The 134,278-nt window shown below is 40.7% G+C and overlaps 1 protein-coding gene across 1 annotated transcript; it reads left to right on the top strand.

Annotated features, from left to right (window-relative positions):
* The first annotated feature begins 6,940 nt into the window (after positions 1-6,940).
* On the top strand, positions 6,941-116,845 carry EFCAB6 (EF-hand calcium binding domain 6). The gene is given in 28 exon segments (XM_086461174.1): positions 6,941-6,987; positions 7,252-7,413; positions 8,383-8,396; positions 15,739-15,959; positions 16,992-17,158; positions 35,904-36,022; positions 38,336-38,463; positions 40,130-40,278; positions 45,723-45,840; positions 54,886-55,046; positions 64,671-64,842; positions 69,854-69,968; positions 73,797-73,828; positions 74,134-74,340; positions 76,778-76,864; positions 77,900-78,018; positions 79,597-79,619; positions 79,622-79,719; positions 82,577-82,632; positions 88,947-89,102; positions 92,188-92,383; positions 95,598-95,786; positions 104,796-105,008; positions 108,401-108,487; positions 110,495-110,672; positions 111,501-111,685; positions 114,186-114,335; positions 116,723-116,845. Coding segments are annotated over 28 exon segments (3,672 nt in total).
* Positions 116,846-134,278: the final 17,433 nt, after the last annotated feature.

Below are 134,278 nucleotides of genomic sequence, written 5' to 3' on the forward strand. Positions count from 1 at the left end.
TTATTTAATGTGTTTTATAAAAGCTTTTCACTAGAACCTAAATAAACATCCATAAACCAAATAAAAAATTATTTCAGAGGGAAACAAGTAGCAGGCCAAAACTGTATGCTAGAATGATCTCAGGGGTTAATCGTCACATTTATTTTTATAGCAGGTGTATCAAGTATAAATAAATCCCATTCCAAAATACTAACTGATCAAAGTGGGGTTCACATTAGGTCCTGCACACCCTTATCTGTATAATTTGAGTAGGTTCTGTGCACTTGCATACTCTGCAAGTCAGGCCTTGTTATGAAATGTAGCTGTGATTGTCACTCTAATCCCAAAACCCACCCATGCTTTCATGGATGACAGCACACATCTGTCTTCCTGCCGGATGAAGTTCAGCCCCATGCCGAAGGTCAGCAAACAGAAGCTTCTTAAGCTCCCAACTCTGCTTCAGTCCCTCAAGACAGGGCTTAAAAGCAAGGCATCTGGTGCAGGGTCTTTCTTGAGGAATTGTCTCTGACCCGTATCGCTTTCCTGTGTAGGTGTGATTTTTCACCCATTAGATACAGTAAGAGAAGACAAGGTCCTGGATAGCCTCTAGTTTTCCTAAACGTCAAGGGCACTTAGCACTGTTTACAGTTTGTGCTACTGGTCTCCGCCAGACCTAAGTGGAAGATGAATATACATGCCAGTGTAAGCAGGCAGACGGCAGCACTGAAGGAAGAGTTTAAAAATATGCCACCAGGTGGGAGTATTGCACAAATATTCATGCAGAATACAGTTTCAGTAATTGTTAGCCATGACTGGTCTGAATTATAATCAGGATTCAAGTTTATTTCTGTATCTTTTTTTATTCTCTATAACAGGTACGCAGCCTGAAGCAGGCTATGTCACTATAAAACTCTCCAGAATTATTTTATTGTTCCGTTAGGTAATGGCATTTATGCTTTATAGCTCTATCTCAGCTGCAGGAGGCCCATTTTTGCTAGTCAGATATTCAGGCTCACCAAAAGCCATGAGGAAGGACTAGCAGATTTTCAGTGTTTCAGTTCTGTTGGAAAACTGTCAGTTCAGCAACTGGCAAGTGGTGTAGCATGATGTGGCTTGACAGCACTTTTCCTTGTATATTTGTGAGTGATAATGCTTTCAGTGAAATTTTATTTCTATTTTTATATTTTTAGTACTGTATGAATATTAAGCACTACACATTATACTTCTGTGCTTGCTTGCTTATTGAATAAAAGATTGTGTTCCATGCATTGTGGTTTGCTCATTTTCCACCTCCTACTCAAGCCAAGTAGTCTTTGTAAAGCCACAGATCTCCCCTACCCACACCTCCTAACTTAAGGCAGAAGAACTACAGAAGGATGCCATCAGCTCAGATGATTGTCTGGCCCAATGAGCTGTCTCTGACAGCAGCCCATAACGAATGCCTGTGCGAGACTACAATAGACTCCATGAGCATCTTTGTGTTTAATAGCCCTCTGTAGGGTTTTCTTCCCCTCATGCTGGTATTGACAGCATCCCGTGGCATTGAGTACTTCATCTGAATACACATGGTATGAAAAAAGGACTCACTTGCTTAGAGACTGCCACCAGATAGTGTAATTTGGTATTCCTTTGTTCTTGCATTATGACAGATGATACACCGTCACTGTTCACACAAGGTTTTACATACTTTTATCTTACACCTCTCAGGCAACTCCATGCTGAGGAGTCCTACTAGTCTCTGTCATACAGGAGACCAAAACCCACAAACTACAACGAGCTGCAAGAAGGCAGGAGTAGGAGAATTGCTTCTTGCTACAGGGGAAGACTAAATCTCCCCACAGTTCTTGCAGATTAGAGTCAGAAGAAAATTTCATTAGCACCAAAAATCTACTTAAATCACTTAGTCCCAAGGATGTATGAGCAATACATCCTTACTGGCTGCCTAAAAGGCTTCTTGTATTTCTGAAGACACCACACTATCCTACTCCTGTTCCCAGGCACAGCCTGTCTCCTTTGGTACAGCAGTTGACCACCCCCCCAGCCCTCAAAGCCACATTTTTAACAGCCAGGTGTATACCTGTGCCATTGCCAAACAGCCTGTGCAGAGGACCACCAGCTGCCGGGCTGGAGGGGGAATGGCTAGTTTACCTAAAAACCCATTTCCTTATTGTAGCAAGTACTAGCCTCTGTGACAATCTATTGTGCACATCCTGCTATGCTGCTGCTCCTTGTTTTAGACAACAAAGTTTCTCTGTGCTAGGAGTCTGCTTTCTAGGACCAGAAAGGCTGTCCTCAGCCGGAGCTACTCTTTCCTACCCCTTGACTCTGTTGCCCTCTGTGCTATCAGGTGAAATTCATCCAAGAGTCAAAAGTCTGGTCAAAGCCCATTCCCACATAAGCCATGCTGAAATTCTGCCTTTGGATCTCTGGTCCTTGAAAGCATTTCAGCCTTTCTATTAAGGTCCGTAGGTAGTAAGCTCCTTCCTCTCTTGACAACTTCAACTTTCAGGACTTGGCCAAGTGTCACCGTTACTCTCTCTATAAACACAGACACCCCTTGGCCGAGTGCCCCAAATTGTCTCTGGAGAGAATGCCTCATTGATACAAATGCACTGCAAAAGAAGAACAAAAATACCAGAAAACTCAGAGAATTATTTTTTTTCTCCCCTTAGCATTCACATTTGGTAAGTTTCTTCTGCTGAGGTAAGTGCCGCAAAGTTAGTGCCCTAGTGACATTTATAGTTTGACAGCTGGTAGCCCATTTAGTGATACAAACCTGCACAACGTGGGGAGGATTTGGATGGCTTAATTGCAGTGGCATTTCAGATCACCAACAGGCAGCCCCCCTTTCCTGTAAAGCACCAAGTACCCTCAGCGTTCAAAGCAGCCATCCCTGGCCGTATACCTTCACGGAAATACCAAGCATATCACTTCGCTGGTCCAATCCATCACTAAGCAGGTGCACGTCCAGCAGTACTCAAACGGCCTTGGCTGTAAGGTCCCCAGAAAGCCCCTGGGCTCCGCTGAGCACCTCCCATGGCTCCTGGCTCTCCACCGCTGCCACTGCATTCGATGGGGCGCCTCAAATGCCAGCAGCATTAAGTGGCTTGCCTCAGTCGGAGCCCTCCAAAGCGTTAACATGAAGGAACTGAGGGGAAACTAATCTAGATAAGAAATTTTTGCACAGTTTTGTAGACAAAAGGTTTAAGTATTCATTGCAGTGAAGGTGGGCAGTAGAGGAAAGACAAGAAAGCTAATGAATAACCATTAAAGATTCTCAGCACTTTTATATAAGCATCACAACACAACATAGCAGCGATAGTTCTGGCAATAATTATAAAGATTTATACGCTTGAGTCACCATTATTATAAGCCATTCAGTCTTGTCTGGGCTATAAATAACCCCACTTAGTAGCTACCAGCAAAGGTTTAGAGGAAGGATTAAGGAACAGCATTTGTCTTTTCAGTCAAAAGAAAAAGGCTAAACAGGATGCAGCTGGATCAAATAACAGTAACAAAAAATCCCAAATCCAGTGACCACACCCATGGGAAGAACACGGTACAGAAATGATACCTGATCTCAATTCACAAGCCATTTGATTTCTTTACTGCAGGATCTGCAGACTGGTGTCCTCTAGTGTTTGAATCATAAAACATATGCAGATGAGTATTTTCTGCTACCTGTCATGGTGTATATCACACATGTGGAACAGAAATAATTGCAACCAATAATCAGCTTCATTCTGGCCATGGAAAGAGAGTCTGCAAAAATGAGCATCTTCATTTAAAAATAGAATTTACCCATATTTTGGCACCATCAGGTTTAGACCTCAACTACTGAGTCATACTCCAGTAACAACTGTTGTATTTTCAGGGAGTGGCAAGGAAGTCAACAATACTGGTGCTACTCTGCCCTGGTCTACCTGCATATAAATCACCCCTTTAAAAGATGAGAGAGCAATGGCAAATTCTGCAGGCAGACTAGAGCAATGCCTCTCTCCAGCTCTCAGGCTGGAATCATACGTAGGTGCACGTAACATCCGGTGACCTTCTGAAAGCGTCTGAGCTGCGTGGTCTTTAAAAACAAATGCGAGAAAAGTTTACAAAAATGCAGGGCAATTTTCTGTGCTTCAGGACCCCAATATGTGGGAATTACTACGGGCAGCGTAGGACTCCTTACCATAAATTGGTTTTAGAAACAGTGAAGCTGTTTACACCAATCAAATAGAGAAAAGAAAGGAGAAGCCTTTGTATGCCCTGTGGATGTGGGAACCTACATGAGGTTCTTTTGGTAAGCTGTGCCGTGCCAGTATAATTTTTCTGGCTTTTGCCGCTTCATCAGTGGGTGAAACTGGAAAGCCAAGCAACAACTTTTGCTGGGGTTCTCACTCTGCACAGATGACAAGCCCTGGCAATGCACACTACAGTAGTTTTAGAAGCTACCACCTCCAGCTGTCCACTCTGCCTTTCTGCCAGAAATGGCCACCATGGAGGAGAGACAGCAGAAGCAAATGCGTGCTGGCTCCTCAGCTGCTGTAATTTACAGGCTGACATATTGGCTTAAACTGATATGGATGGCGGTTTCAGATAATAGGCTGATTTGTAATCACAGCTGCAAGGAGCCAAAGCATGTCCTCAGGTGCTGCCCTGGCTTGGAGGTGAAGTCCCAAGTCCATGTCAGAGCTCTTCTGAAAGAGCTCTGCAATTGTCTCTACTTGGGAACAGTCCGTTTCACATATGGACCGAGTTTCACCTGTGAAAGACGGTCTATAAAGGTGAAATTGTGTCCTGCAGCAAGAAGGGGAGACAGATCCACACTGCCACATGGACTGAACTAACTAAAATCTGTTTTTGGAAGGAATATTGTTTTGTAGGAGGGAGTGCTGCAGCAAGACACGCTGTGTGACAGCATGCAAGATGCGGAAAGAACAGTAACGTAACGGCAGCTGACTGCTCAGACTGATTCCAATCGCAATCACTAATATGCCGACTTGCTTGATATGTGTGGTACGAGTGATATTCAAAGTAACTGCCACCTAGACGTTAAATCCACTGTCACCATCTCTGTCACATACTCAGCTTTTGCCAGCACTGAACATAAGATGACAATTTAATCCTTGCACGCAGATAACAGTAGCACAGCTGGTGTAACAGTGTGCTAAGACTTCAGCCCTCGCAGGCCTTACATCTGCTTTCTCACGGCTTTGGAAAAGAGTCACCCATAAAATATGTGAGAGCTCTCAGAACTCAGCATGAGGGAACCAATTAGAAGAAAACAAGAACCAAGGAAAATGTTTAGATTTCAAGCTCCGCTGGGAAGACAGTATTTTATGTTTGCCCATACATCACATAATCAAATGGTTGGGGCTTAACAAATACATAAAAATTTAGCAGATGAAACAAAAGGGATGATGAATATTCCCTACTCAAAGCTTGCACCACTCCAGATTTCAACTTTTCCCAGGTTATCCATGTACCACTCTTGTTTACTTCTGCGCCTTAGTTGTTCCTGGTGCTGCAACCCCTCCAGAAAAGGGAGTTCTAACCCTGCTGAAACAGATCATCCTGGAAATGCTGCAAGAGATTTTTCAGTTCCTGGGATTGCCACCACTCCACAGTTTGTAGGATTTAAACCCGCAGAGGAAGATCCACAGCGGGTTTCCAGTTCTGTTCTTTAACTACCCTGCTTCAGCCACACACGCTTAGGGGTCAGTCTCTTAATAGCCAGACCCTTTTGGACACATTCATTGTTCCTTCAGTACATCCCACTGACATTAGAGACTAAAACTAGTTCTGACTTTGTTCTTATTACTAAAGATCTGTGTAAGCCTGTGTGTTCTAAACAGGATGAAAAAGGAATATAGACAAAAACATGATATGGGCCAATTCAAGCTGTAAACATTTGGGTTTTAACCATGCAACTATGGAGCATTTGGTCACTTTTTTTTTTTACTCAGTAATCTGAAGCAATTTACACGAAGTCTTTGGAATGAAGGAATCATGTAAAAAAAAATTCTTTTTTTCTACCAGTAACTACAACAGTATGTAAAACACTGCCATTACACTCCTGAAATCTTACATGCTTCTGCTCATGTTATTGTCTCTGAAGGAGTACTACCACTGAATTCATACATACACAAATATTTGTGGGAATCAAAGCTTTAACGTGCCCTGCAGGGCATTAGCCTGCATCGGGAACTATTGAAATACCAAACTTGTTCATGGACTTTTGAAAACAGAAAGCATTATTGGTTAATTGCTGATGCATTGCCAGCATGTCCGGACTGTGCAAGAGACTGTATTTTTTCCAGACAAAGGCTACAATACAGTTTTCAACAAATCTCGTTCAATTTATTAAAAAAATACCACCCCCACACTAAAGCTTATAGAAGGCCACAGAATAAGGCTTCTCATGCCCAACTGCAATAATTTATGCAGTCCTTCTGGAATTAAAAGGACTTAAATCAAGATGGAAAACACCCTACAATACATTACATGGGTGCCCTGGTTTGGCTGGGACAGAAACATAGGCCAGGCAGGCAGCCTGTTCACAGTTTTGAGCCAGCCAGGGCAGCTGACCCGAGTTAGCTACTGGTGTAGCCCACCCCATAATGTCATCGTCACTATAAAGCGGGAAGGTTGGCTGAGGAGAGGGAGCTCCTGTGGGGTTCCTGCTGTGGACTGTTCTCTGGTTGATTGTGACAACTGGATATTCATTGTCTGTGTATCTCTGTTGGTATTGGTGATGTTTTCATTAAATCTGTTTCACTTCTACCCTTGGGTCTGCTCTCCTGATTCCCCTCCCTGGCTGGTGAGGGGTTGTTGGGCAATAAAGTGACTTGCTACAGTTTAGCGCCGGGTGCAGGCTACGTGTGAGACAATGGGTCCCCACACCGTGAAAAAGCATGCGTTTTGCGCTGAATGAAACCTAAAAGAGCCCAGTTTCTCACTGAAATGCTCCATGACGTCTCAAACCAAAGGCATTCATACACCAACAGGGGTGAGCAGGTACTAACACCCCCTCGGCTGTTCCTCCGTTCTGGGCCCGGCCAGCGGGCACCTCAGGGCCACCAGAGCCTCGCCGGGGGGCGATCCCCGGTTCCCTACGTGAGGCCCCGGGCCCAGCGTCCTCCCGAAGGCCGCGGTGGGCCCTGGAGGGGTGGGGGGGCAGTTGTAAAGGCTGCCGGGGCTCCGGGGGGCCTTGCGCAGCCCGTTCCCCTCGGTGGCAGGGCAGGGCGAGCCTCACCGGGGCCCCATCCCCGCACCCAATAGGCTCCTGCCTTACTGTTGCCAAGCCAACAGCGGCGCCTCTGCCCAATCAGGTGCGAAGGCCGTTGTTACCACGGCAACGGCGTCCCGGCGACCGCAGGACCACGAGGCGGTGCGGAACGGTGCAGGCACCGGCGGGCCCCGCGCTCCCGCCCAGGGCCGCAGGTAACGACCCGGGGCTGGGAAGGCCCGGACACCGCTGCAGTTCACTGCGGGGACGTGGCCGGGAGCAGCGGGGGCCGTCCGGGGCGTGACGGCCTCGTTTCACCGCCGAGCGGGGCCTGGTCGTGAGGGCCACCAGCCCCCGGTGGGGCGGGGGGGGTGCGGCGGGGCCCTCCGGCCCCGCCGCACCCCCCCCCCGGCCCCACCGGGGGTCGGCTAGCGGGGCTGAGGTTGGCTTGCACCGGCCTGCTCTGGAGGTTTGGGGTTCGGGGCTCTGCTGGTGCAGGGGCTCGCTGCAAGGGTGGAGGGAAAAGTGCCTCTGAGTTTCGTGCTCTGTCACAGGGTGACGGCTGTGGGTTTGGGCTGAAGAAAAGACTGAAAGGCTGTTTGTTCAACGGGAGTAAAGAAAGAAAAGAAATTATCTCAGGAGGGAGGCCATCCCTAACTGCCCCTGATAAAGAAGAATCTGGTTAACATGTGGTTTATTCCCCAGTTCTGTTTGCCAGGAAGTTCTTTCACTTTTTCTCTGAAGTACCTGAAGCAGAGAGGCTTTATAGTTCAGAACCTTTAGGGGCCAGTAGTTTGTTGCTGTATCCCGACTTAGAGCACATCCTGATAATCAGAATGACCTGCTCAACACTGAGGAGTTACTACAGGAGGCAACCTGTGTGCTATTAAACTTCCTTATTTGATGTTTTGCAGCTTGGCTTTAACTTTGGGGGAATTCCTGCCTTTGGGACACACAATTACATGGTCCCTGAGCTCATAGTATATAAAATTCTCTTTGCACACATCCTGTAGGTTATCTCAGTTTTTTGCTTTACTCGTCAGAATTGATTCTGGGAGCGGAAATTTCTATATTTGCTGAAAAGCCATCACCTGCTGTAGCAAGAAGATTATCACCATGGATTAGGGTGGGGCCAGCTCCCTGGCCTGGTTGGCCAGGGGAGCCAGTGGGACCTCCCTCCCCAGCTACCTGGTTGGAGGTATGTTTCCAGCTGTGCCACCTGTGTTTATCAACACAGAAATGAGAGAACATGCTCAGCCATTTGAACAACATTAGAACTCTTAAGGGGCAGGGCCTTTGGGGGTGGCTTGTCTGCATGAAAGACACACGCACTGGAATACAGAAATCTCTGCCTTAGCGTGTCACACAGGGACAGCTTACATGCAGGAGGGGATATGGTACCTATGTTCCTTCTTTATAGAGAGAGTTTCCATGTTTATTTGCTTCTGTATTGCATTTCCCGTAAAGCAAGTACTACTGCTGTTTTCCCTGGACTGTATGAAGTGAGGAGAAAACTTCTTTGGTCATCCTCTGAGTAGGGAAAAATCTGGCTCTAAGTAGTTGGGATTTCTAGAATCAGCCTTTCCCCCTCAAGTCATGGAAAGAGAATAGGGAGAAGAACCAACTGCAGACTGAGAATATATTAATTAAGGATTTCATAATTGGAGATAGAGAGGTAAGGCAAGGAAGGCATCATCTTTACAGTGGATAGTCTGATTTGCACACCAGGATTTTTCCTGTGGCTAACAAACACTGGTGAACATGCTGCATGCCTCAGAGATGGGGAGCTCTGGCAAGCGTTGTAAGGTGGGAGTAACAGTGACTTCCCAGGAAAACACTAATTCACCATTCATTCGGATTTAGAGGTGACTTGCCCCGTGTATTTGGGTGTAGGTGTTGGTAGCGGGGGGCTGCAGGGGCAGCCTCTCTGAGGAGAGGGCAGGGGCTGCCCCTTGCCAGATACAGCTGCTTCCAGCTGGCTCCATTGAACCCACTGCAGGGCACAGGTGAGTCCATCAGCTGTGGTGCATCTGTGAAAGCATATTTAAGAACTGATTAAAAAAAAAAATAAAACAGCATAGCTGTGTTGAGAGAGAGAGAGGAGTGAGGGAAAAGAAGTGTGAGAAACTGTCCTGCAGATACCAAAGTCAGAGAAGATGGAGGGGAGGAGGAGGTGCTCCAGGCGCCTGAGCAGAGATTCCCCTGCAGCCCCTGGAGGTGGCCACAGGCATTTCACTGCAGCCCATGGAGAGGACCATGTCAGAGCAGATATCCACACTGCAGCCCACAGGCGACCCCACATCAGAGCAGGTGGGCATACCCTGAAGGAAGCTGCAGCCTGTGGAGAGCCCATGCAGGAGCAGTTTGTGAAGGAATGTAGCCAGTGGGAAGGACCAACACTGGGGCAGAGGAAAAGTGTGAGGAGGAAGGAGTGGCAGAGGGGAGCTGTTATGGACTGACTGCAACCCCCCTTCCCCATCCCCCTGCACTGCTCTGGAGGAGGGAGTAGAAAAGTTGGGAATGAAGGAGTGAAGTTGAGCCTGGGAAGAAGGGGAGGGTGGTGGGAAGGTGTTTTAGGGTTTTTGTCTTTGTTTCTCACCATCCAATTCTATTTTTAATAGGCAATAAATTAATTTTCCCCAAATTGCCTCTGTCTTGACTGTGATGGTAACAAGTAAGTGATTTTTCCTGTCTTTGTCTCAACCCATGAGCTTTTCCATCTTATTTTCTCCCGCTGTCCTGTTGAGGAGAGAGAGTGAGAGGGCAGCCACGGGGGCACCTGGCAGCCAGTCTGAGTCAACCCACCACGCTGTGGAAGCCTCTGGTAACCCATTTCAGATTGCACAGGAGCTTATACTCTGATGTGGCTCCATTGCCGGTTGTTTGCCATAACGCCATCATGAGAACAACAAATAGTGCTAGAGCCACAAACTGTTCACCCTTGATCTGCACGGGGGAATTCACAGCCTTAGCTGTTCTCTGACAATTGCAGAGACTGGCACTCTTTCAAGGGAAAGGAAACAAAATAAAGGACAAGGTTACAGTGATCCTTTTACTTTAGTTAAAATAATATATGTGGTTAAAAAAAAAAAAAAAAAAAAGCTAACAGAAAATGGTGAGACTTGCTATCTGACTTGCCAAATACAGCACAAAAAAGTGAAGCTTTCAGAAACAAGTAGAAAAAGCATTCTAGTCTAAAGGTTAATTTATTCTTCCAAGAAAAGAAAAGGATGTGGTCCCATGGTTCTGACTGAAACACTGTAGCAGGTCCTCGTTGTTCTGTTAGAAACGTAGAAGGCAGTTACTAACTATCTCAACCGGCCAGAAAAATGTTTATACTGTTTGCAAGATCCGTCCACCTTGTAACTATAGTGGAATGTGCCTCAGACGCAGGAACATGGTATATAGACAATTGGGAAACTCTTATCAATTAAATTATTGAAATGAGAAGAAATGAGGGCCAAATCCTTTAGTGGCTATAAATGCTGTAATTCTTCTGAAGATAGAAAAGCAAGCAGAGCTGTTCTGATTTATGGTAACTGAGGATCTTGCCCTCCCACTAGTAGGGGTGTACTTAAAAATATAAGCAACAGATCTGATTTATGACATTTTATGCACCAGCATGAATTCCAAGTAACATAAATCAGGAGCTATTCAGTGCAGCTAAGTTATTCTTGATTCATGCACTGATATTTTGCAGGTGTAAAGGCAGTGTACGTGAGAAGAGAAACAGGCTCAGTATCTGATGAAACTTTGCATTTGATTGCTCTGTGTCTGTAATCTTTGACACTTCCAGTATATGGACTTCTTATGGACCATGGACTATTTCTGAAGTGTCTGTGAAAGGTAGCCAAGAAAGGCAATCTGTTAGAAGACCAGACAGACGTGTACTTCCACCAGAAAATGCCTAGAGTCCAGAAAAATACCAGTTGCACTTGCTTTTTACAAGAGTACTTTGGAGCTCTGTCCTGATTTTCTGAAGTCAAAGAAAGCTTTGCTCATGACTTCAGCAGCAGCAGGATGTGCTCCTACTTAGCATATTCTTGTTGTAGCCCAGTTACTGAGCCACGTAGCTGTTGCTGCCTTGGCTGTTTGAGTGGTCCTTTTGCTAACAGATTGGTTTAAATATGTCTGCTGAACTTGTAAAAAGGGCAGAGTAGTACTGAAAGGTCCATGAATTTCCCTCTGGCTTGGGCATGGTACAAACAGCTGGAAGAGCCTCTTTAGTGTCAAACCCTCCATTACCTGAGATAGAGCTTGGTGGTGCCTCAGGAGGCAACGGCAGATTCCGCTTGTGTTCCTTTGTTTCAAATATGCTCACTGTCTGCCCATGTTTATGATGGGGTAGATATTGCAAGCCAGAGCCTGTTCATTTGAGCTCTTGATCTCTGAGGAATGGACCCTCCCTGTGTACGGTTTCTAGGGAGCCAAACTGGTGTGGGTGCCACTGCAAGTGTATCAGCCAAGGGACTGTGGTAACGATGACACTTAACTATGTATCAGATGAAGAAGAAAAGTTTGGTTTCCACCTGAATGGTGGAGAAAGAATGCTTGGAGGCTAATTTCTCTTAATGGATGGCTACAGACCTAGGACATGTGCCAGGGGTTACTGCTGTAGACAGGCTGTGCTAGTAAATTGAGTGCGCTTGTGACTGTTTCTTGGCACTGAGACGAAATGGCACGGAATAGCCTGTGTCCAGACTGTTAAACACTTCTCGCCCTCTGAAACAGGATGGTTGGATGCAAACTGCCCAGTGGGAATGATTCCTGATCAAGCTAACTCCTGAAATGTGCCTGAGAAGCTGCTTGACTTTGGGTCAAAACCCAATCAGAGATTATTCTAACAATTCGAGTGTACAGAGGATGAAGATGCAGTGCCCAGTGACAGTACCCAGCAACTGCTTAATTTGCTGCATGTTAATCAGTGGGGATGGTCTACTCAGATCTACTTAATTTCTGTTTGATAACATAAAGACAAGATTGCTTAAGTTGTCAGAAAGGTGGTTTTTTTCTCTTCCTTTGCTTTTTTTTGTTTTCCTCCTCTCATTTTCCCTAGTAGTCCAAAGCACTGAGCTAGGTGATGAAAACTTGAAGTGTTCGAACAGTGGTGGGTTTGGTTTTTTTATTCATTTTGGATGTCTTTGGGGGGGGGGGGGGGGGGCAGAAGGCCTTTCTAACCTCCGTGAATTTCTGCGCAGTGCTGCATTTTTGCTAGAGGACTAGTAGGTCTTGCTCTTGTCCTGTGGTTTTGCACTTGGCTGTTCAATGTATGCTTTATTTTTACTTCTCATCTCCCTTTACAGAGAGTTGACTGAGCCTCCTTATATGGCTTTTGTCATTTGTACATAGCATGCTGGATTTTCAGCATGCTACAGGACTCAGAATTCCCTGTGCTAACATTTGCTTTCTGTATGGCGGTAATTGAATGGGAGGAGCAAGGTGCAATTGATTGGCACGTATCAGAGACAGGAAGAAATATATTATGCTCTGTGGCTGCCATTCAGTTTGGGGAGAAACCAAATTTCTAATTTTGAATTACATTTGCAATAGAGGAAATATGGGCTTTAAAAATATTTAATTTGAAGTGTCCAATTCGGTTAACTACATAGGTATCAACAGAATTACCCTGTGATCCAGTGCATAGGACTGCCAATATTTGAAAGTATTTTTTGGACTAATGACTGTGAAATAGCATGGAAAAGACTGGGCGATAGCAGCATCACCTGGATCACCCTTATTCTATTAGCACTCAAAACATGTTCCACATGGGCAAAGACAGATGCCTCCTCATACCTGAATAAGCCCCAGAGCATCATCTCCCAAAGTTTTGAGCTGTAGAGCATCATCAGCTCTCAGGGTTCCTGCCGGGAGCTCGCATAACGGTGTTTGCAATCGCAGGCGCTGTTGGAGCTGTATGGTTGCACAGAGCAGATGCAGACCGTTCAATGTTGCCTAGCGGGTCACCAGTGAGCCACACTTACGGAACTGTTGCATATGCCATGCAATACTATCTCTGTCTGATTGTTATTTTCCCAGTTAGCTCTTCTGTTTATACTTACGGTATAGTTTGCCCTGCATTTCCTAGTGCGGAAAATTAATAATAGCTCTTCATAAAGCAGAGTAATTAGTGTAATGAGCTGATGTCTGGTACGTGCATTTTCTCCTGCAAGAGCCTAGAAGTCTAAATAAACATCTAAGCAACTGTACTGCTTAATAAAATAGCAGGCTTTCCTAACTGAAAGGTTGTGCTTTTAAAGATTTTTAGAGTACTTTAATGTGCATAGCCTTCAAGATAATGGCCAAAAACATTTCCAGAGATAATTCTGTGTTATTTGGTAAAGGAGTTAGTCTGCCACTCTAGTCTCCTACTCTAAACTGCATATATGAAAGTGCTGACATAGGAGATAGTATCCAGCAGAACCACAGAAATTGTGGGCTCCTCTTATCTGGTCACTGCTAGTCAGCAAGAACTATCTCAGTCAATATTTTTATCAGAAAATTAGATCTCACGTCAAGAAATCAGGTTTTGTCTCTCTCAGTGCTGTTGCAAGCCACCTTGCTCTTTTTGTGTCCTGTACTCTGGTGTATTCTCATAATCTTGTTTTAAACTAGGGGAGACAATGGCCAGAGTGACAACTGCAGAAGACCTCCGTGCCTTGCACCCCTCCTCTCAAGGCACCACATTTATCCCAGGATCTCATTCTGCACAAAACAGAGCATCATTGTGTGGCAGCAGGCAGCACTCGATTAAATCAGCTGCAGGTTTGTACTGAAGTCTAAGTGTTTATAGTCTTGGGACTTCAAGTCCGTCTGTTGCTCAGAGGATAAGCACTGTGTAACTTGCAGGTGGTATCATCTTCTCAGTCCTTTCTGTCCTACTCTTTGCTTGGGGTTCAGTGGTGTTTTTCAATGTAGCAAGTTGCAGTGGCCAAGGAGCCCTTGTGCTGTTTAGAGTTTGGGGCACGTTTCCCTCACTACTTTGAGAGAAGTTGTCTGTCACAGATGCACCGTGTTTGCTGGATCCTGTGGACACGAACAAAATCAATCTAGTTCTACTGATGGAGAGACGGTGGAAGAAGGAGCCATGACCCTTCTCACCCAACTCTTGTTGCTCCTGCTTGTATGTGAGGAAGCAGAGTCTTTATTTTCTTCCCTTCTCCAAAGTCCATTGGAACTAGAGAGAGATGCCTTCTTTGGACCACTGTCTCACTTCTCAAGTCATTACAAGATCACTGTTTCCAATTATAACACATTAGCAGATTTGATATACATCTTATCCTTTGGGAACTCATTTGAAATGACTATACACTTACTACAGAAAGCTCATTTTCTGGAGCAGAAAGATTTATAGTTTATTCCAATCAAGTATGAATTTGCTGTTAATCCCAATGTGGACATTCCTCTTGCAAGTAATTTTTAATTATTATCATGCAAGGCTTCCTCCATCACGGTTCGTGTCACTTTTCCTCCTCTCCTTGCCATGTAGTTTTAGATTTAGGGACAGATTCATTGTAGGAGTAAGCTGTGACAGCTCTATTGATTTCACCAAAGCTGTATCCAGCTGTGAATTTGAATGCTTTCTTTTGTCGGAATGGCTTGAAGTTGAAATGAAATGTGCAAGGCATCCATGATTGTATACTTTTATTGTAAGGAAGGGATGAGCATAACAAAAAAATTTGGCTCTCATAAAGCTGCAGCAAAGCTGTAAATAACAAAAAGCTGTATTTTGTCATCTTGCTTTTTGTAAACAAAGTTTCTTATGAAGGCAGTTACATTCTGTTTAAAGCAGATCCTAGATTAAAGTTTGGAAAAAACATAAATGCCTATGAACTAGCCCCAGTGTTCAGATTTGTGTACAAAACCTCCTTTGATTCAAGTAGAAGGTAATTAAATGCTCATAGCTGTGGCTGAATTTGGCTCATTATGAATCCAAAGAAACATCAGGCCAAATCTTTTGGTCCTTGTTTAATTCTTACTCAAGTCTAATGAGAGCCAGAGGTGCCTTAAGTAATGTAAGGCATCCCTGTATGCTATATTGTGCTGTCAGGTACTTCCACTTTCCATTTCTGGTTGTGTTTTCAGTGCGAAAGGGGCTGGCATGTGCTAAAATGCTTACCAGCCATAGCCTCTATACACAGATAATGAATATTGACCCTGCTGCTACCTGATATCTCTACCCAAGGCTCGATAACTGAATAAAGTCTCTAAATTTTACAGGGCAAAGACATCTTCTCTGTAGTTTGAAGTGAGAGGGCTGCTGTCACAGAATGTATTAATGCACTGTAACTTTATTTATTGTTTTTTAACTTGTAAAACATCAGTGTATATTCCAACTTACTGGTTTGGCTGTAGTAGCAGAAAGGGAAACACCGGAATCTTTTATTTAAATACTTACAACTGTATTTGGTTATTTATTGCTTTCAAATCAGTGGACAAACAATAACAGATTTACTTATATATTTCTAGATACGGACTGATTTGTGTTCTCAGAAAAATACGTGACTTGGGAGTATCTGATAACTGCTTAATATATTTTACAGCTATGTCTGTGAGCTCTGTCCCAGATCCCGCATTATTCTCCTGGGACATTGGTCAGATCTTACTTCAAAAGGCAGCTGAAAAAGAAGATGAACTGAAAAAAGCGTTTCGGATGCTTGATGTTGGTCAGACCCTGACAGTCACAAAGGATGAATTCAGGAGAGTGATTGAAACCTTTCTCTTCCATCTAACAGAAGCTGAATTTGATGCTGTGCTGGCAGAGGTATGCTACGTCATTGCTGTTTATAATCATTTAGAGGCTGTTCCTATTTATGTCAAGAGCAAAATTTCAATGGGAGCCAGTTCCAGACCAATGTGATCAAAAAAATGCTAGACATGGTCAAAACCTTCTGTTCAAGTGAAAGTCACAGAAAACTTGCAAGAGTAATGTGAGCTAAATTTGACAATTGGTATGTTTATATGAGGATTTTGTCTGTGTACCGTGTCTCGCTATTTGAAAGAGCTGCAATTTACTAGCAGATTTTTTTTTATTTAAAAAAAAAAAGATCTCACAGCTTAAATTCATATACATGCGGTGTTATGAATATGCATAGATTAGGTTGTGAACTCTGAGTCAGAGACCAGCTGTTTTTTGTCTGCATGGGGAGATTTGCATCTCACTTTTGGTATTTGCTACCTTACAAACCATCATCAGATTGGACTTGAAGGAACATTGAGTGTTTTTATGATATCAAGACTGACGCTTATCAAAAATTGAGGAGGATCCTCATGCACAATCTGCACCAGCATTATTGTACACCTAAATTTCTGTCCTGAAAGTGTAGGTGACTGGGTTTTATATATTTATTTTTTTTTCTAATGTACTTGACTCTTGTTTGTTTAATTTGGGTGAACTGATTGATTAATTTGCATTTGAAACTAATCAGTCTGTAACAGGTTAAGCCCATTTCAGCTAAGATTGATGTTAAATTCTTTTCTATACTAAATTGTCATTAGGGGGACACATATACACCTGAAACATTAAATAGTCTTTTGGAACAAGAGAAGGATACATCGGCGAGGGGCATGAGAATGAATATACTTTCATATATACATGTGAAATATCATAGAGCTAGGGAATTGAGAAATCTTTATCTTACATTATGGAAAGACTCGTAGGTTGTAATTTTTTTGGGAGGGATTTACCAGATATTAAATTAATGCTCTCTTAATTCCAGATGCTGAGAAGTAGTAATGCGTAATACACAAACCAAAAAACCAAAATTGTAAGATAAATTTATTTTTGCTGTTTAAGAAAAGAATGAGTAATGTAAATGAAATATTTAAAAACTTGGTATCACTGAAAGACTTATCCATGTATATTGAAATACAGATCCCAAATATTGGCAAAGGTACTGTGCCATATCTTGACTTCCTGTCAAAGTTCACTGGAATTGCCGGAAGTACTAGCATGCTCAAAAGGTAAGTAAATGTTCCATATTATGCAGTCGAATTGCTCCTAAACTGTAGTCATGAATCACTTGTGAGTTGTCTAGCTCTCAAGGCAGGATCTAGCTGCTAACGTGAGCTTCTAGTGACATAGAGATATGATACACTTTCTTCTGAGACCTCTTCCTCTGTGTGTGTAGTTGCCATAGGAATGTTACCTGATTGCCGAAGGGAAGGGAATGGTCTTCTAAGCCACTGATCTGCTACTGGAAAAATATGAACCTTTAAGACTAATCAGTCTGTTCTTTAAATTAACAATGAAAGTTGTTGTGCATGAAAGAAATCATAATTGATTCAGTTTAATAGGGATTTGAAAACATGCCAGTCATCTTGACAGGTCTCTAAGTGAAATGCAGAAGCTAAGCCAAGGGACCCAGTAATGGGAAAGTTATAATGTTTCAGGATTTGATCCTCTAGGAGTAAATAACTCGCATTCGTCTTCATTTCCAGTGCAAGTAATTTTTCAATAATAAAATTGAGAAGCCACCAGCTGTGTGTGAACTGGGATTAAGTTTGGATTCTTACCTTCGATGAAGTAAAATGGAAAGTAGAGCCATACTCTATGTAAAAATAAAAATAAACAAACCCCCCAAATCTGTGCTCTCACAGTAGCTTTTGTAGTGAAGCACTAAATTTTTTTCACATACACACCCCCACCCAGTGAAACAAAAAGGGTGAAATTCTGCGTGGGGATCTGCAGGGAAATTCTTTTTCCTTCAGTTTGTCCTGTGGGTTTGTATGATCTGGCCTTCCATAAAGGGTTGCCTCAAAAAATATTCTGTAAATTCCAGTCCAACTTTGTTCCCAGCGAGTGCAAAACTCTCAGACAAAGAGAGAATGAGGGAGTGTAATACTGAGGATACAAAAATGGGATTAGGACTTTGAAAGGAAGCAGGAGGAAGAAGAGGAGCAGCGAAAGAAAAGAAGAAAAAGGGAGGGACCTAAGCCACTTTCTCCCAGAGAGACAGGGGAGCTTAAAAAATTCTAATTAATTAGTGAAAACTAATTAAATAACAAATGAGGGATCTTTCCTGGAATAAAAGGTTAATCTTTTCTTTATTACATGCAATATAATAAAATGGTAAAGCTTTTTGTACACTTGGGGTTGGATTTTCTTCCAGTGTTCAAGCAGAATACAGAATAAGATGTTACTCTTGATTTCCTTTTGAACTCACTAAAATGTGGAAAGTAAGGATCGTGCTTAGACGATCTTGTCTTTTGAGCAGCCAGTTTGTTAGAGAAGTGCTCCGAGACTGCGATGTGCGGAATCAAAAATAATGGTAGATTTGTTAGAGCTCTCAGGCACTGATCGGTAGTTCCACCACTGGAGGGCAGTCCAGGTGCTGTTTTCCAGGAGTTCTAGGCGGCATTATCAGAGCTGCTTTCACTCCGTGTTTAAAACTCAGCGGTTCCACTGAATTCAGAGGCTGAAATGATGGCAGAGCTTGGCTTCTAGGACTTCCTCCCGCGAATACAGATACGAATAAAATTGCACAAGGCTTTTCAGAAGCAGTTAGTTAAGGCTGAAACCAGAGAAAGGTGTTCAGAGAGGGGAATTCAGCCCCCGTAGAACCCACTAATGAAAGTAAATTTGGCTGGTAGTCAATTCAAAATGACCTGCTCTGCTGCCTGATGCAAGTCAGATGCTGCCTGTTGAAGAAACACAAGCAAAAGCAAGGCGATGTATTTTTAATTTTAAAAATAATTTTAAAATTTACTGGTGACAAATGGATCTCAGATTTGTGCTGAGGGAGGAGATATTCTTGTTGTTCTCTGAAGAGCACTTGATGGGAGCAGAGGAGAGGGGAAAACTGGCACTATAACTTTCTTGACCTTGGGACTCCCAAGTACTCTGTCATCCCAAGGGCCAGCTCAAGCTGCTAATATCCTTTTGCGTCCCTTGTGTTAGCAGCCAAAAAAACATTCTTCAAGAAAAAATATTTCACACTAACAGTCATCACACTTGTGGTCGAGGAGCAGCTGCCACATCTCTATTCTGCTCAGGGATCCAGATTTGTGGTGATTTTCTCCAAGAGCAGTGCAGAGCTGTGAAGAACAGGCACAATGAAGGCAGGGTCAAGCTACTTTCTTGCATTTGTAGTTGTTCACATGCTAAAACGAAACCATCCCATTGATGTCCCTACAGTGGTCTTCAATGGTGCGGCGATGCAGTTGCGGTTTATGTTTGTTGATGCACTTGTGGTTTATGTTAATGTAATCTTTTTTATTATATTTATTTTCAGGTTGAACAGCCACAGTCGCCAAAAAATGACATTAAGGCAGCTGGAATCCCTGCTCAAGGAGAAAGTATGTTGACCAGGGTAATAACAGAAAACACATGCTGATGTTGGGGTGGTAATTCATTTCAGATAAGTAGGTGTTGCACTTGATGTACTGATGTCAGTTTAAAATGATTCTGCCGTGTTGTTGTATCATGAAGATCTGCTCATATTTGCATGCTTAGGGTATTTTTGTTGTTTTTATTTTGTTTTGTATTTTTTTTTAATTATGCTGAAGTACTAAATAGTATTTTAAAAGCCTCTCTAATTCACACTCTGAATCCCTTTTTAGCATCAAAAACCTAAGCACTCTTTCAAGTCTTGCAATAAATCTCTCGTGTAGGACTGGCATAGTCCCACTGTGATTTTATTTCTTAGTTACTAGTTGCTTGTGGCTTGAGTAACAACACTTGACTTATTTAAGAAACCAGATTCTCCATGGCAGTACAATTTCTGTAATTGTTTAGCCCTTTGCAAGACTGGTGTAAAATATTCTGTCACGTCAGAAGAATGGTATTTGAGACATTTTGTACTTTTTTCACTTAGAAGTACCCAGCCACCTGACAGCTCAGTTTACTTAAATCTCAACACAAATTTGAACAGCACAAACCCACTTTTTTAAGTCGAGGAGGAAGTGGTGGTGTGATATGGGAAAGCTAGATTTTTATTATTTTATTTTGGCACGAACTGAGCCATGAAAATCTGTTTGTCAACATAATGATATTTTATTATATTTGGGCATTTGCAAGTTAACCTAATGTCAGATACTGTGCCTAATAATAGTTATTATTTACAAGGACACAGAAGAATATCCCATGCCTTCTAGAGTACTGTGTGACAGTCTGTTGGCTCTACCCTAAGACTGTTCATAGGAATACATTAAACATAACCTGATGTAAATTCCAAGGAAAATCCAACCTCCTGCTGTTCTTGGCATGGGTTTGGCCTGTAATTTGGGAGGGGGAAATAAAATCTTTCTGATTTCACAGCTGTTATTGCACCTCAGGGCTGCAGTCGTATTTGCAACCCATTTGCTTCCCTTCCACTGACTAGGACATCTGAATGTATCCTCACTCTAGTCTGAATAAAATATTAACATATCGTAAGGCTGTTAGGACAGATTGTATCCAAGACAATCTTTTCTCGCTGTAGAAAAGCCTATCAATCATAACTTGGTATAGTTGTTATTAATGTCATAGCTTTTATTCATTTGGCTATATGCAGCTAACTGAAGAGTAACTTATGTTTTCATGTTAAGCATTTCCTATCACAAAAGAAACTGCTGAAATATCTTCTATTATAGAATTTATGAATTGAAAATATCCTCCAAAGTCCTAATTAGTGGTATATTTAATTTACAAGGTTCTGTTATTTTTAACGGCATTGTGAAATAGAGCTGTTACGTATATTTTAGGACATCAACAGAAAACATCATTAACTTAAGGCAAGGTTACTGCTACGTGTATATCCAAGGGACAATTCAGTTAAAGAAGTACTGCAAGATATGTAAATGCATGATGTACGTAGATAATTACTCAGATACAATTAAGAGTTCACATACTCTTTTTAATATTTATCTGCAAAGTATCACAGGGTTATTCCCAAGATAAATCTTATTCTGCTTCTGTTTGGATGCACATCATCAGTCAAGGATACGTTTATATTCGTAACTCTGATTGGATTTTGAATTTGTATGTGCATGTTAAAAAAGAGCACAAAAAAAAACCCAAATCCAAAAGGAAAAGTTCCTAATGTCCTCAGTAAAATACAGAATAGTAATTTTCTCCTTGTGTAGGGAGAAAGGCACATTTGGATCACCTACCACGTGCACGTGTATTTAGACATCATAACTGGCATGATGGCCAAGATCAAGAAAAGCAGCAGGTGGTTCAGAACATCTTCTAGTCAGTGAAAAGACATAGGGGAACCAAGACCTGACAGGCGGCCTTGGATTTCTCATCACTCTCCTGCACTTAGAAACTCTAGCCATGCTGACAGTTCACTTAATCAAATGATCCAGGACTACCCTTGCCTGTTTTTATGACACCAGAGTTATTTGTTGTATTTGTTGGAAGTAAGCCTTACTGCCTTTGTAGTCATTCTTACTTGCTCAGTAAAGCATAGATAAGCTAGGAAAAGATTCTGAGTATTTCAAATGCCAGGGAAAAACTCTCAAGTTTAGGTTTGACTATAGGAGTTCTTCCATCATTTCTAGTCGAATCTAATAAAATGTTACTCCTGAAGGTCACTGTCTTGGGAAAAGCAGGTTTAAAGAAAAGGGGGAAAAAAACTCCAAACCCAAACAACTGATCAAGTAACAGCAAACTGTAGGACAATGGCCACAACATGTAGGCTCCACAGTGCAGCCTCCTAAGAAAAGAATAGCCTGGGAAGGAGGGCCAAGTGCTGAACAGATGTGTGTCTGGGAATATAAATGATGGTGCGTGAAAGAGCTATTTTCTACTCACTCAGCGAGTGTACAAGGTAGTAAGGCAGCAATGTAGCTGGAATACTTATGCACTTCTTTGTGTTGTGAGTAACAAGAACTGGAACTTTCATACCGTACCAGAAGCCCAGACTCTTCTTTTCCATGCTCTCCTAGCCAGCTGATGCCCTAGCTGCATCCTACTGCCCTGTTTCAGCAGAGACCTGTTCAATGAAGAGCAGTGTGTCTTCTAAGCACCCAAATCCACCTTCTTTTTCTTTACAGAGTGCAATTTCACTGACTAGGGACAAGATTTGTTCCCCAGTAACACTTGCAAAAGTATATGGCACCATAGAAAGGAGACTCAACTTCAATGACACAGTGTTCTCGCATGTTAAAAAATAAAACTTTGATCAAGAAGAGCTTGCAACCTGAAACAGTTTTTTCTTCAATGACAGCGAAAGGACTCTTCTGATGTGAGTCAGCCCCTCCAAATAATAGCCTCCTTAAGAAAGGAGTGCAGTAAGTATGAGAGAGAAATAACGAAGACCCAGTTTGTCTGAGTGCAAAGATGGCTCTGTACTGCATGTGCACATTCATTATACGTGGAGATCTTTCATAGCTGGCTGGTGGGAGTGAGAATATTATATTAGCTAAATTCAGACCCCGACTGTTCATCTTTAAGGATTACGGAAGTGCTGGGATTGATTCGCATTTACAATAAGGCTGTTCATGTAAAGCAGAATGTAAAGAGGACTGAGAATTGATTTATTCTGTGTACTCGTTGCACAAATTTCAAGGTCTCTAAAAATTGCTAATGGGTTGTAAAGGGCTATCAATATGAACAAGCATCAGGCCCATATTTTCCTCACTCCCCTTACTCTTATCTCCCCTCCCCCATTAATTTTTGATTTTATGTTTATGAGGATCTGAAAATAGTCTAATTCTTTTCTATCTGGTTTGGGCCTATCTTTACCAGCTGGTAAATAGGAAATGTTCACTGTAGGAAGCCAATACTCTGCAGAGTGTAAACAGATGGAATCAATATAAAGTGACAAGTTAGACTGTGCTACTGAGAATACAGAGCCAAAACTAAGAGCATAACAGTCACGATACTTATTTTGTTCCAATTCATTTGGTACTGAATAGCACTTCATATATGCACAGCTGTGTCCTTCCGTTTTTTACTTTCTTTCTTCTGGTTTGATGATGACAATTTCAAAGAAAAACTTTAATTAAAGATTTTACACAAAATGGCCCAAAGTAGAATATAGGGAAAATGAGCACTGATGTGTTTATAGCAAGAGGAGAATATTTTTCAGGCATTTATTTTCTTTCTTTCTTTTTTAACAAAACAAACAGAATCTGACGTGTGTATCTCTCTGCGTGTAATATGCTAGATTGATAGATCTTTGCAGATTGAAACCTTCCATTTGGTGATAAAATATATAACCATACCTCTAAAAGCTTCCCTCTCATCCCCTTTCTTCCTCTGGTGCCTGTTACAGCAGGGTGCCATGAAGGGCAGGAAAACTACATGTGCATTTCTGCATGGGTGTGCTGGCCGAAGGGAAGCGGACAGTCAGACAGACAGGCTGCTACAGACTGTCCTGAGACAGACTGGAAGCAGAGTGGCTGAGGGTCTTCCTTTTCCTGCCCTGGCCAGCTTGCCTCACATGCACCTGCTCCACTCTCGAGAACAGTGTTCTGGAGACCGTGGATCTGATGCGTGGTCCCTTCAGGGGCGGTTAGCAGGGTGGTAAGCTTCCAAGCTGTCCTGTGTTGCAGGGTTTGCCTTGAAAGCACATCTGAGCTCTAGTCCTTTTGCCAGAGAGAGTGCCAGGTGTTATAGTATCGGTTTTTCTTTACTAATTTATGCATTTTTGACACATTTTCACAAAAATGGAAGAAGGCAGCATGTTTTACCACTCTGTCCCCAACTCATTCCTTGCAGCAAATTTCTTAGTGCTGCCATTAAAATTTTGCTATTTTTGCTTTCTTGGCAAATAATAACCCCAGATTTCCCATATGTTGTTTATTAGGGTGACTGCATGGCTCTAATGAGGGGCAGCAACCACCAGTTTGAATACAGATTTTGCTTCTGATCCTCATGTCAAGGGCAAGCAGCTTTTGTTTCCTGAGGAAGAAACACTGGGTCTGTCTCAGTCCCCTCCGCGCATATCCCCCTAGATAGGCAAGCCACCATAGCGCGTCTGTGCAGACCTTCTCTGCCTCACCATCCAGCCAGCTACCTTCCCGGCAAAACACAATTCTCCTCCTAACTATAATGCTAGGGGCCTGTTTGTCTCGGGGATTCCCTAAAACCTCTTCAGATCCATACAACATCAGAAAGAAGGTATATGTTATTGTTGGCAGAATCCAGGAGTTTGGGGTAATGGGAACACGTGCAAGTCCCTTGCCAGATCTCCTTCCCACCCTTGCCAAATACCCTGAGCCACCAAGCAAGTTCTGTAAAGGCCGGGAAAGGGAAGCAACACATGACGCAGGCGGCACCTTACAACCCCAGATGCATGGGAGACACAGGGGCTGAGGCAAATGCCTTGATATACAGTGATTAGGAATACTTGTGTGGGTAGCAAAATGAACTTCAGTGATTTGAGGCAGGAAATCATCTCGCAGTAAGCCACAGTCTACATAAAGAAGTGTCTGGAAGTTCCTGCTGTTGCGATACCTGTAGAGGATGTGTTTTAGAATCATAGAACAATTTTGGTTGGAAGAGACCTTCAAGATCATCAAGTCCAACCTTTGTCCCAGCTCTACCAACACCACTAAACCACGTCCCTAAGTACAACACCTACCCATCTCTTAAACACCTCCAGGGATGGTGACTCTACCATCTCCCTGGGCAGGCTGTTCCAATGCCTGACAGCCCTTTCAATAGATATCCTTTGTGCTTCTGAACTTTAAGAAAATATTTAAAATATTCATTGTCTTCCCTCTTCCCAAGGGATCCCCAAGTGCTTTACAAGCATAAATGCTGCTGAAATACAGTCATTGCTGGGGTGGGGAGCAGCAGCCAGCTGGCATGTATCAGTGACAACTGAGCACGTTATGCCAAAGACACTGTGGTAAGGCCCTGTGGTTGCTAAAAGTGCTGTGATATCACCAATACTCCGGGAAACGAACGGGAACATTGCTTCTAGTGTCTCTGCTGAAAGATTCTGATAGCATAAACTGATTGGTATGTAGCTTATCTAACCTATAAGAACAAATGGTCATATCAAGCTGGCAGAAGAAAATATGCCAGGTGCCAGGCACCACAGTATCCAAACCTGCACTTCACTCATTAAATAATACATTTCAGTTAAATCTGATTGCAGAGAGAAATGACTCAAGATTGCTGCATTTCTTGCTCCATGAAAAGCTTGGAGTCGTGGAAGTGTTTTGCCAGTCATGACAAGGAAGAGAAACCCTAGCCTACCTTGGTGAAGCCTAATCCTTTCTTTGAATTTTGTTTTTCTTTGTGATTTTATATCTATTGCTATAGGAAGAGACTTTTTTTTAAACGAACAAAACCTTGTTTTACTTCCTCATGTCTTTAACCAGATAAAAAGCTTTATCCTCTTCCACCTTTTTTTTTGCCAGGCAGAGTTGCCAAGTAGTCAAATTGCCTGATTCATAGCTACTTACTTTGGGTGATTGTTGCTTACATCAGTGGATGGTTATAGCCACAAATAGGCCTATTCACTCTGCATAAATGCTCTGCAGTGGGAGTACTGGACTTGGAATCTTGACTCTTTTGGTGAAAACAGATGAGATATTAAATCTTGGCTCCATTGAAGTACTGACTTCACTATGACCAGTATTCCCTCCAAGGACTTTCATCCTTATTCCTGGTAGCACGGCAAAGCATATGTAACTGAGCTGGATTGAATCCTGTCTCAGGCAGCTGCATTTGAATGAATGAGTAAGGAGCAGTGGCAGAATCTTTATTATTGCTGTTATTATGTGAGCAAGAAAGAACACAGCCTGACTCAATTCCCTAGTCACATTTGCAGAAATAGCAGTTTAAAAGAGTGGTATTTTTTAAACAAGGCTCTATCCTTGTAAGCTGAACAATTCAACACAGAACAGAGTAATCATGGAAGCTTTCAATACTACTTTTATTGTCAGTTTTCAGTTTGTAAGCTTACTTTAAAGTCCAGGTTGCTGAGATTTTTAGCAGACTTGGAGAAGACAGTTACAATTGCTAGAATGTTAATCTATTTGTCAGTGTGTCCCATGTATACATTTTCTTTCAACCCCTGAATCTTCCTGATTTTGGTAATTTTTGAAGTACAGTGAAAAAAAGAATGCTTTGGTATACGTAGAACAAATAATTTACTGATATTCTGGAGTTCACTGGTACTTATGAAATGTATACCTGGCTTGACCTTTGATATTTGGTTTCCAGTAAATCTCTAGGTTTCAGTCATTGAAAGAAGATCATCCTCTGCCTACTGTTCGAAATATATAAATCGTATCTGAAATTCACTGCTTTGCCTAAAAGAGTTTTCAAGTTTACTAGTGCCATTTGAAGAGGAAATTATCTTAGACATTGAGTAAATGCAAAATATTCATTTCTTACAGAGTGTTATTGTAATGGTTTCTACTGTGCCAGAGAGGGTTGTCCTGTATTATCAAAACAGGTATAAAATGGCATTTTGTATTACACGGTAGCAAAGCTTTCTAGTGATTGTGTTTGTGTCAGTTGTGTCAGTATCGGTTTCTTACTCATTGAAATCACCTGTAATTTGTAGATTGCAAAGAATGTGAAAAACATTATCAGGTGCTGCAGACTTTTTGACTACACCCGTGCAGGATGGATACAGAGGCACACACTAAGGAAAATTCTTGAGATCACCTGTTTTAGGATGAAGGACTCAGAATTTGAAAAGTAAGTAAAGAAACAGCCATGATTTTTCTGTGAGAGTAATAATAACAATAAATGATGAGGCCTTCGTGATCTTCCAAATGACAGTGGCTGGGGGCTGTTTGCAGCAGGCTAATTTGCTAGTTTATCTTCTGTACTCAAGTTGCAGCCTTCAGCCTTTCTCTGACTAAATGCATGCAAGAGTATGCAAGGATAAATATGCTGCTAACTCATTCCAAAAGGATGAGTCCTGCATCAGAATTCATGCCAATCATCTTGATTTTCAGGATGGTGGTTAAAATACTAGAGGGACATTGTGGGACTCCCCTTGCCTGCAGTCTCACAGAATAACGCTGGGGGTGGATGTTCTTGGCCTCAGACCAGAACAGAGTTGAGGAGACTGAATGGAAACGCTGGTGCTTACTCCACTCTGAAGGCTGAACAGAAAAGACAGTGAGAACCCTAGAGGCTCTTCCAGAGGAAGAAGTATTGAAGAGAGGAAAGGATTTCCTTAGTCTGCTTATAAGAGGTGTTAGGACAGCCTTTTGCTTGACTCCTTCAGTTTCTTTGGCTGACATAGGATATACATAAGACATTTTTGAAATATTATTTAACAGAACCAATGTATCAAGAGGATAAAGCATGTGTGCAGGACTTACCTACAGGAGTCAGGAACTCCTCCCTTTCACAGCTGATTTGAAATTGTTGGCTCCTGAATGAGAAAGCATCTTCCCACTCCTGCTGAGATCAGTGAGTGGAAAAAGCTGAGAGCCGTTGTCTCTCACTGGAAAAAAAGTTCCTGATAACCAGGTGACTAGTATAATCTTGCCTTTGAAAAAGGCAACAGCTCTGATCAGCTGTTCCATGCTTCTGCTGAATTCCTGCAGGTAGTTTGAATATGGCTGGGGTTTTGACCATGGGGCAGAACAACACTGTTGTTTGAAATAAAACAGTACCATGGCACACCTTCGCATCCTGTGCAGCTTGAGGCAGTGAGCAGGGAAATGTTGTATCGTGGGTACTATGATCTGCTTCCTCTCCCCTTAACATGGTTTTCATGTAAGTGATATGGTGAAATAGAAACTCAAAGACTGCCTCCAAGTAGGGTGTAGCCAGAAAGCAAGAAGCACCTTGATTCAGTGACTCAGTCATCTAGACCTGGCAGTTGGTTCACCAGGAGCCACAGAAGAAACGCTTAACCTTTCAGGGCTGTAGTTTGCGCAGCTGTGTAAGGAAAAAGTACTTGCTTACCTCGGAGGTATGATGTGAACCTTGATGAAAGTTTGTATAACGTTTGGAAACTAGATTGCTTTGCTCTTCAGTAGCACAGCAATGGCTCAATATTAATATTGGGCATCCATATGTGCTTCAGATACAATGGATTCAGTGCTCCTACTAGTTTGTACTGACAGAAGCTGTAGCAGAGCCTGTTCTGTCAGAGCAGGGACATGGGGACGGTAAGTAGCCGGAGCTTTGACTGCAGCAGGAGTTGCAGGAAGAAGGATGAAAGCATGGATCTTACCCCCCCAAGTGTGATGGGGTAGGAGAGCACATATCCAAAGGTACGTGGAATACTTCCTTAGTAGCTTTGCCAATGGGCTGCCGTGAAATTGTGCTTATAAGGCGCTATGATGGAAATGCTGAAATAGATCAAGTGATGACAACACCTGTGAACTGTTGCCAATGACGTGCAGGGAGATCAGCTACAAACTGCCTTAAACCAGCATGAATCTGATGTTACATGCTCTATTTCCAAAGAATGTTTAGTGTCTTATGATTTTGAATGAGTTTCTGTGGATTTTGGAGTCTATGAAATCCATCAGGAAATACTGCTGGAGATACTATTTGCTGGATAGGGACCTAATAGAAAATTAAACAAATTAGGATGATACTTTATTGCTTGAGGATTTTTGTTTGAATTTTTTATTTGGATTTTTTTTCATTGTGAGCAAATTCCAAAATAATTTTTGTCAGTTCATATTGCCTGGCTACACTATTACACTCTGAGTATTTTTTTCTGGTTAGGATACTTTCCAGAATTTGATATCAACAAAACCAATGAAATAATTTGGTCCAGGCAATTATAGAACAGAAGTAATACTCTTCTAAAGCAGGCAATCAAAAAACCAAAATGATGCTTTATTTGACAATAAACCTTGTGTTTGGCATTGCAATCTGAAAGGTAATAAATCTATAAAAATGTTACTGCATCTTGTAAGTGCTGAATAATAAAAAAGAACACAAATTTTTGTTTTGGGCGTTTAAAGCTTTAAAAGGATGAAGTTTTATCAGAAAAACTTCCGAAGCTTAACAAATAAAAGTAACGGTACCAAGTCACCTCTACGAAACAACAGAATATCAGAAATGATACAGAAATAAAATGTAACATTTATTTTGTTACTGATGGAATATCACGCAAATGACTTTTGAACAAGCCTATTAAATTTGAGACTGTTTAAATATACCTAAATTACACTTGAATTTCTCGCTATGGATGAACTTTAAAGCAAATGAAAATGTATTCCCCTCTCAAAGTACAAGTTGCAAGATAATTAATGTTAGTAATATGTTTAAGGAAGTATATTAATGCCCTAGTCAAAGCGATAAAAAGCTTTTCTTTTTAAAGTGTGGTTGAAATCACGGGTCAAATTCACTTCTGTGCTGGTAATTTTGCACTGATGTGATTAAATCTCAAGGACAGCATAAAACACATGAGTGTACACAGCTCCTCTGTCTGTACAGTTATTAATGTACAAAAACTATACATCCTGTAATCATCAGGCCCTAAAAGAACGTTGTCCAAGCAGTGACTTAGGTCATATTGACTGGCTTTGTCTGTATCATAGGTGGTTGGGGAGGCATGGGCAACCCAAGAAATTCGAATCTAAATGTCCTCTGCTGTTTCAAGTATATCCATGTCTCCTTCTGAATTCCTGTTAAATTGGGCAAGCACAATACATTATTTTTTGCATATTGGGAACCTTATTGAGTCACTTGACTGCTCTAGCAATCTGTAGGCAGTAGCGATAATGGCTGAGAAAATGGAAAAATCCAAAGCGAACAGCAAAAAATGTAACCAGAACAGGTCTCCCACAGAATATTTAGGTTTTCCAAATCACCATCCATAAATTCTTTGACAAAATTCAATAACCCCTGGGCTGCTTAGGTGTTTTTTAACATGTCAAAGGCTGATAAGCAGGCAGGCAAAGTAAATGATAAAAGTCTTTTTAGATGTTCAGATGTATCTAGCCTTCTTTTTTCCCACTCAGCTTCCCTCCTTGGGCAAAAGATTGGACTGTCATATTCCAAACCCAGCAGCCTAAAATGTTGGTTTCGTCAGAAATAATTTTTTTTTGTTGTTTTTGTGGTTCCTGGTGAGGTTTCTGTATATCTAAAGAGCCTCTACTTCAAAGCTGTGCGTCCAGTGACGTTTTAGGCATTGGATGCTCAACTAGCTGCTAGACCATGCTTCTTTGATATGATTGTCTGTCACATTTCTCTGGACAGTGTATCTTCCAGAGCATGGACCTGTGGCTGCGACTTTTAGAGAGAATGCATCTTATTTGATAGGGCTTGGGCTCCTGCTGTTCTTCAGTCTTCTAGTTTTGAATTATAGTAGAATATAATCCACTTAAAAATGCTTCTTTCTGTGTCCATCTAGAAAAAAAACCCCAACCAATATTGTTCTTTGGACCTAGTTATGCTACCACTTTTCTTCCTGCTGACCCTTCACAGTGTGGTCTCCTGAATTTATTTCTGCTTTTGGACTTTGCAGCTGTTTCTGATTCAAGCCAGAGCCTGCTGAGTATTTGCCTTGGATTGATTAACAAATATATTTTTCCCATAATCCGGTTATGGTTGTTCTGGGACACAGTGTCAAGTCTCTCAATTAACTTTAATGGACTTTGGACCAGTCCTGTAATTACTAAGAGGGCTTTTTCTGTTGAGATCCTGACATAAGGCACTGCCCATACATATCTTTGGGACTGGGGACACTTACTATGTAGTCGGGGGAAAATATTCATTTTCAGAGATGTGTTTTGGATCCATGAACTCTGCCAGAGAGCCCTGTTTGTGCTCACAGCATTTCTTTCACATAGGCCAGCCCAACTCCAGAGAGACAGCAATTGTATTACCTCACCAAAAGGATATTAAAAATTTTCTGAAAAAAACCCCTAGAAGTCTAACAGATCTAAAGCCCAGTCTCTGCTAGGAAGAAGTAAACCCTTTTTGAATGGCTCTCCCATCAAAAGATTTACTTGATTATGTGAGAATTATAACTCTCCTTAAGACCAGATCTCAGGACTGCAACTTTTAGGCTTTCACAGTTGGGCAGTCTTGATCATCTAGTCCTAATGATCAGGAAAGTTATTCAGGTTTCATACCAGGGCTACATTGTCCAGTTTTGTGGGGAAAACAACCCATTAAATATATATATACACCTATTTCCGTAACATCCCAATGATATCCTGAATTCATTGCAGCCAGGCAATACAAACCTTCACTGTTAGATAAATGACTGAAAACATAGAAACAAAAGCCATCTGACTTCTTCCTATACCTATATGTGGTAACTAGATTTAATTTAAAAATCAGAGAAAGAAAAGGGATATGGCAGCAATTTTTAAATATTGAACTTAAAAGCTTTTTCTTAAAAGTCACATGCTCAAGACGAAGCTGTCCCTAGGCACCTTTAATGTACTCATGTGGCAGTTATGCAGCACATAACTCAAGGTTATTTTCTTTGGCAGCAATTTCAGAGCAAATCTGTGTAAAGAATGATTTCTTTCCCTTGAACAATGGGCTGGATTCATAAAAAGTATAATGGGTACATTTGTTTGTTTTTCAATTTTAACAATTAGGAGGTATTTGTATGTATGTGTAAGAACAGAAAATAGGAAAATAATGAATAGTTGTACTTATAATTAGCATATTTTGATACTTGAGAAATAAGAAGCCATTCCTATGCTTATTAAATGTGTAGTGTCAGCTTCAATTTATTGAAAATTACTAACTAAAAAAAAATTTCAGACAAAATGTTGCTTAAGGAATATATACTGAAATTAAAAGTAAAGCCAGACTTTAAAGTATATAGAACAATACTCAGCTTTCTTGTGCTTAGAATCATAGAATAGTTTGGGATGGAAGGGACCTTTAAAGGTCATCTAGTCCAACCCCCCTGCAGTGAGCAGGGACATCTTCAACTAGATCGGGTTGCTCAGAGCCCTGTCCAACCTGACCTTGAAAGTTTGCAGGGATGAGGCATCTAGCACTTCTCTGGGCAAACTGCTCCAGTGTTTCACCACGCCCATTGTAAAAAAATTTCTTTCTTGTCTGTAGTCTGAATCTACCCTCTCTTAGTTTAAAACCATTACCCCTTGTCCTGTTGATACAGGCCCTGTTAAAAGTTTTTCCCCATCTTTCTTATAGGATCCTTAAGATCTCATAAGCTTGTTGGTGTAACATGGTGTCAGCATGGACATATGTGCTAGTCTTCTAGCTTTTAGGCAAAACTTGTGCAAAGATCTTCCATTGTGGATCTGGGCAGTCCATCTATATTCATGGCACTGATTCCAGAATATTATGGCTGCACAGGACTGGATGCTTCAGCCCAACAGAACCAAAACTAGTGGTAAAGTTAACATAGTTGGGATGCGTGTGCTCTGAAAGACTGTGTGTTTGCTAGAACAGGGCTTTAGACACAGTCTGATCCAGTGACCCTTGAATGTAATGAACATATTTTCATTGTTTTCAACTGGTTTCCATCCAGTCCTTCCATCTTGGGTGCAGAGTAGAAATTGATCAAATTTAAGCAGGTATAGAACATAAGCAGGTACTGGAATATTTTTGTCAGATGATAATCTATGAATTGGTTTAGGTTATGCAAATAGGGAAATAAATAGGCAAGTCATAGAAATAAATAGGGATATCATTTAATGACAAGAAGAACAAGGCAATCCAGAGGCTAACTTAAAATACCCGAGTCTTGTTTTACTTTCTGGTGAGTGAAAAGATATTAGCATATCCAGACCGCAGGCAATTGAGGGTCATAATTTAGGATTTCTGAATCACCCTGTGGAAGTACTTGTTTTCCTCTTTCCTTCTATAGAGGAAGGTGGGAGAGAGCAGCCAGTGTTTAAAGCTAGTCTTTGGGAAGACATTCCTTGGTCAATAAAATTTATGAAAGCAAACTAATAATTGTGATGATTAGGACCAATAATTTGGTTTTTAAAGCATATTAACATAGATCAATCAAGAATTATGCTATGCCACTACTATGCTACAAACTATAGTTTGTGTTCTCTTCATATACCCGGATGAAGGCAATACCGAGTCTCCTATTGATTTTTATCATATAAACAGGCACTGGCCCCGTTTTAATGGCTGCTGCAAAGACTGACTCAATTTCCATTCGTTACATATCCAGATTGTATCCTGCCCCTTCTGTAAGGGTGTGTTAACAGCGTGCAATGCATGATGGTGATACTTGCCTATTCGTGGGGATCCTGTGTAAGAAGCTTGAGTATAAAGGATAGTGGGCAAAAGTGCAATTTTGAGCCAGTAATTAGTTCTATATTTCCATTTGTTTATTAAATGGGATTGACTTTCCAGCCTTGATGTATGCAGATCCGTAATAAGCCATTTTGTTCAAAACAGCAGAAATTGCCTGAGAGTAACAGCAGAAAGTTCCTAGGGGAAGGAATGCAACTGTTTTCATGCAACAGAAAACAAACTGCCCCACGGGTTGCTGAAAACTGTCACTAATGTAGGATAATGACAGAAGAGTGTTCCTGTTCTGTAGTAAGGCCATGGTAATTTATGTATGTACCTGTGTTTTTGTTGTAGGTTGGGGGGTTTTGGTAGATCAAAAACTGAGCTGTAAACCAGGGAGAGTTTCAGACACTCCTAAAATGTATCATTCCTGATGCTGAGATTTACTATTAACCTGATCTTTCTTATGGCATCTTTGTAAAATAGAGCTGTCAATTCCCAAATAATCCAATCACACAAATGTTTTTGAAGTATTCCTTTTATTTTGAACATATGCATGAGAAGTTTGTTCAAAGTGGAACTGAATCTATCCATTTTATTATATATGTTTCTAGTACACTTCACATGTGTCAGGGTACTGTCTGTACATTCGTTCTGTATTTCCATATGTACAACTCACAGCTAACATAATCTTAATCCCTTTAAAATTTCCTTGAAAATAAATTTACAGATAATCCTCACCCTCTAGTAAGACACAAAGAGAAGGCTTAAGGGGAAATAGGATGTGGGGGAATTGCTGGGAAAAAGAAGTGAGATCCTCCATGAATTATGCATATACCCATGGCTTACATGCATCAAAAATAGGTGTGTGTTTATTGTGATAACCAGGATAGTCCCATGGGTTGGGCTGGATTAGAATTCAATTTTTACAAATGGGAAACTGAGGCAAGAGGCAAGTCAATGACTTCCCAAGTTTATGAAGTAAATTTAGCATTGTGATAGGGAATTCCTGTCTTTCAGTACCCCACAAAAGTGACAGAATTATGATGATCTTAACAGCTAATCATTGCTTCACGTTTTGCCATATAACCCACAGAACAGAGAGAAAACCAGGGTATGTTACAGTGCAGCGCTCTTTTCTTGTCCCAAATAGAATTTGCGAAATGGCTAACCAGGTTCTCTTCTCTTTATCACCTAAAGGTCCCACAAATTGTAAGTGGAATTTGTTCCCCAGCCCCCATGTTGATGCAAGTGCTGGGTTATAAATGAGTGGTATTTGTCTTTGTTTTATAAAATCTTGCCTTCTACTATGAGGCTCTCCGAAAGGGTTAATATCCCAAAGATATCTGGAAAAAGTACTGAGCAGAAATAGGACTTTTATTTTCATATATTGTCAAAGTCAAAACCAGAACACAGCTTCGCATCAGGTGCTCTCATTCTCAGGATGTTGGAAAATTGTGCAAAAAAAAAAAAGCCGCAATCACGATTCAAGGGATGGTGTGGATGCTTTAGAGCTTAATGTTAACGGACAATCTGTTTAGCCTTTGAAAAAGGAGTTTAAGAGGTGACGACATCATATGGTGTGGTATCTTGACTAGATAGACACATTCAAATGAAAAAATAAGTCAATCAAATCTTCTGTTATTTGTCCTTGGAACAAATTCATTGGGACTAACTAGATGCATTTTTGTCAGACATGTTTTAGTCAAACACAAGTTTTAATGTATTTAGAGACTATTTATGGGGCTAAATGCAAAGGAATCTGAGAGAAACTTGGTTGCCTGTGATACACAAGATGTTCTAATGGTACCATTTTAGCTCTAGACTTTATGGACCCTCTTTATGCAACAGAATTTTAATTTTAAAAACTACATCTCTCTAGGTTTCATTATTAGGAAAATAAAACATGAGCATGAGTCACAGCAGTGTTTTCTGAAGGGGATTGGAGATAAATCTCACAGTAACTTGTGATAAACTGGTCCTAGATTCTCTAACAAACTCATTCTGAAAGGTGAAAACTGCTCATTTTTTCCAAGCATTTGGATACTATCTGAGGATAGCAAGTGTAAACAGTATTAACAACTTCACTGACAATCAGGGGAAATATCTAGAAAATAAAAGCTTGCAATCAAAGATGAATTTTGAAGCTGTGGAAGTTAATACCATGTGGAAATGTGTTCTAATTGCAAAGTGAGGTTCCCATTTAATCCAAATGAAGCTGCTGCAAATTTTCCAGCTTGCTATAAAATCCAGACAATTTGCTACGGAGTCTAGTGTGACTTACCATAAGTTACACTGGAATTTGTTTAAGAATATCATAATATTCTTATATTATTAGAAGAGTAATGTCCTTGTGTGGATACATTAAAATTCATGTTCATGTAGATGGCCAAGAAAATGGCATCATATGTAGGATTTGAATGATATTATGCAGACAACTCGTATACTATAGACAATCTTGGGCAGAGGAAAGACACCAGAGAAAAATGTAGTGGGAAGGTAGAAAAAAGTGATTCACTGCTTATTTGCTTTTCACAATCTTTTACATATTGTGTTTCTAAAGCTTTCATAAATTTCCTATTTCTTCAGTTCACTACAAATATGATCTAGAATAGCTGTGTTCTCTAAAAAATAGCTCTTTTTCTCTAGGCTGTGGAACCGTTACTGTGTTAGAGACTCTGATGTGATTGATTATAAAGAATTTCTGAAGAATTTTGGCATAAGTACAGATACAGTTACAGAAAAAAGCACAGAAAATGAAGTTCCAGGTATGTGCTCAGAAAAGGATTGGAAACTTGGGTACTTCTCTTTCCAATTATATAAATAGAAGTATTTCTGTTGGCCTTGATGGATCTGATCTGCAATTTTGTAGGACCTTGACAGCCTCTGATTCTCAGCAGATACAACTAGGACAAGAGGAAAAGAAAGGCAACTTCCTTTGGCCTGGGAAATTATACCAACTGTGTGTGAAAACTGCTTTTAAAATCAAAAGGTGACACATTACATGGGCCAAAAAATAAAATCACCATTACAAGCTCATACACCACAGATAAAGAATTTGTTACAGCAACTTGGAATCTTGTAGCACTTGGGAACCTCAGTTTTCACCCAGTATTCAATTGTACCAAGCTTTCCAGTTAATCTTCATAACAAAGAACTTACAGTCTAAGACAGTGACAACATGGTGAACTTGGAGGAGGTTGCGGAGGTTAAGGTGACAGTAAGACATTTTTTGTCAGCATGACAGTGGTTTCAAGCGTAATTTATTGGAGTGTTGGGGCTGTCTTTGTAGGCACCAACTCAAAGAAGGATATTAAGAAGTGTTGATGGTCAGTAATTAAGTCAGTTTGTCAATGTATATGGGCAGGTCCTCTCAAACACAAGGGTCAGCATAAGAGTAGATACAAAATATATTTGCTTGAAATTGCAAGAACCAGACAGTCCAAGGTGGCACGAGGGGTTGTTCCTGACTGAAAGGTGATTGGCGTGGAGGTTGCAGGCCATGGACACCCTTAAAATGAAGTCATTAGCTTATGTTTGTCATCTAGGGAAGAAAGAGTCATTGATAGGAGCAGGATACAGCTGTTTTCCTCAAAGGCAGAAAAAACATGTTTCAGTAATTCAGTTGTTGGATGAACAGAGGCAGTGAAGAGATTTAGCCCTGTATGTGGATGAAAAAAGTTGTGTTTCAGAGGTTATATAGCAAAAATCTGCCAGATTTACCTGTAATGTGAATGTGAGGATCTATGGAGATATGAGTTTAAGAAGGTACTCAAGTCAAGATAGTGAGAAAGGCCCTTCCAGCACATTTAAAAAGAATGTATATCTATTTGCATATCTTGAATTTAATTTAGTGTTTTTAATGAGATATTTTCTCCATCACACATGTACACACATGATATTTTGTCAGTATGATTTTTCATGAGTGTAAGGCTAACTGCTAATTATTTTTTCATTTATTTTTCTTTGAAAAGAAGCATTTAAACTCACCTTTGCTGAAGAAAGCTAGCAAAGACTTACCTGTACTTCGCAGGCTAAAGAGCATTAGCTTCAAACATCATCTCTTTCATTTCTATTACTCAAAATTTAGCACTTCATGAAGAGAATTATAGTAGACTAAAAAAATCTATCCTGGTCTAGAAAAGAGGCAGCAGTCCATAAGTCTGAATTATGATTATCCTCTTCCTGACTAAAAGTCTTCCTTGGGTCGTAGGAATTATTTCTGAACCGATTTTGAATAGATGGCCTGATGTTCAAAGGCTTTGCACATCAACAGTTCGCACTGGCTTCAGTAGGATCAGAAGAAGCCAAACTCTATCTAAATCATGAAATCAGAATATCTGATATTTTAATAATACTTTTTCTTCTCACCATTTTACATAACCATGGTGTGACTATATGGAAGTTTGTAAGTTTGTGCAGTACTACCAAAGATTGTTTTGAAACCATTACTAGAAGTAAATGACTACCAAAACCAGAGTTGTTTTTTTTTTCTCGTGTGGGGTACTGAAATCATGGAGAAATAATCTTATGATTCATTGAGAAGAGCTGTTTGACTTAGAGTAACTGGAAGCTCTTCCAAGGACTGTGGGAGCTAAGATGGGACAGTAAGATGTGAGTATGCGAAGAAAATGGAAAAGAAAAGAGCGTTTTCAAGGTCAATAGGCATGTTTATTACCAAAGGACTATAAGAACACTGTCTTCCATTTCCTGAAAATGTATTTTTGGTAAATATATATGGAAACATACTGACAAAGAGAGGGAGCTAGTTTCCAGTAGTACTTTCTGATATTAAATATAATAAAGTTACCTGTTAAGATTCTAAATTATGTGTATTACGGTTTAAAAGAAATATGAAATTAAAAACTACTACAACAAATGCACACATTAGCATAAGTTTGAACTGCTGATCAAGTTTGAAATACAAGAAAACACCAGAAAGTTTTGTTTCAGATTCAGTTTAATCTGTTTGTGCATAAAGATTTATCCAGTTAAAAAAACAGTCTGCAAGAGTTTTAGATGGCTTTATTTCTTTGAAGCTGATAAAGCTGTGGACTTTGCTAAATCAGTTTTCTTAACAGCACTAATCTGCCAGAAAATAAAAGAGGAGGAACAGAAGCAGAAAAAACTTTCTGTACAGTCTTCACCAGCTGAGTGTGCTGTGACAGAATGCAGTCTGGATAGCACTGAAAGGGCATTTAAAGAAAAGGTAAGGGAGTGTCATTAATACTTTGTAATACTTTGACAAGTGGAGAAGCTGAGCCAGGCATCAGTGGAAAAGAAAATTGCCAAGCTTTGAGGCCAGTTGATTATATCAACTTCTTTTATGAACAAATTCTATGCACAGGGTTTCATGTCTACTTTTAAAGCCAGTTAGCAGAAGCAGCAGTTCTGTTTTAGTTTGTGTATTCCAGTCTTGCTTATTAGATTCACAGCATTAAAAACTTACGTATTAGAACTCCAGATTCCTTCTGCTAAAACAAAATGAGAGTGCATTGAAGCTTGATGGCTAAGGTGTTTCATAACGTGAATTGCTAGATCACTCTGTCAGATCAAAGTAAGTGATGACTTACACTGAATAATGACTAGTTATCATTGTCTGATAATTATTTTCTGACCTGCATGAAATAAAGTATTAGTGCATAGGTGCTACTGCAGAAACAATTTTTTTCTATGTGGCGGCAAGCTTAGAGACTAGAGCTGGAACAGACATGGCAAATGATCTCACCCTATGCCCTTAGATATGATCTTAACTGAAAAGGGTTGAGGAGTGTGATGGTGGAACATAACTGTGTTCCACATTCTTTATGGGAAGGTGAAAAACCCCAAAATTTTCCAGTACTCACTCGTGTGCTTTCATGTAATGAAAATTCTGCTCCCTAAGAGGAGCTGATACCGTGCATCAAGACTACATATCCTACTACAGATTCGATTACATATACCTGTGATTTCTCAGCCTTGAAAAGACAGGAGAAGAGGGACAAACAAGGCTACAGGGACATTCAACACCTTGGCCCTTTTTCATCTTGTATATCTTTGATATGGAGGTCAAGGCCTGGTTTGGAAGCACAGTACATCTCACCTTACAAGTCTTCCCAGTCCTTGATGTTTATTTTGGGCTTTGTAAAGTCTCTCTATACATTATCTTTACACTGTGATTTTGGCAGTTTTGAATGAACAATAATCAGCTTAGAAGCAGATGGGGTACTTGTCAAAAAATGGCAGGGGGAGAAAAGCCTCAGGGATGCTTGCAGTATTCAACAACCCAGTGTGAGCTAACATTTCGGAAAAACAAACTAGTCTTCCTATTGTTTCATGAGCCTTATCAAAATCTGCAGTAAGACAACTTTCAGGCATTTTACAAGTCCCATTAGCAAAACCATATCCACATAGCTCCTTTGCAACAGCCCCTGGATTAAAAAAATAACCAAAGAAATGTGTGATACATTTTTACAACAGCTATATTAACTATTCCATGTCTTCTGACATTTTCCAGTATTCGTTGTGCTAATGACCCATTTTAATAAAGGGAACTTTGATACCAGATTATGGCATGGATGGTTTTAAAGTTATGTTAAGACAGGTGTTATGAAGCAGGCTGATCTACCAAGTATTTTTAGCTCAGAATTTTGAGGCAGAGTTATTATTTGAGAAACTTGTCTGACTTGTCATTTGAGAGTGTGTGGTTGGGAATACTGTTCTGTAGTGAGCTTATTAATTAAACATCTGACGGTCAGAGCATGCCAGGGTAACCTATTTGATCAGTTCACAGAGAAGAATGTTTGAAAAAGTCTTGTAAAAAATGCATTATTGTTTTAAAAGCTTCATGAGCTTGATTTTTCTGAACAAAACACTATAAATTGTATTCATTACAGCTGTGTTCAGCCCATCAGGACATTGAAAAAGCCTTTAGAGCAATTGATGTCAGTCGGAGTGGATTTGTGTCTTTGGATTACTTGAAGTCAGTCATAAATGCCTTTATATTTCCTTTGCCAAATGAAACTTTTCAAGAGCTAATGAATAGGTAAGAATCATATTATTTTCTTAGGGGACATTTTTTAGAGCTGCTGCCTTATAACTTTATTATTGTTTTTTGTGACTACCATCATTAATTCATCTTACTTGTGCCTGTGTTGTAGTATGTATGGCCCAGTGTGTAAAAGCTGATATAGCTGGGTACAAAACCAAGTTTTTTGCAGTAGGGTGTATATGTTTAATGGAGTAGAAGCTTTAAGTTACTGCCTTCTTACTTCTATTTGCTCACAAATTTGTTTTTAATTTCTGAAAGGGTTCATTACTCTCCTGCATTCAGAAGACTAGTGATGTGGGATGGTGTGAGTTTGCTGGAAGTGCAGCTTCACAACTGTTAGCACCGTATTCACATGGTGACAGTGCAAGTCTACAAGCCTCTCCTTTTTAAATATCTTGGTGTGGCAAGGAAGAGAAAGGAAAAAGTGAAGCTAAATGAATGAATGAACTAATCCTGAAAGGTTTCACTCTGCACTGCTCACTGAAAAAGATGACTGAAGGGACACTTCTGTGCTGCATAATAAAGCAATTTCATACCCGGAAATTTGAATTTAAACTGAAATGAGGCAAAAATCTTTTGAACTTAGGTTTTCACATTGTAAATATTTTTATTAAAACTGCTGTGAAGGCTGAGAAACCATGGCAACTACTGGATTCAAGTCAATATACTATTTTGCTTTAACCAGGCATCTCTGTAGTATTATGACCAAAACTCAAATCATCTTGTTGTCAGTATAATGTACAGAAGATAAATGGATAGAAAACATTTTCCAGCCCAACCTCAAGGATCTCAGCAGGTAGAGTTTAGGCCACAGGACATTTTCCAAAACACGATTTCCTGGACATGATCGTTTCAGCATATGCTGACTAGCTTCCTAAACTTATATTTCCCTTTTAAAGCCAAAATATCATAGGAATGGATGTTTTTGGTTAAATCTATACCAGGATCTCTTATGATTAATATTTTGTACTCAGAAACCAACAACTGTGAGAAGAAAATTGCCAGAATATACTTTATACTTGTTGGCAACAGTGCCAAGGGCATATGGCCAGTTAGAGATAGGAAGAACAACTTAACTCTTACAACAATAGGACAAGGCACACAAATCATACAGTGTGAGGAGGTCAGTAATCAAATCGTGCATTACTGCTTAATGATTCCACAATTTATAGTTTACCTATTTAAATTGTTGGAAGAACAGAACCATCCATGTAAATAATCAGTTGAGCTATTTTTTTTCCTTATATGCACTAGCTAGCTGTAAAGAGCTCAGTACAGATATACGTTTTACAGCAGCAGGTGCTGTATGAGAGTGTCATCTGCAGTAACCATATTGCTTTGTGCATTCAACAGATAAATCTGATTTGCTTCTAGTCATTCACAGTGTGATATAACAATGATCAACTATTACTTTGTCAAAAAATTGCTGTTATAGTTTTTTTTGCAATTCATGTCACTTGCTAGTTTAAATCTTAAAGTAAGTCTTGCTCTTAAGAGAAGTTGCATAATGGAAAGATTTCTGCATGTATTCTTCCACTGGAGCTTTCTCTAGCATTTGAAAAATATAGTGACATTTTAATGATGCTGTAAACACAAATGTTCAAGCCTATGTATGTCATATCTCTTAGGTGATATTTCTCAGATAAAGTAGTTCAAAAGCTTCACCAGGTGAATTCAACAACAGCAAAAGTTCCTCATATTAATCTCATTCTAATAATGAAGTTAACTTAATTGTAGCTGGTAATAAATGTAATAGTAATTGATGGGCAAAGGACATGATTTCAAGGTTTTTAAGATTCTATTTAAATAATATGACATGAGATGTGCCAGGGAGCTGTTTATAAGAAATAATACACAACAGCATTTTATGATTATTTGAGGTATTTACATCTCATGGACTCCTGATATAAAATTCAGGGTCCATTTAAGGTGATGCAATTTGCCTTAGATTTAAGCTAGGATTTCATCCTTGACTGGTTTAGGACCGGATTACCCACACACTTATCTCTCAGTATATGTCCCTACTGCAGCAAGATCAAATACATCAGAGGCAGATCACTGAGGTGTACCTCATTCAGATGAGTCCTGAATTCCAGCACCTCTGCTTTTGAAAATGCTTTCACCTAGAAACAAAACATCATGAACTTGAAGTTATATAAAGAGTTGCATAAACAGAAGGAATTAGTTTCACGGTATTTCAGCATTTCCATGTGAGAAATATTTTGGTTATGTTTTGGGGCTTTGCTGTGGATAGTATAACTTCAGAGGTTGAGGGATGTGAATGAAGGGATTTGACGGCTGGGAGTAAATCATACATGACCAGTATAGCTTTGCCAACAGAGAACTTAAACTCTTTTCTGGTAGCTGCCAGGATTTCTAATTGATGACTTTTATTTTTGGTATGAGGTAAATCATTGCACTTAGTTGGTCAGGACTTTGGTGAACATAATATCTGTTAAAAACTCAAGGACAGTTTTCAGCAGCAGAGCTAGTTTTAAACTTTTTGCGTTACCCTTACGCTTCATTTCTTCAATTTATGATTCATATAAAAGTATCAGATGCTAAGCCAATGATGGTTAAAAATTATTCAATGGGTAGTATTTTGTAAAGGATTGCTATGAGATGATAAATAGCATGGTTTTACCAGGTATCCATGTTGTTACAGCTCTAACCAGTCAATTATTCTGGAAGCATACTTTTTTGTACTTGGACATAACCATAAGCATACTTCCAAAAAGCCATGCAGAATTTATTTTTACTACTTTAATAACTTATCTGTCCTACGATAGTAGATAAAATGCTGGATTACCTCTCTACAAAAGATGTGCATTTTTTCTGGCCCTATGGTGAAACGATCTTTCTATGCCTCAGTTATTCTACCTATGCATCTAAATATTGTACTTATTGCCCTTCTAGCACAGCTTGAAATCTGAGGGCCTACTTAATAACCTATAAAGAGAGATTGCTTTGAAATTAAAAGAATACTCTTTCCTCAGATTTTATTCCCACTGATTTGGCTTTGTCTAAATAGGCCTTTCTTCAGTTTGATCCATGAAACTTAATGCTGGGGAGTTCCTCCGCCCCCTGGCCCCCCTGAGGGCCTGATTCATCCCTTTCCATGATAAAACCTGAAAAAGAAAAGTGCTGTGTTGGCCAGCCACAGGCAGAACTGGAAGAGCTCCACAACCCATTACCCATCTGCAGAACGAGGGAAAACCACTGCACCTTGTGGACTGATCAATGGCACTACAAATCGTAGCTAGTAATGCCAGACCTTCTCACATCCGTGTTAGTATTTCTTCCCAAGTTCCCTTCAGCTCCCAGGATTTTGGCAGTTGTCCCTGCTGAAGTCTGAGAGGCGATTGTAGGGCTTCTGAGCAAGGAGGTGGAAGTGAAGAGGCCTGTTGCTCTGATTGACGCAGCTTTGGCTGGTTGCTCATTTTCAGTGTAGAATTGCTCTCTAGAGTGTGATTTGAGTGATTTAGTAGACCATAGACATTTGAGTGTGAAGAGATCTCAGTTGGGGGCTCAAAATAACAGTTGTTATCTTGGCCTTAATTTCAAAGATCATCTGTTATTTCATACTGTTTGTTTCATATTCATTTATCCAAGACAATAATCAGATATGAAATATCTATTCTTCCCACAGCTTTTTTTAATAACCCATCCTTCAATAGTGTTGTTGGCAAAGCCCTTCCCTGCAGGGAATGAAATGGCTCCCCTGGTGAAATCTGAATGCCAGCCCTGCCTCTGTCTTCATTTACCTTGAGTCTTTGGTGCTTGGCCTTCCTAGCCCCTCTTCTGGGCTCTGGTGCAATTGTGCTGCTTGAGCAGTGAGAGATGCTCAGCCCTTGAGCCACTGAGCTGCGGTGTAACTCACAGGCGGGACCACTGTAGAAAGTCAGGTTCCCTCCCCTCCTGTTAAATAGCCCGTGCTGTCAGGTTGCGGTCGACCAAAGCCTGAATGCTGTGGTTCTTCTAACTTTCAGTTTTTAGCTTTGTTGGCTGAGCTTAAGAAACTGCTGTGTGGTCCAAAAATTGGAGTATTTTTGTAAAAGGTCCAGGAAGTCTTGCATACCTTTGACTACATTTGATTATTTTTCAGTTTTGTCCTATGCATCCTGGATTAGCAAATGCTCTAAACACCATCTGCCACCATTTTAAGGAGTGTTAGGAGTTTTAAAAGCTTTTCTGAGATAGCTAGAGTAACAAGTCAGCACGTTTCTGATAATACGTGAAGGATGTAATTGCCTACAAATCACCGTCTGAAGTAGGAGTGCATTTAGCCATGCTCATTGGAGTTTTCTGCAGTACCATTGAAAGTGAATAGGAGATATGTCAATGGTCGGGGGGATGGGGCGTGGGGGTCATGGGACCAGGTCCTTATTGATTTTGAAGTAATTATTCATGGAATATGATACTAGTTAACGTTCCAGGATTTTTAACATAGTTTAACTCTTCCAGTACTTTTGAAGTTTTCAAATTTGAACACAACGAACATCATAACATTTAAAAAGACAACATAATACTCGCCTTAGTTTCTCTACTGTTACGTGTAATAATGATAAGGGATGCATTAAATACTATCTCATTCTAGACATCAGTAATGTGAGCATCTCCGCCTGAACTGCTCCTCCTAGACTCCATTTTATAGTCACTGGAGGGAAACAATGGACAGGATTCATCTACCCAGTTTTAGATGTCTACTTTAGGATGAGATGAATCCGGTCATGAAAGTGCCTGTTTCTCCCCAATGACTATAAAAGGAAACTTAGAGTGACTCACTCAGGTACAGGCATGTGCATTTGGCTACATGAATTCTCGCTTGGGGTTTAGTTCTTCCACGGCTAGACATTTGGAATTAAGAAAGTAAGTTGGCTCAGTTTACATATTTAGTAACAAAGAAAAGCTATGCAAACTTATTCTAATTATGAATGTTGCATGCATTGATATTATAATGATGATGTGATGTTCTAATTCAAAATTTTTCTTGGAAGGTAGAGTGTTTTCATAAGAAAACCTTTTAAAACTGTTTTCTTTTTTAAAAATCAGATTTGGACTGAAAGCCACAGGTAAAATTGCTTGGCAACAATTTTTAGAAAAATTCCAGGATCCTGGGAGCACCTTTGAAAACAAGCAGACAATTCCTTTGAGAAAAAAACATAAGTAGGAAGTTCCTTTTTTATGTAAGAAGTAACCTGTGGTATGCTTATTTATTGAAAACGAGAAGTGTATCCACTCGATGGTCACACTTGATTTAATTCAGTTAAAAAATCTTTAGGCAATGCTTTCTCTAAGTGCACTCGTATTTTGAACACTATAAACCCCTGAGTCTTCGTGAAGTGATTTATTCTTCCTGCTCTGAGGAGAACATAGTGAGCGAAAGAGGGTGAGATGTGAAAGCATTGCGAAGACCTCTGCTTTTTTTCCTCTTGCAGAGTAAATCCACCTAGAGGAGATGAAGCTTTTTCCAGTGAGCCTGTTCTTCAGAAGCTGCACAGATACATCCAAGATGCTTATCCTTCTTTAAAGCAGGAATTCCTTATGCTTGATGAAGTAAGAGCAATTATTCTTAGGTGTTGTTTAGGTTAATTATTCTTACAGCTAAACATTTGTGTCTCACATCTGCTTCAAAGTAATTGGGTTGTCAGTCTTTGTTTTCTGTTACAGCAGCATGCAGAGTCTGTTTTTCAAGTTTCTTTAACATAGGTATGTGCAACTGGGGACGAAATAATTTGTAACAACCTCTCTGATAAACAAAAATTATTGACCTCCTACAATTTCACTGGAAGTCATGTTGGCCAGTTCTTTAATCATCCCTGTGGCTGCCTTTGAACTCCTGCTAGTTTTTCTGTGTATTTCGTGAAATGTTATGACAGAAATGAGAATTGGTGCTTTCATAGAAGTTGCACTAGCACCAGAAAAATAAATAATATAACTTCTCAGATACTGCTAAGTGCTCCCTTGTTTCTACATCCAATGCTTGCCTTGAGTCACCTGTGCCTAACATTGTACTGGCAATTTATTTACACTTTGGTTATACATTATGACCTGCAAATCTTTAAGAGTAACTGCTTCTTATAATTAAGATTACTCTTCTTTTCTGGCATATTTTCTCCATTTCTCATTGTAGAGCCTTATTAGAAACCTTATTGTTTGGTTGTGCTTATTCTTCCCAGTCATGCTGTGTCAGTGGTTTGTTCTTTTCATCATTTTATCATTCCATTTGTCTTTCAGTTATCTACGGTCATTTGAGATTTTAAAGTTCTAGGTGTTTTTCAGGTTATTTGTACATGGGTGTACGTATATATGTGTATAAGTATATATAGAGAGAGAGAGAGCAAGCAAGCTGTATTTACTCTGTTTATATACACTCACACATACAGAGACATGTGTATATGTACGTGTCTGCATAAATAAGATGTATAGCACAGGGCTAAAAACCAGCCCCTGGAAGACCTCATTAGAAACAGACATACTTATCTACACTTCCATTTGAAGGTTTCCGTTATCTGGTTCTCTTATCTATCACATGTGCTTGGTATCTGCCGTCTGCATCCGTAGTGTTCTCATTCCTTACTGAAAATGGCATGCCTTCGCACGTAAGTATACCATTGCCTCGGGCAGCAGACTGCCCCAGGAAGTGGCACAGGCAGGGCCCCAATGCCCGTTTTGCCTCTGCCAGAGTCCTGGACAGTCCTGTGAGCTGCTGCTTCCAAGAGAGGGATCCAGATGTGCTAATTTCCAGCTGTTGACATCCCTATGTTGACTGGTACTATTGGTTATCTCAGTGTTGGACATTATATCCTGATTATGCAAGGTTCATCCCCAAACGTGTCTCTGCATTCCTCTCCCCACTCTTCCTCCTGCTCAGGGCTGTCTCCGGGCCCAAGCGGATCGCTTCTTCTCATTGCCTACTACAGTCTATCCCAGAAAAGCTGATTTCCTTATTGGTAAAATGAAATGTGATACCTACTGGCTTTGACACTTAACAGAATGCTATGAAAAATGTTCAGTCTCACGTGATCAACACAAGATAAATCTTCTTGGATGTCAAATTTCCTTTTCACACTAAGATCTGCATAGTAACATTTAGCAAATACTATTCCCCTGCTTAGCTGCTATATGCAATAGTTAACAGAGCAGTGATCTCATCAGTGAACTCATTATTAATGTCTAAACATGTGGGAACTTATAACATTCCTAAATATTTATGTAACTGTGTGAGTGGGTTTTCAGCTATTGTGAAAAACCCACGTAAACCAAGTAAAGACATTTCCTCATGTCTTAGAGTTAACAAAAGTAAGTTTCTTGCCTTTTCTTTTTGCCTTTTTTTTTTTTTTTTCAGGAAATAGAAATAGATTTGAACGTGAATGTCTTCTGTTCTGGAACTTAAATACAGTCATTTTCTTATCTAAAAGTTTTGAATATGTTTATACAGCGTGTTTCTGATTCTTCATCACGTCACTGTCCAGCCCACAAGCAACTGCCTGCTCCCTTTTTCTTCCAACTGATGTTTTTTTCTGAATTGTTCTTGATGTGGTTGAGTCTAAAATGCTGCTGGTCCCTACCTGTTAATTCATATTCTGAAAACAAAATCCCAGCCTAGTAGCAGTGCTTTCTAATGTGCAAACTAGAAATATAATGCTCCCTGTAACTACACTACAAATTTGACTTCAAAATGTTGTATCAGGTTGATGTTTTATAAAATGATGAGTGAAGCACCCTTTGATGTTTCTTTTGTGAGTCTTGCAATATCTTATGATTTACTTTAAAACTCACATCCTAGGAAAAAACTGTGTACAACTGTTTCAACACCAAAGAATTAATAATAAAACAACTTCTCTAGCCTCCTAGAAGGTTTCCAGGAAGTTTCTCCTATATTCTGTGACACAGAAACAAAAAGGCATTAAAAATAATTTGAGTGGGCAATATTCAGTATAAATTGGTTGAGTTTTTTTTTTTTTAAATTAAAATAATATTATTACTGTATACGGGGTTTTTTTTTTGTACATTCCGTTATTCGGAGTGCACTGTTTTATAGTTCTTGTTCTTGATCTCACATGGTGACCCAATCACATAAAGCATTGGCATTTGTGTCATTTGAAGATATGACATCATATTTTTTAATGACTTTCAGAGTCATATTGTTGCGTCTCCTGCAAATTTATAAATGTAGAATTGCAGTATCGAGTTGTAATCTTCCACCTGCATTATTTAATTTTTTTTATTTTAGTTGCTGTTGAAAGGAGATTGTTCGCCTCAGGGCAAGGAGTTCAAGTAGTATTGGAGAGGAGACCTTATTGCCCTCTGCAGCTACCTAAAAGGAAGTTGTAGTGAGGCCACTGTTGGTCTCTTCTCCCAAGTAACTAATGACAGGAGAAGCGGGAATGGCCTCATGATGTGCCAGGGGAGATTTAGATTGGACATTAGGAAAAATTGCTTCACTGAAAGAGTGGTAGACATTGGAACAGGCTGCCCAGGAAAGTGATGGAGTCTCACCATCCCTGGAGGTGTTCAAAAGACGTATAGATGTGGTGCTTAGGGACATGGTTTAGTGGTGGGCTTGGTAGTATTGGGATAATGGTTGCGCCTTCCAACCAAAATGATTCTATGATTCTACGAAAGTATCCTAACTAAAGTTCTTAAACGCATCGGATTCCTAAGAGAAAATAAACCATTTTCTCTCTGTGCCGAAACATGGCATCAGGCAAACTTTAGTGTTCCCAGTGTTATAAAATGTTTAAAGGAACATAATCAGTGTTTTTAATGTTATATCTTAATATTACAGAACATGAGTACCTATTTAACGTTACATCCTGAAGGAGACCTGTTGGTTGTGATTGACATTTAAGTTAAAGATAGACATTAATATGTGCAGGATAAGGCTACGCCTTAATCTGAGGTACAGCATTTTGGAAAAGAATGGAGGTGTTGTAAGTGTGTACAGCCAAATACAGTGCTTAGCAATGAATATACATCCCCAGGGTCGCTGTGCACACAGGAGAAATTACAGATAAGGTGAATCTCTTTTGATAAAGGGATAAAACAAGTGTGATAGATAAAGTTAATGAGAATCAGAACTGTGTAGTAATTGTTATAAGCTTATATTATATAATACGAACAGAGAGTGCTATCAGGTATTTGTGAAAGGTTTATGTTTGCGGTTTGTCATCTGACAGGTAGACTGTCATTTATGTGTGACACTGACAATGTTGAACCTCCTGTTGCATAGTTCACTCCAGTTTCAAAAGTACCTTCATCTGACTTTTTCTAGACTACGGATTGCCTTTTCATGCTTAGTTCTGAAATATGAGCTTTTAATAAGAACTGCCTATCCTTACCAGTTCTGTGGCCCTCATGATGTACAGAACTATGCTAAAATGCCTTTCTGTCAGTTTTGATGGAATGTCATGATATGTCTGTCCCACACACTATTGTGCAATCATCCCTTTAGTGGACAAGCTGGATTTTTTTATTACTTTGATTTGCTACGTATTGCACTTCTTAAATTGTAGACTCTGTATTTCTGAATTGAATGAGCAAATAATAGACTGAAAAAATTAAAGCTCTCAGTCTGGTTGACACAAGCAAAAGGAGCACTGGGCATATCTTCAGAAATACTATTGGCATTTTTTATTAGATGGTTTTATATAGATGATGTATCACAATTCCTTTCTAACGTAATTACACAAAAAACGTTCTTTCTAGCTCTGCAGTATTTCGTCTATATACATGTATATAGATGGCCACAAAAAGAAAGAATTCACCTAGCAATTTATAGGAAAAGAAATCAGTTTCATACATTGCAGTAGATAATAATGATAATGCCTACAGCTTTCAGGCCATGAGTCAGTAAGGCACTTTACTACATGATTTTAATTCATTTACTGAACTGGAGCATTACTGAATGAGATAGCTAACAAAGGCAGAGGTATTGGAGATGGTGGAAAGACAGGCTGAAGAAAGAACTATTTAATCCCCAGCATCTGGAGACTCCCACGGTGAAAGAAATATATGTAAGAATGGTTTATATTTATACCTAACATCATGATTTTTTTTTGTTGAAATAGACCAGTACATCCCCAGTCACATCACTGATGCTGGATTGACTTAGATAATGATCTGGGTGATAAAATTAAATCCTTTTGAATAAATAAAATTGAACTTGCAAGGTGGCCAAATAAGCAAATGCAATCTGCTTAATAAATCCTGATATAGTATATCTTGGCTTTCCCATATTATCTAAGGTTTGAATAAAATGTAATTTATTGTAACAGATATTTCATCTTCATGGGTAAGACCTAGTCATTCTGCACAATTGTTTCTTGTGAAGTATAAGCTATTTTGTAGCTTCAGTACCAGATTCCCTAACTTATTTACTGGGGGAGGTAGGTATATTATCAGGTTTTTCTTCTGTATGATTTAATGCAGTGACAACAGTCTCTGAAGAAAATTCGAATACCAGATAGTAGTTTCACAAGACCATTATCTTTTGATTGCCAAACTTTAGAGTATTTCCCAGACCAACTGATGAAGTAAATAATTGCTCATCCTCTATATTATTACTGCCACCCTGGATCTCTGTGGGGGACTAAAGGGAAACAGAATTTTCTTAGGGTGAATTTTATGAAGAGAAAGATATTTGTCTAGTGCTTAGCCAGGAAAACTGAATCACTGAAGGAACTATTTACTCCTAATTTTTCTGTTATTGTTCCAAAGCCTTTATTCCACTCTTCTTCTCTCCTCCATTATCTTTCCTCGGGTTTCTTTAGAGAAAATAAAGAAACAATTACAAAAAAAGTAAAAGTTCAAGAACAAATTTAAAACTAAAAAATGCTATAGACATTCATAGAAAAAGAGTTGGTACAAACCCATATTTAAAACTCTCCTACATAAATTATGGATATTACTTGCCATGGGAACTGAGAGAAAGGGTATGCCTTAAGTGTAGCAAAATAACAGTATTCTGATTCTATTGCATGCAGACATCCATTGCCTGTTACCTTACAGTCCAAATGGATATCCATTGGCATGACAAAGTGACTGGGCATGAAGTCCTAGATAAAGATTCTCCCCAAGAGCTGATTCACCCTCAGTAACCAAGTCAAGAACGCCAAGAGACCCAGCCCTAGCAGCGTAGATGATTTAAAGGATGCATAAAAAGATGCAAAAGAAGCATGAGAAAAGAAAGCAAGGTCCAACAACTGTAGGTCTCAAATGTTTTGGATTAACACACCACTGTCAACAGTCAGAATTTCTCAAGGCTCACCGTGTACTTAGAATTGCATCTTTAACTGAAATCTCTGGAATGATCCAAGTGTTTGCGTTTATTCTGGCCTTATGGCCTGTCATGGCCGTGGACGACATATGAAAACTGCAGACCTAGAAAAAGCTGTGCTCAAACATAAAATGTTTGTTGAGTTTTCAGTTGTTGTTCTGAACCTAATCATGAAGAAAATCCTGCCACAGATGAGTAAGCACTGATAAATTTAGGCCTGTGCACTGTCTGTGAATATGCTGAGAGCTATATTAGGATCTAATAACAGCCATCACTTGGTGGACTTTTGTGTGGACTTAAGGCAACGGTTGGGGTACGTGGTAACAACAACTTAGACTCAGCTTGACTCAACTAAGTCAAGTTCACTCAGATCCAGCAACTATTCGGTCAGACACAACTTTGTGTGAACAGATTCTTTTTCTTCAAACAATTCTAAAAATTCACAGTAGTCAAGGTATCCAGTCTGTTCTGGATCAATTATCTCAATTAACTCCTGGAAGTCTTTATCTTTCATTTGAAACACCAAGTTATTTAAAACATGACGAAGGTCATTTCTTGTGATCTTTCCATCCCGTTTCTAAGACAAAAAAGAGAAAGCATGCCTAAAAAAGAACAAACATTTACTAAAGGAATGCTTATTCCAACACGCCATTCCACATTGCTAGATCATCCTGACCTATAATAATTGAGAGTTCTGTAGCTGTTTCTATAGCCTGTGTATACTCCAGTTTCCAGTGAACATAGTACTGGAACATTCTCTGGATGGAAGACTAAAACCATGGGAATGAAGCTACAATGATCTTTCCATTACCTTGGGATATAGATTCTTTAGCTGGCTGGCAAACTGTGCCATAAGCAAATTGGTATGTAAACTTGCTTTGCACAGACCAGCTCACGTTCAGGTCAGTTTATCATCTGCATTTCATTTCTTACCTGGTCTGGAATCAATGTACTTTTAATTCTCTAATCACAACGTCTTTTATAATGGCTGTAGCAAAATACTGGGTTATTTTGGTAAAGTGGCATGCTCTGCATACGGTTTTTATCTAAGTTAGTATGTTCACATTCATTCCAGTGTTGGAATAATTGTATCAGCACTCCTGACTTTTTTTCTGAGACATCAATTGGAAACTAATCTCATGGTTACTGGAGGTTTTTGAAAACTCCAGCAGAATCACTAGCTCATACATGTGCGTACAGCAGAGGAGAAACAGTAGTAGTACTTCTTAACTTGCAGTTGTCAGATCTGTTTTGCTGGTATTTTGCTGTTTCTTCTTTTATCTATTATTCTTTATAATATGCATTGGTTCAAAATATATGCTATATACTACACAGATGCTGCATATTTTCCTGGGTACAGCTTTGACACGTTCTGAATTTGCAGTCATCTTATAATATTTTCCTTTAGAACCATTCACCAAAGGTACAGAGAGGTTATATGCTGAAACCCACAGTCAATACTTCTGTGCAGTATGTCCGTTTCCTTTGACAGAAATAAGTCAATACTTTTTTGCTTACTGAATTATTCTAAGAAATAACCTAAGCTGCAGTTTGCAAGTCTACTTTCTAATATTAAGAAGCTGTTCATAATTTTCAATGTCAACTCTCTCAGTTTTGCATTAGTATATCAACTGACTAACTCCATATTTAGCTTTGTCTTAGGTAGTCTGGGTAGTGTTTTTGAGAGGTATCAAAAAAGGACAGTAGTGTCAAGAGATACTAGATGCACAAAAAGAAGGTCCCATTGAAGAGCCCTGAATGGTGTGCATTGCTTTGAAACGCTTTGATGTTAGGAGCTGAAACAGGCTGCTTTCCACTCTGATGGCTCCAACAAAAGCAACATTTGATGCAGCAGCTCAAGTCCCTTCCAGCTTGTTTTGAGTAGAATAATGGTATGGCTGAAATTCTGGGGCAAACTTTAGTAGCTGTAAAATTAGCATGCTGGGGAAAATGCAAATGCTGACAGTGCCTACATGTACAAATGATGTGCAAACTAAGTGGGATTTACAAATTAAGCTGGTTAGACTCAAATTAGAGATGTGCACAGATAACTAGCCATTTTTGTTGTTTAAAATAAGCGTCCCAAATGAAGTAAATGCTAGCATGCAGGAAGGCAGGTAAGGGAAATGTTGAACGTCTTAGAACATTGTCATCTTGGGATGAAATACCACCAGAGATGGCACAGCAGCCATACATGACCCTGGCAGCTGTGGTTCTGCCCAGAGGACAGATCTGTTCTGAACTCTGTGACTGGGTTAGTACCCAGCTCTTGATGAAAAGCAGCTGTACGGAAGCCTAGGTGTCTGGGAATCCTTTTGTTTTGTGTCCTGAGTGGCAACGTCAGCTCCATCAATATGGCTCATCCTGTAGAAAAGTGAGATTACAGGTTGTACAAATAAAAGAGAACTTTTTCAAGAAATCTCTTTGTGGTTATCATTCCTCTAGGAAATGATTCAGTCAGAGGAATCTGAAAAGCAACAATGGGCAGAACCAGAACCTGAAACCAACCTAGGTACCCAGCCAGCCAAGACAACCCAAGGGGCATCTTGACCTCCTTCCTTTCCCCTGAAATTTTGCATAGTACAGTGTTTGGTTAGATCTGCAATTATGCTGAGATTTTTTTGTCAAAATGTGATCCTGTTTTTGTTTCTTCTCAGAACTTTCTGTTGCTAATGTACTCAATTTACAAGTGAAAACCACTTTTATTCTAAGTGCTAGTGCTACAGACAGATCCTAAAGCAGGTTCAGTAACCAGAATCTGTCATTATTTTACCCTGTGCAAGCCCACTGTCTTCAAATGATGCACTAAGTTGAATGCCACTTACAATTCATTCAATCCTAGTGGATTTTGTTTTACAGGACTGAGGGGAGAAACAGACAGCAAAAGCTCTTTGTTGTTATCAGTCAGTAGACATGCCTCTTCAGTCACTTGAATCAGATCTATGAAGTGAGATATACGCTTTCTTGCAGTTGCTTTTCAGTCAGTTTTCAGAACAAAAATTTTCAAGTGTAAATTTTGGGCCTGATGTTGCATCATGTCTTGAAATTAGCGCACTAAAATGATTTTAGTTGAACATAACTTTGTTTTAAATTAGGTTGTTCATGAATAACTTAATGGAACAAACCAAATAAAGAAGCCTGCTCTTCTTGATCTAGCTTGTAATACTGTAAGTGATAACATAGTTCATTTTCAGAAGTGTTGGTCTTCCAACATTAGATTTGTCATTTTGGTACATCTTTTCATCTGGTAATGCTATCATAGTTTAACCTCAGGGACACTTTTTTTTCTTTCCTTCATTACTAATTCATTCAATTGTTAGGTGGAGAAGATCCTTTCAGATAAAATCAGAGAAAACTGGAAAGATTTTCATAAGGCTTTGCAGTCCTATGAGCCTAAGTGTACTGGCACTATTAACAGAAGTCATCTAAGAAAAGTCCTACAGCTGTGTTGTCCCTCTTTGTCAGATCAACAATTTATGAAGTAAGTTGATGATGTGTGAGTTGTAACAGATTTAATGTAATTTCTTTTCTTACCATATCTTTCTTCCCATCTTTTAATATGACAGCTATAGCTGGAGGCATTAAGTATTTTGGTTTGCCTTAAGCATATAGAAAAGAAAAGGTCGTGGAAGATGTGCTCCATTCCTCATGGTATCAGCTTGCAAATCGCTTATTTGCTTTCATAACAATTCCATGTTGGAAATTTTGGGGAGTTTGACATTATTTCAGCATTTCAAAGGTGAGACAAGCCTTTTCAACAAAGGAACAACTGATGTGCTAGAGATCCAAGGCACTATCCGACATTATTTAGTATTTCCAAACACAATACAATACAAAACTAATTAAATTAATGTTATGTCTTTCCTCAATAGACAATTGTTGTAAAGAACAAGGAACTGAAATTTAATATTATCAACAAGAGATCTTCATTTTTGATACGAGCAGGCTCCCCAAAGTGGGGAGTCAAAAGACCTACAAGCATGGGGAACATGGGGTCAAAATATCTATGTCCAAAGAAGTGGGAATTGTACTAGGCATTTTATTGCAATAACATTTCTGTCAGTTTATAATCGGGTCTAATCTACTCTCTCAGGAGCTCTAGTTTTCTCTGCTTACAGCCAGTGACTTTCAGAAAGATGTGGAATTCTTTCCTACCTTTGAAAACATAATGGGAAAATCAAAGAAATCAGTTCCAGTCTGACCCTTACAACCTAGGTCCTGCTGATCATTGTGTGTGAGGAGCAAACACAACAGCATCAATAGGAAATGGCTTTTGGAAAATAATCTTTGATCCTGAAATATGAATGAGCATGAGCGTGATCAGTAAAACCAATTCTACTGTATGCATTTTCCTTTCTATAAATGTCTTAGAGAAAACTTTGGGTGCTATGCATTGGGTTCATAAAAGTCACGTTTCCAGCACTGTGTGTTATAACTATATGCTTTCATCATCTGTCAGTTTTATAGCTCTGTATTATGTAGTATATAATTAGTGGTCATTGATCATGAACAAGTAATTATCCTTTGAATTACCTGGGACTCAGCAGTTATACAATTTTCAAAATAATGTTTCCACCATTATTTGTGTCAATGAGAGATCTGTACTACAAGAAAAGTCAGGAATTACAGCCACTTTGAATTGGAAAGTGGTCTTTACTTGAAATTCTAAACGTTCCCTGTAAGAAAATAATATAGAGTAGGGTAATGAGAGGCAAACTGTTAAGGTTCAAGTCGTTCATCATTGTGGTCAATGGCTGTTTTGCTTTTGGTTTAAAAGGATGCAAGATAAGCCTTGTGAGATCAGTCTGGTGAAATGCTGAACACTGAGGCTGTGTTTTCACAAAGCACAGGAAGAAGTGGATGCAATACTTTTAGGATTTCTGTTACAGTGAACATTGAACATCTTTGCATTATTGAACTGTGGCATTGTTGAAAAATGTGGGTATCTGTGTTTAGCAAGGCAAGATGTGCAACACCATAGATGGGGTGAGTTTGGAATCTTTTTATAGCAATAGCATCTAAAATATATATCTAAAAGATAAGGTTTGGATTCCATTGTCAAAGACACTCAGGGACATATAGTTTTGCACTGACCATGTTCAGTCCATGAAAACAGGATCTCATTCACACCATATTATTAATTCTTCTGTAGTAAACATTTCTAAAGGCACCTGTTCTTAGCAGTATCATGCATCAGGGTTATGTTCTAGAGAGTTGATAATCACACTGGAGAAGAAATGTAATTCTTATAATAAGATGAAGATAGAATTTATACTCAACAATGCAATAGAGATGGCCTACTTGATTGAAGAAGTATTTGGTTTTAGGATAAATGAGTAGAAATATAGCTAATTAAGTTAGAATGGGCTTAACCACAGGTGAGGAGATATTTTGAAAAATCTTCTTTGTTGTAATCTGCTTTTAGAGTTGTCACTTAGATTTAGCTTGACTCAAAAATATGCTTTGACTCGCATCTTTCTACCAATCTGTATTTCTTTGTTTCAAATGTCGCATTAATTTATATGTTAAATCTTATTTAAGACTATCCTAGGAAAATGTTGTGGATTATGCACAGAAACAGTGGATGGCACTGTTCATTCGCTGCTCTAAAGTGGTAAGAAATGTCAGGTTTAAAAAGGCTGTATTTTAAAATAATAAGCAAAAAAAAAAAAAAAAGTAATTGACTCCTCTAAATGCATACACACTGGGCTTAAGACTATCACATCTGTGCTGGGAATGTCATAACCAGATTGGGGATTTAGCACGGGTGCTTTAAGGGATGCAGGGGTTTTGAGCAAAAGGTGATGAAGTGACTGAATTACGTTCTGAATTCCAGTGGTTCAGCTACATCAGTCTTATTTATTTGAAATGATACTTCTGCTTTGGGGGGCTTCTACTATAATTGGACTTTTGCATTGATGTGACTCATCCTGAGGCACTTGAGGACAATACTGCTATCGCTGCAGCAGAATAGCTGGCATGCTTGTCCCAGATGGCTTCCTGTGAGATGACATTCAGACTGGGGAAAAGAGGGAACAATTTTTAAGGGCATTTGGAAGCCTTTTATGGATTACACTCACAAAGCAGATGTTGCTCTGTAGTGTTCACAGCCATTTTCTGTGTGAAGGCTACACTTGGTTTAGCGGAGCAGAGCTTCACAATTACTAGAAAATGGAGACTCTTTCCCCTCCCTCTCACCCCCCTGACACTTTCTTGCCTGCAGTGTATATGGTGTGGATTAGACTTTTCAAAAGAAATTAAAGCTTTGATATTTTTTTTTTTTCCCCAGAAGGAAAGCATTGAGGCACTTGATACATTAAATTACAAGCGTTTTTTTACCACAGGTATTTTTTTAATGTCATTCTAAATAGAATAGGCGCTTGGAATAAGTAGAGTGCAGAGAATGCCATGCATCCCCAGCACAAGGACAGGAGCCTTCTACTTTCATCCAGGAGTGCTCCAAAGCTTTACGAACATGAATGAAATCCTGGAAGGCTGAACAGCTCAGTGAAGAAGTGACACAGTGATGACAAGTGTTCTGATTCATGAGATCTGCTAATTTATACAAAAATGGTTAAAGAGGGTAATTTAACAGGCCGAGGGAACTACCAGCTTGACCTCTTCACTGGGAATTGCCCTCAGAATAACAGAAGTGTCTGAACAAACAGTGTGTCTGCTCTTGAGCTGCTAATGTTCACATCCAGGAGTATTAACTTAGGCCGCTAGTGATTTTGTTTCATATTGATATGCCAGGCAGCAAGTTAAGGTAAACAAGGGCTTTCATTCATGATTTCTGACAGATTTAGTTGTGCAGTGGCTGTGATCTTAGGTCACACTTCCACCAATGCAGCTGAATTTGACAGTTTATTGTCAGGTGAGCCAAGTGTCTTCCAAGTGTCCACCATATATTCAAGCTTTAATTACGCAGGGTATTCACAAAGGTAACTGTATGTTGGGGAGGCTTGTGTGCTTAGGCTCCTTCTAGAGTCAATGGAACTCTTCCAGATAATGATATCGTATTTTAAGTTAGGTTCCTGCCTTCTCTATAGGCTACAGAAGGAGCCTGGGAAGGCTAGTTTCCAGTGCCTAAGGATAGCCTTCTGAATAACACCCTTAACTGTATACGGAAAGGAAATGTGTTACTTTGATAGTCATTGCCTTGAGACGTTTGTATTATGCATTGTTCTCAACCTCCCAAATTATTTTAAACTCTTATTTTATGCAGGTTATGCTATAAATACAAGGATAACTCTTCTGATGGAATCTTTTACAAGATGCTTTTGGATAACTTAAAAGTTGCTGTTCTTTCTGGTGACTTAAATGGTATCAGCTCACATATATCAAAGGAAAAACAACAAAGAGAAGAAAAAAGGCAAACAGAGCTTTCAAAAAGGTACTGTTATTACAGACAATTTTCTATCTAATGTAAAGAAAAAATATGTATAGAAAGGAGACTTTCAGATAGACTGAGGATACATGCTGTTTTTCTAATGGTAAGTACCGTCCTGGGCTGATCTCTCATTTTGCAGATATATTCAAAATTGTATAACGCTCAAAGCTTTGCATCAAGAGAGCAAACACACACAGATCATTCATCAAAGACTCCAGGATTCAGGTAAAAATGGTTGAGCTCACTTTACAGGGTCCACAAGGATTATATCTCACTGCATCATTCAAAAATTGGGGGTTTGCCCTCTGGATAACATCTGAAGAGTAAACTTGTGATCCTCTGTAGAATCAGTGCAGCTCATTATTCAGGAACTGGATTTGAACATTCTCAGAGGATCAGGAACTCTGGCACAACTGATGGCTGTGACTACTGCAGGCCATAGCTACCGCCTACGGCTGGACCAGCATCATTGATACTGGCATCCAGGTTACAAAGATGTATGACTTATTGATTCTCTTCACTTTTTACTTTCGAATATATGTAAATGCCTGCATAATCAGGGTGGGGAAACAACAAACTTTTCCTTGTAGTGGGACGAACTTCTCATAAAAATAGGGGGTTTTTCTTCTATTTGCCTGATAATCTACATGTATGGTCAGATCTGGGACACATGTATTTCCTTTCACTTGACCCAGATAATGTTTTACTCTAATATGTCCATGGAGGCATGCTCACGGCCAATCTTCCCTCATTTTTAGGCTGGTACTCCATAAAACAGAACGCCCTATGCAAAGCTCACATTTCTGTCAACAGCTTTCTAGACAGGAGAATGACCTCGCTTGCCTCAGATTCTTTTCAGACTTCTTTGTTTCCTCTGCAATGGCCAGACCTTCTTGTGTTTCTTATGTCCCCATCTGAATGGGGGGAATGTTTGACAGATTCATTGTCTCTGAATCCCCTTCAGAGCTGCTCTAGGGATTGCCTTGTCTGTGCATTCATGTGTCAGAACTGGCAGCTTATTCCTATGGCTCAAAAAACCCATTTCTGTTGTCTCTGCTCTGCTGTCTTAGAGCCTTGCCATAGAATCTCCACACGCTTCTCAAAGGAGGTGGAATGTTGCAAAAACACCAAACATAGGTATGAACAATGGCCTCTGAGTACTAATTTCAGTGCCACTCTTAACAGAGCCTGCAGCAAAGCTCTCACAGAATGGGTTGTAGGCCCACCAGGACCTTCATGTTTCTGTCATGAACATAGAGAAATTGGCAGTGGATATTCGGCATTTGAATCACCAATATGAGGAATCAAATGCCTGCCAAAGGACAGCTTGCACTCACCAGAACTCACCACTCTTTGCCAAGCTCTGCTGTAGAAAGGCAAAGAGGAAGAGCATACTATCCACCTTCTGAAGGCCTCTCAGGCACGACATCCTTCTCTCTCTCCTAATGAGTCTTGGGATGATACAAGCCTTCTGGGATATTTTTTAAAAGACCACAATCTTCTTTGCTTTCTTGCCAAGGCGTCTGTTGGCTATGAGGCCTTTGAACTGCTTTATACAGTGTGGTCCGTCACTAGCTATTGGGAGGACATCAACTGTTTGGAAGTGTTACCTGGCTGCCTGCCGGCAGTTCACCTGAGACAAGTTCTCAGGCACATGGGGCTTGAGTCATTTTACAATGTCATGCCTGCAACAGGAGTGAGTCAATCCCTTGTCCGGAAAGCTGGGACCATGCTGCAAACATACCAGGTCTGACCTTTTATTTATGATGTTGACAAGAACTGTTCGTTTAGGCATTCTGACAAGTTTAAAATAGAACCAATTCAGTTTCTGAATTGGTCAGTGTCTTGGAACTATGTCAGATGACTTGCTCCTTCTGCAATTATAAGCAGTGGTTTACATCTTCCCTTCAGTTCCTCTTGGCCCAGTGATGTTCTCTGGTGGCCAAGTCAATTCTGGTACCAACACATTCTAAGTCTTCTAGCCTGGAGTTCAAGGCTTCTGTCTGTCCTGGAATTGCTAAAATGAAACTTCAGCATCCTTATGAATCTTAACGTTACCTCTTTCTTCATTATATAATGTGTGCTGTGTGGCTTTCATTTGCCATATTATGTCCACTCCTCTCTTTAGCAAGAATTGGTGACCAGTAATGGAAAAGAAATATTACATGAAGTCTCTACGAAAGCAAGCCTGGCCTCTTTCTTATCGAAGTGGTGATTTTGGATCAATGGTCTGCAATAGGTGGAATCTAGGTATTTCCACATCTTTCCACCTGTAAGTTCTTTGAAAGGTTGGGGTGTGTCCCTGCCTGTGAAAGATCCTGTTCTACAGTGGCCTTCATCTTAACCCTCAGGACTTTTACCAGACTGCCTCTGTCTCTGAAATTCTTTTCTAATTTGCTTTTCCGAGACACTAGGAGATATCTAAGACCTTATGGCTGAATCCTTCTATGTAATATTTTTTGGGAACACAGTGTTCCTGCAGGTGCACTCCAAGATTGTCCCCAAAGCAGAACATGAGCTGTACTTCAATCAAGCAATCAACCCGTTTGTTTTCTGCAAGCTGAGTTTGTCCCTCCTGTTCTTGAGGTCAAAAGATCTTTCAGAAATTCCCCAAAGTCATTTTTACTGAGATACAATGCCATTTCTACTGAAAGGCTGTCAAAGCAGAGAGCTGGCAAGATAAAAAAAAAATGCATCTGACTCACCAACATGGAATACCGTTCTGTCAATAGGAAACGGTACACTAAACACAAGATAAATCAGTGGCCTCCCTAATAAATATCTCTGTCCCTAACTTCTGTTGAGCCACAATGTGGCGCTTTATTCATACCTTCAGGAAGCATTCTAGCACCCAGAACTGGTGTGTTAGAGTAGATGGTTGGGTTAGGTTTTTGGTGTCTCACACAGTTGGTAAATGTATTCGTGGCTTATCACTTGAAGGTAGAAAAAGAACATACTTCTCATGAGTACTTCAAGCTGGCAGCTGGGCAAGAGTCAGTGCATGGCTAGCCCAGAGAAGCACATATGCTGATTGCTTGGCTAGCTGCTAACAAATGGAAAAGTTAATGTCCCTGACTTCCCAGCTAGGAGAATGAAGAGTCCCTTTCCTTTTCATGACTGTCAATTTCACAAACCTTGTAACTGCTGTATCTGAAGGCCACTACTCCTCTCAAGTTTGACAGAAATTGGTAGATGGACTCCAAATTTAGGGGAAAGGCTGACAGATGTAGATGAAAAGGCTGATTGCATTATTCTTATTTCCCTAGGAAATGAAGGTAAAAGTGGTGCTGGTTGGAAGGGAGTATAATTTAAAACCTAAGCTTGCCTGGAATCAGGGTAGATCTCAAGGATCCCTTGTGGCTCTTGTGTCTCTTAACAGGCTTTGAACTCTTTGTGACTCTGTAATTACTGCCTGAAAGCAGGAATACATTTCTTAGAAATATGTCAGTAACTCTCCAGTTCTCTTTCCCTCTTGTTAAAGCTAGGTAGTGTGTTTGCTTTTCTGCATAAATTTGGGAGACAATTTTATCTAGTTCTTTAAGAACCAAGATGAATACATAGCAATATTCTGTAATTTGCTTTTTCTTATTTGTTATTAATATTCATTTTTCAAGCAGCCTGCTTATATTTGACTATCGAAGATCGATACAAAAAGAGGTTTTAAGTGCTTCATCCCCTTATTACAATCTGTTTGTAGTTTTCTTTCTCTGTTGAATAGAAAGCCAAATTTTTTCTTGATCCCTCTTATATTACTAAAGCGTTTATAGAATGAGTTCTCATCACTCTTGATATTTTTGGTATTGAATGTCACATTGTGTTGTGGCCTTTCAGTTTTTGGTTTTATATATTCATGCTTCTCTCTTATACTGTGATGGCTTTGCCTCTTTTTTTTTTTCTCCTCAGAAAAAAAATCTCCAAATCTCCAAAAGCTTCAAATCCAAATCCTGTTTTCCCTGTTGGTGATGTATATTACGCATCCTACCAGTGTGGCACTCATATTCTCATAGGTTTTTATTAGTAGAATTATAAATAAGGTTTAATGTACTGAACAGTAAGACTTCAGGATCTTCCAAAAACCATAAGGATTTCCAGGTCCCTGTCTTTATACCGCATTTCTTATATCCATGTACTGACAACCAGCATGCTTCATCCGTTCTGTCTGGTTTAGTCTCTTCTGTGACCCTGTAATATATATCCCTGTTCCAAGTAGTTCTAGGTCCTCAGCCGACTGGCTGTGGTTAATACTGTCCTGTCAGCTGTTATGTCAGCTCCTTTCTTCAATCTAGTCTAAGGCTTCTTTACTAGGTTATAAAACTAGTAGATAAAGAGAGGTTTTTGTGAATAAGCCCCTGACAGGGAAGATGGTCTTTTAGATGACAACCTGCAAGTAATCATTCATTTATTTCCAGGACATATCCAGCCTTTGCCGTAGTCTTGAACTTCAATAAGGAGGAAGGGTATAAAGATTATTTAGGTTTACCTTCATCACCTGTCCTGTAACTACTTTTTCATTTTCTCAGGGTCCGTCATGGCAAGGCCTATGTTGATAGGCAGGAGAATATAATAATGGGTGGGATGGGACAAGTAAAGTTAGTAGTGCTTTGGCAACCTCTTGCTTTCAGGCAAGATAGCAGATATCTCAGAAGACCAGGTGCCTTCAGCAGATAAGTCCATCTGAGATCCTCAGGAGGGAGTCACCAGTCACTGTCATCTTTTGATCCCTTTTGGGAGGCTTAGAGTTAATCTTCTGTGTGCTGCTCAGATCAAAGTAGAACTCTTTTCATTAGCATATTTTTAGAATAAGAGTTAAAATGTTAAGATTATCTTCAAGTTTAGGGAACACTATAAAACACACTTAAATCTATAAAATAAGACTGCTGAATATTTCTACATTTTGCACATATGGAAATACGTGCTCTAAAATGTAACAAAAATAATTGTTCTAACTTTCCTTTTCATGGGTTATAGTAAATCCATAACAGATGTAAAACAAATACAAGTGGGATACATTACATACCCTTTAATTTAATTTCTTTTCTGTCTTTAAAATTTATTAAATATTTTATTGTCATTTATTTTAATGGCTTATTGATGAAGGTTGTGGTATTTCAGCAAGAAGAGTATATAGTCTATGTCTGTGGACTTTCTTATAGGGCCCAAGAAAGAAAGGTATTTTGGCCATTCCTCCAAAGGAAAAACCGTGGAAGTGATTTAGTTGGGATCCAGGAAGAGAGAAAACGTCGTAAGAGATATTTTTTTCCTTTTAAAATCAATTGAAAGACTTTTATTAACTTCTTTCATGTTAGCTTAGCCATCTCATGTTAACTGAGGAGGTATTAAAGGCTAAAGGTGGCTCCTTAGCTGATGTAGAAACTTGGGCTCATTAGAAACTAAGCCTGTGATTTGGAGGTCTAGGATCTTCGTTTGCAAAATACTTTAGAGCAGTATCGGTCACTTTTTGTTCTGCTGTTTCAGGCTTTTTTTTTCTTTTCTGTAGAGCAAGCTGTACATAAGAAATGTTTTCACAATATAGGCCTTGGAATCAATGTGTGCTCTAACTTGATCAACCTATCATTTTGGTTTGCACCAAAGAAGTTTCTTCCGTGTCTGTGTCTTGTTTGTCATTAAAGCAGTCTTGTTCATTATTGCTGAATCAAATGTTTGAAATGACAAAAAATAAGTGACTTGTCTTCATGCACAATCTTTCAGTTTTAGAATCAAACAGATTGAAGATCATGCTAACAAATATGCCCAGAATAGAACTGTTGATGAAGTAATTAAAAGGCTGAAGGACAGAGTGAAACAACAGGCAGCGACTATTAAAGACAGCTTTTATGCCTACAACAAGCAATCACATGGGAAAATTAATAAAGCTGGCTTGCGGAAGGTAGGAAAAATGTTAGCTATTTTTCTCTCTCCTGTACTTTTTCCAGAAAGATACTTATTGTGTTAGCAATACACCTGCTCACACAGCTAGACTTAAATCCTCCAGGACTGCTTCAGGTAGTAATGAGCTAAACAGGTCTCACGCAGTTTGTCATATGAGAAAGAATCTCAACTTGTCTTTAAAGACATAAAATTGTCACCCTGCAGCAGCACTACACTTTGAAACCTTCAACTGCTTCCGGTTGTCAAAAAGAACACAGAGGAATTGGGACTGGCAAGACACAGCTGAGACTTGGAGGTCTAATGTCAACCAATAACACACGTGGAGTGGGCATACCTTAAAGAATTACCTAAGCCTTAACCCAAGAGTCCTTAAGCCCTCTTTGCAGCTCCACAGTGCTAGATGGTAGGAACTGGATATAGGCAGGTGAAGAATAAGATTCTTAACAGATACAGCATGACAGTTCAGGGAGAATGACCTAAGCTGATTATATACCATCTTTCAGATTTCTGAGCATCAGCTTCCTCTGAACCATTCTTGGACTGCAGTGTGGCTTATAATCATGGTGGGACTAGGGGGCACCTCCTGGGGTTCCCGTCTCTCTTCCTTGCTCACTCTTGCTCTATTTTCAAAGGAACCTGCAGTGTCAGGGAAATCTGCTCCAGACGTCTGGTAGCATTTCAGGGCATAAACTGGTCCCCAACTGGAGAGGAGAACCTGTAGGGCTTATTTGAATGCAGTGGATTTGATAATGTTGTAAATTTCCAATATAATTATTTGATGTTGGGTGGCTTTTGATACTGGGTTAGTTCATTCAGGTACAGTGCTGAGAGGATCCACAATAATACGAATGTATTGAAATTGTTTTGTTTTCACTTGCCAAGACTTCCAATTTAATTTTGTAGGCGTCTTTTTTGAGGCAGGTTTTCTGTGGTGTTCCCAGGACACATCACAGTCTTGATGGCTTGTCTGACTGCATGTTGTGCTTTGGACAGACTTGTGAGGTCATGGATTTGGGATTGTAGCTGTGGTTCTGATGGCACCCAGCTATACATTTCTTTCTTTTCACATTCCGAAGCAAAATGCTTTGCTAAAAGTTGAGACTAAGCAGGAAAAGAGACATGATGGCAGGAATATTTCCCTAGTCTACCTAGGTTTAAGCAAGAGCTGCTGCTGAATAGCATTATGACAGTAATGCATGCTCTGCCCTTTGTCCAGGTGCTGAGGTAAGGTAGGAGTTAGCAAGGGTCAAACCAGAACTCTACCTCTGAAAATGGTCTGTATAGTCCCTTGAGAAAATTTGTCCCAGTGTGGTTTTTTTACTCTGGTTCAGTAATAAACATGATCTTCCCACCCATGTACCATGGACTGTACATGTTTTCTCCAGCTACTGCTGCAGGGCCAAATGTACTGACTGTGAGGGAATGACAAGGTGTTACCTTCCTTTCTCCCCTTCTCAACATAAGCCCATGAGGTATGTGCTCCACATCGTATGGCAGGATGAAGGCTGTTGCTATACAGCCTTCCTCCGCGAACACTGTAGCTGCACTCAGCTGCATGTCTTCTTACCCTCAGGTGGATATCTTTCTGCAATTGCAGAAATTGAAATTGCTTTGAAGTGAAGGGGAGGGAAAGAGGGAGGACAAAACACATAAAACATTTTCCATTTCTTTTAATATTTTCTTGTTAATAATACACTTATTAAGAATGTGTTAAACTGCAACCCTTCCTCCCATGGAGATCTGACATCTGTGGCACATACCTTTGGGACATTGGCTTTGGTTGCTGAGATTTACACTACAGTGTGATACCTAAGAAGCTTATATGTTGCCTGCAGCTAATGCAGTAATGTGCATTTTGTCACTGTTAGGCAGAACAAACTCATTCTACCTGCTGCTTTGTCTTCTGCGTTGGCTGTCTGTGTGCAACTCACATTTAAGATATTTGTATAGCACCAGAAGCTATTGAACAGTTAATCTTTGTGATTGCATTGTTCTTTTATTACACTATGGATGATGCATTTCTCAAGTTTTAGCAGTGCACAAAGGATAGAAAAAACATCGTGTACCTGCAGCAGGTATATGCATCACTGCACTGTGATGTTCTTGGACCCTGCAAGCTCAGCAGAGTCCAGCTGGGTCGAACACTGCCTGCAAAATCTGCCCTACTGCTGCTGATTATGATCATTCAAAAGCGGCATGTTTCCCTGCAATAGTCCTCTTCTGTCCTGCCTTGTGATGAGTGAAATAAGCCTACCCTGGAATCTATGATGATGAGTTCTGTGCAAATAAGGGTGATTAAAAAGGATTTCTTGTCAGAACTGAAGTGACAGACTACCTTATGTCTCTGGGAACTGCCTGGCATGTGTGTTTTCAGGTGAAATGCAGGCTAAAACCAGTTCTCTGTCAATTGTGGTCTTTAAAGATCTCTGCACCTTTTGCAAACGAAAGGGTTTTTCCACCTCATTGTCTAGGTAGAATTCCAGCTGGGAGTTTTCTCATTCTTCCTGCTTTAGTTTCCCTGACATTTCTACCGAGATGTTGATCAATCCCTGCACTGGCAGCACAGCTGCTTTTCGTCCCAGAGCTTGTGCAGTTTTAGTGGTAGATAAAGAACATCTAGAAATGGGTGTCCAGCACCATTGTAGGCATTGTGGTGAATCTCCCCTGGCCTCCAGCTGCTGCTTCAGAAGGATGTAGGACTTTCTGTATCACATCTGCCAGCTGCTTTAGGTGTTTTGGATATGTTAGGTTATTGCAAATGTATAGGCAACATGATGTGTCCCAAATGCATTTAGGTGGGTAGACTGTGAGGCATTTTGGAGTGCCACTGAAGTTAAAGTGATCTACAGGAGCACGTTGTTCTTTGACTGGATCCTGACTCTGTAGCTGGGCAGGTGTGCTAACACCATTGCCCACCTTATTGGCACACGTGAAACTGTCACTCGGATCTACAACTTCATTTAGAGCAGCCAGGAAGCTAGTGTACAGCTGGGCAGAGTTGCTTGTCCTCAGAGATGGAATAGGTTACTCAAACAGTAATAGCATACTATGGTGGTGGTAAACATAAAAGCATACTTGTTATTCCAGGCCAAACCATAGAAGTGGGCAAAAGCTGACTGCCCAACCTGGAAGTGGATAAGCTCTTTATTTGCATAACAATATGTTACAGCAGCATTAAGGGAGCAGGCAAAATGCACCCTTACATTCATCTGAAGGTTAATTGATCTTGTTATACCTGAACAACCCAAACCCACAGACATAGAAGCACCAGTTAACCTTTGCAGGTTTATACCAACACTGCCAGTTCTCTGTATTTTTCTTTACAGCTTACAGCATAAGGACCTCTTTTAGCTGCTTACCTGTGGAGTAACAAAGGTGTGAGACAGGTTAGCGAAGGGGGATGTTGAACTCCACTTCCTTTACCAAAGAGTAACGTAGTACCTCTGGCTTCACTGGCCTGGCTCTCCTAGGAGAGAGAACTGGGCGAGTAGGCACAGACCCTGCCTTTGCACCTTTGGACTTGTCTAATTTTTAATGTAGCTCAAAATCAGGAAGATGATAACTGAAGCTCTGTCAGGGGTCCTGGGGTAACATCCACAACTTGCATGTGTGCCTTCACTTTTGTGAAGGGTTACAGTACCCCCTCCCTCTAAGGTTGTCATCAATACCCTTCCTTTAAATAAGGAAGTTTCTTAAAAACTATGGCTTTTGTGAGACATTCAGCATAGGACAATGACCTAGTCATACAATTTGTATGACTTAATCTTGTATGCAGTTTTGGCAGAGTTTTATCACTTTTCTTTTCTCTAGATGAAAGTGCTAATAGTTGAGACTGTAGTCACCAACATTACTATTGTGACTGATTCTTTTCGGCTTTGATTGGATTTGTGCGGCCAGATTTCCTTATCGCTACTATTAAGCATTTGATCTGATGGTAAATACGTGTTCAACTGAACATAAAATATGCTTGCTTATCCAGAAGCTTTACATTCATAGAAAGGAATGTTAATTTGCTAATTATTCTCACTTTTTTAACACTCCTTATGCTGTTCAGCTATTTAATGAATTTTTTCCTTTAATCTGTACAATTAACTAAAATATAATGGCAAGAATAATCACTGTAGCAACACTTGGAAAGTCAGGATGGAGCTGTGCAGGATAGTTATAAAGAAATACATCCAAATCAGGAGTTACAAAGCAGCTGAAGGAAATTAAAGGTTTCGGAGAAAGCCCTCAGCAGCAGCAGGGGCTGCAACTACAACTTTTCAGGGAAACAGGAGGCAGGAAAAGTACAAGAAAACCACAGTCGACTGCCAGGCAACATTAAGATGGCCGCAAAGGGAGACAGCTGCCACTCCTGACTGCTGCACCTCTTAGATGCAGAGAGGTCGAGGGTCTGCAAAAATAAAAAGAGAAGGGCACATGAGAGGAATGTAGGAAGATCAGAAAGTTCCTTGCCAAAATAGATCACCTAAAATGGATCCCCAGATCTGCTTTGAAGAGCAGCAATGCAGAAGGAATCATGCCTTCCACCTCGCTGCAGCTGTATGTGGTTCAGGGGCCTGAATCCATTTTGCAGCAGTTCTTGTCCAGAGGTATTTGTGACAGGCTTGTGGGGAAAAGCGGTAGCAGCAAATTCTACAAATGACAGTTTTCTTCCAGCCTGCTAAATGAGCTAACATCATTTCTTCTGGTACTTTTAACTTTCCAGGTGAAGTTTAATCTTAGGCTGTCACTCAGTGTTTTTGCTTAAAATGCCAGCCTCAAAAATATAGTCAGGTTTTGCTCTCTGACTCTTTCTGTATAGAATTGAAGTTGTACAGTTTGAAATTGAAAGTACAGTTTAGATCTGTATTTAAATGGTTTACTGTAAATGTAAGGGAGATCAATTTTCAGAGTGATTTCAAGTTGAGCCATAGCATAAAACACCCAGATATTTAGTATTCAAAATGGCAGACTAAGCAAGAATATAGGCCATTATATAACTAACTTTATTTCTTTTCTAACAGGTGTTGGAAGATCATGGCATGCCAATGGATGACAGTCAATTTAATCTACTAACAGAAAAGCTAGGGTTACCAGATGGAGGTTTGAGTTACCTGGATTTTGTGGCAGTACTGGAAGGTAAAGGAATTTTAACAGCAATAAAGCATGAAAGAAAACCTTTCCTGTAAGATGCAGAACTTTTCTCTTTAGAGGAAAGGCTGTTGTTGAAATTAGGAAGAGATGAGTGATAAGATTTTTAGCGCATGTGTTACCTTCCTGTCTGTAGTTCTTTGACTCCTGATCCAGCTACTGGGTATCTAACTCAGGACAAGAGGGAAAGTGGAACGTGTGGGATGCGAAAAAACTAAAGGTCCACAGGTAGCTGACACAGAGTTGTTACTAACAGATTGCAAAAAGTAACTGACTGATTGCTCTGCCTTGAGTAGATCCTTGTCCTCAGCATTTCTAACTCCTATTCACAGTCTTGGAATTATGTTGTATCATAAATTACAATGGATGATTTCGTAGTAGTGATATCATCCAGCAACTTTTTCTATTCTGTGTAAAAATCCAGAAGACAATAAGTAATCCTTTCAGGAAAGAAACTGTTGGTAAGCCATTAGTAATGAGTGTTAGTGGCAGTATATACAACTGGAGCTCTGTGGTGTGATCTGGTTACTTATTGGTTTATGGTTTTAATTTAAAGTACTGCTTTTGAATGTTAAAGCTGTTAAGGGACATTGCTACTAGAGAATGCTGAAATGTGGTTATATATAACATAATTGATAGTTTTATTAGAGTATCAAGAAACCCAGTGAGAGAGCAAGGTTTACTGTTTGTGTAGATGTAGTTGTATTGTCTACCCATATAATAACGATGCAGTCTTCATTGATTTACTGTTGCTGAGGAATGAATACTGGAAGAATATATTCATAATTTAGGAGCATATTTTTTCACCTCAGCTACTTGCCTTACACCATCAGTAATTTCACTGATTTCAAGGCACTGCAAGTAAGGGGTTTGATTTTCAATTCTTAAAAATGAAGCTGATGGAATCTGAACTGATTTCTTAGGGTAGAATCCTGAGTGCAGACTAAAGCTAGCAATTATTAATTTCTCATTTCTTTTATGCTTATACTTTAAGTCTAAGTTTTGTGGGTAAAATTCTGATGCCACTGAAGTTTTGCCATTGTCTTTGAAGCCTGTTTTAACTCCCATATTATGCCTCTTATTTTTCTCAGAGGTGCACATTTACTTTTTTTCACACTGTTACTGTTATTTCCTTCTGCCATTATTTCTCTCTTAGAACTAAGACAAGTGGGAGAGCTGACTTGTGACTGGCTGACATAATATTCAGGTTTCTCTTCATTCAGGCTTAGAAGTTCAGAAGTTTGTGAATATATCCATCTTATCATCTGTCCACCAAAATATGTACGCCTTCATCCAGTAGCCTAATAAAAGATGTTTGAAACAAGTTAACCTTGAGGAAAATGAGTGTGCCAGCTCTTTGATTTAAATCAAGAATAAATAGTGTTTTGTCTGTATTTAAAGTTTTAGCTTTTGCAAATATGAGAATCACAGCTTTTCTTTCCATACATTACTATATCTCATAGTTGTAAAAGGGAGTGTGACCTACATTTAACGTAAAGTAAGTTTCAGAAACCAGAAGGTAAAGAAAAAACCTTCCCAACTTTTATTTTTCAATGATTTGTGATTCACTGGGGTGGAGGGTGGTTTGTAGTTATAGAAAAAGAGACCTGATTTTCTTACAAGCTTTAGTGGGAAGATAACACGAGTACAATTTTTCTTGACTAGACTTCCGTAGAAACTGGAGTTGAAAAAAGGAAAGGATTGTACATGTCTGTAGTGGAGAGTAGAATTTAAAGGGCAAAATCAGGAGAAGTTAAAATGATGGAGTGTATACTATTTAGTGATTCTTTGGAGTAGTGTACAGGCTCTTGTGCATTGATATATGTAAATCTTTCAAAAAGAAAAGAAAAGTTCCTTTAGAACAGAGCATTAACAACTTTTTTATCAATCTGGAGTAGAGATGTAGAGAAATATCAGTGTGTACATTTTTCTTTGCAAATTTTTCCTATTTTAAAATCTGATATGAATTACTTTGCTCCTCTATACGGCTCATATGTTGCAGAAAAATTCTAAAACACTCAAGAGGCTACAAAAGATGCTTAGTCTCTTTTTCCCCAGAAGTAAGGTGAAATAGGTTCTTGAGTATCACTGCACAGTGAGCAGAAGGAATTGGATCTGGAACAGTGACCAAAATAGCTTTTCTATGGCCTAAAATTACTTTAGCCCTTCAGGACTGGAAGTACATGGGTCCCCTGCTGGGAAGGTGGCCGTCACCCTTTCCTGTACCTCCTGGGCTGTGGGATAATAAACTTGTGACAATATGAAGCTGCTGTTTGTGCAGGACTGAGTCTTACCAGAACAGAACATCAAGTGAAATAGTTTCGAGGGTGATGCTTTGTTAAGTTAGGAGTGTTTTGATGGCAGATCTCCTGAAATAGCGCACATCGGTTCAAACTGGAGGAGGGCTTAGCCAGGATAGAGTTACCCCAGGGGAGTTGGTCTAGCATGCAGCAGTTGTGCTACACAGTCAAAGATGTAACAAATTAGTTTCTCTGACACTGTCTGCAGCTCCTGTGTTTCGTCACTGAGACAGACGGGTGGTATGACAGCAAGTCCTGGCTTCCACAGTGCTCCTTTTCTCCTCCTCCAGTCTGATACCTCCCTTCCACGCACCAGAGAAGGCTAGAACAAAAGAAAAAGACCTTGTCTCAGCTGTATTTACTTCAGTTGAGATTATCTTCTTCACCTTGTGCTGGGAAAACTACAGCAGCTGAGGCCATTACTGTAAATTGGGTGGACACCACTAATACTGCATAGAGCAACTGCACTTTGTCATGTTTGGGCTGTAAAGAATATGGTTGCAGGGTTTCATGTTTTGTTCGTATTATGTTACAGTGCTATTTACCAGGTATGTTTAATATAATCTTTTCAATGTTTGCCATACTTTGATTTCATTATTGCAGGTGCCAGACTGAATGGGCCATTTTTTAACAGCCCAAACCACCAAGTAAACTATGCTAAATATCACTACATGACTGCTGAAGAATGTCTCAATCAACTTAATGATAAGCTGAGGGAAGTCTATGGGGTAAATACATTGAGCCATGGTTTGCTTTTTGGCACTGAAGCTGATTGTTATTTTTATACAAACATCTGTTTTAAAAGTTGGTTTGGAGGAACTGTCAGGAAAGTGACTCTAAAAATTATGCTGGACTTCATGTCCTCTGTGTTCTCAGAAACTTCCAGTTCAAATGCATTTAGTTTTCAAGGCAAAAACTTTTTTTTTTTTTCTTCCCTAATTGTCTTCTCTGCAGCCTCTGCCAGGAAAATAAGATCTGAGTTATTTTTTCCCATCCTTTTGTGACCATAGCTATTAAATATTCTGCAATTAGAAAAGAATAACTCTGTACTACTCATTCATGGAACAGTCTATCTATTCATGAGAATGATCTTTCAAGAAGATGTTCTTAGTCCCTGCAAGTGTGCAACACAGTGATCTTAATCAGGACTTATTTTCCAGCTTTCCTACGTTTGCTTATTATTTTCTGTAATTACCATTTGAATGTACTCCTTGGATTCCCACCATGGATATGCACGGAGTAAGAGAGATCACATTTTAGAAAGGAGAGAAGCCCCGATCGCTAGCCTTTTGCTCAGTTCATCCCATCCCTGTTCCCTGGGAGAAGTGGCATTTGGAAAAGGGACCCTCTGTTCAAACCAGCTTGGACATCCCTAGCAAAGCTGATCATATTGATCAGCATTACTTCAGGTTTCTCAAGAACTGCACCATTTTAAAAGTGTTTGAACATTTTGTGTCTGTTTTAATGGGAGCTGTTCAGCTGGTAGATCAATTTCTGTGGTCTCTCTTCATTACAGGTTTTCTGAGGGTGTGCATGGGTAGAAATGAGGTAACTATCAGTACAGTACTGATGGAAAGTGGAGGTTAATTTGTAAATTTGTACAAGGGTGGCTTTTGGACGCTCCCTACTTTTGCTCTGGTCTGTACACGTTTGAGATAAAAGCAGTAAGACTGCAGTTTACTGCAGACTATCCCAAATGTTTAGTTAGTCAGTACTATAAATGCTTTGTATTCTCAAACTGCGTTAAAATATTTGCCTGTTGTCAAAACAAGTCTAGAGCAAACATTTGTTATTTATGTTTGAAAGTATGTAGTTGACGTGTTAAATATATTTAGTTAAATATTCCTTGTTAGGACACCTATTCTGCCTTCCGTGAAACAGACAGTAACCACGACGGTATCATCAACATGCTTGACTTTCGGCAGCTCTTGGACAGCTTTTTGCTTCGTCTTAGCAATGAGGAATTCCTGCGCCTACTTGGTTTGCTGGGAATGAACCTGACCTCCACATTAAATTACCAAGAATTCTGTCAACTTTTCCACACCCAAGAAACTAAGGAGGTACCTCCTCAGCTCATGCCATCTCACCAGTAAGAAAGAAAAAGTTGTCTACTACTGACAGTAATCTGATGTGTTTACAGAAATGAATATGCTGTGTGAAAATTTGTATTTGGTATAATTGGAAAAAGATAGTATTAAAATGTGTCTTTATCAAGTTGAAGTTGGGTAGCTCTACCAAGTTCCTAGTGATTTATGACACCATTAAATCACATATTGGATCCACTGCTAGGTTAAAATGCCAGAACTACCCCTGGGAACTGCTTAAATCTGTAAGGTCAAACATATATATTGGTACCTGAGTTGGAGCCTTAGAGCTAAGCTAGCCTCCAAACTGGAGAACTTTGCAGCATCTTCCAAGCATGCAAAATTGGGGACATGGTTTGAGAATCAGGTGTCGGTTTGGACTGAGTCAATGGGTTAGTTCTGAGTGTCTCCGAACTAATATCGCTGTCAGCATACATTGCAGTAGCCTCAAGCCTCATGCTCCAGACACTAGGGCACTGAGAGTAGACAAGTTCAGGTGAGGTGCACGGAAGCACTGAGGCACTGTAGAGTGGGTGGAGGATAGGGAAAATAGTGCTGCAGACTCCCTTCCTGTGAGAAGTGATGCTACTTAAAACGAATTTTAAAGTTTGAGCTTAAAATTAATGATAAATAGCATATAAGCACTAAAAAATTAATTCTAAAAACTCAGTGTGAAACTCTGTTTAACTATGCAAAGAGAGATAAATTAATAAAAATAATGACAAGATGCAGCAAGACTGAAAAACCTCCTGATCAGCAACCCATCTCCGCTGTGGCAGTGAAGATGTGGTATATACACACAGGCTTGTTTCCCAGTATTTATTTGTCTCTTACATCATTACTGTTGGCTCTGATGTTAGTAATATTTATCAGCTTGGTTTGTTTTTCTTTTTTTCCTGAATTGGACAACTAAGCGAATCAAGGACCTTAGTCTAAAACAAGGAAACTGACAATGGTTGAGTCTTGCTAACAGTTGGAGTCTGAGATCAATTACTGTCATGCTCTCATTTCTGTTTCATTTTGCACTTAGCTAGAAATCATAACATTTTTAATTTAGCTCTGGAATTTCCTTGTTTCAAATACTGTTACTCTTTCAGAAGTCCAGCAAAGAAAATAGGACTGTTGAAAGCCTCAAGAGTACTTGCATTTTCCCAGCTAAATTTTTAGACTGCTTTTACTGGTTGATTGTTTAGGCTTACGGAATCTTCTCTCAAGTAGCGGGAGTGGGGAAAACTCAGAAGGTTCCCAGGCACCTAAACCAGATTAATGTGGCATCCATGTTTCTAAATCCCAACAGAGCCCTCAGCAAAGGCTTTCAAGGCCCAGAATGCCAGGAGCTCAGAAGTGCTTGAGTTTGCAGTGTTGCGGTTCTCCAGACCATAAGTTCTGGTCTGTGCGTGCCATGGGTGGTACAGAAACTCAGTGGGTAGTTCAGATGTAGTTACCACATCTCGCCTGGTCTGCAGAATCAATATTCCTCTGTCTCTTGTTTGAGAATCTTGGTCCAAGGAGCGTATTCCTGGAGTGTGGCTGAACAAGCTCTTAAGCCATATGGCTGCAGCATTTCCTTACAAAGCAATAGCCAGAGAAGAAATGGGTGCTAAGGTGTAGCATGAGGTGGGCAGCTGTGTGTTAAGAGGAATCCCCAGTTTTCTAACTGGAAGTGCTTAGAAAAGCTGAAGAGTATTGAGCACCAAAAGAAGGGCTGCTCTTCCCAGGTGAAGGAAGATGCACTATTTCAAAGAATGGTGAGACATAAGGTCCCCTTGATACTCAGGTATGTGTGTCCTTGCGTAGCACACAGATTTAGTCAGCTTTCTGTATAGTGCCACAGCTATTCTGGATCCTAATCTGAGGCACCCATATTCCTCTGCATGCTTGGATTCAACCAGAAGCACCAGGGTCCCAAAAGACAAGCACTTGTAATGGTGGCTGAATTTGCAAATGTGAGTCTTACTCCCCACACTTACTAGCCATGCCTTGGTAATTCACAAAGATAGTTTTGATCTGCGTTATTGATGTAAATCAGGGATAATCTTCCTGGAGTCACTCCAGAATATAATTGTTTCTGAGATAATTAACATTTCCTTCTATGCGTATAAATGATCCGTGCTGGCTCTTGAATTTGAGGGAGAATTGAACAACATTGATTTGAAAATAAATAGGGAATTATGAAATTTAAAACATCTTCGCTAACCTGCAGCTAGGGAAATAAGGCAATATTTAAAGAATTAAGTTTATACAGGTGTCAAGTAACAGTCTTTAATAGGTAGCTTAGAAACTAGGAAACAAAACCACTGCTACCATGAAGAACAACAAAGGGGAAGGAAACTTGTGGAGATTAAAGATCCCACTAACGTAAAACATAGTTAGTCGTTATTTTATTTTTTTTCTTTTCTGAGAAAAAAAACAGATGATAAAGGATGCAGAGCTAGCTTATGATCACGCTCATTACTACCTTGTTATCAAAGCAAGAACCAGATGGCATGACCTAGCAAGGGTAAGAAGACTTGTTTTCTTTAAATAAATAAGCAGCACTAATAGATTTCAGAACATTATGCAATGTTGATCTTCAGATTCCATAAATATTCAAAGAGACCCTTGCAAAATAGCTCATTAATGATAAAAACTTACTATGTGATTAAAAAAAAATAATCAACAGTTTGAATAATACTCAATTTTTCTAAAGTGGATTATATAGTAGATGCTATTACAGTTAGTTCTAAAACTTTCTTCATATTTTGCTATTGTTGGTTTCATTTATCGTTTCTGTTGTAAGAGTAGTAACGGGCTTCATCTGAGGCCTGTTTGCTGCATGCTGTACACAAACACACCACCTCCTCCTATGCTGACACCTGGTGTTGCCCAGCACAGTGAAGCATTGACTGTGATGCTTACCATCCAAAGAGAGTCTCACAAAACTGTCCTATAAAAATTATTTCCACCTTTTAATCTTTTTTAACTTGTTGAATAGTTGCAATATTTGGACCACAGACGAGCACAAAGAAAAAAGAATATAATTATTTTGTTAAACATTTGTGTAAATCGGAAAATAGTACTGGTAGTCTCAGTTTGCAAGACGAATGGTTAAAAACCAAAAAAAAACCCAACCAACCAACCAAAACCCAAAGCAAAATCTAATTCATATTAGGTATAGAACAAGTTGGGGAGAAAATCTGCAGGTCTGCCATTTTCCAGGGCCTCCATCTTTCCCTGGCATGCTTCAGCAGTGGACATACCCACAGCTCCATGCATGTTCTCATTCTCATATCCCCTGTTTTTGCCATCAGTAAGAAACTTTCCAAACAGACTAAATCACCTAAACACCTATGATGTCAATCCCGATTCAAGCACATCCATAGCGGGAAGTAGGAAACAGTAAAAATCAAATGAAAAAACATTAAAAGATGAAATTCAGATGTGCATGATTTTCCATTTCTTTCTGAATTCCCAGTATTCATTAAGCTTATAGAGAGATCAAACATTTTGTCAAAGTTGTTGGTTCTTGTTAATGATGATTTCTTTTACATTCCAGAATTTTCAGGAATTTGACAGTGAAGGAAATGGCATTATACAGCCAAGGGACTTGAAGAAAGTCTTGCTCAGATTTGGCATTCCAATCACCCCAGAAGAATTTAAGCAGCTTTGGGCAAGGTATGACAACTCTAAATGATTAGCTCTTGCCATAATGCATCTTTTATAGGATTACAGAGCCTTTGGTAGTGCAGTGAATGACAATAGATTACACTGCACAAGAAATCTTTTATTTTGTTATGATTGTGACCTCAGATCGTGACACTGTGTTACAGGAGACTACGTCTTATCATACTAAGCTCAAGAATACAATTAGATCCATCAGTTTCCAATGAATTAAAAGATAGGATTTTCTCTTGGCTTCAATATTACTGATCCCTTTAACATGTATTTTCTTCTTGGATACCACCTTAGGTCACTGGCTAAATTAACTTGATTTTCATCAATTTTGTTTATACACACGAACGCCTACCTCAGTTTGTGATGGGTGAAAGTCTGTTCCAGACGTCTCAGGTCAGGTGGGAACTGCAGACAAAGCTTCCATCAAAAAGGTCTGTGGACAGTCCGCATAGCATACACATCTGAAAGCAGTGCTGCCAGCCTCTCCTTTTCAGAGCACTACATTTACTTACAGTATTTTCAACCTAAATAGAAGTAATTCAGTCAAAAGAAAAATGCTACATACCAAATATATAACAAAAGGAAGTGAGGTAGTTTCATGCTGTGTAAACATGGCAAGTAACATCGTGAAATGTTTTTATAGACAACTAATTTGTTGTGAAGTGGGGTAAAATACTTGTCTGCCTTCAATAAAGAGGAGCTCTGCGATAAACTGTGTCTGAAATGGCATAGATGTTGACTGTATGTGACATTATACAAAAAGCTACCTTCATTATAGGTCTATTTAAAAAATAATTACTCTCTCTAACATATAGAACCTGAGTGTATTGCATTTTGGTTTCAAACTGTGTTAACTATATAGATTTTTCTTAGCACTGATTCATCTTTGAATTATTTTCTACTCCATTAGATTTTACTTTCCATTCGTATTCCTTATGGATGCCATGGCATGCTGAAGAGTATCCTTTTCATGCAGTTATCTGCTGCGCAACTTCACTCCCATCAGCCACTCCTTTTACAGAACAGCTAAAATCTCTTACGTGCCTGATGTGTCTGTAGCTTGAATAAAGGAATTAGAGTGAAGCTGAGGCTAAATGAGGCATTACCATGCATCAGAGCACTAGCAGAGGGAGAAACTGCAGGAGAAAATGCCTATGGAAGGGTTTATACCTAAGAAAATATGAAAAGTGTTTATGAAGCTAAGCTTATGTTTCTGAAGGGCAATTACAATTCTGAGTGTCTCAGACTTGTGTGACCACTTTGAGACACTCGAGACTGGATTTTTAGGAGCCCAGTTCTCTGCATCTCAAGCCAGACACTGAAAGGCAGCATAAGAGTTGGAGAATATTCCTGACAATTTGATCCTCAGGGTAGTATTTTCAGAATTGGCTCTGTGATTACAATGCATAAGCCCTGTTTTTTGAGTCTCATATAAAGTCACTCATTCTCACTGTGCTATGGTACCTCTATAAGGAAGGGAAGTCAGTGAGATTTAAGCTGTTAAGTCACTCAAGGACATCTGTAATGCCTTTCTGTGAGGAACACATGAATATTTAAAAAGAGCATTTCTTTTCCAAGGTATGATACAGATGCAAAAGGATATCTTACCAAGAATTTTTACAGAAACTGGGGATAGAGTTTGCACCCACTGACACAGGGCTCAGCAGACACATCACAGAAGACAGCTATGCACATTCACAAGTGCATTATAATAAACAGAAGAAACACTCAAAGCTGAAAGAGCAGCAGAAGCAGCAAACTAAAGCTCTGCATATAAGAGAAATTAAAGAGCAAATCAAGTAAGTTATTTATGAGTTTAGCATATAACTTTCTATGTTTGTATTTTGTTTGTTAAGATGACACTGCTCACAATACAAATGTAATATTACCAAAAAAAGACTCTGAAAAGCAGTCTAGGAAGGTACTGGACCAAGCTTATCCTTAGTGTTATTCCTTTGATTTGCTGGAGATAAGCCTAGCTCAGTGTGCACTGTGAGACTTTTTTGATAGGTATTCTCTATGGCTTATATTACTTATTTTATAGACTTGGTGGCAGCATCTGTACTGACAAATCAGAATGACCAGAGACATTCGCAGCCTCAGTCATCTACGGTGCTAGACTGCTAAAGCAGTCCTTGTCACACTTTGGGCTCTGTCAGCTAATGTTTTCCCTGATCACTCTCAGCACCATTTGGGAGCAAGAATGCTTCACGGACCGTTCTTTACAGGCAGTTTGCAGGCATCTGCTCCCTTCTGGTGGCTGAGAAGGTCCACTAGCAGAGATGTGCTAGCCAGCCTCTGTACCTGGAGCACTCCCTGGCCTTTTTATTGATATCATCTCAGCTTGTGGTTCCAGCCCTAACACTGCTATTAGCTCAGATTGAGGGAGAAGAGCAAGGGCAGTTTTGTCACGCTGCAAGTCTCTTCTCAGACTGCTTCAGACAACATAGACTTAGACCTACCTGATTACGCTCAACAGGGGCTTTTCTTGCAGCTGGACTGGGTGAGCGTGTAGGACGCTGGTCCCATATCCTACCCTGTCGTTTGGATGAGGGCCAAATAGCAATCACAGTTGGTTTCACATCCCTCTAGCAGGTAGTTAAATTGTTAGTAAATGGCTGTGTAGATGCAGCAAAATCCAGCCTTGACAAGGGTGGACCCTGGCTCCGTATGACAGAAATAAACATCTTGTCTCCAAGCAAGAGTCTCTGCCTCAAACAGAATCAACACTACCAGAGTTAATAGGTCATTTCTCCTGAGAAGAGCATTTGACAAACAAATGACAAAATGATATCGTACTCAGAGTGGAGTCTAATGATCCATGCTTGCCCTAGTGAGTCAGCAGTGATTAGCCTGCTGCTGCTATAGGATTCCTGCACCTGCCAGCAGACTGAGGCAACAGGAGAATCCTCTGTCTCAGCACGGTACTGTTAAAACTTTATATTTCCAGGTTATGGATAGACACCACCTGGATGCTTATCATGCTTTCTTCTTGTGCTTTCACTCTTCTTCTGAACTGGTTTGGGGTTTGTTTGTTTGTTTATTAGAATAAACCCTCAGGAGAAAGAAAAAAACAAAACAAAACACATGTGCAAATATACCCCCAAGAGCACAGATTTGCTTTGTTTTGTGCTTGGAAAATGTCTGGAAGTTGTAGGAACTAATAAATTATTATTGATAAGAATGGTAATTCCCCATGACATTGTTGGTAAAGGTGATACACTCGTAAACAAACAAGAGCATCCATGTCTTACGGATAAAGAGGCAGCTTGGGAAATCATTAGACAAAAGAAAACCCACAAAACACAGAGAGAAGCCTGTAAGCTAAGGGTTTTACCTTTTTACCCTGCTTCTTTAAATTCTGTTTTTCAGTATCCCAAATAGGCTGAAGGAATCAAGGGCAAAACTGTCTGTCCTTTTCAGCATCACAACTCTCCCACCTGCATTGCAGCTCTCTGGCATAAACTGCACTTATGACACCCACAGGTATCAACAAGTGTTGCACCTGTAAAAAAATGCGTAATAGACAACAGGGATGGTTAGGCAGCTGCTGTGTTGTCGGCATTGCTTATTGCTGTATTTGTAACTGTCTGATGTGAAACTTAGGCTCTGTCTCATACTGGGCTCTTCTGCTCTGTTCGTTGTACCAGCCAGTTGTTTCTAGTCTTAGACCTGGATTAAGAGCTCTTTTGGTCAGGAACCTTCTATTTCTTTCCTGTTAGTGCAATGCCAAGTGCAAGGTGGCCCAGTCTCCAATGCTGTAGATAAGAAGCAGCTCTGAAAGTAGGGAAGATGCTGTGCTGCAAGCAGAAATTATGCAGTGTGGCTCAAAGATGCAAATACTCATCCTGAAGCAGCTGGAGAGTAATTAAATCAATGGGGAAGACATGCTGGTTAAAAATAAAATAGTCATGATGTAACGTGCTGGCAGGTCCACATCATTTAGAATTATTTACTTTTGAGAGCCTACCATAACAATAACTAGGTATGGAACTATGTATGTGGAAATTGTATGCACAAATGCATACCTACAAGTGCACAGCAATTGCTTAACTGTAATTTGGAGGAAAACAGAAACTGGAAGACTGGGTCAAGTGTAACTGAATTCAGTTACCTGCTAGCAACCAGAGCCAGGTGTTTCTGGTTGAGGTGGAGCAGCCCTCTAATAGATGCACATGGAATATTCTGCCCCCTGCACTGGGGCTGTCTCATCCTGGGCAATGATGGAATTTGGTCTAAGCCTGCAGATAGGACTTTTATATTCCTTTCAAAAATTATGTTCTAATTCTTTGTTAGAGTCTGGCTTTTCTTTATTTATATATATAGGACATCCAGTTCTGTTCTTAATCTTTTGAAATTTCTGGCATCTGCAGCTTTGTCTGGGAATGAGTTCACAGCTTAATCGCTTGCGGTCTGCAAAAGTATGCCTTGTTATCGATTATTGCCACCTTTTGGTTCTGCTGAATGTTCTCTTTTTGTCTCCCACATGTCCTCACCCACCTCGTGGCCAGTGGGAGCAGACCTGTGGTAGCAGTTCCTGTCTGGTTTTCTCTCTCAGAAAGCTGGAAGTGCAAGAGGAGTTGAATCCAGGCCTCTGAACTCCTCAGATTTCATGTAAGGCCCTGGAAAGCCACAAATGACTCTTAAGCCGGAGTCATTGTCGGATGGATGAAATCCCTTGGCATGGTGGCTGTGAAGGCAGCGATCCAGCTGAGTGTCAGCTTTCTGCTCCAGGACCACATAAGACAGCTGAGATATGGGAAGCACAGGTGGGCACCATGCCCTCCTACTGCAGAGGTCAGTGTAAGGAGATCTGCTCTTGGTCAGGAGAACGGATGCGGTGGCTGCAAAACCGAACCATGGTGATCCACGTGGGTCTCAGCCCCCACTTCATTCTCGTTGAGTTGGAAAACTGATTCCTTTCACCTGTCAAATTCAGACTGGGAGGAGATATTTGCCTGGGTTGTGAATTTTCTCGTTATAGGACTCACTTCAGCAGCACTGGGAGCAGCACTCACTCCCCCTTCTGTGATCTTGCTTAAGCTCTCTCATTTCTGCTTGCACAGTGGCTGCATCCAGCCTGTGCCCTTTCTTCTGGCTTTCTGCAAGGGCTATGAACCTCACCCTGACAGCTTTGGAGCACTTTCAGTGCCCTGTGATTACACACTGTGAGGCAGACAAAAACTCTGGACATCTTACAATTCAAAACATACTGCTGTGCAGTTTTTTTTTTCTTTTTGCTTTTGTTGTAACTCACAGGAACAAATCTCCCAAATTAGAAACAGAGATTGAACAGTGGCTCTCCAGCTCTTCAAGAAAAATACAAAACATTTGCAAGAAAATATTATTTTTTGGCATTGTAGCTTGATTTATGGTTTTAATCCTCATTTTCTCCACGCATATATTTACTGCTGTGAGTGGAAAAATCACTGCTTGGAAATCTTTTGTCAGTCCAAAAATGTTGAATGCCTCAATTTTCCAAAAATATGAATCTCAAAAACTGTTTTGATTTTACTTCAGCCTTTACTTTCATTGGGAAGATTTAAGTGGAAGATTATAACGGTGATGAAGAATGGTACTGAAAGTAACATACAGTTGAAAGAGGGTACAATGTGGACCATATCACACCTTCAACGCACACCCTTGCAAGATGGAAGGAGTGGTGCTAAATAGTCTTCTGAGGCTGGAGGAGATCAATCTCTCAATGAAATCACAAACTGCCCTTAGGGTGGTCAGCTGGTTTTGGCTTTTAGGCTGCTGTATCCTGCTTCCTAGGTGCGACTCTCTTGGTCTCTTGCTGGGCCTCAGCATCCATGCTCCTCCGCCATTGCTGCTTTGCAATCGCTGTAAAGCCATGGGTTTTAAGCTGTGGCACATTACAGTAACTCAAAAAAGCAAACCCTCTGTCAGGAGATTTTAGATTTGTGTCTCTGCCAGAAAGTCTGTAGGCTTCTGAACATCATAAAACTCAGAGATGTAATTAGCAGATGTTGGATCTCTAGGGTCTCATATCTAAAAGGAGGTTGAAGGCGTCTAAGCTGGCTAGTCAGTAATTAGATACATGGAGATTCAAGACTGTAAAGACAGCCTGAGTGCAATGCAAGTGCACTCTGACTGATGTGCACCCTCTGCAGCACACTTCTATGCTCTTTCCGAGTCTTGAGTGTAAACCAAATACCACATGGTAACAGGAGCAGAATGTGAAAAAGAGGGAGGAATTAACTAGAAAAAAGAGATTTGAAAGTGAGAGAAAAGGTGATAGCTCTTTAGGGGCTTTTAGACACTCTAAACCACACTGGCAATATTGCAGTTTCCTTGAAAAGATTCACATCATGCTCTGAAGCCTATATACAATGGCTAGATTAATCATAAGGAAGTGCACAACTATTTTCTGGAATATTACAGGAGTAGGAGCTATCAAAGTTTTTAATGGCATGAAACCAAGCCAGGGTGAGAGGGCAATCCATGCAGCTGCAGAAAGTAAGTTGAAGGAATATTGCACTCCCAAGGAAACTTGAACTTTTGAAAGACATAGGTTTCATATGAGGATGCAGAAGGAGGAAACCTTTGAAGAATTTTTAGCTACTCTTAATATAACAGATCAGTCAAGTTGCTATGATGTTTTCAGAGATTCCATTTTAAGGGATCAGATAATGATTGGCATCAAAGATCCAAAGATACAGAAAGGATCCCAGGAAGGTAGGATCTAAAAAAAAAAAAAAAGGAAAGATAGAAATCTGTTTAGTCAAGCTAGAACAGTCATAAGAGGTAGTATGGCTATATCGGAAGGGGAGTGGGACATGCTGTCTATTGGGAAAGGAAACTAGAAAGAGTTTTGAAGACTCTTCAGAGCCAACTGCAAGAAGTAGCCAACATGCAACATACAAAAATTCACAGATTCACATTATGTCCAGGAGTTTAGAAATTCTTCAGCAGCTGTAAGAAATACAGTTATTTTGCGAGACCTTGCAACCAGAAGAGCAGAAGCAAAGGAATACCCTCCACATCCCCAGCTCTATATGATGGTGCACAATCCACAAATACAACAAAATATCACACAGAGATTTTGTGCAAAAGCTGCACAAGGGGGCTGCAGACTAATAAACACCTCTTAATTCAAAATTGGTGGTCAGTCAATGTTACCTCCAAACACACTGTAGAAAATCTGGCTCGGGAATCTCTACATATGAAGAAAGACTATTGAAACTGAGGGGGTCTACTGAGAATCTATCTTCTACTAAAGAATTGTATGAACTTAAATTGAAAAGTGAAACTCAGTAGTTTAAGTTTGTAGGCAGAAAGAGCTAATATTTGGTCTAAAATATGCCTAGCCGTAGGATTGGTTAAAGCAGTGAGTCTGATGAAGGAACTGTAAACAAAGGAGATCAGTACCCAGAAATTCTTAGTGTCAGAGATAAAGTAGACATAGAACATAGACCTGTATTTTCACAGCAATGTGTGCTGCTAGGAACATTCCTCTGGTTGTGAGAGAGAAGCTCGTAAGGAGCTAGATTATTTAGGAGTAATGGTGGGAAGTTCAAAATTGAAGAGCCAGTTAGCAACAGCAAGATCAAAAGACAAGTCATTGAGCTTGTTCTTACATCCAATGGGGCTAAGTATATGTTTCAGGACAGACACTGCCCTATAAAGGATATTTTCAGATAAAAGGACTGCATATTTTTTTACAAATATTATTTTTTTACCAAAAATACAAATTCATATTCTTCTGCCAAAATTCCTTGCATGACAGGAGTTTAACACTATGCGTTTTTAGACCACTGTACAGGAGATTCTGCTTTCAAAGACTTCCTTTAGGCTTAGAGTCCCTTCTTGAGTTTTCACAGGAAGAAGATACTGAAGGTGTCAAGTAGAGAGAAAACTAGTAGGGAATCTGAAAAAAGTATCCAAGAGGGCCTGAGAAGTAGGATTAGACAGAAATGCAAATGTAAGGGCAGAGAAATAACAAAAGATTAACTGTCAACAAGATAAAACAGAGTCATTAAAAATATGCCAACCACAACTATAACAAGGGTGTCCAGAGGCCTGTTAGCATGTGAAAGTTACATGAGAGTTCATTTCTCTTGGGCAATCTGTGCGAGCAGCTTTTGAGTTAATACACAAAATGGACATATTGGGCTGTAAAGTGGGAAAATAATTCCCAAATTAAAGACATTAATAAAGACAACTCCTGGCCTTACCTATATTGGCACTAGAAGACAGACAAAGTCTTCAAAAGATGGTTTACAGGCAGTATTATTGAAAAAATAATCAATGGAAATATGTGGCCTGTGTTTCTAGCTCTGCCTCTGCTCTGGCCCTGCTCTCTGATTGTAAGAAATGTCACATATTTGTTTATCGATCTGTTATGGTCAGAGCTGAGACAAACCACTTTGAAGGCAAAAGAAAGACCAGCTTCCAGAATATAAAAATAGTGTGACGTTTAGTGGGGGGTTTTTTAGGTAAAAACATTCAATTTGACAATAAAGTTTAAGCTGGAGAAATAATTACTGATCAAAGACACACTTTCTAGAACATTCACGGAGTATGCTCTTGAAAACAACACAGAGGATGGCACAACACCTGGAAATACAATTTTTAAAAGTATTACCTGGTTTCGGAAGGAAATTGGCAAGGTTTGGTGAGGCTGTACAAAAGATGAAACAATGCAGAAAGTTATGAAGGTTACGACCTTGTTGGGTAGGAAGGGCATTGCATACCAAGCCCATATGACCAATCAGATCAGTTTTCTGTGTTCAGCGGCACACACTTCAGAGGTAACATCATGGTGGTGTCAATGCGTTATGACCTGACATGCCTCACAGGGTGCAGGACACTCACAAGGCTGCTGAAAAAAGTAAAAGAAAAAAACCCATGTGTTGATACATCTGAACCTGTTGACTCAGGCATTAGCCCGAAATTGCTTTTGGATTGAATTTAACATCAGAACATGTTACGGCATGCATTAATGCTCTGTTTGTTTGGATACGGAGCCCCAGAAATTTTGCCTAGCAATGGTGCCCTGTTCAGCAGCTCAGACCTGAAATGATTTGTAAGGAATGAAGGATATTCAGACACCCCGAATACAACGGTGAGCTAAGTTAAAGCTGTTAAAAGACAGTTCGAACAAGCTGTATAACTAAGAAATGATCCATACTTTCACTGAACTTCAGAGAAATATCGGCAAAAATTGGTTTCTTGCCATCTGAAACTTGGTTAAGCAGAGAGTCCCGGTACTCCCAATTTAGTCCATGTAACAGTGGAAGGTACAATGGGTCTAAAGCATACAATAAATTGCTAACAACCCACCTAAGTCACATCATAATTCAGATTTTATTAAGGTAGCTGGTGCTGTTTGCATATACTATGGTGTTTCCTGGACCCTGAGGACTGTGGGGAAATTACTCTTTGTTCATATGAAGTGCAAACTCCAAAAGGACAGATTCTCAGGAGAAACAGTTGGCAAGGAAAATGTATTGTTCGTGTAGAGGCTGTACTGAACTTACAGCTTCTTGAAAACAAATGGAAAACCAAGGATTCTGCAATGCTGTGAGAGGAAAGACAGCACCAATAACTCGAGCTGAGACCAGATGCCTCTGAGGAGATCCGTGAGAGTTTGTAGAGCTCTGAAAAGACTTGCTGAGTATTACTAAAAAGCATATGAAATTTAACATGCCCCATGTTAGCCTTATAACAACTGATTGCCTGGTATTCATATGAAGGGGAAAATGTAAAGCTTATGTCCTGGCTGATTGACTGTGGCTTAAGAAGGAGCAGAGTGAACTGGTCTGAGCTGTCAGATACACAGACAGGCTTGGGGAGAGGCTGAGGCAACGAATCATGCCTGATTATGTGGGTTACACTGTTGAACTGTACTGGCACTGCAATAAGCCCTTTACACTACAAATCCTGAGTCTCTAAAGAACCCAGCCTCCACTCTCTGTACCCTAGGACTATCAGAAGGAGCAATCCCAAAGCAAATGGAGTGCAGCTATAGGTACTAACCCAGATCCAAACGTGTATTTTTTGCCATAAGGGTAGCATCTTGTAAGTGCAGAATATATGTAGAGAATGTATGTATACTTGGTAATCTACATCAAGACATAATTCACAGCTATTTTAACTTGCATTAATCTTAAGCCGTTTTGCTAGTTGAAGACATGCAGTAATGAGAGATGTTTGTGCCTGACTTGTCTTCTTGAGCCAAGATGGGGAGAGGCATTGGTTGAACCCAGAGGCAGAGAGGCGTATGGCTTGTGTTTCCGAAGTTTGATCAATGGGTCCCTGATGTCAGTGAAATGTAAGTGACAAAATAAGGTGGGAGGAAGAGTCAAGATTTTGAGGCCTGAAAGCAATCATGTGTAAGAAATGATAAATTTCTCAGAGAGGTTGATCTGAAGTCCACATGAGTCAGCAGAAGCTTTGTACACTTCTTCCCTTGGGCATGGATCAGGCCCTGCACTACTTCAGGCTTTGGTCAGGTCTAACTGTTTTGTTGAAATAGTCGTTCTTACTATGTCAAAGTTTCAGGAGCCTCAAATTGCGGAAAATATGCTGCCAAACCTTTATCATTTTAATGGCTGTCTTAAACATTTTGTAACTCTAATCAGGACAGACTTTAAAAGAAAGAACTATGTTTTGTATCTGCAGTTCTGAATGGAGAGAGTAGCCAGTTAATCACCCGAGTAACATTTCTTTACAATGAGAGGCTTGAGCCATGCAATTCCACGTGCAAATTAAATAGGGGGGATGTTGTGTTTGAGGTTTATTTGTGAACGATTTGGCAGTCTTTGAATAAATTGTATGAACTTACCACACACAAATAAGCTTAAAATCTTTCTCTGCTCCTCCACCCCTATTTTGTATATTTGTTTGTATCCTTTTTATCTGATTTAACAAAGGAGCTAAAATAAACATCTGCTCTCTTTCAGGGATAAATTTAGGGATTACTTCCAAGATTTCAATAAGGCCTTTCATAAAGTGGATAAAAATAAAGATGGCTATGTAACAGTATGTGACCTGCAGAGGATACTACAAGAATTCAACTACTACTTTGATCACGATCAGTTCAGAAGTCTTCTAAAAAGGTTTGTGTGATTAACTCCTAAGGACCTCTTCGGTCGCACTCAGTAAAGCCCAGAGGCTTCTACTTAGTGTTAAGCATGTAAGAAGCTCTGTTAAAACTAATGGAGATACTCACATGCTTAAAACTGCGTATGCCTGAAAAATCTTTTTAGTTAATGTATTGATTCTGTAGGTAACGAGAGTTAAATGGCTTCTTACATAAAAAAGTATGATTTGAATGTGTGTATTTGTTTGCTAGTTTGTTTTATTTATTTAATTTCATTTTAATAGAGCAAGTGTGTGAAACAGATCCTGTTCAAAATAGATAGAGAATTAAATCAGGTTATAAAATAGCAATGATTTTCAAATGATCCAATGCTGCTGCCATACAAAACTATGCTTTTAATTCTCTATGTTAATATGAGTAAGAAGAAAAATCTCTTCCGTAGAGGCTGAAGAACACAAAGGGCCTGCTCCAACATTAGATATTGCGGTTCTCTGCACCAAACAGTCCCTCAAAGGTCGTATGCCTGGCAGCACTGGGTTCTGTTCTCCAGAGCCTGCCAGACCAGACTCTTTTTTGAAATAAAATTAACAAAGTCTTTTCACAGTTCACCTTTAATTGGGTGATCAACTTTTTATGAATTGAAACCTTAATAGGAATCTGCTGCTTGTTTCTTTCTCAAAGACCTCTTGATGATAAACACCTCCATTCATTGTAATTTTGTGCAGATTATTCCTTTCTTGATCCAAAATAGTCTTTTCTAAATAATACAGAGTAGATTAGCATATGCATTTAGTTTTATTACTAAAATTTTAATGCCCACTTGGCACTTTATTTCTCTGCTGAAATGGTGTTGATTATTTCCTTTTCCACACACTGTCTCCAATATTGGAGCCAGCTTGACACGGGTAGTATGTGGGAGTGCTGTGCAGCTGCAAGATGCAAAATCAGGGCTCTTGAATATTTTTTTTCTTACTAGCAGATATGGGGTCTATAGTTAATTTCTTTTCCAGCCTGTTTTATAAAGCTTCCTCTTTGTTTTACTGGCTCTCCCCATTAATTAGGCATTCTTGTAACTGGATATTCTGGTGATTGGTAGCTGAGACATTGGTCCCCAGTGATTTACTGTGGAAACAGATGATAAAAGTACGTTACCATAATTCAGTTTTAAACAAGAAAATCAGGGTTATGTAGTGGGGCCATCTCCTCTGTCAAGTCTTGGCTACCTAGGACTTGCCTTGACCATAATTCTAACAAAAAAGCTGAATGTAAGACTAAAAAAAGTCCAGCATTGCCCCTGCAGCGTAGGAATTGTCTACCCAATACGTGTGCGTAAAGAATCTGTACTTCTGATAATTGGCTCTAATATTATTAAAGTCTATTAACAAACCTCTCCATAGGTGGTAACTCTAAGGTCAACCTGGAATAATTGTATGGGAGCCAATGGATCTGTATCAAAACCACTTAACGTATGTTGTAGTCTAGAGACTCTGTCTTTCAGCGGTAGGAAATTCCACAAACTGACCACACTGGCTTTATACTGGGTAAGCGAGAGCACAGCAAGTCCCTGCTACTCTGTCCCTTCTGGTGATGAGCTCTACAGGCTCATTAGACAGGTTTGCAGTCTTTGTTTAAAATATACTAGGTGTCTTTTCATTAAATGGTCACAAGTCACAGGACATTGAAGGAAATCTTTTCGTGTAACCGTTAGAGCTATTCATCTTTTCTTAATCTTTCATGCTACCTAACTTTTATATTCACATATTTTCTGCATATGTGAAGCTTTCCTTAATTCCAGTCTTTTTATGGTAAAACATCTTTGAATAAAAATTAATCTAGTTTGGTAACAAAGTCGTCTGCAAAAAAGCCTTCCCAAATCATATGCAAGAGCTCATCTTTCCCCATGCTGATATTTGATGCAAAAATATATTCACTGTTGTCACCTGGAGCTATCTGTAGTCAGCTCTGTAACCCACTGAATTTCCGATGTGACAGAACATGAGATTCCCCAGTGTCTGTGATCCAGCAGATGTTTCAGCTGACAGACAGAAATTCAGCAAGTTGTGAGTGCAGCCTGCAGAGCCCATGGGCTAGGCTCCCAGGTACAGCTTGACCACAAGCAATCAGAAGAGAAACCCTCACTGGACACAGGGTGCCATGAGTCAACGGCAGTGGCTGCTGGGCCAAATGCACCAGCCCGCTGTGCCGCTCAGTGGACACACCAAGGAAGGGAGGGCCAGTGCCTGAGACAGTGAGGCCGAGTCCTGCCAAGAACATGTAAAATAATTGTCTAGTGGCCTGACAAACCGTGCAAAGAGAAGTGCGGGTTGAGAAGGAAGGTAAGCCCTTCTATCACAAACAGAAAGAGAAGCATTATATGGAACCTGATTTGGTTTCCTCCCATGTCATAGAAAAATCATGAGTATAGACCTGCGCTGGTACATCCATGGAACGTGTCTTGGAGCAGTACTGGATGTCCTAGCTTGTGTCTGGTAACAGCTTACCAGGCTGCACGTGGTTCTGTTCTTTCTCTCAGAATTGTAATGATCATGACATATTGGGAGGTTTAAGCGGCACTTGGGCATCTGTGAGACAAACGTATATTAGTAAAGCAGAAAGTCAAGGGAAAGTACCAGCACTTAGCACAACGAACTCTTCAACAGAGTCTATTGTGTTTATACTGTGATGTGAAAAGGCAATTCAAGGATAAGGTTGGGAGCCTACATGTCCTCCAGCCATATTGGGTATGGTAAGCTCAGGTTGTGATCAAAATACTGTGCTGTGTTTAAAAATCACAACGTTAATGCTGATGGACCAGAAGGTTGTGCATTTGGGCCCAAGATAAAGCAGGTCTCCTCTTGAGCACCTGGAGATTGGCCTGGATCTGCATCTGAGCGTGTGGTTGCATTTAAATGATGGGATTGGTGGCTTAGACCTGATAAAGAGCTTGGGCTGGAACTATCAGGATTTATACACTGACAGCACAAGCGTATCTTAAAGTGCTGCTGCAGTACAAATAATACATCATAATAATTAATCAGTACAGACAACAGTGAGGTAATTATTTAAAATCATTGATATCTCATTCTGTGTTTTTCCCTTAGCTTAGGAATCAGCATTCATCATGGCAAGCTCTCTTATTTTGATTTCCTGAGAGCAATTGATGATGGCAGAACATCTAAATACCAACAGAGACAAAAGCAGGCTGCACCACCTGCAAGCTTTGCAGTGCTCAGCTTAGAACAGACCCTAATTAAGATAAAAGAAATAGTTGCATCATCTTATGATTTGTTGTACAAGGTAAGTTTCATGTGGTCACTGCATCTTATTTAATGTCTATTTTTTTTCTGCCTGGCTGGGGACTAACCCAAAGGCTTCAAAACTTTCCTGCTATTAATTGAGTGCTACCAACAGCTTTGGCCTATGTAAAAATAGCATCTTCTGACAACTGCAGACTTCTTAATTGATTGTATTCTGGTAACTCCACAAAACAAGCGTATCAAATCAAGCCTAGAGGTTTTGTGAAGGTAAGGATTGGAAAAGAAGAAGCAAATAGCAAATTATCAGGACCTTCCTCTCTTCCCCTAACCCCTTTTCCTCCTCCAGTTGTCTGTAAATTGTGTCCCAAGTGTGTAAATATCACAAGTCTTTCAAATAGCTCTGCTGAGTTTCCTAAGCTGTGACTTATTATAAGTAGATATAATGTGCTACTGCAGGCAAGCATTATGGTTTTATCAGATGAAAGGATCACGTAGCAACTGGGGATAAAGACATATGATCAGATGTGAGCGCATTATAGTGGCTGCAGAAGTTAGCACCTGTCAGCTGGGGCTCTGCAACTATCTGCATTTATGCTCTTGGCCACTTCTGATTCTGACACAGACAGATAAGGTGCATTAGCTGTCATGCAGCAAGTTTCCTGGTTTTCCCACCTGTAAAATAAGAACAATAAAAATAACCACTTCTCTCTAGAATTTTGAAAGCCCTGAATGAAAAAAATGCTGTCTATTAAGTAGTCTTAGACTGTTGTGTCAGAGTCTACTGAAATGCAGCAGCCTCTAAAGTGAGTAATTCTTGATGCCACAGTGAGATTGTTTTTAAGCGTGGGAAAGAATAATCAAAAAGACCTTGAAGGAAACATTGCTATCGCAAAGAACTGTAGAGCCATCTGTAGTTTTAGGCCCAGTTTAAGCTCATGGCCTTAGAGGCAGGCTTGTGCCTGGAAAGATGGTCTTGCTACCCCTGTATACTCAGCAATGTGGTCCTCCTGCCAGCCTCGTGTCAAAACCAGTACTTGCCTTCCTGCTCAATGACCCGGGTCGGGGAATTCAAAATGGCAAAAGCCTGATCAGTTGTGCGTGGCCAGGGGAGGGCTGCTGCCTGCACAAGGGAGGGTAAGGGAACAGTGGATGGGGAGACAATGGGGGTAGAAATTCCCTGTCATCAATGGCTGCAGTTCTGAAATCTCAGTCTGTGGACTCTATCCCGCAGTTAAAAAGAACACAGGTTTCCAACAAAGACATAACTAGTGATGTCACTGGTACAAGCACCCAAAAAATAGCAGTACTTGAGAGATGGTGTTTCTTTACAAAAATCTCTTTTCACACTGTTCGGAGACTCCTGTGACATTTATAAACATATTGGGGCTACATTGCCATTTTTGGCCAGATAGACAAACTATTGAACAGGATACTGAAGTATTTATATAATCACTTTACATTTTTTCATAGTAAGGGAAAAAAAAATCCTTCCTGTGCTCTGCATTACTGAAGTAAGAAATGGATAAATTCAATAGCACAGGTTAGTGTTTGTTAAATTTTAATAGAAGACAGTATCTGTCCTCTCACCTCTGGGAATGGAGAAGGTCACAGTTTTGTCTGCTGAAGGTATGATTTGAAAATGACTTGTGACATGAACAAACCATGCATTTAGTCTTTTATGATACCATTTGGTGGTTAATATGATTTCAGGAACCAGCGGATTTTCTCCATGGAGAGCCAGACTTTGTTCATCATGTTATGGAAAAGGAGAACTTCTTCTCCTTTCCCTTACATGAAAAAATAAAGTTCTCAATTTTCTTCTGAGGCAATTTTTGAGTAATAGTTGCTGCCACCTTTGTGACGGGGGAATCTTAACAACATAAGCTTGTAACCAAATATTTTGTGGTAAAGAGGCAGGTCTGAAAGCAAGGTTCCTAGAGCCCAGCTAGTTGGAAAAATTGCCATCACAGCCCATCCATGACATTTCTACAACTGAATATAGATCTTTGAAGTTTCATAACAAATAGTTTACGAGTTCAGGTGGGTCCTCTCTGTCAGTATAATAACTTCCCATTTATTTTCACCATATTCTCTACAATGCGTACTATACACTCAATTCTTTGTTTTTCCCATAAGGCTTTCAGTACTTAAACAAAAATCAAACTTTTATATTAAGAAGTTACAGAATCCTTTTTTTAGTCTTCAGAGGATTCCTTTCTGATGTCCTTTGGATATGGTACCATTTGTTTTGCCACTAGGCATGATCCATGTACTTTAAATATATATTTTTTAAACCCATTATTTAGAAGAGTTTTACTGGTAAAACATAAAAATTGCCACATTACAACAATATGCTATAGTGTTAGCAGGACTTTAACCTGAAGTTTTGGAAGGTGTTAGGTTCATTTACATTTATGGAATCAGTGCAACATCATAAATAAGGGGCTGAATCAAACAAGGGGACATGGTAAGTTAGTAGCAGCCAGGCAGAATGAGAGTGGATATGACCCACAACTTTTCTAGACCTTGGTATTTCTACCACTCATCTGAGTGCCTCCTGCTGCAGCTGTGCTAAACTTAATCTGTTTTCCCTGGGAAACCTTTGGAAGGTTGGTTATAGGCACAGCGTTTTGAGCAACGGAGAATGAGAAGAGAGCAAGTAAGCCTTCAGGATGAGCTGAAGGTAGTGAGGATGAAGGACTATTGAGTCCTCCAGAGAGCAGGAAAAAAAACTTGCCCCAACAGGAACAGTCTTTCTTTCTTTTTCTTTTTTTTTTTTTTTTTTTGGTGGGTGGGGGTGGTGGAAATTAAATACTCTCTGGTAAGTTTCATTAAAAATATTTTTATTAAAATTATTTAAGGCAGCCCTCAAATATTTTTGTTCGCTTCCTCTCTTTTCTTACCCACTACCTTTTCTGGAATGTTCCAGTACTTGATATAATGTCTTTCTGCTTTTACTATAGGTTGGTTTTTATTTCCATATTCATATTTACATGTGGCACAGAAGTACAGGCTGTTTTTTGCTTATTTCAACCATTGCATCTCATTGCATCTCGTTTTTAAAAGAATGGAAAGTTTCAAACTAAGTAAGGTTCTGAGAAATGTGTTTTGTTTCTTTGTGTGCGAAATAACTGGAAGTAAAAGGCATGCGGGTCTCAGGTATTTCCATATGAACTGCTAAATGGTTGCTAAAAAAAGACTTCTCTTTTGGAATGTCTAGGTTTGCTTAAATAATTTAAATTCTTGCTTCTCAGGCATTTTCTCTATTTGATAAAGAAGACACTGGAGTAATTAAAGCACTGGAATTTCGGCAAGTACTTGACCATTTCTGCTTTAAATTATCAGACAAGCAGTTCAGGCATCTTCTCAAGAACCTTAACCTTTGTGAGGACTTCACAGTAGACTGGAAAGTTTTCCTGAAAAACATAAACCACATTATAGAGGTAGGAAGAGCTACCAAGCTATAATATATTTCTTTAAAAGATACGATCTAATGTGTTAGTAGTGACTGACTAACTAAGCATGCAATGTTCACATATATTTCTGTTGATTTCTGTTGAACTCCATGAAGCCCTTACCTCCTTACAAACTGCTCTAAGAAGTTAAGTCTTACACTCATGTCGATGTAGGTCTGTACATGGGGCAAGCTGAAAGCATGACCATGGATGCAGCCAGGTTGCCCCAGCTGGACGATGGAAGACATGGGATATTATGCCCAATGATCCCTGACCTGTCTAGATGGACTGGCAGGGGCTGGACAGAAAAATAGTGGAGTGGGAAGCCTACCAGGTTCTTGGTGCCAAAAAATAATAGCAGTGTAGATGTAGCAGGAATGTCAAATACAGAGATTAGTCAAGTACAGAGAAAATCTTGACTGCAGTCATGGACAGAGTCTTCTGATGCTCTGAATATGCATGCTGCCACAACTCAAATTAAATTAGAGTTCCTGTTTCTCTGTGACAGACGTTTGTGTCCACAGTGCCTCATTTGGAGTCATTCACTTGGTGCAGACTGCAGGAACAGATTCTTCTTTCCTCTGGCTTCTCCCCTCTCAGTCTGCCTTACTCAGTGGGAAGCTGGTATAAGTAGATTTGGGGGTGCAGGAGTCCAAATGACGTTACCTTACAGCTCATTGCTGAAGTGGGCTAAAGATGTGAAAGCTGGAGAAAAAGCAGTTCTTAAAAAAAAAAAAAAAAAAAAGTATTAACTTGCATCTTATATTCTAAGAAGTAACTATGTTTCATTTTCAAAAGTATATGCTCGAAGCACAAATAAAATGAGAAAAATAATAATCATCACCCAATGGAAAACCATATAAAAAGCCTACCACTTTATTGCCATGGTGATAATAGAATGTTGTGCTAAACAAATCCGTACAGAGCTATACAGTGATTAAATCTTGTGTCATAAAGCAGAAGCTGGAAAACCAGTGAGATCTGTCTCAGTCTTTTCACGTCCCAAGTCAAAGTCTGTCAGGCTTCAAATAATTGCAGGGCTTGAGCACTTCACGAGAGGAGGAAGAGGAAGGACCACAGGTTTCGAATGAAGGAGGATCCATAAACAGCTCCAAACATTTGTAATGTGTTACAGGCTTCTGTAATATGTTACAGGCTTTTGTAGAGGGTTAGAGACTTCATCTACGTGTGTCAGTTACCAATAGGCATAGCTTTACCAAAGTGCTTATAATAAGCGTAGCTTTATTCAAAATTTTATAAGGTTGCTTAAATGTATTTTATTCTCTGTAAATTTAGCATTAATATTTATAGTAGTGCAACTGTTACTTTGTCCTTAGTGGCAGGACTACATTTAATTATAGTTATTTAAAAAATAGTTGGGGATTTTAAAATATTTATATTTTCAGCTTATTAAAATTAAAATGCAGTCTTAACAGATATAATAAATTACACGGTTCTCAAGTGTAAAACAGTGGAATACTTTGTACAGGCCAGAAAATGCCGCATTTCCCCCTTTCCTGCTTTCATGCTGGTATAAATTCCGTAAGTTCCAACTGAGCCATATCAGCACAAAGAGCAATTGTATGAAACATGACATACGTGTATAAATATTTTAAGAATGTATTTGTGTGCTATAGTATTGACCAGCCAGCAAGATTTCATGTTAACTTCAGAATAGGTAGCTGCTTTTGTTAGGGAAGGGTTTGCTGTAACATCTTCTCATCCTCCAAGTAGGTGCTAAGCCTCCTTAACAACTTGACAAGCTGCACAATTCCTGGGATCAAACTTTGCAAGAGTGAACGTTTTAACATGAAGTCTCTTTAACAGTCCTCCAAGACCCCAAATACTTTTCACCTCAACTTAGCAAAAAAATAAGCTACTTCCAGGCCTTTCAGGAGGTACTTGGTCCATGATAGGAGTGGAGCCTGTACTGCTTTTTTCAATGTTGAGCATTCACCTTGAACAGTTTTCTGTGCTGTGTTACGGGTAGAAGGGATAAATCCATCATTAACATCCCAAATTAATCCACAAGGGAACATTTTTGAGGACAAAACAAATACGAACCAGGATCACAGTGCTGGTTCAGCTTCCAGATGCTCTCAAATCTCAAGTTTTCGTTTTGGGTTCAACCCAAAATTTCCCACGCCCTTGCAATTTCATCCCACCCTGGGTTCACACATATTCTTGGGCTCCTGTGCAGGTTCTGAGAGAAGGCTGGTGGTTAAATTAATCACTTCATCCAAACACGCTACAATTTTGGCCTGTAAATTATGTATCTAAATTAATGAGGTATGCAACTCATTGAGGCACGTTAGGAAAACTGATCATTATGCTATACAATTTGATCACTGAAGTATATTAAAAAGTAACAAGTAAAGTATGCAGCTTGATCATTAAAGTATGGAAAATTTACTGAACTAGTAAAGTATGAGCCTGGGATGACTTTTGTCTCCAATGGCACCTCATAAATAAAACCCACAACCACAAAGGCAAACATTCAAAAACCCAAAAGCCATCCAGGTTTAAGCTGTATTTTTTCCTAGAAAACAGCTGAATAAGGGGAGGTGAAAAAAATTTTGTGGAAATTATTTCTAAACGTTTTACGCATCACGTGGTTCTTTTGATGGCTTTGAAATATGTTGAGATTGAGTCTCTAGAATACACACTGCAGCATCTGTGTATGAGCAGGATGCCCGTTGAAATACAGCTTTGTAGAGTTGAAGGGCGAAGTACTATACAAAACTAAAATTAAAGACATGGAAAGTATTTTAAGCAATATGATTGCAGCGTAATATTCTGATAAGAAAGAACCATGGTTATGACACTTGGCTTGGATGTTGCTAGCCAACAACAGAAGAGCTGAGGAAGGAGACAGAGAGGACGTTGTTGTAGCTGGGATGCTATTAACCACCAGTGGACTCTCTAAGGATATTTGTAAAAGTCCAGACCCGGGAGCTAGGAATATGCATCATGAATATTTCTTGGCTGGCCTGCCGGTCTTGTGATTAATAAGGCCCAAGTGGAGTCCTCTGCATTAAAATAAGTGGCTAATGCAGTCTGGCCTAATGAAAGCTGCTGCTGCGAATCAGACTCCCCCAAAAGAAAATGTAGTCACGTGTCCTTCCCCACTGTGAGTTATTTCAGAGGTGGAAGAGGAAAAAGTAAAGAACTTGTTAAAAGTGATAGTTCAGGGTGCGGTGGTCAGGTCTAGAACAGCATGGTGTTCGTACAGGATCAGCACCGCTGCCTATAGGTGGAAATATATAGGGAAAGGAGGGATTATGATCAGGGCCAAACAATTTTGTTGTTTAGCCTTCCTGGAGCTGAGACCACTGAGCGATTTGCTGCAAGCTTACTAAACCTTCACCTGTCAAGTCCAGCAGTGAGAAGAAAGAGGGCAGGGCAGGTTAAGGAGTTGACAGAAAGAAGTGACAGATTACTGTTTGTGCCCATTCAAGGGCAGGAGCTGAGCTAACTAGGGGTTTGCTGACACGTGTGTCTTTCAGCTGACAAATGGAATTACTGGAATGAGTAGAAACATATTCAGCAAAGTTTTTTTTTTTAAAAAAAATAAGTGATTTCATCTAAAATGATGAAAATTGGAAATCAGATTGAATTCCAGGACTTCTTTGCAGAAAAATTTGCAGAGCATTTCAATATCAAATCAGGCATTTCATTTAGCTTCATCCTGGGCTTTCTGTTTCCACACTAAATTATCCCTTTTAATTTGTGTTTAGCTTCCTGTTCTGAGTTTCTCTGCAGTTTGTCTCATGCATGGTGCCTTCCTCACCACCTGAATGTGTTTTGTTCTCAGCCAGTTCCATCTAATCAACCTGCCTGCAAAACTTCAGGCTTGTTTGTTCATTTTGATGCTCTTCTTGCCAGAGAGAGCATCCTGCTTCTCCTTGGACCAATACCCATGAGGAGGTTCCCCCCAGTACAGCACGTTCACATCTCTTCTTGGAGCCTGACACTGTGAGAACTGTGCCTCCAGGTCCCAGGATTAAGGTCCAGGACTAATTTCTGCTATTTGCTACTGAAAAGCATGTGTGGAGAGCTAAAGCCACTTGTTCTCACATCACGTTGCTTTCAGCAGTGGCTACTACAACCCCTTCCTGTAAATCAAACAAACCAGCTTCCTCATGCTCTTGGAAACTGTTCTTAAATCAACACAGGGCACAGCACTGACACAGCACTTCTCCACAGATGGAGAGTGGCTCGTCTGTGATCTCCCAACCCTGATTTCCCTGCAAGTGATGAAACGCACAGCGTGCAACTCTACAGTGTAGCTGTTGTAACCGTATAGTTTCGGAGCTCAAAACCCCGTGCAACAGAGAAGTGACATTCTCAGTCTTTCCACAGCCTTGCTTCCTAAATTCAGTACCGTTACTAAGCGAGCCGTGGTGCATTGTTTTCAGGCGTGGGGAACTGAGGTTTGTTGCCATTATCTACCTGTGAAATTGCAGCAGGAATACGTAAGGACTTGCTCTAGAGAGGTGCTTTTCCCTGTCTTGGGGGGTGGGAGTTTTACAGGTTTATTCATTACTCACTGTCCTCATCTGTTGAACCTCTGGGCCCTCCTGTTCTGGGACACTGATTTGATCAGACAACTGACTGTCATCAGTCGTGACCCATTACACCAGCATCAGAGATTAGCAGGCCCACTGATTATATCCCTACTCTCAGACAGCAGTGCCACAAACTTTGTCAATCCTCATGTAGAACAACTGTGCCCCAGGGAAATACCCGTTCTGAGATACCGGCACGTCTGCGTCTGTTTTCCAGTATTACTGGAACATATCAGGCTGAGAAATCTTAAAGTTCTCCTTACGCCATGGTCTAACTCCCATGTTTCTCTTTAGAATCATAGAATCATTAGGTTGAAATAGACCTCTAAGATCATCAACTCCATTTTGCTTTACCTGTAGAAAAACTGGTTTGAAAGTGCCCCTTCCTTGCTCCTGCTCTCCTGTGCAGTGCCCTCCCCATGACAACAATGTGCTGTTCCTCGTTGTGTCGGGGTATCTGTTTTGGGATCTTTCCCTATTGACAAGCCTGCCAAAGCTGTAGCTCCCTTTCCGTCTCTGTTCTGAGAAATGAAGAAATGGGTTTAATGGAATTCTAAAATGGTAAATTGTTCCTTGGGATGGAAGCCTTTCACTCTGTGTTTGCTAAGAGTAAAGGAAAAGGGGAAAGCAGGGATAATGGAAAGTAGGGGACATGGTGTCAGACCACCAGGCTTACTGCTAATGGGCTAGTGTTGGGGAGACAGAGGAGCAGGGAAGCCTCACTGTGGCTCCTGATTCTTTACCCAGTTCTACCTAGGCTTAGTATTCAATAGTTATTTAATACAATAGTTATTTTAATTACATTTAGAGGAAGGTAGACAAGGCAGAGATTGGCATGTAAGCCACCTTTGACTCATTGTGTCAAATAATTTTGTCAAACCATCTTATACAATTACATGTTCTAAATACTACCAAGACTATTTTTTCCTGCAAATGTGACCTCAAAACTTCAGTCTGTTGCAAACAGTTGGTCAAAAGCAAAATGGTACTTTACAGATTGACCCTCAATGGTGTTTTAATCTTTTATTTATAATTGGGTTTATTGTTGCAAGCTGCTGTTGCACACAGCTATCAAATCCTCAGCAGGCGTAAATCAGTGCTCAAGTTAACCAGAGCTAGGCTGATCACTGCCAGATGAGGATACAGATGTACTTGTAACCCAGGGATAAAATACAAGCTTCTCCATAGTGCTGAGACTCCGAGAGCTAGAACAGGCTGGCTGGTGATTTACTGGTTATCTGAACATGAGAAGAAAATGTATTTCCACCCCAACCCACACTCAGGCAACTAACTGCTGCTTCCACACATCTTTAGGGAAGAGCATTTATGGAAAACAACTCGAAGATATATGTTGTTAGGGTAAAGGAGGGCCCATGGGCTAAGCACAGAAGCCTCTAAAACTGTGTAAACTGTCAAAAGCATGATTACTTCTGGCAAAGGTCATTCTCACGTACAAAGAGGAAAATGCATCCTTTTTCAGGGGAAGATACAAGGGCCTTCTTGTGTAAGCTGTTTCCCAAGACCTTTGCTTTCTGAGCCTCACCAGAAAGGGAGGGAGGTCAGGGTTGTGACAGGGCGGGGAACAGAATCAGAGAAATTGTAATTTATCTTGAGGTACCGATTTACTTTCTAATTAAAAATTCTTCTTAATAGAAAAATCTCACAGAAACAGGAAGGAGCTGCAGGAATGGAGCTTTACTGAGCAGGTGTGGGTGGCGGAGCCTTCTTTTATTACTAATCAGCATAGTTATACCATTTATAGAAAAGGACATGAGGCTGTGCAAGGAAATCCTAAAGAAGAAAAATACAGCCCTGCTTTGAAAAGCAAGCGAGCTACATAAGGTGGACCATAAGAAAAGCCTCGTGATAGTGTGTCTGCCCCCCCTTGGTGAAAGCAGAAGGTGAAAGTAGATTTACACGGTCCTCCCAAGGTGTTCTCAGATTCTGTTAGGAAGGGCGAGAAAGCCTGTGGAGAGTGAGCAGGACAGTCAGGTAATCTGGATTTCACAGACTACAGCAGCAGCTGGCATTTGACCATGGTGTGGGACAGGTACTGCTCAGAGAAGCTGTGAATAAGGAGCAGGCTGCAGACTCCTGTCCCCTGAATTCTGAAGTGATACACATATAGAGCTTGATGGGACGAGTGGAGCATGTGGTCGTCACTGTCAGGAAATCACTAAATGAGAAGTAACCACTTTTCTATCCGATGGAAACTGTTCTATAAACGATCTGTAAGCACTGCTAGGGCATAAGCTGCACGGCTCTGAGGCAGCTTCATTCCCGTTGCTCCCTTTCACTCATGAGGTTAAAGTCAGACACAGCAAACAGAGCCACACCATGTATAAGGTGAGTTTCAAATGCAGGAATGACACTTCCATGTCCAGATGCCGAGTCCAGAGTCTGAGACTATAGGCTCCAGCTCCACTATTTCAGCTAATGATGATATTTTAGCTGCAGATGATAGAGTCATAGATACACACGGAATGTAGTAACTGTATGTAACAAACAAATGTAAGGCAGTAACTGAGTATAAAAGGTTTTCTAGTTTTCAATCTGTGGTTTGCAGGAAGAACAACTGATTCATTTTTTTTATTGGCTCTCTTACCATTTTAAGATCAAAGTGCATTAGGTCTTAGGAAATAAACAAAAAAAATCTCTCAGAACTAAATAAATTAGGAAAGCTTGCACTTACAAAATATGTTTCTTTAAAAGGTTGCCAGGCAGTGACACTTTCCCTAAGTCTTTGGCCTCGGTGGAATAATCAGAAGCAGTGGTACAGTGCTTTTCAGTTGCAGTAATGGCAGGCAGGCAGAAGGTGCACCCTGCTCTGGACCATGCCCGGCGATCTTCATTTCCTGACAACGGCACAGACCGGCCTCTGCGTCTGCATGCACGATTCCACTTCTCGTATTTCTTCTCTTCATAAAAATGCATCTGTAATGCCCGTCCCACACGTATGTTTTATGTAAAACACGGTTAATATGGAAAAGTGCTATTTGCATCCGAAGATAGTAGAGTCTTTTCTGATTAGGAGGCAGGTTTCTTGCAGTTCTGTAAGAAACATATTTTCTTTTCCATCCAGTTATAATGATCATGTGAGACGTGACAAGGAAACAGGAGCGCAGGACCAAAAGCCATCTGTTTCTTTTTTGGTATTTCATATTGCGTGGAGCAAGAAGGTGACAAAGCTTATATGCTTAAACATGGGGGTATAAAATATGATAGTAACATTTAACATGCTGCGAAGAAATGTCTGTGAACCAAAAACAGACATCTTTTTTGTCTTTACCAGGAGCTCTTACCACAGCTATAGTAAAACTGGCTGCTGCTTGTGTTTGTGAAAACTTTGCTTTCAAGATATTTTACATATTTAGTTTAGATGGTGCAGTGGGTGGAAAGCCAGCTTCCATTCCTGAAAATAAGTAGTTTCATCTTCAAAATTCCAATACTCCTTTTTAAAAATTATTGTTATTCCATATTGTGCCATTCCTGAGACCGATTTTGTACGTAAAACTTGGTTTCATTTTCAAAACTGATTTTTATCTCTAATTCTGGAGGTAGAGTAGAATGCAAATGTTGAATAAATTTCATTGATATTTAACTTTATGAAATGTAGCCTTTCGCATGCACAGTTAGACTTTTGGCATTCTCAGGTATGTCCATACCATAGCTGAGCAGTGCTTTACCCCACGGTTTATTTCAGCCAACAGTATTTTGTCCTTTTTATTTCTGCTTGCCATATGACCTTCTACTGTATTTACCCAAAGTGGGGATTTCCACCCTGCAGAATGCATAATGGGAGTTTAGTCAGTAATAAGCTCCAGTGGTAGATTTCAAAAGCCGTGCACCGGTCTTAGATTTGAAAGCAACACACTGAAATAAAAGGGGTTTATGCACATCTTCTGCTAGCATTAACACACGCCGTAAATATACCTGGAACTGAGAAAGGAAAGGGACATAATTGCCCTCTCTTTCATCTCAGGACTGAAGTGCCTTTCCAATCAAGGAGATTTCCACTGCTTGCTAAAGACTATTCAGATGAGAAGAATACGTTTGGGCTATTTGGGTTAGTTAGCGCGCACTTCCCTTTTTTCTGCATTAACAGAATAGACCTCTTTGTAAGATCACTCAATTTTTTAGACCTTTGTAAAAGTTTAGGTCAGTCTTGGAATCCTGTGCTTTTGTTGCCCTGTCACCAGTTGGATCACGTTCATAGAGAGTCTATTTTTTCCCTTAACTACTTGCATAGCCCCTTTTCTCTTTTGTGGTGCAAGCCAGAATTCCTGGAAACAGGTTTTACTGCCTGCGGGATCTCGAAGGCCGCCTTCTCCACGGACATTTCCCTCTTCAACTGGCTGAATGCCACACCGCGATTTATAATTTATTCAGTGGATCCATTACTGAGTCTCTGTGTATGTTTTTTGTCTAGACTAAGGAAGGGCAAGAAGTTGTTCCACCTAAATCTTCTTGGGAGCTGTCAGAGAGAGGCATCCTCTCACAGATACGAGAAGTAGTGACTGCTGGCTTTAACACAATTGCACAAGAGTTTAAAGATATTGACTCTTCAAAAGATAATACAGTATCAAAAAAGGAGTTCTGGGATATATGTAACCGACATGTTCAGCAGCTGACTGAAGAACAAGTAAGAAAACTATATTATTTTGTCTTGTTAATTTAAGCGTACAACTGGGTAAATTGGCTATGGCTAGAGACATGTGTTTGCATACTGCTGTGTATAGGCAAGTAGTTTACAAATTTGGATGAAATTAAAGTGTCTTAAGACTATCATTCCATGAACATTTGTTGCTACATTTGTGGGAGATTATTTTTTCCCTTATCTCTGAGTATGGTTATGAACTATAATAATCACAGGCTTTCTAAAGCAAAGTCATGGAGACGCTATTGCTAATAGCGAAGGTGTGAATTTAGAGCACAGTGATTCTCTTTCACTAGCTCTTTATCTGTATATTTGCTATTTTAAAAGTTTCTTTTTTCATTTTTAAATTAATCCACTTCCAGTTGACAGGGAAAAAAGCCTCCTCAGCATGGAATAAAAAGTATTTCTATGGGAAGCTAATGCAAATTCCTTTTTCTCAGTAGCTATTTTGTCCTGCCCGCCTTGGACAAAGAAAGGGGCAGCCATTTGACATTTCCCAGCCACCTCTCAGCTATTTTTCTGGGTTAAAGATTCCACCAGATTAGCGTTAGAAGAGTTTATGTAACCTTGAATTTAGCTTGAGTGACTGAAGTCATGGTATGAATCTGGCAGTACAAACTATCTGATAAGCCCGGTTGCTAATCTCGGGGGAACGTGAGAGGCCAGTCTTTCAGAAGATTCTGAAATTAAAATGAAAAGGGCCATTTTTAAATCTTTGTTAATGCTGGTTCACTCTGATTTTTTTCCTAGTCCAAAGACTAGGTGAATAATAAAACAGAGGGAACCTTGACTAAAAGATTTCAGATTTTACATTACAGGACTCTAACCTTCACGCTTGTGATTGCATCAATGCCATTTGGCAGCAAATTGAAAGACAAGACACAGAGCCTCCAAATTCGTACGCATGTCTGCACTACAGAAAATTATTTCGGTACTTTGCTCATTGCGGATATACCCTCTGAGTTCTTGGCCCAACATTTTTGACTATAAATTGAAGAGAGGAGCAGGGCCTGCTTGTAGTTACACCAAATGGATTGTACCGTCTGCCATGTTATCAGACAGTCTAAAGCTGCAGATGAAAGCACTGGAAAAAATAAAAATATTTTCCACTTCCCCCTTGAATACAGCAGAAAAAAACAAAATGGCCTGTGTGTTCTATTCCTAGTAGCCATGATTCTGGTGAGGTACCAAGTGCAAGTGCCAGATCTGAACCTGGACCCTCAACACCAGGTGACAGTAAAAGTGAAAACATGGTAATACTCTTTCTGCATCCCTGTGAACCTCTGACTAGAAGCAGCAGGGTGAGCTCGTGGCTGAGCCCTGGCTGAGGTGGGAGAACACACACCTTCCTCAGCTGTGAAAAATCTCGGGGCTTTATTTTTTCTTTTTTGGATGCAGTAAGGCAGGCATCTCCAGCTGAAGAGTCCTCCAGACTAGCTCCTGTCTACTTTACACTCAAGAAGAAGCGAAGGGACACGGGAGCTATTTTATACTTAAAAGAACATCAGACAAGTGAAGAAAAAAAAAAAATCTTGATAGAAACTGTCATCCATAATAGCAACGAGAAGCAGGCCTGAGGAGCCTCATTTATATAAGCAGCAGCCTCTGTGTGAGTGAGACTCAAGCCCTGTATCTCCAGAGATATTTTGATTTTGACAGGCCTCTCAAAGATATGCCTACGTGTATCTATATGAAGATGCCCTGGGAGAGCCTTCCAATCTGGGTACAGTATTTGCCACTGCTGATCCAAACCCCTGCCGTTCTGGCTGTTGTCGCTGCTCAGAGTTGTTACAGAAGTGTTACTAATAGTCATAGTCTGGATGACTTCACAGAAAATGTCTTCTTTTATCGTTTTCGGGATGATGGCCACTTACTGTTTGCTATTAGCAAGGCTCAGCTGGAGTCCATATTGAGTACTGAATGAAGAATTTCTTTCTGAAATTTGGCTTCTTGGTCTTCTGCATTTCTGATACTGTGACCTTTTTCATAAAAGGCCAAGGATGGTAAACACACTGCAAGCAAGATGTTGATTAATATCTTACCAACTGACAGCCCCCTTTTTATCACAAGCACTTTTCTTCTCTCTGCTTGAACTCCCTTGACTTGCTTGAACTCTCTGCAGTCCCCCAAATGGCTAAACATCATTGGGTGTTGAAATAGTTTCTAACTATAGCTAACCCAGCTCATCAGGGTATTGTTCTATTTAATTGAAGTTTGTAATACACTTTGAGATCCTCGTATGAAGTGTGAAGTATAATCACAAGCGCAAAATAGAATTGTTTATAATTCATAATATGGTAGCAGCCAGGCCAATGGGGGAAAGTTGAAAGGAAATTCAAAATGTATCCTTTGCCCTTTGAAGTTTGACTGCAACTTGGCACATGCATCAAAGAGGTGACTAGTTTCCTTTAGGGTTTAAGTGTCTGCCGAAAAAGATCAAATCAAAAGCATTCTGAGGTTCCCAATTAGATTTATATTAAAAATCAATAATGAAGACCCTAAAAAGGCATACTGATGACTCTCGAAACACTTGCAAAATAAGTGCGGCTCGTTTAAGGGCAGGCTGTGATAATCCTTGCTTTGATTGGAAGCTTATATCATGAGTAGTCCCATTTAATTCAGTGTAGCTACTTACTGAATCAAGCACTGTGCAGCAGGAAATCGGCCTAGCCTCATCCTTACGATTCCATATGTAGCCCAGAAGGTGGGCTACCTGCCCTGTGTCGGGCTGAGCTGCCACACAGACCTCCATGGGCAGCAGAAGCAATGGTATCAGCAGGTACCCCCGGTACCGTAGAGGTATGGTTCCTGGCCATACCTCGTAACGATACGTGATTCTAAAGGCTGTAAAGATTTCCTGCTATGTTCTTTCACGCTGATTTTTTTTTGCCCTCAGGATGAAATAATTTGTTGATGCAAATACAATAACTGAGGAACCTTAATGGCCTCCTGAGATGGTGGTATAACTTAGGTGCACCTGATAACATGAGAAATTTGCCTCAATGGTACTTAGCCAGGATACAGGTGCACCATGTATTTGATTTACTTCTCATGTTAAAGCGTTATTCTTCTATACTGCAGCTCAATCACTGTGTCTAATCACAGGGTTTAGTACTTTAAATGGTACACTAAGGGCCCAATTCAATTAAAAAATGTCCTGCAGAAATCCTTTTTTTATTGTTTTCCCAGCCTTGTGCGGGCTTCTGCAGAGGAGCTGTGATTTTTTTTTTTTAATAAGATGGGCCTTAGGATTCCTTCTGTTCCAAGGCATCTCCCTCCTTTCTTTTCGGTATGTTTTGTCATATCCTTAGTACATAAAGGGATTCTGTTGTTGTAAAGCTAACATTTACAAAAGTCATCTTTGGCTTCTTCATTAGTTTGAAAATCTTTGGAACACAGTGGATGTCAGCGCTGGTGGACGGTTGAATTACCAGGACTTTTTGAAGAAGTTCAGCTCAGAACTTGTAACGATGCCATCGCACAGTCCCAGTGCAACTAGTTCCGCAACTTCTACCAAGCCAAATACCCGGGCCGTGCAGGATGCACACGTCCTCTCAGCCTGAACGTCCCAAGACATCACCTTCTCTAGTAGGGCAAAAGAGCGTAAGTGTGGTTATTTTATGAATTTTCTGGATTTTCATTTCTGTGCGTAGGCTGAAAGTAATACCTGTGGGACTCATTGAGGGTATTTCTATTGATTGCCCATGAAATCAGGCACAACCATCTGTCAATAAGCAAACGAGGTAATTTGCAGAACTGTGTTACAATGCCAAAAATTGGGCTAGATAGTAACTCCACTAAAGTCAAAGGATATATGTCGATTTATACCAATAACATGCCCTGCTGTTGCTGTACATGTATCGGTCAGAGCTGTACGGCAAATAAAATTTCTGTGTTTAAGCACAATCATGTTTCTGAAAACAAAGAAAACAGTCCAAATTGCAAAGGCCCAATAGCTGCAAAAGCAACATAAAAAAAACATAGACAGCTTATCTGTGGTCATCTGACAAAGCTAGGCTGGATTGGCAGTTGCAGTTTTCCAATGGGTGTTTGCTGGCCTGTCCTAAAACATTCTGGTGGTCTTGCCTGCTTTCTGCTGGATGCCAAATTACAGCTGTTAATGCCTGCTAGTCTAGTTGATAGACTTGCCATGAAGGCCAGTGACCTGAGAGAGGTAAGAGAAGTGGATTAGTTTTGCTTCTTTTTTGCATCTGTACCTATACTTCATGTCAAGACGGCACTTTGGTCCTCTCCACTGCCATGCTGGCCTCTTACCCTAGTGCTAGAATTCACAGAAAGGTGGGCAAATCAGTACAGACAGAAAAACTGAATATCTCCCTTGTGCAGCTGCACCTACCTATTCCATGTTCTTTAGCTACAACCAAACCTACAACAGAAAATAAAATATTTAGAATTACTCAGTGCCTGGAACATGCTTGGATTTTCTGACTACTGATACATGGAGATGTTTAGCTACTGAAAAAGAAATAACAGATTGAGCAAATTAAAGATGCAAACAACTTGTCAGGGCTGGTAAATCTAAACATTGGCCCATTGCTAGCTCAATCATTGCATTAACTATAGGTTCTTTGCTGAAAAGCCCAAAGAAGTAGCTACATGTATCCTTTGTGCTTTGATCCAGTTCCCAGAGAAAGCAACAGAAAATTCCTTGTTACTGTCTGTGAATGCTAGATTGGGCAGTATAAGACAATAGGAAGGGAACTTAAGTCTCCCCAAATTAATGGCTGTTGGAAAGAACCCAGCCAGACTGAACACCGATCAGCTTGAATGTTCCTGCAGCATTCATTCCATGGAAATGTGTGTGAGGCCTCAGCAAGTCTGCACCGGTGAGACCCTCGAGGGAGCACTGCGAAGTGGCACTAAATATGAAATTATACATTGGATCTAGAAACATAAATACCACTTGTGCACGTATCGTACAGTGGCAGGCTGAGGCTTTGCTTCCAGCTCACCCACTGTACTGCTGAGGCGGCAGTCAAAAAGACACCGAGCACCAGGATCCTCTCACGTTACTCCTTCTGTGGCTCTGCCTAGGACCACTGCAGAACCGAGTCCTCCCAGAAACAAATCAAAGCGATGTTATTTCGCAATTCAGCGACTTTGCACTGATTTGTGTTTGGTCTAAGACAGTACTATATAGCTTTTTTTTTTGAACACGGTATTTGTTGTTTAACAAGAAACTGTTTGGAGAAACTATGAAAGTTTTATAGATTAAGCCAAATGAAGAAAAGATGGTCATTAAATGACTAGTGTCATTTTGACATTAAGAGTGTTCTCATTTTTACCTACAGTTTTGCAGACCAAATTCAAATCAGACTTAGAAGTGGCTCAAATGGTACATTAATCTCAAGTCTGGACCACCAGAAACTGGACTTGTCATCTGGTGGTTTTTCTACACAACCAGTAAAACTCAATAGAAAAAAACCCAAACCATTATCTCTTGCTTTTAGATACCAGCATCCAGTCGTCCTCGGACAAAACCAACTTTTTCTGCACCTGCCCTTAACTGCAAAACAATAGAAAATAAGATAAGAAAGAACATCCAGCATTCCTGGAGAGGCATACTGAAAGTGTGCAAAGAGAAGGATGTCAGCAAGCTAGGAGAAATCCCAGTGTCAGACTTCCTAGGTTTGTTACCATCTAAAAAGTGCTTTATTCGTTCTCAGATGCATTCTGTTTTCTTTCTGGTGTCCAGCCACAGGGACATCTGGCCGCTAGTAAGTGGCATCCACTGCATGATTGCTGCAGGTACCACCCTGCTATTGCAGAGCAGAGTAGCCTTGGGTGCAATACATTCACATTCTTATTCAGAACTGAAAAAGGAGGTCGTGGCTTTGCTTGTGTGTACTTACAGTGTACATACATGTTTCTCACCACCTTCCCAATACACTACCCTTTCTGTGCCTGGGGATATTTCAGTAAATAGATTCACCAGTGTTTTCCTCGCGAGCTTGTGCGTGCTTCTGGTTGCACTGGTCTTGACGGATGAACGCTTGCTGACATGAAATTTGGATTTGACTCTTAGAAGAGCTGGGCTATGCTGCTCTTCTGTTGTGTCCACCTCTAGGGAGAGGATTTTCTGAGCCTTTGTTAGGACATTTGCGTGTGTGATAAGACAGCACACACCTGTATAATCAAATGTAAAGTCCTGGCTATAAGAACATGTTACTTTATGAGATCTTTTACTTCAGTTAATGTCAAGGGGTACTTCTGGTGCACTTAAAATCAAAACAACATGTTATCAGTCCCCTGAAAACCTGTAAAATGTGAACTGCAACCCCATAAGTATAGGCATATGCATACCCCTGTATATAGCAAGATCTGTGTAACACACTTATGCAGCAGTTACTGCCACTGGTGGCCTGTCAGTATATCCCTGGTAAAACTCATGGAGACAGGACAACGACTGGCTATTTTTAAGAATGACAAAATGAACATTCTTTCTTTGCATTTCAGATATAGCACAGAAGTTCAGTTTGGATTTAAGTGAAGGGGAAATCAACCAAATAACAAGAAAATACGCTTTCAAGAAAAATGGAAGATTTGCTTACTATGACTTCCTTCAGAGTTGTATCTTGTTGTTAACACCACAGGAAAGCTCGCTGCTACAGAGGGTGATTATACAGAAGCCACAAAAACCAGTAGGTACAAAGCTCATAAAAATTTTTTTACAGTTTCTGCTGTACTGACAGGATATTTCATGGCCTGTTTCTGTAGTGACTTTATGCAGGGACTTTCCTTTCTCTTATTTAATCCCATGATACCAGTTGCCTAATGTCCATTTGGTGTTTCCTTCAGTTGGGGGATTTAACTTCTTGGGATCATACTCTGCATATGCAGGTTATATGGTAAATTGGCCAAATTTGTAAAATTTGAATAATAATCCAAATAGAAAACACAGGAGCTTATGGTTTAAGAGCTTTTGTTGAACTAAATAAAAATCAAGATAGAAAAGTGCATGGGATGTGTCTTAGGATGGCCCCAACTTGTCAGCAAGCTGTGCCTCTGCTCCACAGTCAGCACTGTAAGAAAACCCAGAGGAAGCTGTCACTTGTACTGCTGTTAATATTCACTAAAAACACCTAGTAGCCAGGACTGGTCAGCACTCACCATGCCCTTGCAGCTCTCCCTGCCACATGTACTGGCTCCCCAAGCTGCAGTGAAGAGGCAAAAGAGTCCCAGCAAAACAGCTACACACAGGCTGTTCCCCTCTGCCCACAGTACCGCCTCAGGGCAGAAAAGATCAGAAGAGACGTGGAAATCTGGCTCTCGTGGCCTAGAAAGGAAGGCGTCAGTAATAGCATCCCAATCAAGTCGTATAGTAGGAACAGTGCCAAATTCCGAATCTGCTCATTCAGCGAGCCTGCTACATTTTTAGGCTGTTTCTGACTGTGCCTAATTAGTTTAGATATGGTTAGTAGCAGCATTTTATAGAGAAATTACATTACCAAAGTGTTTTCAGATATAGAACAAACAGATTGCTACCAAGGTACAAAGAGAGTATCATTAGGAATTATCAAGTATTCACTACCAGTAGCGAGAGCAAGGTAAAACTATTAAGTTTTGCATCAAAGAATTTCATTATCTTACATAAGGTTTCCTTTATACACAAACCTGATGCTGTAAAATTCCATCCCAGTATTCTAGAGTGAATGAAGCAGAATTTTTTAAGTGCCTATGTAGTTATCTTAATTTTTATTTTATTTATTCTATTCAGAAAAAATAATGAAGGTCTCAGTCCGTGTTCTGAGCACCTTTATATAAGGTAACATTCACAGTGAAATTTCCTCATAGATTGCTCAGTCCATTCCACCTAATAAGTGTATAGACACACACCAAAAATAATAATTAAAAAAAAAAGGAGCTTTTGTTTTGGTGGCAGGCGCAATTCCTTCTCTTTCTCAAAATCCTGTGAAAATCAATGGCCTAGGGCTTCATGGAAGCATCCAGATTCTGAGCAAAGAAAACAACCCAAGTTGCAGTCACCATAAAGTGCTCTTTGCTGCAGTCACCATAAAGTGCTCTTTGCCTCCCTTCAACCCACAAGGGCACTCAATACTTCGGGTTAGAAACTGCATTACTCATGTACCCGGTCATTCCTCAGCTACATAGTCTGTTGGAGGGATACCCCAAGGGCACAGAAAGATGGTGCAGCTGCCCCCCAGGCCTCTTACAACACATGTCGGTGCAACACAGCCGCTGTGTCCATGCAGCAGATGTAGAAAGTCAACTGTGCATTTCTTTCACCAGTAGATGCTTGTGGAGGCTCCAGGGACATGTGCAACTGGCACCCAATTACAATGATAAATACCAGGAGAGCGTAGGGGGAAGCTGAGATGGAGATGTGTCTTTTTTTTTTTTTTTTAAAAAAAAAAAAAAAAGGCAGTAGAGCAGATCCAGAGCCTGCAGGTGGATTTGTGCTCACTGACTCTGGGAAAAGTCCCTTCCTCATCCCTCCAGTATTAAAGCTTTGTACAAGTGGAATTAATTTTGCCTTAATGAATAGTTCTGCAGTTCACATGTGTTCAGGGTACACCAATATAACAAGTGTAGCCAGGTGAAAACAACAGGCCACAACATGTCCCAAGGAAAATTAACCCTATGGTCCTGCTGTGAAACCACTAGAAAGGTTCAAAAACTACTTACAAGGTATTTTATGTACTGGGAAAAGCGTACATTAGGGTTTTGTTTTTTCTTGAATACTGTGCTGCTCTCATAGTTGGTTTATGCATTCAGTCACCTTTAAGGAAAAATTTCACTCTGAAAAATGAACACTGCAGAGAATTAAAAATTACTGAACGAGGAAGTTGAAACAAGGTAAGCATAATCCATGTGAAAATACTGAGATCTGAGCAGAAGTAACACTGATTTCAGAGTCAGTTTCAAATAATAAAAAGTTAGGGCTTTGACAGTGATTAAGCAAATACACCATCTGCACTTCCCAAGAATATCAAAATGTTATAGGTTAAAATAATCTTGTGTAAACAATATCTTGCAGTAATTTGTAAACAAGTATTCAGCAGCCAGTCACAGATTAAGGCAGTATTAGTGCAACATCTTTTCATTCTGCATTATAGCTCTGCCCAGTTGTGATCATGATGCTGTTAGTAAATGCGAGTCTTTCTCACCCAACTTTGCTAGCTGAGTCCTGGACCACAAACCACGTCGTTCTTCAGTGCAATGCTGAGAATTCAGCCCCAGATCCTGCACTGCTGGAGACCAATGAAGCAAACTTTTAAATCCTATGACGAAAGTCATACTGGACTGTTAAACATTGCAGATTTCAGAGAAGTAAGTTGCATTTGGCAAATAACAATCAGAAAATTACAGCTGTCTAATCTATGCTTCCCAACTGAAAATCTTCTGAAAAATGGTGCTGAACTAGAGTGTATAAACTCATCCTGGCTCCTCTCTGTGACTTTAGCTCTGACCATTACTCACGGTAATCTTCCTCCACACATGATCACGCTTCCTTGAGGTCCAAGGTCTTGGTGGTGTCCCAAGAAAAACCTTAGTCCCTATACAAAGTTGAACTGTGTATCTTTCACAAGCACATGGGAAGGGAATAGAAGCGTACCTTCCGATAGATCTCCCTACAGGCGCTGGTACAGCTGCAGGATCCTGCAACCCTCCAGCTGGCGTGGTCCCTTCTAAATGTGGAAAAGTAATCCCCGTTTGAGAGCCTCTGTTTGTGGTTTCTCTCGTTGCCCTTCTGTGTGCAGCATAATTTTGTACTAGGCAAGGGATCCGTATCCTCTGCAAATATTAGGTATCTTGTATCTCCTCAAACAGCAAATATGAACCTATGTGTTCTGGATATCAGTGATTCTTCATCTAGATCTGTGGGGAGTTTGATTTTTGCTTAGCTTCACTGATTTAAAAATCTTTGATGTTGTCTTAACTAGGAATAGTAATCTATTCTGTTCTGGAGTAATTCTGAATGTTTCCTATTCAATTGCAAGAAAAAAAAATAAATAAGAGTGGGACCCTGGACCCATTTAATGCTGCGTGCATTAGGACACCTCTTGGTACCACTACTACTTCAAAAAACGGATCAACTAGCAGACGAGATGCTCAGCCGCAGTAAGCAAATGCTTGGCTGCGATAAGCAGGATAAGGGGTACTTGTGATGCTCCCCTTCCCCTGGAGCTGCAGGAAGCCAGCTTGTTGCCTGGTATATATAAAACTGTCAATTATACAAGTCACATAAATGCTCTTTTAAATCTTGACTTATTTAAGACTGGTGGGAACGTGATATGTTCTGGCACTGCCACATAGCTGAAACCTGAGTCCTTGCCGGCTCTCCTACAAAGGCTGAGGAGCAAGATGTATCGGTGTGGCTGTATCAACTTCGCGCCTGAGGCTTCCTGTCTATCACTGCAGCTTTCTGACTGCCTGGGCACTGCCTCAGCAGACCGGGCTCAGGGGAGGAGGAGTGAAGATCAGGCTCCTTTGCGTTTGATTTTAATTTGTCATGTTCCTCTAGGACATATGATGATTACCATTTATAGTTAGAGCAATGGCAACAACTTTCAAATCAAGCTTCCTAACATGATATAAGCTAAGCAAAAAAAAACTCCAACAAACCCGCAACCAAAAAACTAACTCTCTGTGGATCTGGATCAAGAAGCAATCCCCGATTCCAAAATCCTGCTACAAAGGTGTTAATCTTCTGTTTGACAAGATATCAAGTGATTTGTGGAGGTACAGATCCCTTTATCTCCTAGGTAACTTAATTTACTGATACGGGGAAATTAGCTCTCTAGTAACTTCAGTAATACTGCTATTTATGGCTGTACTGTCTGCAAGGGGTCATTAGCGATTTCTGATGCTGAGCTGTTAAGAGGGAAAGGGGCAGATTAATCTGAGTTTGCCAGAAAACTAATGAAAACTGGCATAGCACACAAGGACACACTACGTTGCTGGTCACTTTCAGGGTTTAACTTTCCAGAAGAAATCCTGAGAAATTAATGCATTCTTTTCTTTCATGTCAGGGCATCAAAGAATATTTAAAAGTGTTGAAGTGCTGAAAAATGCACCAGGTGAAATATTTGAAAGATACAGGCACCTAACCTGGCTCTTAGCACCAGTGAACCAGGTGCATCCTGTTCAAGTTGGGCTCTCACTGAAGCGTTAGGAAGGCGTGCTCACAGGCTGAGCGTTTGTCCCACGGAAACTGAAAGCACTGAGAGCATCGTGGGCATTATTACGTACATAGGGGTTCGCACAGTTTGAGTGACTGAATTATTCCTTCTGTTCCTCTGGATGCAATGGCTGCAGATCACACAAGGAGGATAGAAAGCAAGATATTCCACCTCTTCATTTCATCTCCAGATGGTAGTGAAAGCCTTTTAAACATGTACTTTTTGTAAATTAGCTTCTATGCACGTGGGTGCTACCCATTTCCCAGTGCTCCCTCAGGCAAGTGCTAGTTGGGCTAGTGGACAAAACCCCTGCGTTTTCAGAGACGCATCTCAGGGAGCAGGTATCAGCATGGGAAGAGTCAGAGATAATAAAGGAAAGTTTGCTTTTCTAATATTCTGAGAAACCTAAGCCGGGGAGGAGCTGGACCATCAAGTTATTTTGTAAGGACATTTTATCAAGATAAACTGATGTGTTTACCTCCTGCTCACCCAAAGCACTGGAATAAATTTTAAAGTTGACTCTGTCTTTTGCAGGTTCTTCGTAAGTACAACATCAACCTAACTGAAGAGGAGTTATTCAACATTTTGGAATACTATGATAAACCTTTGTCTTCAAAAATATCCTATAATGATTTTCTCTGGGCATTTGTACAGTAGGATTTGATCAAATGCAGGGAACTGTAGATAAAGACAGTGACTGATTTATAATTTTAAATTTCAAACTAATAAATTAATTGAGTGTGGCTTTTTTTTTTTATCTATTCATTGGAAAACTCAAAATACTTTAAAATTCTGACAGTGGTCCTGTGTTATGGATTAAATCTACATAGTGAGGGAATTTATTTTGCATAATCCATTTATCAAAAAAGAAAAAGACAACAATTAACATTGTCAAAATAATGCTTCCTAAGATGTCTCCAAAAGCAATTCATTTAAGGAAATTCTTTTTTTTAATTTTATGCGTTTTATTAATGGCATAGTCTTAACTTCAGTAAAAAGGTTTACAAGACATACTATTGAATTTCCTCAGTTGTCACTTTCTAAATGTAGTACGTTAGCCTTTGTTATTCAAACAAATGATCCTATTTCTCGGTACATCTTTTTCCTCTACCTGCAGTGCCACATGTGTATTGTCAAACACAACGTTAGTCCAGACCGTTAATCCAGACTGAAATCTGAGCAGATGCCAACTGTGTGTGGACACCACACCTTTCTCTGTTAAAACTGTTCTTCTACACCTTGCAGCACGGTTTAGAAAAGAAACTACTTTTTTTTCTTGGCTTCTTAACTGCAGAGACATATTCCCACTGTTAGCCATGAGGGTTTTTTTTTTAATTATATTATATATATTTATAAAGTAAACAGTAAATTTCAAGTAAACCCTCCAATTTCCCAGTTTTAGAAAAATTCTGTTTGAATATCTTGCAAGATACTTAGATCTTGACAAGGAAATTAAAAGATAATTCTTTGACTGTTGAACTCTTGTGATAATTAAAGGATAACACGAGCACCAGAGCCTGCTTCTTAGGATTATATCAACAATTAAACACTTACCTGCTCTGAAGAATTGTTAGATAAATATTTCACTGTCTGTTTCCTGAATTAGTTTCCATCGGTACACCGAAGAGCCCTGTCCTCATCACTGGAACTGATTTACTGTCTTGCTTTCTCCCAAGTACCATATAAAGACAAGTCAACAAAAACTAATAAAACAAAAAAGAGAGCAAGTTATGGGTGTACAAACACACACGCACAAAACCCATGTATGTATACATATATCAAGACAAGTCTTTGGAATGGGAAAGGGTAGAGGAGCATAATCTTGTTTTTCTTAGTATTTCTAGTGAATGTGTACACCACTGCAACGAATCTGAAAGATTTCCAGTGCAGAACACTAACGTATGGGTTTTTTGAGAAGATGTTTCAGGAGGTATTTTGAAGATTTTGAGTAAAAAGCATTGGGGAGGCTTCAGGTTGGATGTTCTGTATTGCTTCTCTTTTAGCTTCTAAGATTTCTGTAATTTGTACTCTACTATAAAATAAGTACTTTTGGAATCGGATATAATTGAAATAGTAATACTAGAAAAAGCTCGCTGGACTTTTTTCCTAAACTGATGGCTATCTGTAAGTCCCTGAAATTGCTTCTTAGATATTTGATTAACAGAGAAGATTGAAACTACCGTTACTTAAGGATGTTCTCCCGTAGTAAATCAGTGCAAAAATTCCTAGTTCCATTAATAGAAAACAGGAGGTTTTAAGAACACACGTACGTATGTCAGCAAGTGGCTAAAAAGGGCTGGTCCTGGTTCAGTTGCCTGAACGCAGCGGTGAGTGAGTTCTTCCCACCTGGCCACCCCGGCAGGTCCTGTGTTAACACCAGCCAACCCCACAGGGATGTCTCTAGCATCAGAGGGCATCTCAAACTGCAGTAGGTAACTGTGCTTCAGCAACTGAGCTGAGCACAAGAGGCGTTCAGTTTAGCCCTGCTGAAGATCCAAGCAGTCTATTTTTGTTTAGTTTTTAACCTTGTAAGTGGTGTGAAGCCTTAAACTGCTCTGTTCCTTAATGGTGACTGCTTTCCTCCTCCTTAGTCAGGTGCAACATACCTGATTTAATTTTTTATTCCATACAGTTTATGTACTGTATGGTAATTAAAGAATTAATTGCTATTTGGAATGCCTAAGATTATAACACAAATATTACATTAGTTATTTTTAAAGTAGTGGATTTCACTGTACTGATCTAACTAAGGAGAAAAAACTAAACTGTTTAAGCGACTATTGGGTAGTGTTGTTTGGGTTTTTGTTTATTCTTTGTCAAAATCTCATTCCCTCATGTTTCATAATTGAGTCCAATTTTATATCAGATACAATAGGACTTCCATCCCCTGCTGCCTGGCACAGGGCATGACTACTGTGTTTCACAAAGGGACGCAGGAGTCACGTCCCTTGCTCTGCCATTTTCAAGATGCCCAGCATCTTCAGGAGAGGCGATGTGGCAAGGGGATGAATGTGTTTGGGTTTCCTGACACATCGTGCCAGAGGATTTTTCATTAGTTCGACTGGCAGGAGTATCAAATCCGACAACTCCGAAGGGATTAAACAACAATCTTTTCACTGTACAAACAAATCAAATCCTGCTGGTTTTTTTAGTGAGTTCTTAAAGGCAGGGATGGCACTTACCAACTGTTTATCCAACCTCAAAAAAAACAAACCCCGAACTGAATTTCAGCTGCTAGCATTTTGAAATAGCTGAGGTAATTTTTCGTACAAAAATCATAAACTCCTGGATGGATAAACTTTTTAAGAGAAGAGAGGCGGGGTTTTTTGCAGCTGTTCCCCCAACCAAGGGCCAGCCACTAGCCAGGAGGGGCTGGCAGAGATCCCCAGTGTTTCCACTGAGGTGGATAATGTCAGTGGGACTGAGCATTATCTCAGGGTAATGGTCTCCGGCTGCTGTATGTAATGACTGTGGCAAAGCTGAGGCAGTTATGAAAACAAAAACACCAGCGCAAAGCTCAGAAATTTCATTTCCAAGTGGAGGACAGCAATCCCGTGTCTGCTCTGGCAGGATCACCCTCGGCTCTGTCGTCCCCTGGGGCAGCAGCACAGGCCGCCGCTTTGGGCGGGAGGCAGGAGCAAAAGCCTCAGAGGGATTTTGGCAGCACAGGTCCCTGCCAGCACTGCCTGCGAGGCAGCATCTGCTGCCACCGAAACACAGCAGAGGGGCACCGGCCTCCTCCCTGCCCCTTGCCGGCCATCAAGCCCCAGGGAGCCATCGCTGGCTGTTCCCTCCAGACAGCCTCTTCTGGGCTGAGTGGAGAAAAGTCCTCAAGCAAGGTCCCTCACCTCTCTCCCCGGGGGACCTAGCCCGGGCATTGGGAAGGGAGGCGTTTGCCCTCGGGCACAGGAGCTGGGGCATGGCCTCCTAGCTACAGCCCAGCCCTCGCACTTGGCTTTGCCTCCAGTGGCCATCAGGCATCTGACTGTGCTACTGAAGCTTAACGCTGTCAGGCGCCCCACGAGGCATGAAGGGATGCCAAGCACACCCCATAATCAGGGGAGGCACCCGCCTTGGGCAGCCTCTCCAGCAAAACCTGAAGAACAGCAGCCAAGGATCTCTGGAGGTTAACTCAGCTGGGGACAACAACCTGCTCCCTGCAAGGGCAGGGCCAGCCCCCTCCGCCTCACTGCTGCTCTGGCCCTGTGACTGCTTGCGTGCTGCTTCTGAGCTGGAGACAAAAGGTTTGCTAAGGCCAAAGGAAAATGAGTCCTTCAGCAGTGATTTAACATCGCTACAAGTTTCATTCCCTGCCCTGCGAGAAAGCTCACACCAACCAAGCATCGTAGGGCTTCCAGACAACTAAAATACAAATATCCCTCACCACACAGAAAGAGAGGTTCATGCAGAAGCAGACTATAGAAGAGATGCCAGTATTTGTCCCTGGATTTTCTTCCTCCCCCATCTTTCCCCTCAGGTTTTTCTCACTTCGAAGCCCCCGTAAATATGAGCGCTTACCAGTAACATGTGCTGCTCATTAGCACATCCTCAAGCCCACCTGAGCTACTTGGCCTCTTCGAATCCCCTGCCCTGAGGCCAGCCTGCTGCTATGGCTAAGAAGCAGGGGCTGGCTTGGGGGAGGGGGCAGCTCCAGGAGAGCCATTTTGGAGCAGGGCAGAAAGGTATTGTACAAAAGCTATTTGCTAGGAGGATGAGGAAGCAGGACAAGGGAAGTGAAAGATGGGAATCAGTCAGAGGAGAGAAGGAGGAAGAGGTTTGTAGACTCTGTACGAGCTATTTCTATCCTAGGGCTTGGAGTGGAGCCCATGAGAGCAGAAATAGTCTCTCTGTGCTCAAAGGATGAAGAAGTAGGGAAGGGCAGGGAGAGGGATGAGGCTAGGCAAAGGGACAGAAGAGAAAGGAAAGAAGGAAGATATTCATATGGGCCATCTTCCACATTGGCAACTGGCATAAAGCCTGCAAGGCCAGAAATAACGTGCACTTTGGAAAAAAAAATATCAAACTTCTTCAGAACCCAGTCATTTGTTTGATTAAGGCATTACTGAGTGAAGTAATGCCTGTGCAATTACTGTTTTTATCTGGATGATATGCAGCAGGTCATGAGCAGTAAGAGATGCTCCAAACATGTGAAAATGAAAATCAGATTTTAAAAAAATCCGTTTTCTAAAAAATAATTTTCTTCTGTTTTTGAATTTTTCTATGCTAAAGGCTGTCATGCAATGGAAAGAGCATTATTATGCTGTGAAAGGAGTCATAAAAAGAATTTTGTATTATATCAATACTTAAAATATGCAAATATGATATCTTCACAACGCCCCAAAATTATGCTTGGCATGAATTCTTAGCAACAATACAAATATCATCATCTTCAAATAAGCAGGTATAACATGCTGCTCAAATAGCTGTAAAAACAACCTCATCACAGCTCTGGGAGCATCCAGATTTCATCTTTGATGTAGGTAGATTTTAAGTAGGAAAGGGAAGAAAGTTGTCTTAAAACATCAGGGTGTATTGAGATGAGCCTTAGTGGAACAACTGCGTATTTAATGTGGAAAGGCGAGCTGCTGGCGTGCATTTACAGAGCTGCTGTTATAAAAACCCAGTTCTGGTAGTGTGCGGGTTCAGCTACAGTGGGGGACAGGTGCCCCATCATGGCCTCCTCCTTCCCTCCCGAATCCCCACTGAAACAAGGTTATCCCCATTAGCTGTTAGCTGATGTCTGTCTTTATCACTACATGTGAATTGGCCGTGACTTTAAAAAATGGGGGGGAAATAGTAAAAATAGTATAATGCAGATGTTATATTGTGGGGTGGATACCCTTTCGCACCTTCTTTCAGTGTAAATGTTTTTACAGGGCTTGATTCTGGTCTCGTTAAATCAACAACATACCGCAACTCTGCTGGCTTCAGTGGATTTATCCCAGCCTTTAGGATCAGGATCAGACCATCACATTTTATTTTCTTTTCTTTTATTTTTTTTTTTTTTCTGCAGACAGGTTTTAAAAAAAAAAAGTAGCAGCTATTTCTGCTCACTCCAGAGCAAGAGTGGTGGGAGCGTTTTGCCCGAGGAACAATGCATCTTTCTCCATACACTGTACAGAATTCCCATCTTGTGCATTAGAATAGATGTTGAAACAGTTCTAATTAACATTTTTAATTTGCATTTTAATTGCCTGCCAGGGTGTGAAATGACGTGTCTGGTTAAAGGAGTGTTTTTCTTAGTTCCAGTGGTTTGCACAGTCCCAGCAAGGCAACGGAGGTGGAAGCACACTGGCCACTGGTCATTTTGCAGAATTCCCCATAACTAAAGCAGGGCCTGAGCCAAAGCCCAATAAGTTAAGCTGAAAGGATTCACATGGGTGAATGTTTGTTTATTTTTAGTGAACGGGACTCCCGTAATTAATTTTTGTCTGAAGATACACATCAGATCTTGATTCTAAAATTGGCAGTCACAAAGAATCAGCACAATCATTCAAAGGTTCTTTTAGCGGCTAATTACTCTCTTTGTAAAGAAAACACCGTGTACATACATACAAACACATATATACGTATTGTTAAGATGATGTTATTTCAGATATGAATTTGCTTCTGTGCAGCTTCCAGCTTGCACAACCTGCAGTTAGCTAAAGCTCACAGTGAAATCATCCTGAATCTCTTCTTTTTCCAGCAAGACAGAGTGAGCTCCTCAGATTTCCACCTCTTAGGGCAAATTTTCCTGTCCTTTTCCCATTTCCATGGGTCCTCTTGGTGTCAATTCCAACTTCTCAAAAATCATGCTAAAGTAGGAGATGTCCAGCCTGGGACATATTCAAATCTTAGCCATAAGAGTGCCAAATGCAGAGGACGTGTAACCTCCTTCTGCCAGCTTTGCCCACTCAGCTGCTGCATTTGCTCTTCCGGCCACAGCGCTGGCTGGGCACACCAGGCGCTTTCTGCCAGCCAGACCCATATCCAAGTCTTTTTCAGAGCTCTTCTACCCAAGGCAAAGTCACTCTGGCCCATGTCCTTGTGTTAAGGGATATGACTTCACATGTGGCCATACGGAAATGTAGACCAATTTGCTGTACCTTATTTTCTAAAAAAAAAAAATATTCTAGATCAGAGTGTAACTGTGAGCTGTCCTGTTCAGTATTTCCTGCAGTCCAACACTCGGTTCATCTATAAAAAGTTTCAGTAACACTTTTTTTTTTGGGGGGGGGGAGGCAGGTTTCCCAGTCAAGATCTAGACGTTAAATCATGTCAGGACAGGAACCACTACCTAGAGGACCCTACAAAACATATAGCCTCTTAAAGATGGTTCCACATTTAATTACATTGGTTAGGTGGGTTTTAATTCATTTAATGTGTGCCATGTCAAAATTATATTGTTCCCATTTCCTCCTCAAAATACTAGGCAATGGTGCCAAGTCATGTGCCTTACAGAAGTCTATTACCTTAACACTATTTCATTTGTCATCCAAACTTGTAATCTCATAAAAAGATATCAAATTAGTTTGAGAAGATCCATTTTACTTAAATCCACCTTGATTAGCATTTAATTTTATTAGCCCCTTTTAATTCTTTATTACTCAAGCCTTGCACAATCAATCCCATCACTGCTTTTTTCTGTGGATCAAAGTCAGGCTAACGCTCTCTCTCACTTTGGCCATCCTCTTTCCCTTTTTAAAACATTGGCACAACTTCAGCTCTCTCTGGACTGCTGAGACTACTTCTCATGTCCTAACGTGTCTGAAAATTCATTATTAGCAGTTTAAAAAGCTCCCTAGCCAACTTCTCAGGTACGAAGTTCTGATTCAAAAAAATTTGGTAATTGTTTAACATGCTGTTTAAGGACTGCTAGGCTTAAAATGACTTGATCATCAGCAGTGTGTAATGTCCCACTACCACCTGGACACTTTGTCTGCACACAGCAAAGACACATTTAAAAATTCCACATTTTTAATAATACTGTTGACAAATCTCCCATTCCCATTTTCTTTTGTATTCTTATCATTACCCTTTCAAGCCATTGATACTCCCTGTGCACATTTGCATTCCTCATCACTGTTTAACACAAATTTCTCCTTTCACCAATTTGGTATACTTTTTTTTTTTTTTTTTACCCAGTCTGCTTTTATTTACCCTTAAAAACAGGATGTGGGGTTTTTTTTGGGGGGGGGGGGGGGCTGTTAAAGCTAGTTTGGGCCTTTCTGGATTCTGGGACTCTTCTTTGGCAAACTTGATTAAACAGTTTGCAAATACCATCTATATTTACCTGCTTAAATGTTTTTTTTCTCCTAACGGATATGTTAGTGTTTGTCTTTGTAAAATTGCCCTTTTGAAAGACAAAGAGTTTATCTGACTTGTTCTCTCTCCTTATTTTACATTCACACAGTGGATGCGATCAAAGTCATGGCTGCTGCCACCTCAAGCTGCTTTATCATCCTCGTTCTGTGAACCAGTTCTCCTTGTCCATCAAGAGGAGATGTGATGTAGATGTTCCTGCTGGAAGTAGCCTTTTTGTCAGAAAATTTTCATCTGGGGTTTTAGAAATTCTGTGGGACTGAAGTCCCCACTTTATACCATTCAGAACGAACTGCCTCACAATGAGTGTGGGGTATGTTGCACACATTATTGATATGTGTTTAAGTAGTAGTCAACCTTCATAGGGATGACTCATAAAGCTCTATTGAATTTAATGGTGCCAAGTGCAGCATATCACCTGGAGGGACACCACAAGCTTTATCTCTTAGGTCCAGTGGACGAACAAATATTCCAGTCGACCGACTTCATAGTTGCCACCATCACCATTTTATAGTGTGAGCCAGTTTTATTTCCCTTTTGCCAAGTTGATCTTTTCTAAAGAGATTATAAACAACTTAATCAACATTCTTGTCATGTCATCCTATTAGGTTTCATTAATACCAGCTAGTTCAAACGCATGTTTCTAAACAAGCAATTTCTATTCCTTGCATTTATTACCTGGGCTTTTAATCTTGATACATAATCAATTTATGAATTTCTGCACAGCATAGTCTTTGTCTCCTTTATACATTGCCAAGACAAAGGTTTTGTAGAGTCTGAGGGTTTGGTGGTCCCTTCTTTTCACACATTTCTGTTAATTGAAACCCCTCCTTGCAGCTCCAGACAGCCTGGTCTTCTGCAGAAGAGGAGCTCTTCCAAACCGTGCAGTTTTTCTGTTGTTCTAAAAACCCAAATTCTTTAACTTATATCTCCAAGTTAAGCAGCATTTTCACTGTCATGTCCATGCATCTTCTGATTTCTTTCTTTTACTTCCAAGAGGATACCTTGGACACCCCTCTCCCTCAGCTTCTTTTGGAGTGTAAGGTTTACTAAGCTGCAACATGAATCAGTGCAGTGGTGTCTTCTGATTTCATGAAGTGTCATTGCCCTTCATGCTGTGACTCCTTGTGTCAGTTCATCACTCTGGGGCCAGCCTGTCCCTTGGAGAATATTTCTTCCTCCTCCTCCATGCAACAGGAATCAATCTGCCTCCCTGGTTTTGTCTTTTTCTGCTTCTTCCCAGTACACAAAATGTCTTATACTTGCCTTGACTTGGGAAATAGTAAAGGCTGTGCACATATTTACTTATCAAAGACAATCATCAATTGAACAACTTCTAAAGCAAAATCCTTCCCCAAAGAACAAACCTTTTTGTTTGCTACAGCTCAAGTTCCTGCATTTGAAGTCCCATATCCCAGCTAAGCCTGAACCAAACCACCATGGTTTGCAAATAACTACACAGCCCAGCACGCTGAGCATCTAACTCTTACAAGGATAAAACTCCAGTGACTCAGAGGCACGTACCTGTGCCCTGCTGAGGAGTCATTCCATTGTGAAGATGTATTCCCCTGAAAAGCTGAAATGTCGTTTGGAAAACAGTCACAAAAATAAAGTGCAAGTGGGTCGTAAATCCAGACATAATGTGCACAATCTTCCATTAAACCGTGATCAGTGTTTCCCCTGGAAAGGAGGCTGCTCTCACGTGGCCGGGCAAAACGAAGGTCCAACACAACGGGTGTCTCTCTTGACTACTCCAGATCAGCTGGAAAAGGGCACAGTGCAGAGATAAACACAGCTGCTCTTGAAAACATCCTGAAAATTGCATAAGCCTTAAGGTGAGGTCATACGACGATGCTCTTGGCTCAAACTTATTTAGATGCTCATTTTGCTGAGATCATTGCTCATACTTCTGCTGACATCAATAGGACCAAGACATTTTTCAGCACATATTTCTTTGGAGTAAGTTTTCTTTCTACTCTCCCAAATCAACTGAAGCAAACCAAGTTGTTGCACTGAAGACATCAGAGTGGAAGAAAGAAAAAACAGCAGGCTCCAGGGTTTTGCTGTGGCTCCCCGTGTACGTTAAGTTTTAGAGTGGCTGGGGCAGCCAAACAGACCTGCCGGCTCTGAGCCAGCCACCGCGCAGGATGTTGTCATGCAGGACATCACTACATAGCTACACGGGCTGAGTGGGGGTCTGGGGACGGGGAGAGTCCCGGTGGCTTCCCTTGGGAATGCAGGACGTGAACTTTCCATTCGACAAGGAGGAGCATTTTACACCATGAGGGTGGTCAAACACTGGCACAGATGCCCAGAGGGGTGATGAGCTCTCCATCTTTGGAGATACTCAAAACGCAGCCAGAGGAGCCCTGAGCAGCCCACCCAGATGGATGTACTTAGAGCAGGAGGTCAGGCTGCGTGCCACCAACCTGAGCAGCTCAGAAGCCAGACTTGGGTCATTTTGCTTCCCAGAGTACGTGGCTTTCGAGATTCAATGGACCTTGGGCTTCTGACAGAGTCTTGCATGGATTCAGCTCAGCTTTGCACTCCCACTGGTATCAGCACCCTCTTCTTGTGGGAATAGCTTTGCAGTCCTCTATAGCCAAGCACACAGGAAAAGAAAAGCTGCTATGAAGCCACCAAGGGAGTCAAGAGAACTGACTGCCTTTTATATCTATAAGGAACTTTTAAAGACTCAAACCAGCCTTTTTTTTTCTTCATTATAAAATTAAAAACCCACATACCACCTTCCTATTTCAACTCTACATGTGGGCTGTGAGCTCCTGATGATTTTTAGACCAACACCACAATTGCTGAACACAACCACTGTTAATAATGCCAGTGCAGACAACAGTGTTCTTTAAAGGACACTCTTTTTTCACTCAGAAACAGAAATCAAGCCAATAGGGAGCACGAAACGTCACCATCACTTCTGAGAGCCCCATTCAAGTCATTTGCTTTCATACATTTTGTTGCTTTCTATCTCCCAGCTTTGAGTTCCTTTGTTGTTTCTAATAGATAACACCAGCTTCAAAGTTAGGAGAAACCGTTCGTCTTCTGCCACTGTTGTCCTTTTTTCTTTTATTCCTTTAGAAAATGTTGATTTTTCTGCAAGTTAAAAGAAGCTGCCTTAACAAAGCATGCCCAGGATCCAGGAGAGCCAGGCATCTCATGCTGTGGCTCGTGCTGCGGCGTCCTGAGCTCACAGAGGGGTGGAAGGACCCTTTCCTGACTAGCAAAGTCAGCTGCATCCTTTGCCCCTCTTGGCTACCCAGCCTTGGGGGCTTGGCAGAGAAGGTCCTACACAGCTTAAAATCTGTGCACAAAATGTTCCTATAGCTTTGTTTTAAGGGTCAACACGTGCTCGTTAGCAGGTGAATTAAAATCAGCTAAGAAATCCTTTACTTTTAGCTTAGAAGAGAGGACAGCATTCCCAGGTTTACCACAGCGTTAGTGAGCGCTCAGTGGTCACAGCTGTCATGCAACCAGCTCAACCAGTGCCGCCTCCAGTGCAACACACTGATGCAGAGCTAAAGGCAGCTGATGAAGCGTCTTCATCATAGTTTGCTGAGTGCCTTGTCTATATTTTCATGATTTATTACTTTCCTGACTTTCTTAGGTGTTGGGAGGAACAATGAATCAATCCAAGCGTTTTCAGAGCAGGGACTGTTTACCGCTCGAGAGCTCCAGTTTTGACAAGTCTCTTGACCGCATGTTAATACGTATGATTAATTATTGTTACAGCATCCACAGAAACAAACCGGAGAGGTAACACTTCAGAGCTATTATTTCTTTCTGAACAAGCAATAAACATAATTACGTACACACTGGCTTACAAGCATAACAGGGAGGGAAAGAAGATGTTTTTGAAGGCGCTCCCCTGTGATGGGTACCCAAAGGGCACAGGCTGAAAGGATGGGCGGCAGGTTCGAAGCAGTTACTTCTCTTGAATCCTCGGTGGCTTCACAGCAGCTTTTCCTTTCCTGTGTATGTGGCTAGAGGACTGCAAACAGGGCCAGAGGTGATATATCACCTGGCACATGAATGAGGGGGAAAAAGTCCTGGTCAGAGCATCGCAGGCAGGCCACACGACTATTGAGGTGCCAAATGTTTGCACTGTTTCACAAACAGATGAGACCCCGACACTGGGGGACCCTGCTGGGCACATGTCTCTGGAGTCTTGCCCTGCTCTGCCGTGCTTCACCTTGCTCTGGCTGGCATTGGCATCTGTTCCTGACAGAGTAGGGCTCTTTCCTCCCCGTGGCGCAAAGCCACCCTGTATGGCGGTACTCACTCACTTGGAGAGACTCAGGGTCATGCCGGGAGTTGACCTTAGGCTCACCCCAAGCAGAAGGACCTGCCCCCTTGTCCCACACTACCCTTGGCTTGTTGCAGGTCCTTGGAGCTGGTGCTGACAGGAAAGGTAGTGAGGTTTGTCTGTAGGCTCAAAGGAGTAAGGCTCACACATCATCCCTGGGGAGACCTAGAAGGGAGGGGTGCCCTTGGCAAGAGGCTCCTCCGGGAGCCCCACCACAAGTGGCACGAAGCGGTGGGGATGGACAGGACCGACCGTGGGAAGCAGAGGAGTTGGTGACAAAGGAAAGGTAATCAGCAGCCAACACACGTCCGTGTGAAGCAGCTCTCCGCTCGTTTTAAAATATCAGGTAACAGATGCAATCAGAATGGCTGCGCCATGCAGCAGCCTTATAAAACAGTAGAAGAAATACAAATACGGGTTTAATTGCCCACTCCACTTAAATTGCTTTATCCTGCGCAACTTCATTATTTCTAGAAATTTTGGCCCAGGCCTTTATGTTGGGAGGTAAAGTTTGCAGGAGCCTATGAAATTTCCCACTGCAGCAGCAGCAGCCTGCCAGGGCAGGTCATTACACCGCGCAGATGAGAATATTTCTGTCTGCACGAAGCTCTCTGTCAGCGTGTCGGGGGGCGAGGTGCAGTGCCGTGCAGCTGGAAGGCTGCGGCAGCCAGACCATCGCTTCCTCATGCACCTTGTGTCTTGGCGGAGGGGCAGCACCACCAGTCTGAAAGGGAAACTTGAAAGGATGGGGGCAAGTCTCTCAAGTCCACAGCACACGACACCAGGGCCGCCTCACTCTGCGCCGCGCAGAGGGGCGGATGGAGTCACCTACCCCGTGCCATCAGCTTCAGCCCCACGTACCCACAGGCAGGGTCCCTGCTGGGTCGCACGCTGCGGCATCCCCAGCTGTTCCCCCACAAACAAGGGCACCCCAGGACCCTCTGTGACCCCTTCCCACCACTCCAGTGGTCTCCGTGGAAAGTTTCATACTACCAACCCCAACAGGCTCTGATATTCCCAATTTGCACTCATCAGGGAGCCGGGCCAGCCCCGGCCCCCGTGGCCGGGCTCTAACTGCAGTGGGGAAGGGGCAGTTTGGGCTGGGCCAGTGGGAGGGTGCTTCAGCGTCACCTTCGACTCTCTCCAGCCTTTGCTGGGTACCGGGTAGCTCAGCTGGTGAGGCAGAGCATTTTCCTTACCCTGATTGTGAAGTTTAACGCAACCATAAGCCATTGCAGCATGTTTATAGCATCCAGCACTTTCCCATCTGGCCCTCCTCAAGCTGCTCATCCCATCCGGAAAGCATTAGAAGAAAAATGTAACGAGAGTAAGCAAAATGGCAAACCTGTCTGGGTCTTTGCTCCCTACGGCTGTCCCCCTCTCCCCGAGGCTCGCTGCGAGCCGGCAGCACAACCTCACCGTGCAGCAGCGCTCCCTGGGCAAAGCCAGGGAAGAAGCAGCTGCACTACCAGTTCACTCTGAGCGAGTGAAAAGCCTCTTCTCCAGTGGTGGGAAGGGATTTGTTCACTAACCGTGCCCAGACTGTGCTGAATCGGAGCAAACAGCACGAGTGCGAGGGCATGTTGTGAGCTGGCCCGGTAGCAGGTAGTGAGGTTAATTATTCTGCTCGGGTTTAGCCCATCATGCTCTAGAGGGGGAACACACTTCACTGGGAGGGGGCCGGGGCGGAAAACAAAGCTGACTGGTTTGTGGAAAAGAAAAGCCTGTTCCTTTAATCTATTTGAAAGCTTTTGGAACATCAAAGTCCTGGCAAGAAGAGATATCTCTGATATAATTGGTGTGGACACTTGCAAAGGTTTTGATAAAGACCTTTGTGAAAGAGCTATTTGTGAGAGGCAAAGAAGGGTCACAGGTTAGTCACTAGGCAAGAAACAAAAACCCCAAAAGCAGGATGAGGACTGGGCAAACGTCATACAGCTCCATACCCCACCCAGCAGCACCCCCAGCCCCAGGGCTGCTCACCACACACGGCCGATGAGGTGCCCCCGACAGCAAAGCGCTACTGGGGGTGACAAGAATTGTCACAGGCACCACCAAAGCCAGGGAAATGAGCCAGAGTGGGGAAAAAAGGATCCCCCCATGGACACAGCCTGGGTAGGGCTCCCTGGGAGGAAGGGGATGATGGTTGTGAAAACTAGGTAAGTCCAGCTCAGCTGTCATCTCTCAAAGAGAAAGCCCAGCTAGGGGCATGGGCAGCTCACCACAGTCCTCCACTGGTGGTTGCAAATATATACTGTGACCCTCCCAAAATCCTAAACAAACGAAGAACAGAATTGGATAAAGATCAGGAGAGAAAGTAGCATGGAACTGTGTCCAAATACTCAGATAGGAAGGAAGAGGAGGTCCTCTTCTGGCATTGCTGCCTCTCACCAGCTCCCAAAGGACACATCAAAAAGAGACAAAGGGAGCGCTTCCGAGATGGGAAAGTAAGAGTGTTAGAAATAGAGCCTAGCTAGAATTGAAATTATTTTAATTTCTAGACAAACTGAGCAAAAAGCAACATAATGGCAGTATACAAAATAACGAATGGCACAAAGAAGGTACATACAAGTACTCCTATTTACAGTTTTCACATAAAAAGAGAACAAAGGGACAGTCAATAAACCCGAACGGCAGCACATGTACAAGGATAAGTGAAATACTGTTGTTCTAATGCACTGTGCATAATCACCCAGGGAGCTCACTGTTCCAAAATATCGCTAAAATCGCAGATGCAGGGAGACTTGCAAGAAAGGGACAGGAATGTACCTGAAAGAAAAGAACATTTGTTGTTACATTCACTATATGTAACTTAGATTAGCAGTGAGCAATAATATGGGTTTTTAAGAGAGAAATTCTCACACAAACAAGAATAAATGGGAGAGGAGCAAAGATCCCCATGGGCAGATTATTCCAAAAATTGCTTTCTCAGGAATGTCTCGTTCTTCCTTCCTCGGAAGCATTTACATTGGCTATTGGCAACAATCAGTGCCTGGAGAAGGCAAACTACTTCTTATTCCATCTGGGTCCCTTCTGCAGCAAGACCAGAGCACCTTCCCACCCACTCCATCCCTGTGCATCACCCAGAGATGGGGATTTTACCTTCCTTCCCTGCAGCCACCTTGCCAGTGGAGCACCCAGCAGGGCCAGCCTGGCATGCTGCTGCTGCCACCAGCCTCGCTCCCTGCAGTGAGATCCTTGAAAAACATCATAGTTTTGGAGTCTCTGGCTTCAGGGGCTACCAAATAGCATCATCTGAAAGCCTAAACCCAGCTCCCCAGGCCAGGGTGCAGCTCCGGCGGGTGGGGGCTGCCTGGGAAAAGGCAGCTGCTCAGGCGGGTGCCAAGTCCCAGCTTGCTTGTTCCTTGTAGCCGAGGCACATTTCACATCCTCAGCCATATGTGACTGAGGGAGGTAAAAATATCTTGTCTTTTTTTTTTCATTGACATGCAGTGATATCTCCCCTATTCGTCGCTGAAATGAACTGAAATTAATCTCAGTAACAATTCTGCCTGGTGATGGGAACGCACGTGTTAGTGATACACATCAGCACACTTTCGGGAGCGATGCTACCTGGATAAATATCAGTGAAGGTCAGCAATGGGGAGATGGAGTGGGAAATGACTTGAGGGAGCGTCCCTGAATTTAAATAGTGCCAACAATTGCAAAACTGTGTTGGTGGAAACGTTCCCTTTTCACGGCCTCCCTAATCTGAGGTAGATCAGATTTCAGGCCTTGACTGTGCCTACAAAGTTAAAACAAAACCAACAGTCGCCTTCCCTTAGTCACTCTCTCTGAGGTTCGTGTCGTAGAATCATCCTTACACTCAACTCGGAGCACAAACCATCCTTCCCCCACCTGTCACCCATTCCCAAAAGGCAGCATCCCAACTGCTTCACAGCGCCACCGCAGCACTCCCTCACCTCAGCTTTTCCCTGCCTCGCAAGCAGATCTGCCTATTCCCCCCCCAAAATCCAGCAGTCACACACAGCGGGTGCTGCTTTCCCCTCTCTGCAAGCCCCGTTTCCAACATCACCTTCTGCAGGAGATGTGGCAGCCTGAAGCTGGCAGTTGCAGGGCACTTTCTGCCCATCGCCCCCAGCCCCTCTGCCAGCTGACCCCCTCAGCTGACCCATAACCCTTCACAGTAACAACTTCCAAGTCCCACAGGTTTGCTCCTACACCTGGAGAAGACAGGTAGCTTTTCCCATGTGGAGCTGAATGCATGAGGTGGATATAAAGAGGTCTTACTTTTCGTTTTGTTTTGGTTTGTTTTACTTTATTTGTCTAACATGCTTGACCAAAAATTACAACAACAATCAAGTTATGCCAAAATGATTAAATAATCTTTAAGCTTTCATACCCCAAGTACTTTAAATGATATTTTGAAGTAACAGCTGCTTTCGTATCCTTTCCACATAAAAATACACAGTATTTTGAAGATACCTTAGGAAAAATTATTTTTAAGAGAATAGTTTATGGTTGACATAGAAATTTTGTTGAGGCTAATAAAAGGACCTCTTCCCCTCACTTTAACATTTTAGTCTCTTAAGTGCCATGAGCAAATGTAAACATTTCAGACTTTAACATATAGCCAATTTCCTGCCATATTTTTTGCAAATCGCTTGAATTGTGACTAGCTAAGACACTTTTATTCTAACTACACGCTATTGCTCATCTTCTCAATGATGGCACGAGTGCATATTCAACTGTGAATTTCAGTCCTTGCTGATTTAGGAGCTGATCCTGCAATTTCTACACCAATAGTTTTGACAGAAGCGGCCCCACCTGCATTCATGGCAGACTGCTCAGGCGCTTGTGAACTATTCGCCCAAAAACCAGCTGCAGGTGTCATCGATTGTTTTGGGTTTTGTTTCAGGAAAAAGCAGCACATTAGTTTAGCCCCCATGTCACCCAACAGCCCACAAGAAATGACAGACCTGTGACTTGTCACGCTTTCTATCAGTCTGGCGGTTACTGGTGGGTCCACAGCATGAGTTAGTTACTGGGCTTGAATGTCACTGCTCCCAGCAGCAGCTGGAAGAGCTGCTGCCCACGGGAAGCCAGTGAAATGCAATGTTTCTGCCCACCTTGCTTAGAGTTGAGGCTGACACTGCGTGGTTTTGCGACACAGCTATTTTAAATTGTGTATGTATACGATGCACATGCAGCTGCTACGTATGAAGCTCACATTCACACCCACAGATCAGGCAAAAAGTAACATACACAGTTACCCAATGCCTGTGTGCAGATGTGGGCTATGCACAGACCTGCAAACAACCCTGTACTGGTAGGGCGATGATCTGTCCACTGTGTGTGAACAAGATTAATGTCTAGATGCCGTCAGCCCCAGATTCAGGCTGTCCACGTTCAGAATACAGCAGTTAAAATTTTCTCCATCAAGGTAAAAAGGCTCCTTTTTGAGCATGGAGATGTTAGTTAGTTCAAGGCAGAAACCCATTTCTTGT

Source organism: Leptosomus discolor, chromosome 1 (assembly GCF_034619465.1).
Source record: "Leptosomus discolor isolate bLepDis1 chromosome 1, bLepDis1.hap2, whole genome shotgun sequence".
Taxonomy (NCBI): domain Eukaryota; kingdom Metazoa; phylum Chordata; class Aves; order Leptosomiformes; family Leptosomidae; genus Leptosomus; species Leptosomus discolor.